Source organism: Lepus europaeus, chromosome 2 (assembly GCF_033115175.1).
Source record: "Lepus europaeus isolate LE1 chromosome 2, mLepTim1.pri, whole genome shotgun sequence".
NCBI lineage: Eukaryota > Metazoa > Chordata > Mammalia > Lagomorpha > Leporidae > Lepus > Lepus europaeus.
In genome coordinates, this window is record NC_084828.1 from 124922269 (window position 1) to 125039258 (window position 116990).

General features: G+C 42.2%; 3 protein-coding genes across 3 annotated transcripts; 1 reads left to right on the plus strand and 2 right to left on the minus strand.

Annotated features, from left to right (window-relative positions):
* Positions 1-17272: 17272 nt before the first annotated feature.
* On the minus strand, positions 17273-45320 carry LOC133749197 (vomeronasal type-2 receptor 1-like). The gene is made up of 6 exons (XM_062178408.1): positions 45082-45320; positions 31854-32145; positions 29668-30540; positions 28001-28228; positions 20349-20472; positions 17273-18255 (listed from the first exon to the last, which is right to left on the minus strand). Exons 1-6 carry the CDS (start codon positions 45318-45320, stop codon positions 17273-17275), a joined length of 2739 nt encoding a protein of 912 aa, XP_062034392.1.
* A 3507-nt stretch (positions 45321-48827) lies between these two features.
* LOC133749206 (small ribosomal subunit protein uS2-like) lies at positions 48828-49790 on the plus strand. The gene has a single exon (XM_062178417.1). It carries the CDS (start codon positions 48888-48890, stop codon positions 49773-49775), a length of 888 nt encoding a protein of 295 aa, XP_062034401.1. The 5' UTR covers positions 48828-48887; the 3' UTR covers positions 49776-49790.
* Positions 49791-59889: 10099 nt separating this feature from the next.
* On the minus strand, positions 59890-102993 carry LOC133749212 (vomeronasal type-2 receptor 1-like). The gene is made up of 6 exons (XM_062178427.1): positions 102755-102993; positions 100975-101266; positions 97095-97967; positions 86952-87179; positions 62540-62663; positions 59890-60872 (listed from the first exon to the last, which is right to left on the minus strand). The coding sequence occupies exons 1-6, from the start codon at positions 102991-102993 to the stop codon at positions 59890-59892; spliced, it is 2739 nt and encodes a 912-aa protein (XP_062034411.1).
* Positions 102994-116990: the final 13997 nt, after the last annotated feature.

The following is a 116990-nucleotide window of genomic DNA, read 5'->3' on the forward strand; positions in this document are numbered from 1 at the left end:
TTGCGGCCATTTGGGGAGTGAAGCAGAGGATGGAAGATCTCTCTCTCTGTTTCTCCCTCTCACTATCTGTAACTCTACCTCTCAAATAAATAAATAAAATATTTAAAAATTAATTAATTAATCTTGAAAAAAGATTTGAGGCTATTTTTTTTGAGGTGAAAAGGAAGGACATCAATCTTCTAAAAGATTTTCATTTTTAACATTTGTAGAAATCCTTTCATCAATGTAATATTACATTATTTTATGCTTATTGATCAAAAAGTTTCCTTACTAAAAGAGAACTGAACAATTTACACAAAATTTGGAAAAAGAAAGTACCATTGTCTGCCATTAGCCTAACAAGTGTTTTCTTAACTAATTTTAAAAGCAATGTGTGATCATTCTGAAAACTTTTTCACTGGGGCAACTTGTTATTTTATTTTATTTATTTTTAAAATATTTATTTATTTATTTTAAAGATAGAGTTACACAGAGAGAGAGAGGGAGAGAGGGAGAGAGGGAGAGAGGGAGAGAGAGAGAGAGAGGTCTTCCATTTGATGGTTCACTCCCCTTTTGGCCACAATGGCCAGAGCTGTGCCGATCCGCAGCCAGGAGCCAGGAGCTTCTTCCAGGTCTCCCATGCAGGTGCAGGGGCTCAAGGACTTGGGTCATCTTCAACTGCTGTATTAGGCCATAACAGAGAGCTGGATTGGAAGTGGAGCAGCCAGGACTTGAACCAGCGCCAATACAGATGGCGTCTTAACCCTCCCTCCAAGGCATAGTGCTGGCCCCCAAGAAGACAATTTGTAACAAGTTGATCATAGTTATCTCTAAGAGCTGATTTTTCTTTCTTACTTATTGGATTATCATTTTTTAAAAGATTATTTTTATGCATTTCAAAGGCAGAGTTACAGAGATGCAGAGGCAGAGAGAGAGAGAGAGAGAGAGAGAGGTCTTCCATTTCCTGGTTCACTCCCCAAAAGGCCACAACAGCTAGAGCTGGACCAATCCAAAGCCAGGAGACAGGAGCTGCTTCTTCCAGGTCACCCATGCAGGTTCAGGGGCCTAAAGACTTGGGCCATCTTCTATTGCTTTCCCAGGCCACAGCAGGGAGCTGGATCAAAAGTGGGGCAGCAGGGACCCAAACTAGAGCCCATATGGGATGCCAGCACTGCAGGCAGTGGCTTTATCCACGACGCCATAGCACCAGCCCCGAATGTTCTATAATTTATGAACTATTTTTGTCTCACCAACAATTTTGATTTTTCCTTTGTATCCATCCTTTGTTTTTTAACTTCCAAATTCTTGGAAATAGAATTAAGAAATAGAATTTTAGAATTTTTTTTTTTTGACAGGTATTGTGGACAGTGAGAGAGAGAGACAGAGAAAGGTCTTCCTTTGCCGTTGGTTCACCCTCCAATGGCCACCGCAGCCGGCGCACTGCAGCCGGTGCACCGCGCTGATCCAAAGCCTGGAGCCAGGTGCTTCTCCTGGTCTCCCATGGGATGCAGGGCCCAAGCACTTGGGCCATCCTCCACTGCACTCCCAGGCCACAGCAGAGAGCTGGCCTGGAAGAGGGGCAACCGGGACAGAATCCAGCGCCCTGACCGGGACTAGAACCTGGTGTGCCGGCACTGCAAGGTGGAGGATTAGCCTATTGAGCCGTGGCGCCGGCCAGAATTTTAGAATTTTTCAAAGGTCCTGGTTTCACTTTTCTTTCCATGAAGGATTATATCAATTCGCACTCTTATTATTGGTACAACAGTACACCTAGTCAGCATTGAATAGTCTGTTTTAACATATTTAATCTGTACGTATTTAGTTTTCTATTTTATTACTCATAGTACCTCTTCTTACCTTTACATGCTCCTCATTTATCTTTATAGGGCCTTTGTGGTTTTTGTTAAATTGTCTTAATTTTTTTAAAGATTTATTTATTTAAAAGGCAGAGTTACAGAGAGACAGAGGCAGGGAGAGAGAGAGAGAGGTCTTCCATCTGCTGGTTCACTCCCCAACTGGCCGCAACGGCCAGAGCTGGTTAGATCCAAAGCCAGGAGCCAGGAGTTTCTTCCGGGTCTCCTACAGGGGTACAGGGGCCCATGGATTTGGGCCATCTTCTACCGCTTTCCCAGGCCAGAGCAGGGAGTTAGATCAGAAGTGGAACAGCTGGGACTAGAACTGGCACCCATACGGGATGCCAGCACTGCAGGCAGTGGCTGTATCAGTACAAACGTTTTTTTTTTTTAACTTTTATTTAATGAATATAAATTTCCAAAGTACAGCTTATGGGTTACAATGGCTTCCCCCTCCCATAACTTCCCTCCCACCTGCAACCCTCCCCTTTCCCGCTCCCTTTTCCCTTCCATTCACATCAAGATTCATTTTCAATTCTCTTTATATACAGAAGATCAGTTTAGTATACCTTAAGTAAAGATTTCAATAGTTTGCACCCACATAGAAACACAAAGTGAAACATACTGTTTGAGTACTAGTTATAGCATTAAATCACAATGTACAGCACATTAAGGATAGAGATCCCACATGAGGAGCAAGTGCACAGTGACTCCTGTTGTTGACCCAACAAATTGACACTTTAGTTTATGGCGCCAGTAACTACCCTAGGCTCTCGTCATGAGTTGCCAAGGCTATGGAAGCCTTCCAAGTTTGCCGACTCTGATCATGTTTAGACAAGGTCATAAAAGACAGGGTGAGGATAGTAACCAATGATCCTAAGAGTGGCATTAACCAGGTCTGAACAATTCTACAGCATTAAGTGGGGAAGAGGACCATCAGTCAGTACAAACTTTTAATAAAAATCTCAATTACTCTGTACACTTTTCATGCGACAGTACAAAAAGAAGGCATTTTTCCCATAGAATAACTCTTCAAATATCTGTATATCATGTCACTATATTTCTATGCTGCAAGTTATTTAACCAGCTTCTTATTACTATAGTTTAAAGGTGTTTGGGTGGAGGAGGAAACAGCCAATCGAAGCAATACTGAGGATGTCTTTTCCCACACCTATAACGCGTTCCTAACCATAAGTTTCCACAAGTGGAAAAACCTGAGACTATTTGATGCATACCAGCAAGTGTCTTTCCAGATAATTTGAATCAATTTTCACCTACAGCAGTCTGAGAAAGCCCATTTTTGTCCCGACAGTTACTATTTTAATCTATATAATGAGATCTGTGAAAATGTGTAATGGCCTCACTGATATTCTAGCTTTAATGTTTTTTGTGAATAATACTGAGCGTATTTATGTTTCCTTATATTCTCTAGATGTTGTATTTCTTCTTTTGTGAATTTATTTTTCATATCACATTCTCATTTCACATTTGGAGTTGTGAGGATTTATAACTCACCCGGTTACAAAAGAGTTACATAATGGATAATGCGAAATTCTGGTTTCAGGGAAAGTTCACATTTCTTATGTCAGCCCTGAAAAAAATCAGCATGATATTAGATGTTAATAAGACCTTTTCTGCAGGAGTCAGAGAAAACATGATTCCGGTACATTGCTTTACAGTGATTTAATGGCACAAACCATTTAGTAGTAGTATTTTTTAATTTTTATTTATTTATTTTATTTTATTTGAAAGGTAGAGAGACAGAGAAACAGACATCTTCCATCCACTGGTTCATTCTCCAAATGCCAGCCACAGCCAGGGCTGGGCCAGGCGGAAGCCAGGAGCCTAAAACTCATTCCAGATCTCCCAGTGGGGTGGCAGGGACCCAAATCCTTGAGTCATCACCTGCGGCCTCTCAGGGTGCTCAGGAGCAGGAAGCTGGATCAGAAGCAGAGTAGCAGAGACTCTAACCAGGTACTGAGACTTGGGACGCAGGCATACCATGCAGCAGCTCGGCTCTGCAACGAGCACCCATCCCTGGCAGCAGTATTTTTAAGCCAATATCCACTGAGGTAGTATTATGAGCTAGGCTCTGTGCTAAACACCTTACACTCACTACCTCATATCCCCCTTTCTCAACTGTAGGAGAGAGACACTTACAACACATGCGGAAAATGAGCCACAGGAAGCATAGAAGTCTCAGAGATGATAAGTGATGTGTTGGAGGTCTTAGTAAAACGGGTGACGTCTTCTTATCTGAGGCACCATCTTAAGCCCCAGGTGCCATTTTAGGCTCTGGCCACCGCCATTTTGTACAATAAGCTTCAATCCGAAGCCTAGCCTGGCTTACTAGAAGCCAGGTGACCAAATGGCCCAATCACAAGCGTCAGCTCCACCCCCACCCTAACGGGATTCGGGATTCACTGCTCCTGCTTCCTTATGTCTACAAAGCTATATAAGACTTGTTCTCCTAATACAGGCTCTGTTCCCTCTCTCTCTCTTTTTTTTTGTTCTTAAAGATTTATTTATTTTACTTGAAAGAGTTACACAGAGAGAGAAGGAGAGGCAGAAAGAGAGAGAAAGAGAGAGAGAGAGAGAGAGGTCTTTCATCCGCTGGTCCACTCCCCAATTGGCCACAACAGCTGGAGCTGCGCCAATCCAAAGCCAGGAGCCAGGAGCTTCTTCTGGGTCTCTCACGCGGGTGCAGGAGCCCAAATGCTTGGGCCATCTTCCACTGCTTTCCCAGGCCATAGCAGAGAGCTGGATGGGAAGTGGAGCAGCTGGGACTCAAACCGGCACCCACCATGGGATGCCAGCACTGCAGGCAGCGGCTTTACCTGCTACGCCACAGCACCGGCCCCGGCTACTGTTCTCTTATGCATGGAGAGGCAGCCTTGTTGGCCAACAGCAAACCTTTCCTTGTACTCTGGTGTCTGGTGTGTTTTGTGGCGGCCTTTCAGGAGGTAGTTTACATAGCCTTAGAGTCTCTCCTTTAATGACCAAGCTTCCGGTGTTCTACTAATGACTGCGTGTCTCTCCTTCCCCAGCTGCAGTGTGGGCTCCTCGAGACCAGGGCTTCCCTCATCTCTCCATTGTTTTCCTTTACTGGCAACAGACTTCACTGCTGGGTCACAGTAAGAAATCAGGAAGTGCTTGTGGCTGGCGCTGTGGCATAGTGGGTTAATGTCCCAGCCTGCAGTGCTGGCATCCCATATGCCTGTCAGTTTGAGTCCCAGCTGATCCTCTTCTGATCCAGCTCTCTGCTATGGCCTGGGAAAGCAATAGAAGACGGCCCAAGTCCTTGGGCCCCTGCACCCATGTGGGAGACCTGGAGGAAGCTCTTGGCTCCTGGCTTCGGATCAGCACAGCTCCGGCCGTTGCGACCAAATAGGAAGTGAACCAGCAGATGAAAGACCTCTCTCTCTCTCTCTCTCTCTCTCTCTCTCTCTCTCTCTGCCTCTCCTTTTCTCTCTGTGTAACTCTTTCAACTCAAATAAAATAATTCTTTAAAAATAAAAAAATAAGCAAGTGCTCAGTGATTTTTCAAACCAATCAGTAGAATTCCAATTCTTGACATTAACAGCCAAAAAGGACCTTTGAGTCAGCAGGTCTGCCTCCAGATTTATATCCCACTCTTCTGGAGAGAGGGCCACTTACCATAAACAGGCAGAGAGAAACACAGTCTTTCCTTCTTTTTACTGCCCCTGCCTTAGGGTCAATAAATGTGTCGGCTGGCACATTGCTGCATCATGGATCCTAAGACTTCCTGGAAGGTCAGCTGGCCTCACCAATTCCCTCTGTGTCTTGGTTACCCTGACCCCAGACAGGGGTTCAGCAGGCCACTCGATACTGTTTACTGATAGGTTCCATGACATTATTAACTGGTCAAGGCTCTGAACCTGACAAACATCACATGGGCCCACATTATCCTACTTTTAAAATGCAACATTAATGTGTTAAGGTCAAAGCTCCGTATCCATTACTAGTTTTTAAGCCTGAGAGGAAGTTTCAGTTTGAAAGTAAGTTGAAGTCAACCTGTTTTTAAGGCTATTTCATTTCCTTTGAAAATAAAGGATTCAAAGGAAAAAAAATCATGAAAAAAGATCAGTGTTTTTCTTTTTTTCCCCACGCACTGAGGCTTAGAAACGTTTTCAGATTGTGTTATGGTGGGTAGTATCCTATACAGGCAAGAGACTCAGCAGATGTTCTATGCTGCCATTGGTAGAGTTCATCAGCAGTCAACCATTAATGATTCATCCGGTCTCCTCTTTGGTCCAACAAAATGACCACATGTTTACCCACGTATATTCCCAAGACTATACAGAAACTCAGGTGGATCAAAACACTGATGTGGAACAGTAGCACCTCCATATATGTAAGTATGATGAAGCCACAAAAATTATGTGATGCCGTACTGTGTACTTAGGGCTGGGTGGGAAGCTTTCTCCCCTGTTCCTGACCATTTCTAGACTGAGGACACTCAACTAGCATAACACCCTTGGTTTTTCCACTGCTTCACTCGCTCTGGAGGGGAAATGGAGTGACCCAGCTGAGTGTAGACAGTTACTCCACGTTTTCCTTGGGAGTGCGCTATCTGCAGTGTGCAGGAATGTTTTCTTGCTCTCCCAGGATGCAAGTCTTACCTGGGCAGTTCCTCATTATGAGGAGGCCTGCCTCGGTCCCACGTCGCCTGAGACAGCACAGATAAGTCTTCTTAGTTCTTTGCATCAGATTTCAAAATTCCACTGATTCTCACAGTAAGTCACAGCCCCAACTCAGGGTGTTACTACTCTGATTTCTGTCCTGTTTTATTTCACATCTAGAATGAAAAGAGTGACAGAATTGGTTTGCTACATTCTCAATGACTACAACATTCTGTGGACTGAGAATTGAACATTTCGACACAAAAATCTAAGCAGAGATGTGGATCTCGGAGAAGCCAAAATATTCACTCAAAGAAGTACTTATGGGGGCCAGGAAATGTAGTTGTGAGCCTTGAACTGTGGTGAGCAGGAGAGGTGTTTTGATGTTGATGATTTGTAGAGATATATATTAGGCCAGGTTTTATCTGGCTGACAGCATGCTGTTTGTTAATCTTGATAGGTAACTGTGATTTATGTTGGCTTTGCCATTGATTATTCTCTCTCTCTCTTTTTTTTTTTTTTTTTTAGATTTATTTATCTATTTGAAAGGCAGTTACAGAGAGAAAGGGAGAGACCAAGAGAGAGATCTTCCATCCACTGCTTCACTCCACAAATGGCTGCAACAGCCGGCGCTTGGCCGTACTGAAGCCAGGAGCCAGGAACTTCATCCCAGTCTCCCATGCGGGTGCCAGGTCTCCTGTGTGGATGCAGGGGTCCAAGGACTTGGGCCATCTTCCTGTGCTTTCCAAGGCACATTAGCAGGGAGCTGGATCACAAACGGAGCAGCTGGGACTCAAAGCATCCCTCATATGAGATGCCAACACTGCAGGTGGCAGCTCTAAGCTATTGCTCCTTTAGAGATAAGTCATCTCGGATTCCATAATGGAATTTAAAATATCCTTTAGTAGGGCATTTATTAGCAAGTAGGGCCATGTTTGGGGGCCATCACATATAGCCTCAGCCAAGGACTAAAATACAACCTGATACCAGCAACTGCTCAGACTCTTTTAAAATGAACCAAAACTAATTATGTGCAATTTCCTCTGCTTCTTAGTTGCACTGACCCATACACCAGTCTCCCATTTCAGTAACCACTTAATCCTGTATAGTGATATTCAGGGAGCATTTACTGGGCACCTATGATGTATCAGGCCCTCTCCGAGGAATGAGAAACACAGGGTTGAATAACACAGAGCATCCCAAATGCAAGACGCTTCCTTCCAAAGGCCATGAGAATTCAGCATGGTGAACGTTGTCAGCAGAGCAGCTGATCAGAAAACTTGCACGGAGAAGCAGTCATCCATTGCCTGGGTTTTCAAGGGTTGAAGGAAGACAGCTGACAAACTGAGGACAGAGCAGGGAGGAGGATTGCCGGAGGGGGACCCGCCTTTTCCCAGGGGAGATGAATTCAGGGAGCTGTAATCTAGCTGGAGAGACAGGAAGTCAAAGAGGGTCTGAGAAGAGTGTCAGGAAATAAAGGTAGCTGGGCAACCAGGACAGAGTGCTCAAGGGTCCTTTAGCCCCAGAATTTAGCAAGGAAGTAGGAAAGTTCAATAGAAGATGTCTTCAAAAAGTTTGTGGAAATGTGTATTATGGGAAAATTATGCTTGGGATTTAAACATTTTTTTGCATCAAAATAAGCTTCTTTTCCTCCCACTTTTCCGTGAGCTCTTGAAGTATCCTCATACACATCTTAGAAAGATGACACTTGCTGCGGTGCAAGAATGAAAGGTAAAAGCTAGGCCAGCACTGTGGCGTAGCGGGTAAAGCCACCGCCTGCAGTGCCTGCATTCTGTATGGGCGCCGGTTTGCGTTCCAGCTGCTCCGCTTCCGATCCAGCTCTCCGCTATGGCCCGGGAAAGCAGTAGAAGATGGCCCGCATCCTTGGGCCCCTGCACCCATGCGGGAGACCCGGAAGAAGCTCCTGGCTCCTGGCTTCGGATCTGCTCAGCTCTGGCCATTGTGGCAAATTGGGGGTAAACCAGCAGATGGAAGATATATATATCTCTCTCTGCAACTCTGACTTTCAAATAGATAAATAAATGTTTAAAAAAAAAAAAAAAGCCAACTTGCAACAGGTGGGCACTCAGGAAAAGCTATGCAATCCAAGCATGTGTGATGCTGGCCGAGCAGCCTGGGAATTTATTCTCTCATTATTTTACTCACTCTGCACCATTCATTCACTCAACAGCTATAATTCCAGTGTTCACAATATTGATCAGGCAGTGGCAATAGAACAGTAAGCAGCTGGGAGAGAGAAAAAATGAGTCATGTCACACAAGGATACTTCAAAATGTTCATAGAAAAGTAGAAATAAAATCTAAGTTTAATGTGGTACAACAAATGTTGAAATCCATGCATAGTGTTTTCATAACACGTGTGGTCCGTGAATTTTTGAAGGCAACATGTGTGTCTGATAGTCAAGTATCATCAAGAAAACCAGGGTAAGAGGGCCCCCAAGCGCTGGAGCCCAGGACTGCTGGTGGGTTGGGTGAGGAAATGGGAAAGGACTGGTGGGAAGCAGAACATTGGCACTGGCGGGGCTTAGGGAATAACTGGCTGGCTGTAGTGTGTACGTCTCCTGGGTGAGGGCTGCAAGGGGGATGGCAGTGACAACGGAAGGAAGAGGAAATGCTGACGATGCTCCCAGGTTTCTGGTTTCAGAGACTGTGTGGCCCAGAAGTGCCACTAACAACCAGAAGAAATTGAGAGGGACTCCCTGCCTCCATGGGATTTCAAAGTGTCAGTAACAGACACAGGAGGCAGTCAGCCAATAATGCCATTCACGGCTGGCAGCTTAATTCTCTCTGGGACAACAGCCAGTGTGATTAGCTGACAGTTACTGAACAAGATGCTGGGTTTGGTGCTCAGAGAACTAAAGACGTACCTTGTTTTTAAAAACCTTTGTTTTTAGTCATTTGCTTTGCTGTTTGCAACGGGTTCTAAGACAAAGTCAGTAGAGTAAACTGTGGTGTCTTCTTCAATCAAGACCTTCTCTGAGGATGCTAGTCAATCTGTCACTCTAGTTCACACTGAAGTAAGATTTAAACCAGAGCTGGTAAGACAAAAGCCCAAAACGTACAAACAAACAAAAACAAATAAGTAAGCGATGTATGCAGTGCCTTAAGCAACCCTTGTGCTGGGCCTATCAATCAATAGACTCCGGCATAAAAGTGAGGCACCATGCAGAGACGCTTCAAAGGGAAAGAGAAATCGACCTTAGTTTCTTTGGGAGGAGGGAAAAAAGACATGAGCTGGCTGCACTGTAATGCCGACTTCTTCGCACCTCCCCAAATCTGTGCGGGCCTCCAAGAGGGTGTGTCTTCTGCTTTGCACCATGTGGACCAAGCAGCGGTTCCTATGTGAGTCACTTTGTAGAGAGCAGGAGCAGCACCTGCACCCCACGTCTGTTTTCATTCTCCTGACACAGAGCAAGCTGTCTTCTCCAGCAGCACTTGCTAAACAGTGCTTCCGAATAAAGGTAGAAAGGAGAAAAGGTCTTTGTTTACTCACAGACGTCTACATGCATACAAGGGAAAGAAGAAGTAGCAAATATTTTTCAGACCATTTTCCAACTCCCCGTGAGCTCTGGCAGTCATTCAGAGAAAATGGCTTTCTACACGGGTGAACTTATCAGGTGAATTGATTCCCTTATTAATCAGAATTTCGACAGACAGTAAAAGCTCTTATAGTATGATAGAATTACTTTTGGAAGTTGACATTACAAAAGCTTAAATTGTAGCTTTCTAAATTGTCTCTGTTTCTTTTGAACATGAGCCTCAAATATACAGCTGTCAAATGTCTGAAGCACAACAGCAAATCTGACAGAATAGTGTTCAAGCTGGCCCAAATTGTTGAGCTCTGTTCCTGGTCCAAGCCGCCATGAGCCTAGCCTAGATTGCTGTAAAAACTTCCAACTCCAAGTGATTTCCTAGCTTTTCAGTCTTGTCTACAATCCTTCATCCACATAGCATTCACCATGCTGTAGAGTATTCCATCCAGTGAATGCAGCTCAGTCTACTTATCCTTTCTACTATCGATGGATATTGAGTACCCTCTTGTTTGGATAAATATAATTAATGCTGCTACAAATTTGATATTCATCTTCTTAGTAAGCATACAAACGTAGTTTAGTTAGGAATATTCCTGGGAGTGATTTTGCTGAGACATAGGGTATGTATGCAGGGGTTTTCATGGAAAATGTGCGTTTTGGAAAAAACAAACAAACAAACCCTGTGACAGCCATGTTTGAGCCAGGCCAAAGTGAGGAGCCAGGATCGCCACCTGGGTCTCCCACATGGGTAGCAAGCACCCAAGCACTCAGGCCATCAAGCTGCCTTCCTAGACACATTAGCAGGGAGCTGGATTGGAAGCAGAGTAACCAGGACTCAAACTGGCACTCTATTATGGGATGCTGGTGTCAAGAGCAGTGGCTCAACCTGCTGTACCACAACACCAGCCCCTAGATTAATTTTTTTTTAATTTCACTTTTCCATGGACTTTCTGAAGTGCCCTTATACATGTTCAGCTTCAGGGGATATCACAAATAATTTTCCAAAGTGATGTTGATCTTTCATATCCTTTTTGCTTTATCCCATTTTCTATCCTTTTATATCTCTTCTGGCTTTTTCACTTACATTTTTTCTTTCAACGTTCATCAATAAATTAAAACATAAAAAGGCTATTCCAGTCATTCTGAAAATATTAAGGATTTCACAGCTGAGGATATTCCAAACACCAAAGGCATTTCCATGAGGCAGTCTGGAATGTTCTGAGTAAGGAGGCATTGATGGGGAAATGACAGCCTTGGGCAGCATCATCTTACAGCCAACACACTAATAGTACTGGAATGTGTACTGATAAAACTTGTCATGTGCCAGAAATATCTTATGTGTAATTTGAAATGATCTTGGCTGCAAAATAACTAGAAAAATAACTGAGTGTGATCATGATAATTAATAAGATACTATCTTAAAGCATCAACAACCTTGGATTATGTTTATGTCCAGCTCTATCTTGTTTCAAGGTGACAGAGGTTCAAGTCTGTAAGGTTTATTTTGATCCGTTGGACTTAAATTCTTTCTTTCTTTGGCCCTTTTTGTTCTTTTTCTAGCCAGCTTAGATCGTACTCCCAGCATTTGCTTCTCGGTGGAGGCTTCATCTTTGAGAAACACTATCATTTAGTTTCAAGAGATCCTAGGGCCCAGACACCAGGCAGCTGCTATAAGACCTTCACATAATCTAATTACATTCTTCCAGGAGTTGAACCTCCACAACACTCTCCTAATCTGCTGCTGTGCACAGAATGGAACTTGAGCTCTCTGTCACCATCTAATGGCAGCTTGGGATGTTCCAGCTCTCACCACCATCACCTCTATCTTCTTTCCACATCTTCCCACATCATTTCTGACCCCACATGAATCTTGTAGCTCCTAACTGGCAGTGCTTTGTCACAAACTGGAATTCCATATAGCATTATGTTGAAGTTATCTTGCCTAGGGTTTTGGTCTAATCAATTTGGTTACTTTATGGGAGGAAAAGTGGTCAGATAAATTCAAAAACTATGCAACTTCTGCCTCATTTTCAAAATCCTCTAGAAATCTTAGTGCTCAATTTTCTATGGGCATTATTTGAAGCATTCTATGGATACCTCTGTCTATATTAGGGCATTTGATTTCATCTCTGGTGTGGGAAAAAGGTGGATTGCTCACTACAGAGTCATGTTCCCTTCCTATAACATAGATCTGTTGACAAATACAGCGTCCCACCTCTCCTGCTTTTAGATGGGGTTATGGAACAACTTCTAACCAGAAAAATGTGAGTAAAAATATCTGTGTCTTATTATGGGTCTTAGTGACTGAGTGTGAGGGCCTGAACCCAAAGGCACTCTTTCCTTTTGGCAGGAACCTTGTGAGGCTTGAATTGAAGATGGAAGCATCATAAAATGAAAGGAACATGGATCCCTGGATGAGTCAGGGGCCAGCAGGAAATAGCTGGCATATGCAAAGGAGAGGGAAGGCAAAGAAGGGACTACTGACATGAACAGGCAATGTTAGGCATCTAACAAAGGCTGATGGAAACTGGTGGCTAGGAAGAGTGCAAAGTTGTTATCACAACCAGGTATAAAAGCAAAAGGGGCCAGATCAGCATACGTGTCCCCCAGGAAGAGCTGTTGCCACAGGAGAGAGGCCATGGATGGAGGAATGAGCCGTGGCTGCAACAACAAAGACTGTGTCTTCTCCTCGTGCTTCCAGTCTCCCATGGGATTCTCCCATCGGCAAAATCTACTAGAAGCCACAGACAAGGGAGTCCATGGGATGCAGTCCATAGAAGTCATGGCATGGAGTGGGGAAAGAAGAAAATGGGCAAGTAGAGTATATCCAGCAGCATTCCTGAGACCCTGCCTGGAGGAAGCCAGCAAGTGTGCTCTTACTGTTGATCTGTTGAGTCACTGACATTTAGGAGTTGATGGTTCAAAGAGTTAACCTACCCTAAAATAGCTAGTCTCTTCAGATTTTCACATTGCACCTCTCATGTCCAAACTGATTTTCCAAAAATATCAGGGGAGATAAATATCCATCTTCCAAATATGTAAATAAGTGAATTCCCAAAGATCTTTTACATAAGTTTTTACATAAATTGTTAATAATTCTACGTTAATGGCCGGCGCCATGGCTCAACAGGATAATCCGCCACCTGCAACACCAGCACACTGGGTTCTAGTCCTGGTCGGGGCGCAGGATTCTGTCCCGGTTGCTCCTCTTCCAGTCCAGCTCTCTGCTGTGGCCCAGGAGTGCAGTGGAGGATGGCCCAAGTCCACCCACATGGGAGACCAGGAGAAGCACCTGGCTCCTGGCTTTGGATCAGCGCGATGTGCCAGCTGCAGCGCGCCGGCCACAGCGGCCATTGGAGGGTGAACCAACAGTAAAAAGAAGACATTTCTGTTTCTCTCTCTCTCACTATCCACTCTGCCTGTAAAAAAAAATTTCTACATTAAGATACTAAATACTTTCTCTCTCTTTAGGTGTTCCATACAAGTGGGAAGGATTTGTGGGTAAGGGGAGGGTCCAGAAAATATTTATTCTTTCTTCCTCAAAAATGCAAATCTGAAGGTGGGCATTTGACCTGCTGGTTTAGATACAGCTTAGGATGCCTATATCCCATAGGCAAGTGTCTGGGCTCAAGTTCCAGCTCTGCTTCTGATTGCACTTTCCTCCCAAAGCACGACCTAAGAGGCAGTTAATAGCTTCTGGCTTGGGCTGGTCTAGCCTTGTTGAGGAACAGTTGAGCAGGCATTTTGGAGTGAACCAGTAAATGCAAGTTCTTTCTCTGTCACTGTCTCTCTGCCTCTCAAATAAATAAAATAGTTTTAATGTAATTATAAGGGGGAGAAAGTACCATGAGAAAATGGCCAAATGAATACTATGGAATTGTCTTCTCAAGAGTTCTCATTCCCATTTCAACTCATCTATTTCTTTTCAGTTCCACTGTCTGCCCCCTTTCCCAGCTGCAGTACCTGTGGCTCTAGCTGGCCCCTCTCTCCAAAAGACTCTCCCACTCTCCCCAACCCCTGCTGTGCTCCAGTTCTCAAGACTTTTCTCCTTATCTTCCATTGAAACATTGCCCCTGGACAACTAGGTGAGAGGTTAGCTATTTTGATAACTTTATTCAGCCATCCATTGTGCAAGGTGTATTTCAGGTGATAAGGCTACAAAGATAGAGATTAGACTGACAGATGATAAATGATGATGGTAGATAGATAGATAGATAGCTTAAAAATAAATTATAGTGATAGACACAGGACATAAAACCACAACAAAGCAGAAAATGGCTAGTGACATAGAAAGTGCTCTACAAGATTTTTTTTTACAAATGAAAGGAAGTTGAAATTTACCATGCTCAAAGCGCTAGGCTAGATATGATGCAATCATTAGTTCACCCTTCTTTCATGTGGTTAAATTCCTTTTTTTTGTTCAGAAATCTGTTCAAGTGTCACCTCACTAGGTAAAATTTCCTTCACCCCAACATACTCTGTCCACCTATATGCTACCATAATCACAGCTTTATTGCATCACAGGGTAATTGTTGGTTTATTATCTGTCACCCCTAAAGTTGACAAGGGCCTGCAGATCAGGATAATGCCTTGTCTTTGTACATCTTCTTTACCTAGCTCAGAATCTGATGCATACAAAGATGGTTGGATGGATGGATAGTTGAATGGATGAGCTGTTGGGTGGACTTCTATTAGAACATTGGATGTAAAACAGAACAGTGTGGGCAACATGGAATCAAGAACATAGGAGGTAGGATCCCAAGGTTGTAGAAATTCAGTTGGTTGCATTAGAAGAATGTGGACAAGAAGATGGCAGGTGACAAATGTTGAAAGGGAAGGTAGAACAATGTGGAAGGATTTGAATGTCAAATTAAGGCAGCTAGACCCATGCTATGTAGAGTGGAGAGCCACTGGGAGTTGATAAGCTGGGAAGAGATGAAATCAGAGCTGTGTTTTCAGATTAATCTAGTGGGTATAGTGTTATGTTACAGTGGGTTAAGCCACAATCAGAGATGCTGACATCCCAAGGAAGCATTGGTTTAAGTTCTTGCTGTTCCACTTCTAATCCAACTCCCTACTATAAAGTGCCTAGGAAGGCAGCAGAGGACGGTAGCAGTACTCTGTCCCCTGCCACCTACATGGGAGATCCAAATGGAATTCCAGGCTCCTGGTTTTGGCCTGGCTCAGTCCCAGCCACTGCAGCCATTTGGGGAGTGATCCAGTTGATGGGAATTCTCTCTCTTTCTGTTTTTTTCCCTTCTGTCCATAGTTCTGCTTTCAAATAATAAAAAATATACATATTCATCTGGAAGTTGGACCAGATTTTATTTTTTGAAAATGTATTCACTTTACATCAGGAATTTTATTTGCCTTAATGCAAGGAAATACTGTGTGGGTTTGAGCAGTTGTGATACACATTCCATTTACCACAAGATTTCAATCCTGCATGTGTGAAGATCAGCCCTATGTATAGTCTTGTTCTGCATTTTTTTTTTATTTCAAGCAATTAGTCTTTATGCTCCTCCCCATGCCAGCAACCACACAATGTTGATGCAATGCCCTGAAATTAATTCTGAGCTTCTCCCCAGGGCCCAACATGGAGTTGCCAACAAGTGCTCACCGTCAGCAGGGAGTGTCACAAGTATCTGCACATGAGATCCTTTTACACAGCAGCATGTTCTGGCAGAGATTTCATTATTTATTTTACTAGAAATCATTTCTGATTGACACATTCATTCAAAGAGAAAAATCTCTCAATGTTATGAGAATATTTTAATACTTAATAAATAATTAATTACAAATAATACAACCATACTACAAATTAAACCACCATCTTTGGACCATTAGGTATTATTTATTTCAACTTCATTTCTAAGCCATCTTCAGTAACAGTGCATGTGCACCAAATCAACAAGAGACTACCTCAAGTACTTTAGATAAAAGCTGTGCAAAGCAAAATAGTAAACACTAACATTGAATATACAAGTTCTGTTGATATCTTGTTTTTAATATTTACTTTCTCTAATTTCCCAAATCAATTGACAATCAGAAAATATAATTGCAAAAAACACAAGTCTGATGAGACAGCGTTGCTGAGTCATGTCATATGAAAGGAGATAACAAACAGGATCTTGTATGGATCCCAGATGAAGTTACAAAACTTTATAGACACTCTATGTTCAATAATCAACATCTCAGAGGAGAATTGAATTACATTAAATTGTAATATTTAAGTTCAAAGTAAAGCAAATCACTAGAAAAGAGCCATGGTTCAGCCTACTTTTTTAGATCACAAGGTGACTCATTGACTCATTGAGAACACTCATGATGATGTATTTATAACTAAATTAGAAGTTGATTGCCATTTTCCTAATACTCTAGACTTCAACAAACTGTCCTCTCCTTTCCAAAGTACCCCAATCCTGGGGTTGAATGAAGGACCAAGAAGAGCAGTTCTCCTCCTCTTCATGCTGTGATTCAGGCTCTCCTCTACCGATTCTAAAGGCTGTGGGGCAAGCTCTCGGAAGCGTGGAAGATTGAACGCTGAATAGATGCTTATCGTTTTGCCACCCATGTATTTACTGTATAGTCCACTTAATAACTGCCTTGGTGACATCTAAATTCCCTTTGTTTTTATCTTTCAGACAGAGGAATGTTTGGAGATTCAGATTCTTTACCATTTACTCTCTTCCAGGAAAATCCAGAGCAGGTCTATCAGCTCCTTCAATAGTCTCTGTGTGCCCTGAGTTCTCTGAAACATAATTCTCTTCCAAATTCCCTGCTCCTAGGGAAAGTCTAGAAGCTGTAATTCTTACCTCGATCTGAGAAAACCTATTTAGAGAGAGTTAACAGGATGGATCACAAAATATCTCTTTTGGTCCCCACTATGTGACTTGAGTATAAACTTCTAGAAAAGATACTCATAACCACAAAAACCTACTCGAGTCAGTTTTTCTCTAACTTGTGGCTATAGTTTTCTAACGTGTGCCTATCACATCCTCTATTTCCAAAGTACTTTGAAATGTTTGGATTAAATAGCTTATCCTTCAATAGTAAGCAATATTGTAATTCATACCAAAGTGTATCACACAACATGAGTGTTCAAAGACCATGCTAAGACTAAACTACCAGAGCACAATCGTCAACATGACCCCAGAGTATCAGGCAACTGCCACAGGGACAATTTGAAAGGGTATGTCGGACATGTCACCATTGCAGCCTTGAAGGACATATACCCTTCAACGTTAATCACCCACAACAGTGGACACCGTGGTGTTATTAAACTCACTGCTCACAGAAGCTGAAGTCAGTTGTATACTCTTATCTATGGCAGGGACCCTTCCACCAACAATCTCATCAGTGTTTCTCTTTGGCCTCAGCAAAATAATGAAGCACTTGGGAGCAAACAGACAACCCAACAAGCCATAGCTGGATGCCAAGATTGCAAATATTTCCACAGCCACTTTGAACTTCCCTTTGGTGCTCAAGTAAGCAGGGACAAAAGAGATCCAGACAATGAAAAACACAAGCATCCCAAAGGTGATGCATTTTCCTTCATAGTAATTATCTGGCAACTGGCGAGCCACAAAGGTCGTAAGGAAGCAGAGCAAGGCCAGGAAGACATCAACCCCAAACATTGAGCACAAGAATTCTACAGAGCCCTCATTGCATTCAAATATGATCTTTATATTTTGAGAGTCTATGTTCTTGTATACCCTTGGGGGTTCCAGCACCAAGTAGGCAGTGCATATGCCAATCTCAACTAGAACAGAGATTACTATGATGATTTTCCGATAAAGGGGACGTATGGATATAAGTCGGGTTTTGGACTTGGAAATTCTGTAGGCTAAAAAAAGTGAAATGGTCTTCCCCAGAATACAGGCTAAGCAAAGACAAAAGCCCAGAGCCAGAGTGACCTGACGGGCCATGCAGGACCAGTTGCATGGCTTGCCAATAAAAAGCATGGATGACAGCACTGTGATGGTCAGAGAAACCTGAATGAGAAAGCTCAGCTCGCGGCCATTGGCATTCACCAGGGGAGTGTGTCTGTAGATCACATACACAACCGTGACGGCCAGGACTACAAGGGCCCCAAAGATGGACAGAATGACCAGCGTGAAGCCCAGGGCCTCATCATAGGCAAGGAATTCCACCTCTTTGAGCACACACTCACTCTTCTCTGCATTGGACCAGTAGTCTTCACCACACTGTTCACATTCCCTTTGGCCTGTTAAACAGAGAACAGAGAATTCACTGTGAGTGCATCAATTGTTCCCTTCAACTGCAAACAGCCCAGAGCAGTCAGGGGCCTAGAGAGCAAGGACTCATATTCCTACAGAAGATGTGTCAGGTCTCAAAAGAGAGAGTGATAAAAAGGACTTAGAGAGTGCAGGTAACGTCACACAAGGAGAACTGTTTTCAAGTTTGGAAATTCAGTCTTTTTTGTCAGTTTCATTGTTTCTTGCAGCAGCCTTTTCAAGTAACTTGCATCTTTTGGTCCAACTATGTAGTTGAAAAGGAAAGTGTGTACCTGCATAAACCCAAAGCAATCCATGACAGAGGGGAAAAAACACAAGGCAATAGAGCTACTGGTGAGAAACAATCAAGAGGGTTCTGACCGGGATGAGGCTGATTCAAACGCCAGTGTTTTCAGCCTTGCCTTCAGGCTCAGCCCCATGGAAGAGCGTTCTGGCTTGGCCTTCCCAGTGTCTCCCCTCCTCACCCTCTGACACAGATGTGAGGGACAGGCAGAGAAGCACCGAGGATCAGAAGGAAATCAAAAGCAGCCAGCACATGTCCAGAGACCAGCAGAGGTTTGAGGCAGTTAGCTGTGCTGCAGGGGCTCCAAGGCAGAACACTGGTATAGAAAAACAAGTCATCGAAGGTCTGCTTTTGAGAGATTAGGCAAGGTTTCTCTTTAATGTTCTTTGAAAGATATGGGAAAGACTGCAACTTCCTTTTAATCACTTCTCAGTACTCCTGAGCTGGACTTGAATGCACCTCTGCATAGAGACTGAGCCACTCGAAGCCCAGGGTGTTGTTCACATGGCACTGTGTGTCTTTCCCATTTGGAAAAACAAACAAACAAACAAACAAAACTACACTTTAACAATTCTCTTTTTGGGCTGGCACTGTGGCACAGTGGGTTAATGCCCTTGCCTGAAGCGTCGGCATCTCATATGGGTGCCAGTTTGAGACCCGGCTGCTCCATTTCCAATGCAGCTCTCTGCTATGGTCTGAGAAAGCAGTAGAAGATGGCACAAGTCCTTGGGCTCCCGCACCCAGCCACATGGGAGACCTGGAAGAAGCTCCTGGTTCCTGGCTGTGGATCTGCACAGCTCCAGCCATTGCGGCCAACTGCGGAGCGAACCATCAGATATAAGACCTCTCTCTCTCTTTTCTCTCTGTGTGCAACTCTGACTTTCAAATAAATAAATAAATAAAATCTTTTTAAAAATTCTCTTAAAATTGCTATCAAAGGCCATTTGGTAAAAGATCAGTACAATTTTTGTTATCTTTGACTGAAAGAAGAGCTAAAAAAAAAAAAAAAAAACCTGCTTCACTAATTTCACAAAACTCAGCACACCAAGCTCAGCTAAAATTCTGGCCATGAAGAGCAGCATTTCCGCAGCAGTCATGGGGAATCCATAGCACAGTGGATACAGAATTCATCTGTCCTAGAAACTGAGTATGTAAGTTTAACCCATCCTTCCCCGCCATGCAATATATATAGGACACTTCTAAAGACTTGCAATATATATAGGATACTTATAAATTGAACATTGAATATTCAGTTATGGTAATTTTGAAATAAATATTATTCTGGTGAAATCCTCACAGAATTGAAAACCTGGTACTTGCTGGGTTAAGACATTTGTCCTAGGGATGAAATTCTAGATCTTGTAATTTATAATTATAGATAATTCAGGAAAATATAGAACTTTAAGTCACCTTTTTCCCAGTTAGGAACATAAATAATGTTTAATCTACTTCAGAAAATGAAATAATTTTACTTTTTATGAATCTACTACTCTTATGTCTTATATCTATAATTTTACCTTTTATGAATCTGCTACTCTTATATCTTGTTTTGGATTTTCCTCTATCAACTTCATGGTTGTAGGTTTCTTCCAAACTATAGCAGCTTTAGCATTGAAATTCAATGTTACATTTATTCATATTCACCACAACATGTAATGGTTTGATGGATTATAGAGATTTTCATTATAAGTTATTGACATTCATTGATAAAGAAGGCTCTCAAGGCTCTCTTTGCCAATACATGCTTAATCAAAACAATGAAAGATCAACCATCTCTACCTGCCGTCCGTGACACATGTCCATCAGCACATGGAATGCAGTCAAAGCAGCAAATCGGTTCCCCCTGACGAATCCCCTTCCGGGTCCCAGGAGGACATAGATCAGTACACACTGAATGGGGAATCTAGCAAAGACAAATTCAACAAATGTAAGCAAGCACTATGTGTCTGCCACTCTCAAGGCTGAGAAAGTTCCCCTTCAGATCTCCATGGAAACTTGGTGCATAGCTGAGAGGCACTGAACATCTGGGTACAAACAAGAGACAAAGAGAACAATACACAGTCTAGAGAGGAATTTTTCTAAAGGACCATCTTGTGGTTGATTCTAGAAATGTAAAACCAGCTCTTTCTCTTTGTAAAGATTTACATATTTATTTGATTTGCAATTTCAGAGAGAAAGAAAGACTCTTCTATTTACTGGTTCACTGACCCCAAGGCCTCCAATGACCGTGGCTGCACCAAGCTGAACCCAGGAACCAGAAATGCAATCCAGGCCTTCCACATGGGTGGCAGGGACGCAGATACTTGTGCCATCTTCTGCTGCTTTCCCAGGAGAATTAGCAGGGAGCTGGATCAGAAGCCGAGCAGCCAGGACTTGAACAAGCAGTTCAGATATGGGATATTGGTGTTGAAGGTGGAGGCTTAACCTGCTGCAGCACAACACCAACCCCACATGGAGACCCAGATGAAGTTCCCGGCTCCTGACTTTGGATAGGACCAGCCCCCACTGTTGCAGCCAACAGATGGAAGACCTCTTTCTGTGTGTGTCTCTCCCTTTCTCTCTGTAACTCTGCCTTCAAATAAATAAAATCTTTTAAAAATAAGAACCATCTTGAGAGCCTCTTCCAAGCAAGGTCATCCCAAGAGACTTAAAGTGAAAGACGTGTCATGAATGCTCAGTAGAAAAGAAAAGAAAAAGAGAGGGGAAAAAAAAAAAGATCTGTTCCACTGGAAAAACTGGGAGAGAAATAGGAAGAGCAGACAGGGCATAGGTTGGAATGTTTCATTCTTCCATGAGTTTAGAAATCTCAGAAGCAAACACAGAACTGCCTCCCCTTATATTCTAACTGAATGTGCACCTTAAACCCAGATTAAATGTATGCTTTGTGAATCTGTTACATCTTAATCTACTGAAAAATTTCATACTTAAAGGGGAGATAAAGTGTATTTTCCAGTAATAAAAAATTCACTTGGAAAAGTGCGTATTTGCACTTATATTTATTTTTGGAAATCAGAATTTTCAGGTTGAGTTTTCAGGGTAAATCTAAATTAGGTAACATATAAAATATTAGCAATCTCTGAACTAGGTTACATATATAACATTTCAGAAGTATGTATACATATGGTTAGGCTTGTGATCATTTTTTAAAAATATATTTATTTATTTATTTATTTGAATAAGTTACACAGAGAGAAGGAGAGGCAGAGAGAGAGAGAAAAAGAGAGAGGTCTTCCATCCACTGGTTCACTCCCCAGTTGGCCACAACAGCTGGAGTTGAACTGATCTGAAGTGAGAAGCCAGGGGCCTCTTCCCGGTCTCCCACACGGGTGGCAGAAGCCCAAGCACGTGGACCATATTGTACTGCTATCCCAGGCTATAGCAGAGAGCTGGATCAGAAGTGGAGCAGCTGGGATTCGAACAGGCGCCCGTATGGGATGCCAGCACAACAGGCGGCAGCTTTACCCACTACACCACAGTGCCGGCCCTGTGATCATTTTATATAGAGGTATAAAAATAAATTTTAAATACATTTTGAGGAATAGCTATTACAGGAAGAGGTGACAGTCAACTGTTCTCACATTCTGAAAGGTAAATGACATCATCACCACAGAATGAATCAAATGTCCTCTCCCCACCCAGTCTTCTGGAAGGAGTTCTCCTTGTGCTTTTCAACCTCTCTGCTCTAGCTTCCGACCCACCACCTAAGACTCTTCTTGCCCTATCTAACGGCCTTTTGTCTAGCTCCATCCTCCTTCCTCTCACTTCAGTATCTGGTGCCCTTGACCAATGCCTCACTGAAATGTAAGTTTCGGGGCTGGCGCTGCAGTGTAGAAGGTAAGGTCGCTGCCTGTGGTGCCCGCATCCCATATGGTGCTGGTTCGAGTCCTGACTGCTCCACTCTGATCCAGCTCCCTGCTTATGGCCTGGGAAAGCAATGGAAGATGGTCCAAGTCCTTGGGCCCCTACACCCACATGAGAGACTTGGAAGAAGCTCCTGGCTTCTGGCTTCGAATTGGTCTAACTCTGGGAAGTGAACCAGAAGATGGAAGATCTCTCTCTCTCTTGCTCTCTCTCTCTTTCTGCCTCTCTGTAACTCTGCCTTTCAAGTTAAATATATAAGGGTTTTTTTTTCCCTCTCTTGGAAGCCCCCCCATCATGCCACTCTAGCATGTTTGAAGAACACAAAACTGTGGATTAGAAAAGACTTTAAATATCCAAGTTTACAAAATACCCAAGTTTACAAACAAGAAGAGGCACTTGCTTATTCCACACAGTTTTGAAAGCACCTGCACAATTTTGTAAGACATTTATCCCTTTTAGGCCTCTGGGCCTTTCTCATTAAGATAACCATCATGTCTGATAACAAGATAAACTGCCTGGGAGACCAGGAAGGAGCTCCTGGCTTCGGATCAGCTCAGCTCCGGCCGTTGCAACCAACTGGGGAGTGAACCAGCGGATGGAAGACGTCTCTTTTTCTCTCTGCCTTTCCTTCTCTGTGTAACTCTGACTTTCAAATAAATCAATAACTCTTTAAAACAGTAAATAAACTTAACAGAGACATTAAGAGAACACGACAGATTACTTTAACAGTACACAAAATCTGTGTCTCCTCAGTCACCCCAAAAGTTGGAAATAAAATATTAAATATAAGAGTCAGTACATGGAATCATCCCATAACTTGGGACAATTTTAACAGAGTCAGAACTAGGGAAAAGAAAATAGATTGCAGGAGTGGGTTAGAAAACTGACAGAAAGTCACCAATTAAACAAAAACTATTAAACGGAGATGCTGCAGTTTTTAAACAGATTTTTAAGACTGTTTCAAAATATTTACTAACATATCTACCGCATTGCTTTAATAAAGTATCAGATTCTAATTTTATGCAAAAATCTCCAAATAAAGACAATATTTTCTATATAAGATAACACATTGAATTTCAACTTTAGTTACTATTTTCACATGGGTAATTTATTTTTTTAACTTTTATTTAATGAATATAAATTTCCAAAGTACAGCTTATGGATTACAATGGCTCCCCCCCCCCATAACTTCCCTCCCACCCGCAACCCTCCCCTTTCCCGCTCTCTCTCCCCTTCCATTCATATCAAGATTCATTTTCAATTCTCTTTATATACAGAAGATCAGTTCAGAATATATTAAGCAAAAATTTCAACAGTTTGCCCCCACATAGCAACACAAAGTGAAAAATACTGTTGGAGTACTAGTTATAGCATTAAATAACATTAAAGACAGAGATCTTACATGATATTTTTTAAAAATTAATTTTCTGTGCAATTTCCAATTTAACACCAGGTTTTTTTTTTCATTTTCAATTATCTTTATATACAGAAGATCAATTCAGTATATACTAAGTAAAAATTTCATCAGTTTGCATCCACACAGAAACACAAAGTGTAAAAATACTGTTTCAGTACTAGTTATAGCATCACTTCACATTAGACAACACATTAAGGACAGATCCCACATGGGATGTAAGTACACAGTGACTCCTGTTGCTGACTTAACAATTTGACACTCTTATTTATGGCATCAGTAATCTCCCTAGGCTCTAGTCATGAGTTGCCAAGGCTATGGAAGCCTTTAGGGTTCGCCGACTTTGATCTTATTCCAATAGGGTCATAGTCAAAGTGGAAGTTCTCTCCTCCCTTCAGAGGAAGGTACCTCCTTCTTTGATGGCCCCGTTCTTTCCACTGGGATCTCACTCACAGAGATCTTTCATTTGGGTCTTCTTCTTCTTTTTTTTTTTTTTTCCATGGTGTCTTGGCTTTCCATGCCTACAATACTCTCATGGGCTCTTCAGCCAGATCCGAATGCCTTAAGTGCTGATTCTGAGGCCAGAGTGCTATTTAGTACATCTGCCATTCTATGAGTCTGCTGTGTATCCTGCTTCCCATATGGGTAATTTCTAAGGTGTGGGTGTTTGCTACAACAGTTACGTCATTGTTTGGGATGCCTGGGTCCCATCTTGGAGTGTTTGGTTTGAGTACTTGCCACTCCACTTCAGATCCAGCTTGCTAATGCACACCCTGGTATTTGGCAGTTGGTGGCTCCATTACTCCAGTACCTGCCACTCACATGAGTGGATTCCAAGCTTCTGGCTTTGGCCTGATACAGCCCCAGCTGTTGTGAGCATTTGGGGAATGAACCAGCAAATGAAAGATCTCTTTCTCTCTCTCTCTCTTTCTGTCTCTTTCTCTCTCTGCCTTTCAAATAATGTAAAAGTAAATAATTTTGTCAGAAACTTTATTTCTACCATGTAGACATATGAAATACTCCTAAGAACATCATCTCTTCCTGGATTTCTCCCTGAGTGTTCCACACCTAGGAAGTCTTTATTAGTCTAGTCTTTAGATCAAGAAATTACATTAAGACTTTCTATCATACTTTCTTAAAATCAGATTTTGTGTTTGGAACAGTTTACTGACTTTTTTCTTGTTAAGAAACACACATATCGCTTGTGAATTATTTTGATACATTTTCTTTTAAGAGGCACAAGATTTTGAATGAAAACAAAGAATAACTACATAAAATTAAAAAGAAAAATTATTACTGGTGACAAAGCTTAATATACTAAAATTTCTAAATTAACTTATATTGAGCCATTTTCAGCGTATGGTACTAAACAACACCTCATCTTGAACCATGCAATATTTCCTGGAGGTATCTATTTCACAGTAGAAGCCAAGGCCTGGACCAGGATTAACCTGAATGTAAGCAGTACAGTTAGAAGGCTGTGTGCAGAACTATAGGAGCATGGTTACAAACATTCTGGGGGTTTTCTTAAACAAGCCTTAATTAGTGATTCATGTATTATTAGTAATAACTAAGTTCTATGTCCCTGTAAGAACCAACACTTAGAATGTTGTTACAGGTCATTTTACATGTTATTTTTACATTTCAGAGCAATAAACTGTCACTGTGTAATTTATTTGCAAGTGTAATGCAGTACCGTTTTAACATTTGAGTTTATAGGGTATTTCAGTTTTACAGCTTGGTGGGGACTGTTAGAAATACACTAAAAATGTTATTATTTATTTTAATTTGTATTCTTTTTATTCAAAAGATTTTCATAGAGATATGAAATAGAAATAATGAAAGCAAACCACTATGGAAACCAAAGGCCATATGGGTTATTTATAAAATGAAGGAGAGCCATTACCATGAATATTTCATTTCTCTTGAGTTGATCTTGTTCTTATTTACACCTGACACAAAATCCTGGCATAAATAAAATTTTAAAGATTTTTTTCAACTACAAAATTTTTCTGGCTGGCACCATGGCTTAACAGGCTAATCCTCCGCCTTGCGGCGCCGGCACACCGGGTTCTAGTCCCGGTTGGGGTGCCGGATTCTATCCCAGTTGCCCCTCTTCCAGGCCAGCTCTCTGCTATGGCCCGGGAAGGCAGTGGAGGATGACCCAAGTGCTTGGGCCCTGCACCTGCATGGGAGACCAGGAGAAGCACCTGGCTCCTGGCTTTGGATCAGCGAGATGCGCCGGCCGCAGCGGCCATTGGAGGGTGAACCAACGGTAAAGGAAGACTTTTCTCTCTGTCTCTCTCTCTCACTATCCACTCTGCCTGTCAAAAAAAAAAAAAAGAAAGAAAGAAAGGAAGGAAGGAAGGAAGGAAGGAAGGAAGAAAGAAAGAAAGGAAGATGCCTGCACCCCATGTTAGAGTACCTGGGTACGATACCTTGCTGTGATTCCTGACCCACTTCCTGCTAAATATGCCCATGGGACACAGCAGTGATAGCTCAAATAATTGAGTTCCTGTCACCCAGGTGAAAGGCCTGAATTGAGTTCCCAGCTCCGAGCTTTGGCACCTGGAACCATTGCAGGCATTTAGGGAGTGAATCAGTGGATAGAAGCATATAATCTCTCTCACTCTCTTGTCTCATAAATAAATAAAATTTAAAAATATTTTTATTCAACTTATTATAAAGAAACATTATTAAAATATAAACCTATTATTACACTGTTTACTATTTTTATCAATTTTTAGTATAGCAAATATTCTATGAGTCTCATATATGAAAACAAAAAATATTTTCCCTTTTTTATGTAAAATGGTATATTTTTCATGTAAAACGGTATATTGAAAACCTCCTACATGGCACAAGTCTCAAGACCAATTTATTTAATAACTTATCATCCAGGTTAGAAGACTGGGCCACAGAAGATGGTTTATACTTCAAGCTCAGGGCAGCTCGACACCTTTTGCAATGCTAGAAGTGTTATATATGTGTGCTGTCAGCATGGTAACCCTTAGTTACATGTGGCCGTTGAACACTTGAAATATAGCTTAAGAACTGAATTGTATATCTTATTGAACTTTCATTTTTAAAGCTGTCTGTGGCTAGGCACTATTGGATTGGACAGAACAGTTCTAAGCCATAGAAATCAAGCACCCGATCAGTGGTAGGCTGCTATTTTTAAATCTAGCCACAATGCATCCAAGTGCTACTTCAAGATGGGCCAAGAAAGGAAGAGACAAGAGTGTAAGTGTGCATCTGTAAAAGCTTTCATGAGTGTGTGTACATCTATATATCTAAAGCTAACCACAGAAAGTAGAGAGCAAGAGTCTGACAGATAAAAAGATCTCATAAGGAGGCCAGTGTTGTCACAAGCAGGTTAAGGCCAACTTGCAGCCCATACTATTTGTTGAACACATTATTTAGTATACAGTTAATCTTATGTGTATAAAGTTAATTGAAAATAGATCTTAGTAAAATATAAAATGGAAATAGCAGAAGGAAGAAGATGAAGGGTGGGAGTGTGGGTAGAAATGTAGGTAGTGTGGAAAGAATCACTGTGTTCCCGAAGTTGTATTTATGAAATCCATGAAGTTTGAATACTAAACAAAAAGTTTCTGAGCAAAAATTAAATAAATATAGCTATTTTAAAAACCAATATACTTGAGTGAGAATTTAGTAATGGTCACTGAATGAAAGAAAGAAAACAACCAAGAAAATAAGAATGAGATCAAGAAAAAGGTAGAAATGGAATGTATATGACATGGAAGACATACAAAGGAGATCAAATCAGTGTGACTGCAGTACTTGAAAAAGAAAAACAAAATAATGAAATTAATGTTTAAAGTTATAACCAAAAAAGACTCTAAAAACAAGAGCTCTGAAACTACATACAGAAAAGGTATATACCATATAAGAGGTCTTCAAAAAAATGTGCAAATGCACATTATAAAAAAACAATGCATGGACTTCAAAATATTTAGTACCAAAATGAACTTTACTTTGGTTCCATTTCCAGGATTTTTTGAAGTACCTGCATTCTTAGGAGAATTGGCTTGGGATGGCAAATTTTAGGTGTTTAGATTCCGTAAGTCCTAAAACAATATAGAAATTCAATTCTCTCTACATATAAACAAAATAAGACACCAGGGTGACTAACCTTTGAGGATTCAGTATTCCAAAATATTGTTGAATTCTTTCTGATCATGAATTCAAACTTAGACTCTGTGAATGTGTATTCTCCAACCTTCACAAAGGCAATATCTCCATTATCATCTAATTGCCAATTTAGAAGATCATAATATCCAGTCACGTCTCCAGTTATATCAATTTGTATTTTCCTTCCATCGTGGGTTGTAAACTTAAGTGTCTTCATATAGAACATGAGCTAGAAAGCAAAGGGTTGGGGGAAAAAAAACAATTTGTAAAAATGCAATTGTTTCGAAAATAGAATTCTAGAAAGAAAATTATTTTAAAAATATCTAATTCAGGAGATGTGATGTTTCTTACCCTATTCCTGTATACCTTTGATGTCTGCTACCTCCCCTACCTTTAGAGAGCCAGAAAGAGAGAGAGAAAGAAAGAGGTCTTCCATCTACTGGTTCACTCTCCAAATAGCCACAATGGCCAGAGCAGAGATGATCAGAAGCCAGGAGTCTAAGGCTTCTGGGTCTCCAAAAAGGGTGCAGGGGTCCAAGCACTTGGCCCATCTATCAAAGCTTTCTCAAGCACATTAGTAGGGAGTTTGGGAAAGATCAGAAGTGGAATCACCAGGACTCGAACCAGCGCCCATATGGGATGCTGGCACTGCGAGCAGTGGTTTTTTTCTGCTACAGCACAGCAACGGCCCCAGTGTGCAATCAATGGCTGCAAACACCGTGAAACTATATAAATTATCATGTGGGGCATGATAACCTATATAATGTTGCAAGAAATGATGGAGAGAAAGGGTTATGAAAAAAGAGATGAACTCAGAGAGATGGACAGGGCCTGTGTCATGGAGAACCGACTGTGCCAGACCATGGTGCGCATGCTTTCTCCTTTAGATATAAGAGGGAAGGCATGGAAGGATAACCCCAGAGGAGCATCTGGTTAGTCTGTATCTAAATGAGAGCACTCTGGCTCCCATGTCCCTACACAAGATGCTGGGACATCACACTGAGACAGAAGACATGGGGCCAAGCTCCAAGAGAGTCCCCCACAGTCCTCAGCTCCTGGTATCCATGCCCATGCTGCACGTAGACTGCGCCTTCCAGTTTCCCTTGAGGTCAGATAGGACCACATGAATAATCCCAGCTGATGGCCAGGAGAAGAGTTGTCTGTAATTTCCCAGATGATCCTTCCATGGCCGGCAACATGGCCACTTTGCCCCTTGCCCTTCCCGCCGGTTAGAATGTGGACGTTTGGATTGAAGGCGAAGTCCCAACACTATGGTAGGAAAATGACAAGATAGAAGAAACCTGGGTCCCTAAGTCACCCTCTCAGTCCTAGAATGCTTTTCTTGAAACTTAAACTATACCAAAGAAAAAACCAATGATTTTAAAAGCACTGCTTTTTTTGTTTGTTTTGTTTTGCTTTGTTTTGTTTTGTTTTGATTTGTTTTGTTTTTGGCATGGGGAGCAGGAAGGGGATTCCTATACTTAGCAACAAACCTAATAACAACTCTGTTAACAAAAGAAAATTAAAAATACCCATTTAGGACACACATGCAAGGCCTAATTATTGGTCAGCACATGATGAAATTGTGTCTGTTAAGTACAAAAGCAAATTAATAGTTTTAAGAGATAGAATTCTGATCATTGTCAGGGGGTAAAACAAACTACTTACCTGCCAAGGCTCAAAGTCAGGTATATATGCACAGCCATGTCCTGGAATGAATGGCCCCCGTCCCTCCTCACATCTGCTCAGACGATCCAGGGCATAGGCCATCGCGTACACAGCTTGTTTGACATTGTTTGTAATTCGGAGCTGAGACACATCCAGGTAGGTATTTTTAAGATCCTCCAACTTCTCCTCTCCGGTACAGAATCTATCAGACATGGCATGTAATCGGTCTTCCTTGCCAGTCATGTTCACCCTGTGGTCAGTATTGTATGGGACACTGCTATTGGGCCAGGTGCAGTTAAAAGCTGTTTGCCAGAATTCAATGGTCAGGACGTCATTCGGATCCCTGCTGGGATGTATGTCATAAAGAAATTCCTTTAATCCTGGTATATCACTTCTTGGTACTGCAAACCCAATACTCCCACCAAAATATGGGAAATATTCCGGTTTTGCAATGGAGGCTGAGGTAATCCACGCTTCACTTGCTATCCATGTCCTGTCAGTTATGTTATGGTAAACCATTTCCAGCACAAAAGGACTGAGGTCAATGTCGGATGTATAAAGCACAATGACTTTCGCAGTGGAGGTCCTTACAGCGTCAACAACTTTTTGCATTTTCTCCCTGGAATAGACTTTGGGCAGGATCTCGGAGAATGCGATGCAGAGGTTGACACGCTCCAATTTTTCCTTAAAAACCTTCACTCCATATTTTCCATAATCATCATCAGCTGCTATAGTGCCTATCCAGACCCAGCCAAAGTGTTGGATAAGTTGTACCATGGCCTCAGACTGGAACTTATCACTAGCTATGGTGCGAAGATAAGATGGAAACTGGTATTTGTCACTAAGAACTGTGCAGGTAGAGGCATAGCCCACCTACAATTGAAAATATTTGTATAATTATTAGAGAGCAATAGCAAATCTTACATTATACAATTTCAGAATATACTGGTTGGAGAAGGAGGGAGCTCATGTATCTATGCATAGATGAAAAGACTAATATTCCTCTCCCTTCTCACAAGTAAGGAGAGAACACTCCGCACCTTTCCAGCCATCCTTTTCCCACCCTAGCCCAAGAGAAAAGCCAATAATTAAGATGTAACATTGAATGTACTACTTTTCACAGAAGGGATCCTAGAACAGTCACCACCCCATTCCTCTACGCTCATTTGAGACAAGGTGAATAACACATCTACGGTCTTCCTCAGATCTAAGATCTTATCCATACAGAAGGGAAAGAGAATGGACTCAAGGCCATTTGGCAAGCCCAGTGTCTCCTCTCTCTTCCTCTCTGTGTATATGTGTATGTTGTGTGGGTGGGTGGGTGAAGGTCTGTGCAAACGTGTGTGTTGTGTCATTCTCTCTCTCTCGCCCTCCTCTTCATCTTCTTTCTTCTCCACCTCCTCTTTATTTTCCTTCTTTTCTTCCTCTTCCTCTTCCTTCTCTTCTTATGTTCCTCTCCCCCCCCCTTTTTTTTATCTCCACCACTTTCTGTCTTTCCTCTTTTCTTTCCTTATTTCTCTCTGCTAGTACTTCGGTATAAGCAGATCCTAAGACTGAGCTTGAAAAAGGTGAGAAAAAGTCCCACTTTAATCTCAAGTTCAAGTCATGATCTCCAACAGATTTGCCAGAAGCCCTCATTTTATTGACATTCTGAAGATAAATATAAGAATAATTTTTTTACTTGCTTAACAATTCTTGTATGTACTTTCCATCTGTGAGAACTTAAGAATGTCTCAGATGACTAGGAAATTCAGCCATCTCCAAATTCTAGCCATCCTGTGAAAGTCCGAGACCCATTCCACGTGTCAGTGCATGAACAAAAAAGGTCTTGAATAATAAGTGCTAACATAGATAACAATCAAAATGAGTTCCCAATACCATCCATCAATCAGCCACTGTGCTACAGAGAACTGCGCACAGTGAGATGGAAACATACAAATCACTGGGTCACAGCCTCAAGCCAAAAATTAAAGCAGGATCCCAGCGGATATGGAAGAGTCTCAAGTCACCTCTCAGCAGGCTTCAAAAAGCACTTGCCTGATGCTACATCATTAGAGACAGCAGCATCATTCATCCCTGCAACTTAATTCAGCCTCACCTGGGCACCTTGCTATTTGCTGCAACTTAACACAGACCAAGTGTGTGTTTCGTTATAAGTCAGCACCCAACACAATACTCCGTCATACCTGAGGTAAATAAAACAACCCCAGAATTCTTGAAGCAGCAATTGATAAGGACGATCCGCCTGACCCAACGATTCCTGCCAAGTATGCCCCGGTACTGTTTCGATAATTGGGCCTGTTTTCTTCCTGCCCTGTGAGTAGTACCAGTGCCGATTCCATTGCTTTGGAGATGGTGAAACAGGTGTCAAAGATCTGATAGCCCAGAGTAGTATTGGGCAAAATGTCTTTCCTTTCATTAATCTCTTTGATTGTGTGTATCATGGTTTTCATCCAGCGGAATCCCCGGAAGTTAAACCTGAAAACAAATAGCTTTTGTCAGACATGAGCCATGCAGCAGGTCTTTGAGAGTAAAGGCAACTCTTTGTTGGGGTTGGTAAGGGTGGCTATTCCCCCAAACATCAGCAGGCAACTTCCTTGTCTGAGATAATTGATTTTTCCTAATAACCTTAGAAGTTTAAAGACTAACGGGTGAGTGATCTTCATTGCTGCCTGATCTGGGATGGGAAGAAGCTTTTTGGAAGTCTTCTTGCCCTCTGCATCTTTCATTGACTGTGATCATTTCAAACTGCTGCTTATCTGCTTTCACAAAAATACTCCTATATTCCTAATTCTCTCTTCCAAACCAAGCACCCAGTAACCCCTGATGTACTTTCCCCACCTATTGTAAGTCGCAGGGGCCATAAGAGTCTCCTTTCTCTTCTCTTATTTTCTTCTGTACATTAATTATAACTTTAAAACACAAAGATACTTATGGTAGGAATACACAAAATTCATATATACTAACTCAAATCCCGTACCTTTCTGCCATGATTTGATTGTTAATATTGAAGACATTCACTCCAGAATCCTTTTTCTAAGGAGTATTGTCAGTTTGCACAATATTTTTAAAATGGAAATAAAAATCAGAAATAAAGCACTTGTCCGACAAGAAGGGCCTGCACTGACACCCCACCTCTGCCTGGTACTTTCCACAAAATGCTGTAACAGCCAGCCAACCCCTCAAAACAGTGGTTTCCTCCTCTGAAAGGAGGACTTCCATCTTCAACAAACTCTATGGCCTCGTCTAAATAAGGTCAGAGTTGGTGAACTCAAGAGGCTTCCATAGCCTTGGCAGCTCATGACAAGAGCCTCGGTTGATTGCTGACTTCATAAATAGGAGTGTCAATTGTTAAATCAGACACTGGCGGCAAGATGGCGGAATAGGCAGGGAGCACACTATTAGTCCAGGGGGAGAGAAAATTTAATATAAGTGGAGATACTGCAGGGTCAAGGAAGAGTAGGGGATGAAACAGCAGAGGAAACTCTTCCGGAACTAGTGATTCACAGTGGACCTGCGTGGAGAGCGTGGGAGCCCAAGTTCGGGACACCAGCGGCAGACTCAACACACCAGCGCTGGAACACAAGGTGAGCCAAACCTCAATAGCCCGAGATACCAGCGGGCAAGCGGAAAGAGGAGGCTAGAGGGAACGAGGCTTGAAACTCCGTGGGGAAAAGTTCACCAGGCTAACTAGAAGAGACATAGGAAAAAAATAAAAAAAGTGACCGATACAGACACAAGTTTCTCTCTCTCTGCTCACCTCTCAAAGGCGAGCAAGACAGAGCAGGTGCCATTTTGGACATACGTCATAAGCAGGGCGACCTCAGGTCTGCACCAGCCCTGAGCCTAGCAGAAACACCTGACTCTGGGGGGAGGGGTGAAATAACAGGAGATTAGCATCTAACTTGGCAACCCAGTGGGAGACTACAGGAGAATTGGAGCCCACACTGAGGGCAGCAGAGATTCCCTGTCTGGTCCTTGGGAAAGAGCTTCCGATCTCTGGCTCCTGTGGGTATATCATTTGCCTGCTAACTACCTCCAATTACGTTCAGCTGTGCGGAATTACTTCCCTTTTAAATCAAAAAAAGAGAGATTTACCACACCTAACCTGGGAGTATCATCTTTGACACACCCTCAACCCTGAGGAACCAAACACAGCTCTCAGGCCACACCCATCTCAAGCGTCTAAGGCTCCACTGAAAGCACACAGTCCACTTAATATAGAGCCATAGTGTAACAAGAAAAAACACCACAGTGAAGAAACCAAATATCTCCAACATGCCAAACAACAAACGCAAAAACCAAGCTAACAAGAACAAGGAAGACACTATGACGTCCTCAAATGAAAAAGACACCCCAATGCAAGATTATGAAGATGATGAGATCGAAGAAATGCAAGAAGCGGATCTCAAAAAATTGATAAGAACATTAAGAAGTTCTCAAAAACAAATTCTTGAACTACAGAAATCCTTAGTGGACAAGATAGAAAATCTCTCTCATGAAAATGATATATTAAGGAGGAATCAAAATGAAATGAAACAACTATTGGAACAAGAAACTGTGATAGTGACAAGAAATCATAATGAAATGAAGAATTCAATAGATCAAATGACAAACACATTAGAGAGCCTTAAAAACAGAATGGGCGAAGCAGAAGAGAGAATATCAGACTTAGAAAACAGAGAACAGGAAAGGAAACAGGCAAACCAAAGAAAAGAAGAAGAAATTAGAAATCTAAAAAATACTGTCGGGAATCTACAGGATACTATTAAAAAAACCAACATTCGGGTTCTAGGAGTTCCTGAAGGCATGGAGATTGGAGAAAGGATTAGAAGGCATTTTCAGTGAGATACTAGCAGAAAATTTCCCAGGTTTGGAGAAGGACAGAGGCATTTTAGTACAGGAAGCTTATAGAACCCCTAATAAACATGACCAAAAGAGATCCTCACCACGACATGTTGTAATCAAACTCACCACAGTGAAACATAAAGAAAAGATCCTAAAATGTGCAAGGGAGAAACGTCAGATTACTCTTAGAGGATCTCCAATTAGACTCACAGCAGACTTCTCATCAGAAACCCTACAAGCTAGGAGAGAATGGCGAGACATAGCCCAGGTACTAAAAGAGAAAAACTGCCAGCCCAGAATACTATATCCTGCAAAGCTCTCATTTGTGAATGAAGGTGACATTAAGACTTTTCATAGCAAACAGAAACTGAAAGTATTTGTTGCCACTCATCCTGCCCTGCAAAAGATGCTTAAAGATGTGTTACACACAGAAACACAGAAACATGGTCACCAATATGAAAGAAGGTAAAGGAAGGAAACCTCACAGCAAAAGATCACAGGAAGCTCAATTTCTCTTTGACATAGAATTAAACTCTGATGCTCTGTTAAAGCAATGTGTTAAAGTAATCTATTATGTTCTCTTGATGTCTGTTAAATTCTAATTGTTCAAAAACAGCTGAATTTTTATTAAGAGCTATGTGTTATTTAAATATGTGCTTTTTTCAAAAATTTGAATAATCACCTTGTAACAATGATCAAATTTGGTCTATGTTATGTCATGATTTTAAGAAATCTTATTTCAACCAGATATTTTGGATTTTGAGCCTTCTTGGCATTCTTGACAGGCATTCAAAACATCAAAGTTTCAAACAATCTGGTCTCTAAAATTTCCAGTAAATCCTGGACTTTGGTTTTTCCCGTTTGGGCCCAACTGAAAAAAATCGAAGGACCTATGTCTCTCATCTTATAGAGACACCAACTAATCAGTCTATTTGGATTATATTAGAAGGACTGTCAAGATGTGATGTGGTACCAGACTTTAAGTTTCTATAATGGAAAATGCTATTAATACAAATGTTTGAGAATTAAAAAGTCTAATGATCTTGTGTTACTAGACATGATAGTTATCTTAATGAGAAAGCCCCAGAGGCCTAAAGGGTTAAATACTTGTAAAATCCTACAGGTGCTTTCAAAAATACTGTGAAGTAAGCAAGTGCCTCTTGTTGGTTGATGAGTTTATAATTTTAAACATGGCGACTTAAAGTCTTTTGTCATCCACAGTTATATATGATGTGCTGCTCATAAAACTAAAGTGTTGTTGGTTCTGTGTTTAGCTGTCCTCCTATAGGTTCCTATGGACTTTTTCCAGCCACTTCTATTGTATTCAGTACTTTGGGATGGCTCTGTAAACAGATGAAGCCAATAATGTATTAACAGTACCAACTGAGAGAAAGTATGGTTAACTGAGGTTACTAAAAAGAAAAAGCAATTCAACTCAATTGGCAATCTACAAAAAGAGTTAAAGATTTTAAAAGCTATTATTAAAATTGCTATATTGGTCTACTATGCTATATTATATGTGTGTACATATTGTATGTCCACATGGGGAAATTTTATTAAGAGTTTTATTTTAAATGGCTTATAGATAAGATTGTCCATAAATTTAAGCTGCTAAAATCAATCAAAGATACATTTTAATTTGTGGGACCTGAATCTGTGTATCATATGTTTTAGACTTGTTGGTAGAAAGAAACTAAAAACATTTTAGATGGTTGTGCTTAAGTTTACTGGCTAAACAAACTACACCATGTTAGATATTTAAGAGGTGTTTTCAAATACATGATTCTTAAAATTTATAGAAGGCATTGGACCTTCTGGTAAATGTTTTCTTAAGTTGTTATCTAATGGTTGAAACGGTTTGCTAAGTATTCATGTGATATTGCTATTGTCAGCAAGCGATCTAGGACTTGCTCCCTCATTTCTCTATTCTAAGCCCAACTTGTTCTTTCATTTCTCTGTTCTCTTCAAGGTAGGAAACTAATTCTATTATGAAGGAATCTATAGGATGCACAATTTAATCTTTAGACCTTATAAAAGAGATGGCTAACATTTTTCTGTAATAGCATAGCTAAAATAAGAACTTAAATAATAATCTCATAGCTAGATTCACTTCGCCATCAGCGAAGTATACAGTAAGTAGAAAAAACCTCCCTTTCAGACCAAAGGGAAAGAAAGTTTTAAAGTGAGAATATAATTTTCCTCATGGGCATTGTCTACCTTAGAAAAACTACTACAGAACATGCCTGTGACTATAGACTTGTAGTTCAGGCCACCGAAGATTAAGATGGGACTTGGGCACTCCCTTGACTTGCATCCTCTGGTCTGCTTTAACACAAACCAGGAGGAAAAGAAAGCTAGGCATCAGAAGCAATGGGTGGCAGGCCTATTAATGGCTGATCTGTACAGTGATCTGCCCTCAAGGAGACCCAACAGGCCAGTCCACTGCAGTGACTTTCAATGTGGTAAGCCTGGGCTTCAGCAGAAGTCAGCTTGTGAAGAGCCCTGGCAGCTCTGCCAAGAGTTGGATCACTGGAAATGGACCTGCCCTGGAGTCGAAGGATGCCCAGGTCAGAGCCACAGATCTTATTGGCTCTAAGCTGAAAAGCCCTTCACTCAGCCCAACTTCCAAAGTGACCACTGCAGCTGAGGGGATGGTCAAGTAGGGTCAGCAACATTGCAGGCAGAACTGTAAATTTCTTGTTAGAGATGCCACCTGCCTTTACCTGGCCAGCTCTCCTCCCAGCCCAGCCAAGTAATGAAAGTCAACAGAGTGCCTTCCCCTAGGAGGTTCACACCTCCCTTAGGATATACCCCATGTGAAGAGATAGATAGGTCTGGGCCTCTTAACTTACAAGGCCTAAAGCCCACCAGATTATTATCAAGCCCCTTCTATCAGGTTCTATTTGCCTCTCAATCAGAAAACTTAATTGTAGCTTAGACAGCACCTTTCTTAGCTCCTCTAATAATGACTCTGTCCTTTGTTCTAGACCCTGTCTAGTGCACTTGGGCCTCATTCCTTGGTAATCATAACCTCTACTCTACCACCAATGGCTCTACTCCCAACCTGTGTGTACTGATGGTCCTCTTCCCCACTTAATGCTGTATAATTGTTCAAACCTGGTAAATGCCACTCTTAGGATCATTGGTTACTATCCTCACTCTGTCTTTTATGACCTCGTCTAAATATGATCAGAGTTGGCAAACTTGGAAGGCTTCCATAGCCTTGGCAACTCATGACGACAGCCTAGGATGGTTACTGGCACCATAGAGTGTCAATTTGTTGGGTCACCAACAGGAGTCACTGTGCACTTGCTCCTGATGTGGGATCTCTGTCCTTAATGTGCTGTACATTGTGATTTAATGCTATAACTAGTACTCCAACAGTATGTTTCACTTTGTGTTTCTATGTGGGTGCAAACTGTTGAAATCTTTATACTAAATTGATCTTCTGTATATAAAGAGAATTGAAAATGAATCTTGATGCAAATGGAAGGGGAGAGCGAGCGGGAGTGGGGAGGGTTGCGGGTGGGAGGGAAGTTATGGGGGGGTGGGGAAGCCATTGTAATCCATAAGCTGTACACTGGAAATTTATATTCATTAAATAAAAGTTAAAAAAGAAAAAAGAAAGAATAAAATAAAACCCAAGTAATGTGAAAAAAAAATGTTAAATCAACAATGGGAGTCACTGTGCACTTACTCCCCATGTAGGATCTCTGTCCTTAATGTGTTGTAATATAAGAATTAATGGTAAAAATAGTCTTCAAACAGTACTTTATACTTTGTGTGTCCGTGTGGGTGCAATCTGTTGAAACCTTTAGTATATACTAAGTAGATTCTGTATATAAAGATAATTAAAAAGGAATCTTAATGAACAATGAGATGGGAGCAGGAGTAGGAGATGGGATGGTTTCCAAGTGGGAGGGAGGTTAAGGAGGGGGGGAGCCACAATAATCAAAAAGTTGTACTTTTGAAATTTATATTTATTAAATAAAAGTTTTTTTAAAAAAAGATTAAATGAGATATTTTCCGTCCCTAAGATCTAGTTAACACTGAAGAAAGATTAATTCTCTTCCCAAGAGCTTCACCCCAGAATAATAGGCCCAGAACCAAATTTTGAGAGTTTTTAAAATTTTGTTTTAATTACCAGATGTGCACCCTAACCCCCCCACCCCCAGCCAAAAAAATTAACAAATACAGGAAATAAATAAATGCCATTGCTCATTTGCACACAAATGTATGAAGATGCTGAAATCGGCTAATTGGCTCTTGTGTGAGGCAAGCCCTGGAGTTCAGGCCCCTGGTATCGCAGGGGCCGGCAGACACTCTGGCCTCACTGCCAACCTCATATCTGTTCCTAAATATGACCCGGACGGCCTCTGCTGGCTGAGGACTGCACATTCATTCCTCCCCCACCCTAACCCGTGAGCACCCTGCTCCTCTTTCATTTCTTTTCTCGTTACATGTTAAAAGATTTAGATGTTTATTTGAAAGGAAGAGTTACCGAGAAACGAGAGAGAGAGGTACTTTCCATCTGCTGGTTCACTCCCCAAGTAGTCACACCCACAGGACTGAGCCAGGCTGAAGCCAGGGGGCTGGAGCTCCAGCCACGTCTCTCCTGCGAGTTCAGAGACCCCAGCACTTACGCCATCTTCTGCTTCTCACAGCCACGTGAACAGGCAGCTGGACCCAAGTAGCCAGCCAGGACTTCAACAGCGCTCATATGGATGCTGGTGTTCCAGTTTAACCCACTTTGCACACCACAGTTTTAAAGGGAAACCTTTAAACTGTCTATGCTGTTTCACACTTATCTGCTGAAGAAGATGATAAATCTTGTCCATGTTCCCATCCAATGTTTATCTTTCTCTTTGCCAATCTTAGCACGCACCAGCCCGTCTGTCATGCCGCACGCCTGGTGTCTCACACCGGCTTCCACTGCCCCTCACCTTCCACGCCTGGGCTTCACTCCCAGCTGCACGCCCTCAATTCTCTTCACAATTCCCTCTCCTTCCATTGTCCACCTTCCAGACATTGCTGTTCCCTCATAGCGAGTAGGCCCGAGTGGGAGATTAGTCCTACTTTGGTGTGAATGACTGGTAGCCACCCCACCCCTGCACTTGCAAGTGAGCCATGGAACTGAACTCCCTGCTCACCTTTCTCTTGACCGCCTCTCCCTTCTGAAAGAACCTGAGCAGACACAGCTAAGAAAGGGGGAGGCTCGGCTGCTCCCCACCCTGGGAACCACTGTGTGTCTTACATGTGAATATTGCTTAAGTCTGCCTGCTACCGCTTCACTACCTTTTTTTTTAAAACCACACAGTCCTTTATTAGATGCACATAAATGCCAATGTGTAATGGAAAGCCAAGCAAGTGCACTCAAATCCTCACTGCATCTCTGGTACGTGGAGGATGTTTCAGATAGGATGTGGTTACTGCTCACCACTGCTTTCAGTGACTATGGCTAGTTATTCTTAATGAAGCATGGATTTACATGAAAATTTATACATAAATAGATTTCATCTTAGAGGCAAATAACATTCAGAAATTCCAGTGAAGCATGGGGAGCAAATTAAACATTCAGTTTATAAAACATTAGTGTTCTATATTGTGAAAAACCTTAAATTTCCATTTTATGTTATTAAGGATTGAAAATGTCTGTAATACAGGGATGCACACTCTCACCGCTGCTATTCAATATAGTTCTGGAAGTTTTAGCCAGAGCCATCAGGCAAGAAAAAGAAATTAAAGGGATACAAATTGGGAAGGAAGAAGACAAACTATCCCTCTTTGCAGACGATATTATTCTTTATTTAGGGGATCCAAAGAACTCTACTAAGTGACTATTGGAACTCATAGAAGAGTTTGGCAATGTAGCAGGAAATAAAAACAATGCACAAAAATCAACAGCCTTTGTATACACAGGCAATGCCACAGCTGAGAAAGAACTGCTATCATTATCTCATTCACAACAACCACAAAAACAATCAAATACCTTGGAATAAACTTAACCAAGGATGTTAAAGATCTCTACGATGAAAATTACAAAATCTTAGGCCAGCGCCATGGCTCAATAGGCTAATCCTCCACCTGCGGCGCCGGCACACCAAGTTCTAGTCCTGGTTGGGGCACCGAATTCTATCCCGGTTGCCCCTCTTCCAGGCCAGCTCTCTGCTATGGCCCGGGAAGGCAGTGGAGGATGGCCCAATCCTTGGGCCCTGCACCCGCATGGGAGACCAGGAGAAGCACCTGGCTCCCAGCTTCGGATCAGAGCGGGGCGCTGGCTGCAGCGGCCATTGGAGAGTGAACCAACGGCAAAAAGGAAGACCTTTCTCTCTGTCTCTCTCTCACACTGTCCACTCTGCCTGTAAAAAAAATTACAAAATCTTAAAGAAAGAAATAAAAGAGGATACCAAAAAATGGAAAAATCTTCTATGCTCATGGATTGGAAGAATCAACATAATCAAAATGTCCATTCTCCCAAAAGCAATTTATAATTCAATGCAATACCAATCAAAATACCAAACACATTCTTCTCAGATCTAGAAAAAATGATGCTGAAATTCATATGGAGGCACAGGAGACCTCGAATAACTAAAGCAATCTTGTACAACAAAAACAAAGCCGGAGGCATCACAATACCAGATTTCAGGACATACTACAGGGCAGTTGTAATCAAAACAGCATGGTACTGGTACAGAAACAGATGGATAGACCAATGGAACAGAATAAAAACACCAGAAATCAACCCAAACATCTACAGCCAACTTGTATTTGATCAAGGATCTAAAACCAATTCCTGGAGCAAGGACAGTTTATTCAATAAATGGTGCTGGGAAAACTGGATTTCCATGTGCAGAAGCATGAAGCAAGACCCCTACCTTACACCTTACACAAAAATCCACTCAACATGGATTAAAGACCTAAGTCTACGACCCGACACCATCAAATTATTAGAAAACATTGGAGAAACCCTGCAAGATATAGGTACCGGCAGAGACTTCTTGGAAAAGACCACGGTGGCACAGGCAGTCAACATCAAAATTAGCTATTGGGATTGCATCAGATTGGGAAGATTCTGTACTTCAAAAGAAACAGTCAGCTAAGTGAAGAGGCAACCAACAGAATGGGAAAAAATATTCGCAAACTATGCAAGAGATAAAGGATTAATAACCAGAATCTACAAAGAGATCAAGAAACTCCATAACAACAAAACAAACAACCCACTTAAGAGATGGGCCAAGGACGTCAATAGACATTTTTCAAAAGAGGAAATCCAAATGGCCAACAGGCACATGAAAAAATGTTCAAGATCACTAGCAATCAGGGAAATGCAAATCAAAACCACAATGAGGTTTCACCTCACCCTGCTTAAAATGGCTCACATACAGAAATCTACCAACAACAGATGCTGGCGAGGATGTAGGGAAAAAGGGACACTAACCCACTGTTGGTGGGAATTCAAACTGGTTAAGCCACTATGGAAGTCAGTCTGGAGATTCCTCAGAAACTGAATATAACCCTACCATACAACCCAGCCATCCCACTCCTTGGAATTTACCCAAAGGAAATTAAGTTGGCAAACAAAAAAAACGATCTGCACCTCAATGTTTATTGCAGCTCAATTCACAATAGCTAAGACCTGGAATCAACCTAAATGCCCATCAACAGTAGACTAGATAAAGAAATTATGGTACATGTACTTTATAGAATACTATACAGCAGTCAAAAACAATAAAATCTTGCCATTTGCAACAAGATGGAGGAATCTGGAAAACATCATACTGAGTGAAATAAGCCAGTCCCAAAGGGACAACTATCAGATGTTCTCCCTGATCGGTGACAGCTAACTGAGCATGAAAAAGGAAACCTGTTGAAGTGAAATGGACACTATGAGAAACAGTGACTTGATCAGCCTTTGCCCTGTTGATGAACAACTTAATACTTTATTCCTTTTAGTATTTTTTTTGTTCTAGTACTATTGGTTGAATTCTGTAATTAATACACAATTATTCCTAAGTATTAAAACTAATTGAAAAGTGATCCCTGTTAAATATAAGAGTGGGAATAAGAGAGGGAAGAGATGTTCAGTTCGGCACATGCTCAATCGGACTTGCCCCAAATGGTAGATTTAGAAACGTGCCAGGGGATTCCAATACAATCCCATCAAGGTGGCATGCCATCTCACTAGTCCAAGTGATCAATTTCTGTTCACAATTGATCATAATGATAGGACGAAGAGTCAAAGGGATCACATAAACAAGACCAGTGTCTGCAAATACTAACTGATACAATACAAAAGGGAGAGAATGATCCAACATGGGAAGTGGAATACAGAGCAGACTCATAGAATGGCAGATGTCCTAAACAGCACTCTGGCCTCAGAATCAGCCCTTAAGGCATTCGGATCCAGCTGAAAAGCCCATGAGAGTATTTCAGGCACGGAAAGCCAAGACACTCTGGCAAAAAAAAAAAAAGATGAAATGACCTAAATGAAAGATCTCTGCAAATGAGTTCCCAGTGGAAAGAACAGGCCATCAAAGAAGGAGGTACCTTTCTCTGAAGGGAAGAGAGAACTTCCACTTTGACTATGACCTTGTCTAAATAAGATCAGAGTCGGCAAACTCAAAAGGCCTCCATAGCCTCAGCAACTCATGACAAGAGCCTAGGGTGATTACTGACGTCATAAATAAGAGTGTCAATTCTTAAATCAACAACAGGAGTCACTGTACACTTGCACCCCATGTAGGATCTCTGTCCCTAATGTGTTGTACCATGCGAATTAACAGTAAAACTACTATTCAAACAGTACTTTATACTTTGTGTGTCAGTGTGGGTGCAAACTGTTGAAATCTTTACTTAGTATATTCCAAATATACCATGTTGATCTTATGTGTATAAAGATAATTGAAAATGAATCTTGATGAAGAATGGGATGGGAGAGGTAGTGGGAGATGGGATGGTTGCAGGTGGGAGGGAGGTTATGGGTGGAAAAGCTACTATAATCCAAAACTTGTACTTCAGAAATTTATATTTATTAAATAAAATTTAAAAAAGAAGATGCCATTGTAATCCATAAGCTGTACTTTGGAAATTTATATTCATTAAATAAAAGTTTAAAAAAAAGACGCCAAGATGGGGTCTGCACTGTGGCATAGCGAGTAAAGCTGCCGCCTGCAGTGCCAGCATCCTTTTGGGCACCAGTTTAAGGCCTGGCTACTCCACTTCCGATCCAGCTCTCCGCTATGGTCTGGGAAACCAGTTAAAGTTGGCCCAAGGGTTTGGGCGCCTGCACCCACATGAGAAGACCTGCAAAAAGTTCCTGAGTCCTGGCAGCGGATGAGCACAGCTCTGATTGTTGCAGCCAACTAGGGAGTAAACTAACAGATGGAGGACCTCTATCTCTCTAACTCTCTCTCTCTTTGCCTCTCCTTCTCTCTGTGTAACTCTTTTAAATAAAAAAATCTTTAAAAAAGGAGATGCCAGAGATAAATAAGGAGTGATTGAAATCTTTTTGCCAACAACATTACAGGTGATCAATTTCTCTAATGATACCTCAAATATGAAGCATGATATAGGATCAAAAAAAAGAGTTGTGACCAGTAAAATTTAATGATGTAAGAAGTTGCTAGAATATCTACAACATAAACTTACAATTAAGTGTATACATACCATGCAGCATCATGGAAATCCTTTCCATAGAACACTAATGCCTGATATGAAGTTGTGAATGTGCTATGGCCAAATCTACGTAAACAACATGGATTCGTGCAAATAAAGGGCTGAGAAAGAATATGGGACAACAAAAAGAACTACTTTGTCAAGGAACTAGTTTCTTTTTCTTTTAAGTATGTCATTCTCAAGTGTGAGGTCTGTGTATCTGTATGTGTGTGAATGTGCTTGTGTGTGTGTGTGTGTGTATGATCGTTTGCCTTTCTTTGCAATGCAAATCTAGCAAAATCAGATGATCAAACCTGGGTCTCATTTCCTGACCTGGTAGCTTGGAGGTGAGAGGATGAGGGGAAGAAGCCTTCAGCAACTGAAGGAACCTTGCCATTAATTTTAGTTCAGAAAGCAATCATTTGTTCCCACATGCTGCATTCTCACTTGAGGTGAGCTTAGTTTATAACCAGCAATAAAACTATAACAGTGCCTTCCTAATTCTGCTTCAGTGCTTCTCAGCCCTCACTGCATGCCTGAATCACCAGGCAGGCTGTCAAAATGCAGATTCTGACTCAGCAGGTCGGGAGGCAGCCCAGGATTCCACATTTCCAGCAAGCTCTCAGGAGATGTTGACCCCTCTCGGAGGAGTGATGTTCCATATTATACAAAATGTGCTCCTTTTTGTCTGAGATGCCCAAGTGGGCAAACACCCACTGGAGAGTAGCCTGTTCCAATTAATAAGCAATCCGAGAATGTTCACCTTGGAGAAACTGGGGCCCAGAAACAAGAACTGTCTATCCTGAGTCAAACAGATAGTCAGGGATCCTGGAGCAGATGCTGCCCATCACACCCTCTGCTGCGCCCCGCCCCTGCTATTGCTATAGAGAGAAGACTGCGAGAGAGGCTTACCCTTCACACTTCGCTGATACTGGCTCCAATATAGACTCGTTTGCTGGGATGGTCCTGGAGTGAATAGGAAACAGGCCTCCAATGATGAGTGAGTGGTTTTGGGCATCTACATACCCATTCAAATCAAACTTGCCCAGCAACCTGCAGGTCTGTTCCTCCTCTTCTTGGCCTTCAGTGCCCCATACAGCCCACAAAAATGCAAGAAATCCTAGAACCAAGCATTTCTTTCTGCTGGCCATTTTAACAAGCTGAGTGCTGGGGAAATGGCCAGTGTTGAAATGATACAAGCTGTGATGAGGCAGCGTGATAGAGTAGCACCCGAGGGCTTGTGAGCCTCATCCCAGTGGACTCAGCTTGCCACTACTTGCTACATAATTGTCATCTCTCAATCAGGGAGCCTCCTGCTCATGTGCAATGTCTGGATCTGGACTAGGAACTGAGAGCCCTTCTGAACAGAGCCTCATAGAAATCTCTGGTATGCTTGGCAGCAATGTGCGACATCGTCGTGGCTTTGGGGTTTAGAAGAGCCTTCATGTCAGCTAAACTGTCCTTTCTTGGTTATCGAAGGTCAGCCCTATCCATTCTCACATCAACCCCACTTGCAGGCCTGTCCCTCTCATCAAAAGTGAGAAAGGGTATCCTATTTCACTTCAAAGTATAGAAAAGCTTACACCAGGCCAAGCTCTTTCCTTAGGGCTATTAAAAGGCTGAGCGGAAAATCAAGAGATCTGAACTAGAGACATCACTTTGCACTGTGATCTGCCACTTTTTTAGTGTGGTTGTAAGAGTCACTTAATTTCTGTGCCTCAACGTCTTCATCGGTGATGGGAGATGATATACAAAGCTACTTTAGAAACATTTTGCAAAGCCTATATGGTTTGACGAACATTTTTCACGTGCATCATTTTCTCGAGCTGCGCCTCGAGGTGACGCACTGTCCTCAGCTCAGTCTCATGTCTTTGTCCCCAGTCCAGGCTCACATCCCCGATTCTTCCCTGAGGCTGCCTCCCCCATCCTTTCTTACCTGATCCCTTCCCGGGGGGGGGGGGGGGGGGGGGTCTCCAATCTCTCAACTCAGGTCAGCTCAACCTGGATCCCTGTCTCCCTGCCTTCCCTTTGGACCTTCTCAAAATCTCCTCCTGGAGTGTAAATTTGAAGTTATAAGAGCACAACCAAAGAAGGCAAGGGTATTTCAAAAAGTCTGTGGAAAACTGGAATTAAAAAGTTTATTTTGGTGTATATTTATTTTGCAATCTATTCATAGCATTCTCACAATATATATTTTTATAATACTATTTCCTGTGAACTTTTTGAAGAATGTTTTATGTATCAAAACCATGAATAATGTGAGTACCCTTTGATCATGTGGTTTTACTTCAAGTTATTTATCTGATGGAAGCAAAAGAAGACCCACACAAACCTGATGTATAAGGATATTTAGTGCAGTGTTTATTTATCCTAGTAAAAATGATACAAAGTAAATGCACACAATAGGGAACTGCCTAATCAAGTATGGTCTGTTCACATGACAGAGTACACAGGAACCGCTGAGGGCATGTTTTAGTTCAATACAAGTGAAAAGCTCTCAATATGTATAAGTGAAGAGAGCAGAGCAAGCAGTGTATAAAGTTGCCTCTAAGCTTCTAAATTTTACTAATACTCAGAAGTACTCTTTCACCTGCATATTTCCATGAAAAGAACTAAAAGAGACCATTGCAGGCCTGAAGTTGAAAGAAAAGGGGGAAAAAAATCCCCCTTCTCACTACTTTGACAACCCAGTCAGACCATGATACTACTGCATTACCAGTCACACGGGCGCCACCTCCCTTTCCCCACCAAGGTCGTTTCCCTCACCTCATTCCCACAGAAAGATTTCTACCTTGTTCTAAGTGTAATCTCCTCTTGACCCAGAAGAAACCCAACAAGGAGTCTCCTGCTCCCACTTGGCGGGGAACATGGCAGGCCGTGCTCAGCCTTCGCACCGCGGACAGCGCCTCCACAGAAGCCCGCCCGGGACCAACAACTGCCCCGGACGCGTTGACCTCCCAGGCTGTCTGTTGTCACCAAGGTCTTCACAGGCCCAAGAGCGGAGGGTAGACAGACTTTTCCCCTCGTGCCTTCAAAATGGTACCGACAAGATTAGAGAAAAGAGCGATTCCCCAGGGAATCTCTGGCCAGATTGGTTTCAGAGTCCGGGCTTATCTGAACACAGGGTGCTCTGAGGGACAGCTCCTCACCAACAGCCCGAGGACCCCTGCTTTGAGCTGTCAGGGGTAGGCCACGGCCTGTCTCAGAACCATCTGGAACTACTCCGTGCTCCATCCTGTTCTCGCTGTCTTACCAGGAGGTGGCTCCACAGATTTCTGCAGCTACCTCATGTATCCAGTGCTTCTGCCATTCCCAGGATAATAGTATAGTTTGCCAAGGTCACAGAGATTATATCCTCCAAATGTAGCAGAATTCATAAAGATGAGGGAAAACAACATCTGAGCTCTTTTATTTATTTTTATAAGATTTTTTTTGAAAGGCAGAGTTACAGAGAGAAGAGGGAGAGAGAGAGAGAGAGAGAGAGAGAGAGAGAGAGAGAGAGAGAGATCCTCCATCCCACTGGTTCACTACTCAGATGCCCACAACAACCGCAGCTAGGCCAGGCTGAAGGCAGGAGCCCAGAGGTTTGAATGGGTCTCCCACATTGTTGCAGGAAGCCAGGTCAGAAGCATAGAGCATTCAGAACTAAAACCAGCACTGCAGTGTGCAATGTGGGTGTCTCAGGAGGCAGCTTAACCCACCTCTCTTATATTTCATGCACTGCAGTATGTCCCTTTACCTCACTGATTACAGTTATCATAGCTGACTTAAAATCCCTACCTGCTCTTTCTTGCTCTAGTCATTTCTGTGTTTTATTCCATCTAAATATTGAAAGATAAATTTCCCTTTAAAAATTAGTGAAGCCAGGGAAACCTGCTCTAATTACGTCTCTCCTTTGCTCAACATCCTTCAATGCCTCCCTGCACTGGAGGATAATGTTGAAACCCAGCAAAGTGATCTAAAGGCTGAACTGTCTCCAGCCCACGCCCTTTCAGCTTCCTACCCAGTGCTGCTCTGCACAAGGACTGTGCTCCAGGAGTTTGGTTTGCCCTCAGTTTGCTCATTGCTCATTTTTTAAATTTATTTGACAGGTAGAATTATAGACAGTGAGAGAGAGAGACAGAGAGAAAGGTCTTCCTCCATTGGTTCACCCCACAAATGGCCGCTGCAGCCGATGCCGTGCCAATCTGAAGCCAGGAGCCAGGTGCTTCTCCTGGTCTCCCATGTGGGTGCAGGAGCCCAAGCACTTGGGACATCCTCCACTGCACTCCCGGGCCACAGCAGAGAGCTGGACAGGAAGAGGAGCGACCAGGACTAGAACCCGGCGCCCATATGGGATGCCAGTGCCGCAGGTGGAGGATTAGCCATGTGAGCCATGGCGCTGGCCTCTCACTGCTCCCTTGAAATGCCTATTATTTTTTATTGCTGCTGTTCCTTTCTCCCTACCCAATCTCCCTTGCTTCCTACCTACCCAATCTGAAACCCACTTACTGGAACTCCAGGCCATGGTAAGATCCCCACTGACCACTGCAGAGACGGAAAGGGGCGTGTCCTCCTCTGCTCACTCCATCCCGATTGTCTGAACTACTGTGGGCACATTGCTCACAGAGGGCTTCTTTTTTAAAAAAAGAAAAAAAAAGCCTTTCCGCGCTACCTGGCAAGGGCTCCATACGGCGTTGTTCTTGATTCCCGGCGTAACTTAAGGGGAAGCTGTCACAATGTCCGGAGCCCTTGATGTCCTGCAAATGAAGGAGGAGGACGTCCTCAAGTTCCTTGCGGAAGGAACCCACCTAGGTGGCACCAACCTTGACTTCCAGATGGAACAGTACATCTACAAAAGGAAAAGTGATGGCATCTACATCATCAATCTGAAGAGGACCTGGGAGAAGCTTCTGTTGGTGGCTCGTGCTATTGTGGTCATTGAAAACGCTGCTGATGTCAGCGTGATGTCCTCCAGGAACACTGGCCAGAGAGCTATGCTGAAGTTTGCTGCTGCCACTGGAGCTACTCCCATTGCTGGCCGCTTCACACCTGGAACCTTCACTAACCAGATCCAGGCAGCCTTCCGGGAACCACGGCTTCTGGTGGTTACTGATCCTCGGGCTGACCACCAGCCTCTCACGGAGGCCTCTTACGTGAACCTGCCTACCATTGTTCTGTGTAACACAGACTCTCCTCTGCGCTACGTGGACATTGCCATCCTGTGCAACAACAAGGGAGCCCACTCTGTGGGTCTGATGTGGTGGATGCTGGCCCAGGAGGTTCTGCGCATGCGTGGTACCATCTCCCGTGAACACCCCTGGGAGGTCATGCCTGATCTCTACTTCTACAGAGATCCTGAAGAGATTGAAAAAGAAGAGCAGGCCGCCGCTGAAAAAGCTGTGACCACGGAGGAATTTCAGGGTGAATGGACGGCCCCAGCGCCCGAGTTCACCGCTACTCAGCCTGAGGTGGCTGACTGGTCTGAAGGCGTGCAGGTGCCCTCCGTGCCTATTCAGCAGATGCCCACCGAAGACTGGAGCGCTCAGCCTGCCACTGAAGACTGGTCTGCAGCGCCGACTGCTCAGGCCACCGAGTGGGTGGGAACAACCACTGAGTGGTCTTAAGCTGCTTGTCATGGAAATGAGAAACACCAGTTTCTACAGTCAAAAAAAAAAAAAAAGATTTATTTGAAAGAGTTGCAGAGAGGTAAGGGAGAGAGAGGGAGAGAGAGAGTCAGAGAGAGATGAAGAAACAGAGACAGAGAGGTCTTCCATGCACTGGTTCACACCCCAGATGGTCACATTGACTGGAGCTAGGCCAATCCAAAGTCAGGAGACACAAGCGTCTTCCTGTCTCCCATGCAGGTCAAGGGACCCAAGCACCTGGGCCATCTTCTACTGCTTTCTCAGGCCATAGCAGAGAGCTGGACGGGCAGTGGAGGAGCTGGGACACAAACTGGTGCCCATATGGGATGCTGGCACTGCAGGTGAATGCATAACCTACTATGCCACAACGCGGCCCTGACCTATGTGATTCCTAAGCTTCACTTTTTTAAAGTAAACATCTAAAGCTCACATTGGCTTAATGCATCATGAAAAGGAAGATCCCAAAACAGAAAAATAAGCAAGAATTTTTTTTCATCTACCGTCCAAGTTCTGGGTGGAATCAACCATCCTGACAACAAAGTCCTTTGGATATTTTAACAGCTGCACATTTCAAGAGTTATACACTGTAAAGATAAGTGAAAATGAATCTTGCTGTGAATGGAATAGGAGAGGAAGCGGGAGATGGGAGGGTTACGGGTGAGAGGGAAGTTATGGGGGAGCAGAAAAGCCACTGTAATCCAAAAGCTGCAGTTTGGAAATTTATATTTATAAATAAAAGTTTAAAAAAAAACAGTTATACTCTTTGGGTTCTAAAGAGCAAGCTGGGAGAACTGGATTTCAAGCCCCAGTCAAGAGATCCGAGCAGCACAGGTGAGACCACAGGAGGCTGGAATTAAAGATCTTCTGTGGCCTGTAAAAGCTCACTGAAGTCTGTGAAGGGCACACTGCCCAAGGATTTATGCATGTGGCACCTTGGGACACTTGGGGCAGCCACCAGAGAGAACAAACGACAGTATTGAGCTTAAGAGTGGTTCCTGATGGAGTGAAGAAAGAGAGCTGGACTCTTCCCGTCGGCCTTTGGGAGACGTGTGGAAAGTCATTGACCATCAAACATGGCTGCCAAAAGCTCACCACAGCTGGGGTCAAGTGTGGCCTGCAGCAGAGGCCAAGGATGGACAGCCCACACCAGGTGCCAACTGCAAGGAAGCTGTCCCAAGTCAAGAGAGAGAGAGAGCATGCTCCAATCATGGCGGAGTCCCTGAGGCAGAGTGCACAGAGCAGTTCTCTCAGCCAGGAACATTGTGGGTAGAGGTTGTAGGCAGAGCAGCCAACACCAGGCTCAGCCGGGCAAGCTACACATTAGTGAAGATAGGACAGAGGGTGAGCTCTGGGCAGAGACCCAGTCCTTAGGCTATGGCCATGGCCGAGTCTTCAGAGGAACTAGATGGGCCTCACATGGAGAAAAAGGAGACAAAAGAAAAACCCAAAAGATGATATGAGTTACTCAACATTCGTCAGATTAAGTTTTCCAATCCAGGAGAAAACAGTGACTCGTAAGCCATATATTATAATAAATATTGCATAATTCTTTTTTTAAAGATTTATTTATTTATTCACTTGAAAGTCAGAGCTATACAGAAAGAGGAGAGAGAGATAGAGAAGACTTCCACCCGCTGGTTCACTCCCCAATTGGTCGCAACAGCTGCAGTTGTGCCAATCCGAAGCCAGGAGCCAGGAGCGTCTTCCAGGTCTTCCACGCGGGTGCAGGGGCCCAAGGACTTGGGCCATCCTGTACTGCTTTCCAAGGTCATAGCAGAGAGCTAATCGGAAGTGAAGCAGCTGGGACTCGAACCGGCACCCATAAGGTATGCTGGCACTGCAGGCGGCGGCTTTACCTGCTATGCCACCATGCCAGCCATGCATAATTCTTTATAAAATATATGCTGATAAATAAAAGTAACATACAGTATAAATGGACACACTATGTGTTCGTATGTATTTGTACACCTCCCTTCCCATGGACTTGACACCGCCTTCATGATATGTGAGGTATATTCACATGGACGATGGAAACAGACATCGTTTCTAAACAGCTGGTTTCCATTCACCCATGGCCGAAGATGCTTCCATGTCCGCATTGGCTGGGCCTTGCACTTTGTATTCAGATCCCGTGTTCCCCTGAAGCATCCTCCCTGGAAGCCGCCCCTCCCCTTCTTTCACTCCTTTAAGTATCGTCACGAACAAGGGCGCATCTCTCCTGCGTTCCTCAGCAGCTGGGATCTAGTACCTCCGACAGGCTGCGGTGCACCTAACCAGCTCTTGCTGAAACCCAGAGCCCTCTCTGTACACCTCCCGATTCTACATTCAGGGCCGCGAGTTGGCACCTTGAAATTAGCCATGGGAAGACTGTTTACACCACAGGAATCAGCAGATGCTACAAATCTGGACCCTTGTTTTCAGAGAGCACCAGGGATGAGACAGTCCCTGAAGGGCCCCCTAGGCCTAGGAGTCCTCAACAGGAATAACTACACGATCACAGATGGATTGCAGGCCCCCCATGAATGGCACTGTGATCTAGACCTTAGTTTTACTGCATCCATGACTCCATACAAATGTAGCTTGAAAATATGTACCCTAGGAGTTCTGAGTGTAACCCTCCTTTCTCTCTCTTTCTCCTTAATAGGTAAGATTCCTGGTGGCTGCTAAAATAGATATTATCTGTATTAAAATCAGGTGGAAAAGAAAAGCATATCTTTGGCCTAGAAGAATGGGACACTTTGGATTGTGAAGGGAGAATAAATAACATTTGTGTCAGTCTCTGCCCCAGGAGATCCTGCGTTATGAACTATAACTACCCGAACAAACAGTACCTCTCCTCCTGGGAGAAGTGCCTCTTGTTCTGCAGTTCCCAGGACAAACGCTACAAAGCCAATTAGCAACACTGCCTGCATCAGATTTAAACCCTATTTATTCCTCCTGAAAAGCCTAGCTAGGCCTCAGATTCACCCACAGAGACTTACTTTCTTTTTTCTCTTTTTTAATACTTTTTAATTTATTTGAAAGTCACAGTTACACAGAGGAGAGAAAGGTCTTCCATCCAGTGTTTCACTCCCCCAAATGAGCTGAGCCAATTTGAAGCCAGGAGCCAGGAGCATCTTCTGAGCCTCCCAAGTGGGTTAAGGGCCCAAGGACTTGGGCTATCTTCTATGACTGTACCAGGACATGCAGAGGGCTGGATCCGAAGTGGAGCAGCTGGGCCTCAAACCAGGACCCATATGGGATGCCAGCACTTCAGGTGGTGGCTTTACCCACTACATACAGTGCTGGCCAGAGACTTATTTTCTAGAACACAAAGCCACCAAAGACAGCCTCCACCACAGGCCTGTCCCCAGGTGGCATTCAAAGCACGGCCATGTGGAGGATTCTGCTACTGTGGTCTCTGGGTCTTTGCTATTTCAAGGGTTCCTCACTGGTAACAGCTCGCTTTGAGACAGCTCCTTCAAACAGCCCTGCTCCCCTTAACCAGCCTCCTCTGGACTATGCACATCCCCCAAATCTATCTCTAGAGTCTTAGGCCAGTAGACACAGAAAGCATGTCAAGAACAGTTGACTCCCATCTTCCTCTTACATGGAAAGTTGCTCACTTACCTGAAATAACAACGAATAGCTGGCAAAGGTAGAACTAGCACTTAGGACAGCTAAGGCCCAGGCCAAGGTCCTTTCTATGGAAATTCTACTCTTTTCTCTCCCACTGTCTCCCTTAAAGATGGAAGGGAGAGGTGGAACCCTTGGAAGAGGGAAGGTAGATTCTTTATGACCTGTGCAACTGTCCCAGGCTTCAGAGATCCCTAAATTCTGAGTATCAAGGCTGCCCCAAGTGCTGAATTGAGAGACAGGGATTTCACAGAAGTTAACTTGTGGTGCAGCCGTTCTTTCTCAGTAATTGATTGACTCCATTAAGAACTTTCTGATGCATCCCTCAAATTATATTCTAGTACCTCCTTTTAGAAATGATTCATAGACAAATAAATGGGAAACCTAAGATCATTCACCTAGTAGGATAAGTCTCCAAAAGGACCTACCAAGATGCGGGTCACAATGAAGAAAGCAGAATCCTCTGAAAAAAAAAATCAAATGATTTCTTGATGTGAAGAGTAAACACTGTCCTCTTTCTAGCCAGTTTGGATCGTACCCCCAGCATTTAATTCTCTGTGGGGGCTTCATATATGAGAAACACTTTCATTCAATAGTTTCAAGAGATCCTAGGGCCCAGACACCAGGCAGCTGCTATAAGACCTTCACATAATCTAATTACATTCTTCCAGGAGTTGGAGCCTCCAAAAGCTCTCTTAATTTCTACTGCTGTGCACAGAATGGAACTTGAGCTCTCTGTCACCGTCTAATGGCAGCTTGGGATGTTCCGGCTCCCACCACCATCACCTCTATCTTCTTTCCACATCTTCCCACATCATGTCTGACCCCACATGGATGTGAGCTCCTAACTAGCAGTGCTTTGGAACACAAAGGATTTCCATATAGCATTATTTTGAAGTTATCTTGCCTAGAGTTTTGGACTTATCAATCTGGTTACTTTACTGATGGGGTGGGGGGAGTGGTCAAATAAATTCAAAAACCACACAACTGCTGCCACATTTCCAAATCCTCTAGAAATCTCCTTATGTGCTCAATTTTCTATGGGCATTATTTGAAGCATTCTATGGATACCTCTGTCTATATTAGAGCATTTGATTTCATCTCTGGTGTGGTAAAAAGGTGGATTGCTCACTACAGAGTCATGTTCCCTTCCTATAACATAGATCTGTTGACAAATACAGCTTCCCACCTCTCCTGCCTTTAGATGGGGTTGTGGAACAACTTCTAACCAGAAAAATGTGAGTAAAAATATCTGTGTCTTATTATGGGTCTTAGTGACTGAGTGTGAGGGCCTGAACCCAAAGGCACTCTTCCCTTTTGGCAGGAACCTTGTGAGGCTTGAATTGAAGATGGAAGCATCATAAAATGAAAGGAACATGGATCCCTGGATGAGTCAGGGGCCAGCAGGAAATAGCTGGCATATGCAAAGGAGAGGGAAGGCAAAGAAGGGACTACTGACACGAACAGGCAATGTTAGGCATCTAAGAAAGGCTGATGGAAACTGGTGGCTAGGAAGAGTGCAAAGTTGATATCACAACCAGGTATAAAAGTAGAAAGGACCAGATCAGCATACGTGTCCCCCAGGAAGAGCTGTTGCCATGGGAGAGAGGCCATGGATGGAGGAATGAGCCATGGCTGCAACAACAAAGACTGTGTCTTCTCCTCATGCTTCCAGTCTCCCATGGGTTTCTCCCATTGGCAAAATCTACTAGAAGCCATAGACAAGGGAGTCCATGGGATGCAGTCCATAGAAGTCATGGCATGGAGTGGGGAAAGAAGAAAATGGGCAAGTAGAGTATATCCAGCAGCATTCCTGAGACCCTGCCTGGAGGAAGCCAGCAAGTGTCCTTTTACTGTTGATCTGTTGAACCACAGACATTTAGGAGTTGATGGTTCAAAGAGTTAACCTACCCTAATATAGCTAGTCTCTTCAGATTTTCACATTGCACCTCTCATGTCCAAACTGATTTTCCAAAAATATCAGGGGAGATAAATATCCATCTTTCAAATATGTAAATAAGTGAATTTCCAAAGATCATTTACATAATTTTTACATAAATTGTTAATAATTCTATGTTAAGATAATAAATACTTTCCAAGAAAGTGGGAAGGACTTGTGGGTAAGGGGAGGGTCAAGAAAATATTTATCCTTTCTTCCTCAAAAATGCAAATTTGAGGGTGGACATTTGACCTGCTGGTTTAGATGCTGCTTGAGATGTCTATATCTTATATGCAAGTGTCTGGGCTCAAGTTCCAGCTCTGCTTCTGAGTGCACTTTCTTCCTAAAAGATACCCTAAGAGGCCATTAATAGATCCTGGCTTGGGCTGGTCCAGCCCTGTCGAAGAATGGTTGTTGTAGGCATTTTGTAGTGAACCAGTAAACACAAGTTCTTTCTCTGTCACTGTCTCTCTGTCTTTCAACTTAAAAAAAAAAAAATTTAATCTTTATATATGTGGGAGAAAGCACTATGTGAAAATGGCCAAATGAATACTATGGAAATAGTCTTCTCAAGAGTTCTCATTCCCATTTCAACTCATCTATTTTCTTTTCAGTTCCACTGCTGATGTGCCTGTGGCTCTAGCTGGCCCCTCTCTCCTGGAGACAACAAAAGACACTCCCAGTGTTCCCAACCCCTGCTGTGCTCCAGTTCTCAAGACTTTTCTCCTTATCTTCCATTGAAACATTGCCGCTGGGCCTTACTAGGTGAGAGGTTAGCTATTTTGAAAACTTTATTCAGCCATCCATATAACAAGATAGCATCAGTTTTGTGCAAGGTGTATTTCAGGTGATAAGGCTACAAAGATAGAGATTAGACTGACAGATGATAAATGATGATGATGATGATGATGATGGTAGATAGATGCATAGATACCTTAAAATAAATTATAGTGATACAGACAGGATGTGAAAGCAGAATAAAGCAGAAAATGGCCAGTGTCATACAAAGGGCTCTACAATATTTTATTTTTTACAAATGGAAGGAAGTTGATATTTACAATGCTCAAAGCACTAGGCTAGGTATGATACATGCATTCACCCTTCTTTCATGTGGCTAATACCTTCTTTTTGTTCTGAAATCTGTTCAAGTGTCACCTCACTAGGTAAAATTTCCTTAACCCCAACATACTCTGTCCCCCTATATGCTACCATAATCACAGCTTTATTGCATCACAGGGTAATTGTTGGTTTATTATCTGTCACCCCTAAAGTTGACAAGGGCCTGCAGATCAGGATAATGCCTTGTCTTTGTACATCTTCTTTACCTAACTCAGAATCTGATGCATACAAAGGTGGATGGATGGATGGACAAGTGGATGGAATGCTATTAGAACATTGGATGTAAAACAGAACAGTGTGGGCAACATGGAATCAAGAACATAGGAGGTAGGATCCCAAGGTTGTAGAAATTCAGTTGGTTGCATTAAAAGAATGTGGACAGGAAGATGGCAGGTGACAAATGTTGAAAGGGAAGGTAGAACAATGTGGAAGGATTTGAATGTCAAATTAAGGCAGCTAGACCCATGCTATGTAGAGTGGAGGGAGAGCCACTGGGAGTTGATAAGCTGGGAAAAGATGAAATCAGAGCTGTGTTTTCAGATTAATCTAGTGGGTATAGTGTTATGTTACAGTGGGTTAAGCCACAATCAAAGATGCTGACATCCCATGGAAACACTGGTTTAAGTTTTTGCTGTTCCACTTCTAATCCAGCTCCCTACTATAATGTGCCTAGGAAGGCAGCAGAAGACGGTAGCAGTACTCTGTCCCCTGCCACCTACATGGGAGATCCAAATGGAATTCCAGGCTCCTGGTTTTGGCCTGGCTCAGTCCCAGCCACTGCAGCCATTTGTGGAGTGATCCAGTTGATGGGAATTCTCTCTCTTTCTGTTTTTCCCTCTCTGTCTACAATTTTGCTTTTCAAATATATATATATATATATATATATATATATATATATATATATATATTCATCTGGAAGTTGGACCAGATTTTATTTTTTGAAAATGTATTCCCTTTACATCAGGAATTTTATTTGCCTTAATGCAAGGAAATACTGTGTCGGTTTGAGCAGTTGTGATACACATTCCATTTACCACAAGATTTCAATCCTGCATGTGTGAAGATCAGCCCTATGTATAGTCTTGTTCTGCAATTTTTTTTTTATTTCAAGCAATTAGTCTTTATGCTCCTCCCCATGCCAGCAACCACACAATGTTGATGCAATGCCCTGAAATTAATTCTGAGCTTCTCCCCAGGGCCCAACATGGAGTTGCCAACAAGTGCTCACCGTCAGCAGGGAGTGTCACAAGTACCTGCACATGAGATCCTTTTACACAGCAGCATGTTCTGGCACAGATTTCATTATTTATTTTACTAGAAATCATTTCTGGTTGACACATTCATTCAAAGAGAAAATATCTCCGAAGGTTATGAGAATATTTTAATACTTGATAAATAATTAATTACAAATAATACAACCATACTACAAATTAACCCATTATTCTTGGAAAATCAAGTGTTATTCATTTCATCCTCATTTCTAAGCCATCTTCAGTAACAGTGCATGTGTACCAAATCAACAAGAGACTAACTCAAAGTACTTTATATAAAAGCTATAACTTAAAATCGCAATGCTACAAAACACTAATATTGAACATACAAGTTCAATTGATACCTTGTTTTTAACATTTACTTTCTCTAATTTCCCAAATCAATCACCAATCAGAAAATATAATTGCAAAAAACACAAGTCTGATGAGACTGCATTGCTGAGTCATGTCAATGAAAGGAGATAATAAACAGGATCTTGTATAATGCCCAGATGAAGTTACAAAGCTTTATAGACACTCTATGTTCAATAATCAACATCTCAGAAGAGAATTGAATTACATTAAATTGTAATATTTAAGTTCAAAGTAAAGCAAATCAGTAGACAAGAACCATATTTCAGCACATTGTTTTAGATCACAAGGTGACTCACTGAGAACACTCATGATGATGTGTGTATAACTAAATTAGAAGTTGATTGTCATTTTCCTATTACTCTAGACTTCAACAAACTGTCCTCTCCTTTCCAAAGTACCCCAATCCTGGGGTTGAATGAAGGACCAAGAAGAGCAGTTCTCCTCCTCTTTGTGTTGTGATTCAGGCTCTCCTCTACCGATTCTAAAGGCTGTGGGGCAAGCTCTGTGGAAGTGTGGAAAGATTGAAGGGTGATAGATGCCTGCCCTGAAAGTCCTCGAATACTACTGATCCTCCAGACAATACAATCCCTTGGAGCTTTGCTGAACCTTAATGCTAACTCCCTGTTTCAATAACAGAAAACCGATTCACTTTGCCGGGCCTGGAATAATCATTCCTTAAAAAAAAAAAAGTTGACAAAAAAGTGCCTAACAGACTTGTCCTCCTGAGTCAGTCATCGCAGTTTCTGTTCCCTCAAGCCTGCAAGAATTTTTGCCTGTTTTGAGTAACTGAGGTTCATAAACATCAGTAGATGTGCTTGAAGAGTGAGTTCTTTCTCCTTTTTATGCATGTCTAGACTCAAATATACTAATGCACATTTAGTCTATCAATAATTCTACAAATGTTCTTCCACACATACATATAAATTATACACATAAGCATATGGCTCATTTTCAATTATCATGTTAGGAAAAGATTGAAAAAAAAATTGTAACCTTTCCAGAGGGGAATTAAATTACAATTAATTCTGCATGATTAGAAGGCAAATATCTACCATTCAATTAATCCTAAAAATTTTTGTACTCTAATTTCTGCCTTAGGTTAACACTTATCTTTTTGCCACCCATGTACTTACTGTATAGTCCACTTCATAACTGCCTTGGTGACATCTAAATTCCCTTTGTTTTATCTTTCAGACAGAGGAATGTTTAGAGATTCAGGTACTTTACCATTTACTTTCTTCCAGGAAAATCCAGAGCAGGTCTATCAGCTCCTTCAATAGTCTCTGTGTGCCCTGAGTTCTCTGAAACATAATTCTCTTCCAAATTCCCTGCTCCTAGGGAAAGTCTAGAAGCTGTAATTTTTACCTCAATCTGAGAAAACCTACTTAGAGAGAGTTAACAGGATGGATGACAAAATATCTCTTTCGGTCCCCACTATGTGACTTGAGTATAAACTTCTAGAACAGATACTCATAAACACAAAAACCTACTCGAGTCAAAGTTTTTCTCTAACTTGTGGCTATAGTTTTCTAACTTGTGCCTATCACATCATCTATTTCCAAAGTACTTTGAAATGTTGGATGAAATAGTTTGTCCTTCAATAGTAAGCAATATTGTAATTCATACCAAAGTGTATCACACAACATGAGTGTTCAAAGACCATGCTAAGACTAAACTAGCAGAGCACAATCGTCAACATGACCCCAGAGTATCAGGCAACTGCCACAGGGACAATTTGAAAGGGTATGTCGGACATGTCACCATTGCAGCCTTGAAGGACATATACCCTTCAACGTTAATCACCCACAACAGTGGACACCGTGGTGTTATTAAACTCACTGCTCACAGAAGCTGAAGTCAGTTGTATACTCTTATCTATGGCAGGGACCCTTCCACCAACAATCTCATCAGTGTTTCTCTTTGGCCTCAGCAAAATAATGAAGCACTTGGGAGCAAACAGACAACCCAACAAGCCATAGCTGGATGCCAAGATTGCAAATATTTCCACAGCCACTTTGAACTTCCCTTTGGTGCTCAAGTAAGCAGGGACAAAAGAGATCCAGACAATGAAAAACACAAGCATCCCAAAGGTGATGCATTTTCCTTCATAGTAATTATCTGGCAACTGGCGAGCCACAAAGGTCGTAAGGAAGCAGAGCAAGGCCAGGAAGACATCAACCCCAAACATTGAGCACAAGAATTCTACAGAGCCCTCATTGCATTCAAATATGATCTTTATATTTTGAGAGTCTATGTTCTTGTATACCCTTGGGGGTTCCAGCACCAAGTAGGCAGTGCATATGCCAATCTCAACTAGAACAGAGATTACTATGATGATTTTCCGATAAAGGGGACGTATGGATATAAGTCGGGTTTTGGACTTGGAAATTCTGTAGGCTAAAAAGAGTGAAATGGTCTTCCCCAGAATACAGGCTAAGCAAAGACAAAAGCCCAGAGCCAGAGTGACCTGACGGGCCATGCAGGACCAGTTGCATGGCTTGCCAATAAAAAGCATGGATGACAGCACTGTGATGGTCAGAGAAACCTGAATGAGAAAGCTCAGCTCGCGGCCATTGGCATTCACCAGGGGAGTGTGTCTGTAGATCACATACACAACCGTGACGGCCAGGACTACAAGGGCCCCAAAGATGGACAGAATGACCAGCGTGAAGCCCAGGGCCTCATCATAGGCAAGGAATTCCACCTCTTTGAGCACACACTCACTCTTCTCTGCATTGGACCAGTAGTCTTCACCACACTGTTCACATTCCCTTTGGCCTGTTAAACAGAGAACAGAGAATTCACTGTGAGTGCATCAATTGTTCCCTTCAACTGCAAACAGCCCAGAGCAGTCAGGGGCCTAGAGAGCAAGGACTCATATTCCTACAGAAGATGTGTCAGGTCTCAAAAGAGAGAGTGATAAAAAGGACTTAGCGAGTGCAGGTAATGTCACACAAGGGAATTGTTTTCAAGTTTGGAAATTCAGTCTTTTTTGTCAGTTTCATTGTTTCTTGCAGCAGCCTTGTCAAGTAACTTGCATCTTTTGGTCCAACTATGTAGTTGAAAAGGAAAGTGTGTACCTGCATAAACCCAAAGCAATCCATGACAGAGGGGAAAAAACACAAGGCAATAGAGCTACTGGTGAGAAACAATCAAGAGGGTTCTGACCGGGATGAGGCTGATTCAAACGCCAGTGTTTTCAGCCTTGCCTTCAGGCTCAGCCCCATGGAAGAGCGTTCTGGCTTGGCCTTCCCAGTGTCTCCCCTCCTCACCCTCTGACACAGATGTGAGGGATAGGTAGAGAAGGACCGAAGATCAGAAGGAAATCAAAAGCAGCCAGCGCGTGTCTAGAGACCAGCAGAGGTTTGAGGCAGTTAGCTGTGCTGCAGGGGCTCCAAGGCAGAACACTGGTATAGAAAAACAAGTCATTCAATGGCTGCTTTTGGGAGATTAGGATAGAGTTCATTTAATGTTCTATGAAAGACAAAGGTAAAGACTGCAACTTCCTTTTAATCACTGCTCAGTACTCCTGAGCTGGACTTGAGTGCAACTCTACATAGAGACTGAGCCACTCGAAGCCAGGGAGTTGTTCACATGACACTGTATGTCTTTCCCATTTGGAAAAAAAATCACACTTAACAATTCTGTTGTTAAATTGCTATTGAAGGCCATTAGGTAAAAGATCAGTACAATTTTTTAATCTTTTACAGAAATTGGGATTTAAAAAAACATTCTTCACAATGCTTCAAAAACGCGGCACACCAAGCCCAGCCGAAATTCTGGCGATATAGAGCAACAGTTCAGCAGCAGTCATGGGGATTCCACAGCACAGTGGTTACAGAATTCATCTGTCCTAGAAGCTGAGTATATAAGCTTAACCCATCCTGTCCCATCCCCAATACATATAGGAAAGTAATAAAGACTTAAATTGAACAATGAATATATCACTTATGGTAATTTTAAATGAATATTATGTTGCTGAAATCCTCACAGAATTGAAACCTGCCTGATTGGTTAAGACAATTACCTAGTGATGAAATTCTAGATCTCATAATTTATAATTAATTCAAGAAAACATAGAACTTTAACTCACCTTTCTCCCCGTTAGGAACATAATTCATGTTTAATTTAATTCAGAAAATGAAATAATTTTACTCTTTATGAATTCACTAATTCGCAGTTTGCTACTACAATATCTTGTTTTGGATTTTCCTCTATCAACTTCATGGTTGTAGGTCTCTTACAGATTATAGCAGCTTTAGAATTGAAATTCAATGTTACATTTATCCATATTCACCACAACATGTAATGGTTTGATGGATTATAGAGATTTTCATTATAAGTTATTGACATTCATTGATAAAGAAGGCTCTCAAGGCTCTCTTTGCCAACACATGCTTAATCAAATTGAATTTTTACATCAGTGAAAGATCAACCATCTCTACCTGCCATCCGTGACACATGTCCATCAGCACATGGAATGCACTCAAAGCAGCAAATTGGTTCCCCGTGACGAATCCCCTTCCGGGTCCCAGGAGGACACAAATCAGTACACACTGAATGGGGAATCTAGCAAAGACAAATTCAACAAATGTAAGCAAGCACTATGTGTCTGCCACTCTCAAGGCTGAGAAAGTTCCCCTTCAGATCTCCATGGAAACTTGGTGCATATCTGAGAGGCACTGAACATCTGGATATAAACAAGAGACAAGGAGAACAATACACAGTCTAGAGAGGAATTTTTCTAAAGGACCATCTTGTGGTTGATTCTAGAAATGTAAAACCAGCTCTTTCTCTTTGTAAGGATTTATGTATTTATTTGCAATGCAGTTACAGTGCGAAAGAAAGACTCTTCTATTTACTGGTTCACTGACCCCAAGGCCTGCAATGACTGTGGCTGCACCAAGCTGAAACCAGGAACCAGAAATGCAATCCAGGCCTTCCACATGGGTGGCAGGGACCCAGATACTTGTGCCATCTCCTGCTGCCTTCCCAGGAGAATTAGCAGGGAGCTGGATCAGAAGCCGAGCAGCCAGGGCTTGAACAAGCAATTCCATATGGGATGCTGGTGTTGCAGCCAGTGGCTTAACCTGCTTCAGCACAACACAAGCCCTAAAACTACCTCTTTCAAACCTTGCAGATCCATGCCAGGTTATGTGCCTGTGGGACTCTGCAGCTGGGATGATTTGACAAGTCTGTTCCTGCTTCTGGAGAACCTGTGACCTCGAGAAGCATCTTGAGGGGCAAGCGCTGTGGCGTAGCGAGTTAAACCATTGCTGCAGCATCGGCATCCCCTGTGGGTGTTAGTTCCAGTCCCAGCTGCTCCACTTCTGATCCAGCTCCCTCTTAATGTACCTGGAAAAGCAGCAGAAGATGGCCCAAGTACTTGGTCCCTTGTACCCACATGGCAGACCCAGATGAAATTCTAGGCTCCTGAATTTCGATATGCCCATCCCTCACTGTGGCATCCATTTGGGGAATGAACAAGCAGATGGAAGACCTCTCTCTGTGTGCGTCTCTCCCTTTCTCTCTGTAACTCTGCCTTTCAAATGAATAAGATAAAACTTTTAAAAACAAGAATCATCTTGAGAGCCTTAAATATTTCTTCTAAGCAAGGTCATCCCAAGAGACATAAAGTGAAAGACGTGTCATGAATGTTCAGTAGAAAGGAAAAGAAAAGAAATGAAATGAAATGAAAAAGAGAAGGATAAGAGAAAAAAAATTAAAAAAAGACAAATATCTGTTCCACTGGAAAAACTGGGAGAGGAATAGGAAAAGCAGACAGGAAACAGTGTTGGGATTTTCATTCTTCCACAAGTTTAGAAATCTAAGTAGCAAACACAGAACTGCCTCCCTTTATATTCTAAGTGAATGTGCACCTTAAACCCAGATTAAATGTCTGCTTTGTGAATCTGTTTACATCTTAATCTACAGGAAAAGTTCCGTATTTAAAGGAGAGATAAAATGTAATTTCTGGTAATAAAAAATTCATTTGGGGGCCGGCGCCGCAGCTCAATAGGCTAATCCACCTGCGGCGCCAGCACACCGGGTTCTAGTCCCGGTCAGGGCGCCGGATTCTGTCCTGGTTGCCCCTCTTCCAGGCCAGCTCTCTGCTGTGGCCTGAGAGTGCAGTGGAGGATGGCCCAGGTCCTTGGGCCCTGCACCCGCATGGGAGACCAGGAGAAGCACCTGGCTCCTGGCTTCCCGTCATCGCGGTGCAGCGGCCGCAGCACTCCAGCTGCAGCGGCCACTAGGGGGTGAACCAATGGTAAAGAAAGACATTTCTCTCTCTCTCTCTCTCTCTCACTGTCCACTCTGCCTATCAAAAAAAAAAAAAAAATTCACTTGGGGAATTGAGTATTCATATTTATTCAAATTTATATTTATTTTCAGGTCGAGTTTAAAGGGTAAAGCTAAATTAAGTAGCATACATAATGTTAGCAATCTCAGAGCTAGGTTACATATGTAACATTTCAGATGTATGTATACATATGGTTAGGCCTGTGATCATTTCATATATAGAGATATAAAAACATATTTTAAATACATTTTGAGGAATAGCTATTACAGGAAGAGGTGACAGTCAACTGTTCTCACATTCTGAAAGGTAAATGACATCATCACCACAGAATGAATCAAATGTCCTCTCCCCACCCAGTCTTCTGGAAGGAGTTCTCCATATACTTTTCTCTGAAAATCACTGTGAACAATGGGCTGATGCCTTTCTGTTCCATTTCTCAGTATCGCTGTGCTTTTCAACCTCTCTGCTCTAGCTTCCGACCCACCACCTAAGACTCTTCTTGCCCTATCTAACGGCCTTTTGTCTAGCTCCATCCTCCTTCCTCTCACTTCAGTATCTGGTGCCCTTGACCAATGCCTCACTGAAATGTAAGCTTCGGGGCTGGCGCTGCAGTGTAGAAGGTAAGGTCGCTGCCTGCGGTGCCCGCATCCCATATGGTGCTGGTTCGAGTCCTGACTGCTCCACTCTGATCCAGCTCCCTGCTTATGGCCTGGGAAAGCAAAGGAAGATGGTCCGAGTCCTTGGACTCCTGCACTCACATGGAAGACCCAGAAAAAAAACCTGGCTCCATGCTTCGGATTGGGCTAACTCTGTGAGTGAACCAGCAGATGGACGATCTCTCTCTCGCTGTCTCTCTCTCTCTCTCTCTCTCTCTTACTTCTCCCTCTCTCTCTGTGCCTCTTCCAGCGCTCTAACTCTGACTGCCCTCTCAGAACCTTGTCTCCTAACTGGCCTCTTGCCTCTATTCCCCTGCATGTGCTCCAGTAGGCATTGAATTCTTTTCCAGAGTGTCACAGGGTCCTTGGGTCGACTTAGTGAGCCACCAGGGCCCCTCTCTCATAGCATTTGACTCTTGTTGAGGCCTTTAATCCCGATGGGGGAGAGATTTTATCAGGTGACCATTGCACCCATTGTTTTAATTTTGCCTGGGGGTTTCTAGGCATGACTCTAGGCCCAACAACTTCAGCTGCTATTGAATATATATGGTTTATCCAGATGATGAAGTCTTGGACTTGAGACACCTCCCGACCTGATTCCTCATGCCTGAGGCTGGTTTGACTGACAGCCCGATGATTAGACACTTCCAGTGATGGCTTTGGGTTTGAGGTGTAAGATTATGGTCTCTTTGCTGGGCCTGCAGTTTTTTCCCCTCCAGCTTGCCACTTCGTGGGCTCTTATGGGAGCCTCCTTGTAGGTCATTGCCCTTTATTCCATCACCTATCAGATTCTCTGGATGGGTGCCCATCTGCTCTGATGGATGCCCTCCCACACTAAACATGACAAAACGGTGAACAATCTCCAGTGGAAAACCAGACTCAGATTCAATCAGAATCTAAAAAGATGCCTTTGTAAATAACAATCTCTTGCATGAGAATTTGGTTCAGCTGTAACTGGACATCGGGATTAAAGAAGTTTCTCTCTCTTGAATCTAGGAAGATCACTGCCTTCAAAAAGTATTGCTTTGTAACTTACCAAATTTGTTTTGCAACTTCATTTAACAGGTTTCTGATATAGCCATGGGTTGTCAGTGCTTTTTATAGCCCCCCTAAGGTGGGTTTTGCAATCTGGTTTAATATCATTAATTTATAGCTAGAGTTTTATAAAAAAGGAGAATGCCACATAATTTAACTTTGACCTTAGTTCACCTAGAGATACAATATAATATCACCATCTTCAGTCATCTAGGTATAATTGCTAAGTATAAATTGGGTAAAGCAAATGAGATCAATGTATCTACATGTAAACTTTGATACTCTTAGCCCCTTATATTCTATGGAAAACCTATTTGGATTTCCTAATGTGTTTTTATAAACTGTTCTTATGAAAATAGTTTAACACCACTTGAAAGTAACTAATATAAGATACTATCTTATTTTATCTATATAGAAAATGTTACCTTTATTTAGAAATTTTTACATAAAATTAGAATCTGATACTCTGTTAAAGCAATGAGGTACATATGTTAATAAATATTTTTGAAATAGTCTTAAAAGTCTGTTTGAAAACTGCAGTGTCTCATTTTGATAGTTTTTGCTTAATTGGTGACTCTGTCAGTTTTCTAACCAGCTCCAAAAAGCTATTTTCTCTTCCCTAGTTCTGAGTCTCTTAAAATTGTCCCAAGTTATGAGATGCTTCCATGTGTTGACTCTTACATTTAAGGTTTCATTTCCAATTTTGGGGGTGACTGAGGAGACACAGATTTTTGTTCTATTGAAGTAATCTATCGTGTTTTCTTAATGTCTCTGTAAGGTTCTAATTGTTTAAAAACAGCTGAGTTTTTTTTATTAAGAATTACGGTTTGTTTGAATATATATTCATTCTAAAGCATATGAGTAATCACTTTGTTGCAATGATCAAATCTTTATATTATCTACATTATGTCATAATGTTAAGGGATCCTGTTTCTACCAGGTATTTTAAGCCTTCTTAGCATTTGTGACAGGCATTCAAAAAAATCGAAGTTCAAATTCTTTGGACTTTGATATTTCCAGTTGGGCCCCAGGAAATATCAAAGGATAGGTCTCTCATCTTGTAGAGATATCAGCTAATAAAGATATTTGGATTATATTAAAGGTACTGTCAAGATGTGAAGTGGTGGGCTAAATGTTCAGTTATGATAATGTAAAATGCCACTGATACAAATGTCCGAAAGTTAAGAAGTCTAATGTTCTTGTTATCAAACATGATGGTTATCTTAATGAGAATGGTGCAGAGGCCTAAAGGGATAAATGTCTTATAAAATTTTACAGATGATTTTAAAAATGCATGGAGTAAACAAGTGCCTATTCTTATTTTTAATGAGTTTAAACTTTAAATTTGGATATTTAGAGTCTTTTGTTATCCACAGTTTTGTGTTCTTCAACAATTAAAAATCAGATGTACTGCTCATTAAGTTAAAACATTGTGGTTCTGTGTATAAATGTGCCCATTTAGGTTCAAAAGGACTTCTTTTCTCCTGATTTTATATATTTAATACTTTAGGAAAGTTCTGTAAGAAGATAAAGCCAATAATGTATTATGCGCTCCAACCTAGAAAAAGTAGGATTAATTCAGATTACTAAGAGCAGAAATTCTAATTGATTGACGGTAATTTAAAAGAAAAACAGATTTTTTGTTTTGTTTTGTTTTTTGACAGGCAGAGTGGACAGTGAGAGAGAGAGACAGAGAGAAAGGTCTTCCTTTGCCGTTGGTTCACCCTCCAATGGCCGCCGCGGCTGGTGCGCTGCGGCTGGCGCACCGCGCTGATCCGAAGGCAGGAGCCAGGTGCTTCTCCTGGTCTCCCATGGGGTGCAGGGCCCAAGCACTTGGGCCATCCTCCACTGCACTCCCTGGCCACAGCAGAGAGCTGGCCTGGAAGAGGGGCAACCGGGACAGGATCGGTGCCCCGACCGGGACTAGAACCCGGTGTGCCGGCGCCGCAAGGCGGAGGATTAGCCTAGTGAGCTGCGGCGCCGGCCGAAGAAAAACAGATTTTAAGAAGCTACTACTGAAAGTCCTTTATTGTTCTATCATGTATGTTATGTTATATGTGTGAACATATTGTATGTCAATATGGGAAAATTTATTAATACCTCTGTTTTAATTGGTTTATAGATATCGCTCATGGATGTAAATTGCTAAGTTAATCAAAAGTATCTTTTTTTGGTTCATGGGACATAAATCTCTGTCAGATGTTTTGGTTTTTTTAAATATTTATTTTATTTATTTGAAAGAAGGAGTTACAAAGAGAGGTAGAGACAGAGAGAGAGGTCTTTCATCTGCTTGTTCACTCCCCAGATGGCCGCAACAGCCGGAGCTGAACCTTTCCTTATCAGGATCCAGGAGCCTCTTCAGGGATTCCACATGGACCCAGGGGCCCAGGGATTTTGGCAATCTTCCATTGATTTCCCAGGCCATAGCAGAGAGCTGGATTGGAAGAGGAGCAGCCGGGACCTGAACCAGCTCCCATGTGGGATGCCGGTGCTTCAGGCCAGGGCTTCAACCCACTGTGCCACAGCATTGGTCCCACCAGATGTTTTAAATTTGTTGACGTGTTTGTACTAGGGTTTGCTATTCAAACAAGTTACACTTGCATTATATATTTAAGTGATGTTTCCAAATACACGTACCCTTGAAATTTATAGAAGGCACTGGAACTTTTGGTAAATGTCTTTCAACATTGTTATTTAACTGTTAAATTTGCTTGCTAAGTTTTCATTTGATATTGTTATTGTCAGTAAGGAATCTGTGGAATCTTGAGTTATTCCTCATTTCTCTTTTCTCTTCAAGATGGGAAATTATTTCTATTCTGAAAGACTCTCCAGGATGTACAGTTGGATCTTTAGACCTTATAAAAGGGATGGCTAACATTTTTCTGTAATAGTAGCATAGCCCAATTAGAGCTTAATTATTATTTCACAGCTAGGTTTACTTTTCCATGGGCAAAACCTCCCTTTCAGACCGAAGGAAGGGAGAGAAAGTTTTATGAATGACTTCAAATTTTATATTTAAAATAGTCATCATGTTTAATGTGAAAGTGAGAACATAACTTTCCTCATGAGCATTGTCTACCCTACCTCACAGAAAAACCACTATCAGAACATGCCTGTGACTATAGACTTCTAGTTTAAGCCACCAAAGATTAGAAATAGAACTTGAGTACCCATTTGCTTGCATCCTCTTAGAGGTTTCCTCTGGTCTACTTGAACAAAAATCAGGAAGAAGAGGAATCTAGGCAGCAGAAGCAATGTAAAGATAGCTACCAGGCCAAATAGTGGCTGCTCTATACAGTGATCTGCCATCAAGGAGACCTAACAGACCAGTCCATTGCATTAGCTTTCTTTTTTTTTAAGGTTTATTTATTAACTTGAAAGTCAGAGTTACATACAGAGAGAAGGAGAGGCGGGGGGGGGGGGGGGAGAGAGAAAAAGAGAGGGCCTCCAATCCACTGGTTCAATCCCTAATTGGCTGTAACAGCCAAAGTTTTGCCAATCCAAAGCCAGGAGCCAGGAGCTTCTTCCAGGTCTCCCACATAGGTGCAGGTGCCCAAGAACTTGGGCCATCTCTACTGATTTCCCAGGCCACAGCACAGAGCTCGTCAGAAGTGGAGCAGCCTAGACTCAAACCAGTGTCCATATAGATGCTAGCACTGAAGGCATGGCATTAACCACTATGCCACAGTGCCAGACCCTGCATTGGTTTTCAATGTGGAAATCCAGGGATTCAGCAGAAGTCAGCCTATGAAGAGACCTGGCAGTTATGCCAGCCAAGAGTTGGGTCATTGGAAACAGAACTGCCCAGGAGTTGAAGGACTCCCAGGTTAGAGCCACAGACCTTGCTGGCTCTAAGCTCAAAAGCCCTTCCTCAGCCCAGCTTCTGAAGCAACCACTGCTGCTGAGGGCATGGCCAAGAAGAGTCAGCAACATTGCAGGGAGAACTGAAAATTAACTAAAAACATTTTCCTTTTGGAGATGCTACCTAACTTTTCTTCCAGCCAGCTCTCCTCCCAGGCAAGCAAGGTAATGGAAGTCAACACAGTGCCTTCCCTAAGGAGGTTCACTCCTCCATTATGATGTACCCCATGTGAAGAGATACATGTGTCTGGGCCTCATAACTGGCAAGGCCTTAAAGCCGACCTGATTATTAGCAAGCCCTTTCTGTCAGTTTCCACTTGACTCTCAATGGGAAAACTTGCTGGTGGTTTAGACAGCAGCACCTTTCTTAGATCCTCTAATAATGACTCTGTCCTTTGCTTTACACCCTGGGAGTTTAAGCTGCTTTTTAGATTTGTCTCCCCAAAACTTGAAACAGTGAAATTCTAGATAGCCATGCACATGAAAACTCAGATGGAAACACTTTCTGCAAGCTAGCCCTGCCGTCACTCTGGATCAGCCAGCTCCTCCTGAGAAGCCACCTCCTGCTGGAGCCCTGTCCTGACTCCCATTCCCAACAGTGCTCCTTTTCAGCATGAAGCAGCCAGGCGATCATCACCCAATCCCCCTAACAGAAGTTAGGGACCATTCTTCTTGAGGGGGGAATGTGAGGAGTCAAATGGTTAATAGACAGTCTGGAAATTGAGGATAGAAGATGTTCCATCAAAACGTTTCCTTAGCAAGATCAGTAGTGCCTGCCTGCCCACTCCTTGGGAGCTTCTAATCTTTTTTTTTTTTTTTTTGACAGGCAGAGTGGACAATGAGAGAGAGAGACAGAGAGAAATGTCTTCCTTTTGCCGTTGGTTCACCCTCCAATGGCCGCCGCGGCTGGTGCGCTGCGGCCGGCACACCGCGCTGATCCGATGGCAGGAGCCAGGTGCCTATCCTTGTCTCCCATGGGGTGCAGGGCCCAAGCACTTGAGCAATCCTCCACTGCACTCCCTGGCCACAGCAGAGATCTGGCCTGGAAGAGGGGCAGCCGGGACAGAATCCGGCGCCCCGACCGGGACTAGAACCTGGTGTGCTGGTGCCACAAGGCGGAGGATTAGCCTAATCTTATCATGAGAATAGCAAGGGAGTGGTGACTCCACCTCCTGAGCTCCTGACTTACTGCAAAACAAATGAGGTATCCCACTGTTGTAGTGGCTCTTTTGTTTAACCAGGAGCAATCAATCAGGAAAAAGGATTGCAAATCACGTCTTTTGATGGACTATGTCCCTGACATGTAACTGAATGTCAATCTGATTGTCAAGTTATTGGTTTTTTTTTTGTTTTTCAAAATTGTGTTTAAAAACCCCAGTACCTCAGACCCCTTCTGTTTTTCCTCTCTCTGGAGCCCTCCTCCATGCAACTCTGGCTGGGGGTTCTGACTCTAGTAAGTCTTGATTTTAAATCTAAAAAAAAAAAAAAAAGTAAATATATAAATCTGAAATGCAAACTTCCTTGGCCTCCACTGGCTCCTTTTCCATTAGTTCTATTTCTTTTACCTTCCTCATTATTGTAGGCATCTTCCTGGACTTGATCTTCAGTCCTCTGCTGTTATCTCTTGAGGTAAAGACAGGTTATTCATTCTCTCATCTTCAACCTGCATCTCTGAAAAATAATTCCCAAATCTCTTGATCTCTAACACCAGCCTTTCCTACTTGACCTTTATCGAAGTCCATATTCTAAACTTCCAACAGTCCCTACTTTGAGATTCTGCCAACATTTCAAATTCAACATATCTGAAACCACTCTCTGAGCACTGTTCCCCCTTCCAAGTCCCCCATTTCTGTCATCAACACTACTGTTCTCATCTCCAGTCTTATATTCTGTAACCTGCCTGTAGGTATTCTCTCCTTCTGCCAGGCCCATCTTCTCACCAACCACCAGACTCATGACTTAATTCACAGCTATACTGTCCTCTAAGTGATGTATGATGCATCCAGACAGTGTGGCAGCAACTCCATTGTATCTAGCTCTATGTTATCTACAGTCAACCAACTTCATCTTATCACCAGCTTCTCACCAACTTCATCTTATCTATCTTATCCCAGCTACCATTATCATTTTTGAATAATCTTTTAGTATTGTAAAAGTTGCTCTGATTCTACTCTGGACCTCCGCCCCCACAGTTTGGTCTATTTGCAACATGGCACAGAATGAATATTTAAATCCAAATAATTCCTCACTTTCCTGTGTATTTCTCTCACTGTATAAATGCTAAAAGCCTTACCATGTCACCTGCTTTATTTGAGCTGATATTCTGAATTCTAATCTGAATAGACAGCAAAGACCCTCAGCAGTAATATTAAAATTCTTAACAAAGCTAGCCAATTTCAATCTCTCATCTGCTTTCATACTCTCCCTCTTGCTCTTTCTCCAGTGACATTGATCTCTTTACTTTCCCCCCAAAATGCCAAGCATGCCTGTGTCCCAGAGTGTAGAAGCTGCTGTTCCCTCTGCCTAGAATGTTCTTCTCCTAGATTATGCTTGTGTTGGCTTCCTCTTGAATATTCATTCAAAAGCCACCTCAGTGAAGCCTTCCCTGACCACACTCTGCGAAATTACACTACTACACTGCCCCCAAGCACTCCCTATCTCAGTGCCCACTGTATTTTCTCCCTAACACTGGATCAGTTTTTGGGATACTGTGTAATTTATGAATTTTTCTCATTTTTTCCCTATTACCTCCCTCTGCAATGTTAGCTCTGTTAGACAGGAATTTGTCCTGTTTGTAAACTGATGTATATCCCCAGTTCCCATGTATATATGATGTTGTACTCAATACATATTTACCCGGCAATTAAGTAATCAAATTGTAAGCACTTTGAAAGCAGCTGTATTTTGGAAGTGCTTAACCCAGAGTTGGATTCATAATAGATGTTAATTAAATTTGTATCAAACCATATTTAAAGCAAATTTTTATGTAAATGTAGCTGCAATTTTAATACAGAATGTAAGAAAAATAAATTTCTAAGGTGTAGGTGTTTGTACAACAGTTACGTCATTGCTTGGGATGCCTGGGTCCCATCTTGGTGTGTTTGGTTTAAGTACTTGCTATTCCACTTCAGATCCAGCTTACTAATGCACATCCTAGTAGGCGGCAGCTGATGGCTCCATTACTACATTCCTGCCACTCACATGAGAGATCTAGATTGGGCTCCAAGGTTCTGGTGTTGGCCTGCTACAGCCCAGCTGTTGTGGGCATTTGGGGAATGAGACAGCAAATGGAAGATCTCTCTCTGCCTTTCAAATAAAGTAAAAGTAAATAAATAATTTTGTCAGACACTTTATTTCTACCATGTAGACATATGAAATACTCCTAAGAACATCCTCTCTTCCTGGATATGTCCCTGAGTGTTCAGCACCTAAGAAATCTTCACTAGTCTGGTCCTTAGATCAAACAATTACATTAAGACTTTCTATCATACTTTCTTAAGACAAGATATTATATTTGGAACTGTTTACTGACTTTTTTCTTGTTAAGAGTCATAAATATATCTCGTGTATTATTTTGATTCATTGTATTTTTTTAAAATTTCATTTATTTGGTGGAGTGTGGCAAGATGGCATAATAGGAAGGGAGCACACTGATAGTCCGGGAAGAGACAGTTTAATAGAAGTGGAGCTACTGCAGGTTCAAGGAAGAGTAGGGAAAGAAACAGCAGAGGAAACTCTTCCGGAACTAGTGATTCACAGTGGACCTGCATGGAGAGCGTGGGAGCCCACAGTTCGGGACACCAGTGGCAGAATCAACACACCAGTGCTGGAACGCGAGGTGAGCCGAACTTCAACAGCCTGAGATACCAGCGAGAAAGCGGAAAGAGGAGACTAGACGGAACAAGGCTTGAAACCCCGTGGGGAAAAGTTCACCAGGCTATCTAGAAGAGAGCGGGAAAAAAAAAAAGTGACCAATGCGGATACGAGTTTCTCTCTCTCTGCTCACCTCTCAAAGGCGAGCAAGACAAACAGCAGGCACCATTTTGGACATATGTCATAAGCAGGGTGACCTCAGGTCTGCACCCGCCCTCAGCCAAGCAGAAAACGCTGACTCGGGGCGGGGGGGGGGGGTGAAATAACAGGAGATTAGGACCTAGTGAATGTGTGATGCTAATGAACTGACACTGTGAAAAAAGAGATGGTGGGGGAGAGAACTCACGGAATTCACATGAGTACTCTCCAGAGACGCTACAATTTGGTAACCTTGGCAACCCAGTGGGATACTGCAGGAGAATTGGAGCCCACACTGAGGGCAGCACAGATTCCCTGTGTGGTCCCTGGGAAAGAGCTTCTGATTGCTGGCTCCTGTGGGTATATCGTTCGCCTGCTAACTACCTCCAATTCCACTCAGCTGTGTGGAATTACTTCCCTTCTGAATCAAAAAAAGAAAGAAAGAGAGATTTACCACACCTAACCTGGGAGTGTCACCTTTGGCACACCCTTAACCCTGAGGAACCAAACAGAGTTCTCAGACCACACCCATCTCAAGCCTCTAAGGCTCCATCAAAAGCAGACAGTCCACTTAATACAGCCATAGTATAACAAGAAAAAACACCACAGCGAGGGAAGAAGGATCCAAAGAATATCTCTACAATGCCAAGCAACAAATGCAGAAACCGAAGAAACAAGAACAAGGAAGACATTATGACACCCCCAAATAAACAAGACACCCCAAGCCAAGATTATAAAGATGATGAGATGGAAGAAATGCAAGATACGGATTTCAAAAAAATTATGATAAGAACAATTAGAAGTGTTCAAAAACAAATGTTTGAGCTATGAAATTCCTTACTGGACAGGATAGAAAATCTCCTTCAAGAAAATGAAATCTTAAGGAGGAATCAAAATGAAATGAAGAAACTAGTAGAACAGGAAACTGTGATAGTGAAGAGAAATCATAATGAAATGAAGAACTCAATAGATCAAATGACAAACACATTAGAGAGCCTTAAAAACAGAGTCAGTGAGCAGAAGAGGAATATCGGACTTAGAAGAAGGAGAACAGGAAAGTATACAGTCAAACCAAAGAAAAGAAGAGGAAATTAGAAATCTAAAAAGAATTGTTGGGAATCTACAGGATACTATTAAAAAAAACCAACATTCGGGTTCTAGGAGTTCCTGAAGGTATGGAGAGAGAGAAAGGATTAGAAGGCCTTTTTAGAGAGATACTTGCAGAGAACTTCCCGGGTTTGGAGAAGGACAGAGACATCCTAGTACAGGAAGCTTATAGAACCCCTAGTAAACATGACCAAAAGAGATCCTCACCACGACATGTTGTAATCAAACTCACCACAGTGAAACATAAAGAAAAGATTCTAAAAGGTGCAAGAGAGAAATGTCAGATTACTCTCAGAGGATCTCCAATTAGACTCACAGCAGACTTTTCATCAGAAACCCTACAAGCTAGAAGGGAATGGCGAGATATAGCCCAGGTACTAAAAGAGAAAAACTGCCAGCCCAGAATATTATATCCTGCAAAGCTCTCCTTTGTGAATGAAGGTGAAATAAAGACCTTTCATAGCAAACAGAAATTGAAAGAATTTGTCACCACTCATCCATCCCTGCAAAAGATGCTTAAAGATGTGTTACACACAGAAACACAGAAACACGGTCATCAATATGGAAGAAGGTAAAGGAAGGAAACCTCACAGCAAAAGATCACAGGAAGCTCATAGCACATATTAGAAAATATCTTTGGCAAATGGCAGGGCAAAGTTACTCCTTCTCAATAGTCACATTGAACGTTAATGGCCTGAACTGTCTAGTTAAAAGACACAGATTGGCTGATTGGGTTAAGGAACAAAACCCATCTATTTGCTGCTTACAAGAACCACATATTTCCAACAAAGATGCATACAGACTGAAAGTGAAAGGCTGGAAAAAGATATGCCATGCCAACAGAAATGAAAAAAGAGCGGACGTAGCCATCTTAATATTGGACAACATAAACTTTAACACAAAAACTGTTAAGAGAGACAAAGAGGGGCACTATATAACGATTAAGGGATCAATTCAACAGGAAGATATCATGATTATCAATGTATATGCACCTAATTACATGGCACTGGTTTATTTAAAAGATTTGTTAAGGGACGGACACTAACCCACTGTTGGTGGGAATGCAAACTGGTTAAGTCACTATGGAAGTCAGTCTGGAGATTCCTCAGAAACCTGAATATAACCCTACCATACAACACAGCCATCCCACTCCTTGGAATTTACCCAAAGGAAATTAAGTTGGCAAACAAAAAAATTATCTGCACATTAATGTTTATTGCAGCTCAATTCGCAATAGCTAAGACTTGGAATCAACCCAAATGCCCATAAACAGTAGACTGGATAAAGAAATTATGGGATATGTACTCTATAGAATACTATACAGCAGTAAAAAACAATGAAATCCGGTCATTTGCAACAAGATGAAGGAATCTGAAAAACATCATGCTGAGTGAAATAAGCCAGTCCCAAGGGGACAAATATCATTTGTTCTCCCTGATCGGCGACAACTAACTGAGCACCAAAGGGGAAACCTGTTGAAGTGAAATGGACACTATGAGAAACAGTGACTTGATCAGCCCTTGTCCTGACTGTTGATGTACAATGTAATACTTTATCCCTTTTAGTATTTTTGTTTTCTTTGGTTCTAGTACTATTGGTTGAACTCTGTAATTAACACACAATTATTCTTAGGTGTTTAAATTGTAACTGAAAAGCGATCCCTGTTAAATATAAGAGTGTGAATAAGAGAGGGAGGAGATATACAATTAGGGACATGCTCAATCGGACTTGCCCCAAATGGTGGAATTAGAAATGTGCCAGGGGATTCCAATACAATCCCATCAAGGTGGCATGTACCAATGCCATCTCACTAGTCCAAGTGATCAATTTCAGTTCACAATTGATCACACTGATAGGTCTAAGAGTCAAAGGGATCACACAAACAAGACTAGTGTCTGCTAATACTAACTGATAGAATCAAAAAGGGAGAGAAGAGTCCAACATGGGAAGCAGGAGACACAGCAGACTCATAGAATGGCAGATGTCCTAAATAGCACTCTGGCCTCAGAATCAGCCCTTAAGGCATTCGGATCTGGCTGAAGAGCCCTTGAGAGTATTTTAGGCATGGAAATCCAAGACACTCTGCCAAAAAAAAAAAAAAGAGGACCCAAATGAAAGATCTCTGCAAGTGAGATCCCAGTGGAAAGAACAGGGCCATCAAAGAAGGAGGTACCTTTCTCTGAAGGAAGAGAGAACTTCCACTTTGACTATGACCCTATTGGAATAAGATCGAAGTCAGCGAACTCAAAAGGCTTCCATAGCCTCGGCAACTCATGACTAGAGCCTAGGGAGATTACTGATGCCATAAACAAGAGTGTCAAATTGTTAAGTCAACAACAGGAGTCACTGTGTGCTTACGTCTCATGTGGGATCTGTCCTTAATGTGTTGTCCAATGTGAAGTAATGCTATAACTAGTACTGAAATAGTATTTTACACTTTGTGTTTCTGTGTGGGTGCAAACTAATGCAATCTTTACTTAATATATACTAAATCGATCTTCTGTATATAAAGATAATTGAAAATGAATCTTGATGTGAATGGAATGGGAGAGGGAGCGGGAGATGGGAGGGGTGCAAGTGGGAGGGAAATTATGGGGGTGGAGCCATTGTAATCCATAAACTGTACTTTGGAAATTTATATTTACTAAATAAAAAAAATTAACAACGGGAAAAAAGGATTTTATTTATTTATTATTTTGATGCTTTTTTAAAAAAATTGTTTATTTATTTATTTGAGAGGTAGAGTTACAGACAGTGATAGGGAGAGACAGAGAGAAAGGTCTTCTGTCCATTGGTTCACTACCCAAATGGCCACAATAGCTGGAGCTGCACCAATACGAATCAAGGAGCCAGGGGCTTATTTACAGACTCCCATGTGGGTACAGGGGCCCAAGGACTTAGTCCATCTTCACTGCTTTGCAAGGCCACAGCAGAGAGCTAGATTGGAAGACAAACTGCCAAGACTTGAACTGTTGCCCATATGTGATGCCAGTACCGCAGGCAGAGGATTAACCTACTACACCATGGCACCCGCCTCAACAACACCTAATCTTGAACCATGCAATATTTCCTGGAGGTGTCAGTTTCACAGCAGAAGAGCTAAGCCAAGGTCTGGACCAGGATTAACCTGAATGTAAGCAGTACAGTTAGAAGGCTGTGTGCAGAACTATATGAGCATGGTTACAACCATTCTGGGGGTTTTCTTTGAACAAGCCCTAATTACTGATTAAGATCCATTAAGTACCTGTAAGAATCAACACTTAGAAGGTTGCTACATGTTATTTTACATGTTATTTTTACTTTTCAGAACAATAAACTGTCACAGTGTAATTTATTTTCAGGTGTAATATAGTAACTTTTTAAAATTTGGGCTTATGGGTTTTTTAGTTTTAGAGCTTTGTGGGAACAGTTAGAAATACACTAAAAATGTTATTTTTTTTCTATTTGTATTCTTTTTATATCAAAAGTTTCTCATAGAGATACAAAATAGAAATAATGAAAAGCAGACCACTATGGGACACCAAGCCAGCATGGGTTATTTGTAAAATGAAGGAGAGCCATTACCATGAATATTTCATTCCTCATGAGTTGATCCTGTTCTTATTTACACCTGACACAATATCCTGGCACAAATAAATATTTAAAGATTTTTTCAACCAAAAAAAAAATTTCTTCAACTTACTCTAAAGAGACATTATTAAAATATAAACCTATTATTACACTTTTTCCTATTTTCTATCAATTTTTAGTAGAGCAAATATTCTCTGAGCCTCATGATGCAAACAACAATATTTTCCCTTTTTCATGTAAAATGATATATTGAGAACCTCCTACAAGGCACAAGTCTCAAGACCAATTTATTTAATAACTTATCATCAGGAAGAAAGGACTAGGCCACAAAAGATGGTTTATACTTCAAGCTCAGGGCAGCTCAACCCCTTTTGCAATGCTAGAAGTGTTAAATATGTGTGCTATCGGCATGGTAACCTTTAGTTACATGTGACCTTTGAACACTATATATATAGCATAAGAACTGAATTGTATATCTTATTGAATTTTCATTAATTTACATTTTTAATGTTGTCTGTGGCTAGGCACTATTGGATTGGACAGAACAGTTCTAAGCCATAGAAATAAAGCACCTGATCAGTGGTAGGCTGCTATTTTTACATCTAGCCACAATGCATCCAAGTGCTACTTAAAGATGGACCAGGCCGGTGCCGTGGCTTAACAGGCTAATCCTCCGCCTTGCGGCGCCAGTACACTGGGTTCTAGTCCCGGTTGGGGCGCCGGATTCTATCCCGGTTGCCCCTCTTCCAGGCCAGCTCTCTGCTATGGCCCGGGAAGGCAGTGGAGGATGGCCCAAGTGTTTGGGCCCTGCACCCGCATGGGAGACCAGGAGAAGCACCTGGCTCCTGGCTTCGGATCAGCGAGATGCGCCAGCTGCAGCGGCCATTGGAGGGTGAACCAACAGCAAAAAGGAAGACCTTTCTCTCTGTCTCTCTCTCACTATCCACTCTGCCAGTCAAAAAATAAAATTTCATTAAAAAAAAAAGATGGACCAGAAAGAGAGAGACTAGGGTTTAAGTGTACACGTGTAACAGCTTTGGTGAGTGTATGTACGTCTGTATATGTCTACTGCTACCCACGGAAAGTAGAGAGCAAGAGTCTGACAGATAAAAAGATCTCATAAGGAGGCCAGAGTTATCACACAGCAGGTTAAGGCCACCTTGCAGCCTCCATGTGTAATTGTATCCTCATTCTTGTCAATCAAAATGCTCTTTCCTGGGATGCATCTGCTTCATTCAGGAACTAAGCAAGGGAGCCATGTAAATATGGATATTGAGCTCCACATGAACTTGTGGAAGTACCATATACTCCCCAGATGGCTCACACCTGGAGAGGCACCACCACCCCACCTCACTATCCCCACTCTCAACCTCGTGAAAGAGCGAACTGGGAGAAGTTCTCTGTCTCCCTCTCTTCTGCCAGAGACCATGGATGGAGAGGCTGCCAAGTGTTCTGTCTCCCCTCCATGACCCATTCTCCTTTAAGGCATATCTTCTGGCCCACTGCCCACTCATGGCAGGTATTTCGCTCTGCAGGGCAACCCTGGCTCATATGTGTGTGGGGGTGTGTGCAGGTTTGTGTTCACTTTCTCACCATTTTAAATAAATTCTATCACTTCATGAAACTTATTTGTGTCAATACGTAGGATATTTGTCTTTATGAATGACCAGAACTGGAGTTAAAAAAAAAAAATACTCCCTCACCCACATCAAAGTGTCTTTCTGAGATGTGGTAGAAAGGGAAATTAGTGAAAGGGGAAAATTAAGAGTCTAACACGGGGCTCTAAGATGGCGGAATAGGGAGGGAGCTCCCTGGTCATCCAGGAAAAGATAGTTTAATAAAAGTGGAGATAGTGTAGTCTCAGGGAAGAGTTAGGGAAAAACTGCAGAGGAAACTCTTCTGGAATTAGAGGAACACAGTGATCTACGAGGAGGACACGGGCACCATGGCTGGGACCCCAGCTGTCGAGAGTCTTCTCCTCTGAACCAGCGCTGGAAAGAGAGGTGAGGTGAAACTGCAGTAGCCCGAGACACTGGCGGAAAAGTGGTAGGAAGAGCCTAGAGGGGACGAGACTTAAAGCCCCATGGGGGTAGGCCGGCGCCATGGCTCACTTGGCTAATCCTCCACCTACGGCGCCAGCACACCGGGTTCTAGTCCCAGTTGGGGCACCGGATTCTGTCCCAGTTGCTCCTCTTCCAGTCCAACTCTCTGCTGTGGCCTGAGAGCGCAGTGGAGGATGACCCAAGTGCTTGGGCCCTGTACCCACATGGGAGACCAGGAGGAAGCACCTGGCTCCTGGCTTCAGATTGGCACAGCGTGCAAGCCATAGCAGCCATTTGGGGAGGGGGAGTACACCAGCCTAACTAGAGGAGAGAAAAAAATAAAAGGGATGGTACGGACAGGATTCTCTTTCTCCACCCAGCTTACAAAGGCATGCAAGACAATAGAGCAGGGGCCATTTGGACATACCTAATAGCTGTGCCAGCTCAGAGCTGCACCCGTCCTCAGCCAAGCAGAAAAACCTGACTCTGGTTGGGAGTAATAACAAGAGACTAAGACCTAGTGAATGTGTGGAGCTTCTGAACCGGGACTGTGAAAAAAAAAAAAACTGAGGGTGTGTGGGAGAACACACAGTGTGGATGAGATGTGAGTAGTCTCTGTGGGAGATGCCAAAAACTTGGGTGTCCTTGGCTACCTAGTGAGAGACGTTGCAGGGAATCTGAGCTTACACTGAGGACTGCACAGATCCTTTGTGTGGTCCTTGGGACAGAGCAAATATTATACCCACTGGGGCTACAGCTAAGGCACTAATTGCCATTGAGGAGAAGAGCTCAGCTGAGCAGAATTACTTCCAATATAAATAAGAGAGAGAGAGGGGGGGGAGAGAGAGAGATTTACCACACCAAACCTGTGTTTGTAACGTTAGGCACATCCTTAACCCTGAAGAACTGAATAGAGCTCTCTGGCCACATGCATCACAGGCCTCTAGAGATTCGCCAAAAGCAGACAGTCCACTTACTCTAGAGTCATAGTATAATGAGAAAAGCCACCACAGTGAGAAAAAAAAAAGAAGAAGAAGAAACCAAAGAATAGCTCCACAATATCTCCACAATGCCAAACAACAAATGCAAAAACTGAGGAAACAAGAACAAGGAAAACATCATGATACTCCCATATGAACATGACACTCCAATACAAGGTTATGAAGATGATGATATAGAAGAAATGCAAGATACAGAATTCAAAAAATTTATGATAAGAACATTTAGAAGTAATCCAAAACAAATGCATGAACTACAGAAATCCATACAGGACAGGACAGAAAATCTCTCTTGTGAAAATGAAATCTGAAGGAGGCAAATAGCAGGATATAAACTAAAGGCACAAAAATCAATAGCATTTGTATACACAGGTAATGCCACGCTGAGAAAGAAATGCTAAGATCAATCCCATTCACAATAGCTACAAAAACAATCACATACCTTGGAACACACTTAACCAAGGACATTAAAGATCTCTACCATGGGAATTACAAAATCTTAGAGAAAGAAATAGAAGAGGATACCAAAAAATGGAAAAATCTTCCATGCTTATGGCTTGGAAGAATCAATATCATCAAAATGTGCATTCTCCCAAAGCAATTTATAAATTCAATGCAATACCAATCAAAACACCAAAGGCATTCTTTTCAGATCTGGAAAAAATGATGCTGAAATTCATATGGAGGCACAGGAGACCTCAAATAGCAAAAGCACTCTTGTACAACAAAAACAAAGCTGGAGGCATCACATTACCAGATTTCAGGATATACTACAGGGCAGTTATAATCAAAACAGCATTGATGGGAGGGTTGTGGGTGGGAAGGAAGTTATGGGGGAGAAAAGCCATTGTAAACCATAAGATGTACTTTGGAAATTTATATTTATTAAATAGAAGTTAAAAAAAACAACATGGTACTGGTACAGAAACAGATGGATACAAGGGAACAGAATAGAAACACCAGAAATCAATCCAAACATCTACAGCCAACTTATATTTGATCAAGGATCTAAAATGAATTCCTGGAGCAAGGACAATCTATTGAACAAATGGTGCTGGGAAAACTGGATTTCCACATGCAGAAGCATGAAGCAAGACCCCTACCTTACACATTAACAAAAATCCACTCAACATGGATTAAAGATCTAAATCTATAACCCAACACTATCAAATTATTAGAGAACATCGGAGAAACCCTGCAAGATACAGGCACAGGCAAAAATTTCTTGGAAAAGACCCCAGAGGCACAAGCAGTCAACGCCAAAATTAACAATTGTGATTACATAAAATTGAGAAGTTTCTGTCCTGCAGAAGAAATATTCAGGAAAGTGAAGAGGTAACCGACAGAATACAAAAAAATATTTGGAAATTATGCAACCGATAAAGGATTAATAGCCAGAATCTACAAAGAGATCAAGAAACTCCACAACAACAAACAACACACATAAGAGATGGGCCAAGGACCTAAAAGGACATTTTTCAAAGAGGAAATCCAAACAGCCAGCAAACACATGAACAAATGTTCAGGATCACTATTCATCAGGGAAATGCATACAAACAGAAATGCGTACATAGAGTAATCAACTAACAACAGATGCCTCTGAGGATGTGCTGAAAAAGGCACACAAATCCACTGTTGGTTGGAATGCAAACTGGTAAAGCCACTGTGGAAGACAGTTTGGAGATTCCTCAGAAACATGAATATATCCAGCCACCCCACTTCTTGGAATTTACCCAAAGGAAATTAAATTGGCAAATAAAAGAGCTGTCTGCACCTCAATGTTTATTGCAGCTCAATTCACAATTACTAATACATGGAATCAACCCAAATGCCCATCAACAGAAAACTGGATAAATAAATTATGGGATATGTACTCTATAGAATACTATACAGCAGTAAAAAAAAAATCTGGTCATTAGCAACAAAACGGAGGAATCTGGAAAACATCATGCTGAGTGAAATAAGCCAGTCCCAAAGGGACAAATAGATGTTCTCCCTGATCAGTGACAACTAACTGAGCACCTAACAGGAAACCTGTAGAAATGAAATGGACACTATGAGAAACAATGACTTGATCAGTTCTTGTCCTATCTGTGGAGGAACAACTTACTATTTTATTCCTTTTAGTATTTTTTTTGTTCTACATAATACCATTGGTTGAACACTTATTTAACACACAATTATTCTTAGTCATTTAAATTTAACTGAAAAGTGATCCCTGTTAAATATAAGAGTGGGAATAAGAGAGGGGAGAGATGTACAGTTCGGCACATGCTCACTCAAACTTACCCCTAATGGCAGAGCTAGAAACGTGCCAGGGGATTCCAATTCAATCCCATCAAGGTGGCATGTACCAATGCCATCTCACTAGTCAAAGCGATTAGTTTCAGTTCATAATTGATCATAATGATAGGTCTAAGAAGTCAAAGGGATCACATAAACAAGACTAGTGTCTGCTAATACTAACTGATAGAATTAAAAGGAGAGAATGATCCAATATGGGAAGCAGGATACACAGCAGACTCATAGAATGGCAGATGTCCTAAATAGCACTCTGGCCTCAGAATCAGCACTTAAGGCATTCCGATCTGGCTAAAAAGCCCATGAGAGTATTTCAGGCATGGAGAGCAAGACACTATGGCAAAAAAAAAGACCTAAATGAAAGATTTCTGTGAGTGAGATCCCAGTGAAAGAACGGGCCATCAAGGAAGGTGGTACCTTTTTCGGAAGGAAAGAACTTGCACTTTGACTATGGCCTTGTCTAAATAAGATCGGAGCTGGTGAACTCAAGAGCCTTCCATAGCCTTGGCAATTCATGACAAGATTCTCAGGTGAGAGTGTCAATTGTTAAATCAACAACAGGAGTCACTGTGCACTTATTCCCCTTGTAGGTCTCTGTCCCTAATGTGTTGTACTATGTGAATTAATGGTAAAACTACTACTAAAACTTTATATTTTGTGTGTCTGTGGATGCAAACTGTTGAAATCTTTACTTAGTATATACTAAGTAGATCTCCTGTATATAAAGAAAATTAAAAATGAATCTTGATGAAGAATGGAATGGGAGAGGACTGGGAGATGGGATGATTGAGGTTGGGAGGGAGGTTATGGGGGAAAAAACAGCTATAATTCAAAAGTTGTGTTTTGGAAATTTATATGTATTAAATAAAAGTTGAAAAAAAGCAATATTCAACTACTGAAACCAAATAAATTTACATTTTCATACTCAAAATAAATATTAAATTATTATTATTAAAGAAGAATTCATTAGATTAAATTTTAAAAAGTAGTGGAAAGCCTTAACAACAAACTTGGTGAGCCAGAAGAAAGAATATCTGAGTTTGAAGACAAATCTCAGGAAATCTTAAATCTTACAGTGAGACCAAAAAAAAAAAAAAAGCACCTAGAAAACTACAAATCAGTGCTGGAGATTTATGAGATACTGTCAAACGACCCAACAGAGCAGTTGGGTCATTTGTCATAGAAGTTGGGTCATAGGTCATAGGAGTTCCTGAAGGTGTAAAAAGAGAGAACAAGACTGGCGCCATGGCTCAATAGGCTAATCCTCTGCCTGCGGTGCTGGCACACCGGGTTCTGGTCCCGGTTGGGGCACCGGATTCTGTCCCGGTTGCTCCTCTTCCAGGCCAGCTCTCTGCTATGGCCCGGGAAGGCAGTGGAGGATGGCCCAAGTGCTTGGGTCCTGCACCCGCATGGGAGAGCAGGAGAAGCACCTGGCTCCTGCCTTCAGATCAGTGCAGTGCACCGGCCATAGCACCCATTGGAGGGTGAACCAACGGCAAAAAGGAAGACCTTTCTCTCTGTCTCTCTCTCTCTCTCACTGTCCACTCTGCCTGTCAATAAATAAATAAAAATTAAAAAAAAAAAGAGAGAGAGAATGAATTAGAAGGCCTTTTTTCATGAAATAATAACAAAACATCTCTAATTTGGAGAAAGAAAGTGACATCCAAGTACAGGAACACATATAACTCCTAGTAGACATGACCAGAAAAGATCCTCACCAAGACACATTGTTGTCAAACTCTCCACAGTGAAACATAAAGAAAATATTCTAAAATGTGCACAAGAGAAATGCTATATTACTTTCAGAGTATCTCCAATTAGACTCACAGCTGACTTTTCATCAGAAATACTACAGGCTAAGAGAGAATGGAAATGGGGAGATATATTCCAAATGTTAAGAGAAAAGAAAACTGTCAACCCAGAATACTGGACTCCACAAGGTCTCATTTGTGAATGAAGGTGAAATAAATACTTTTCATAACAGAAGAAATTGAAAGAATTTCACTCATCCAGTCTTACAAAAGATGCTTAAGGATGTGCTACACACAGAAACACACAACATGGTCATCACTAGGAAAGAAGGTGAAGACAGAAAATCTCCCAGCAAAAGTACAAAGGAAATCCAAAGTAAAAAAGTAGGAGTATTTATGTGAAAATGTCAAGGCCAAGTCATTACTTAACAATAGTCACCTTAAATGTAAATGGCCTCAACTCTCCAGTTAAAAGATACAGACTGGCTGAATGGATTAAAAAACAAGACCAGAGCTAGTGCTGTGGCATGGCGGGTAAAGCGGCTGCCTGCAGTGCTGGCATCCCATATGGGCACCAGTTCCTGACTGGCAGTTCCACTTCTGAATAAGCTTTCTGCTATGGCCTGGGAAAGCAATGGAGGATATCCCAAGTGCTTGGGCTCCTGCACCCTCATGGGAGACCTGGAGGAAGCTCCAAGCTAATTTGAAAGACAATATATTTGAGTGAGAATTTAGTAACAGTCACTGAATGAAAGCAAGAGAACAACCAAGAAAATAAGAATGAGATCAAGAAAAGGGTAGAACTAGAACATGGATGACATGGAAGATGGACAAAGGATATCAAACATAAGTGCAAATGGAGTACATGAAAAAGAAAAACAAAATAATGAAATTAATGTTTAAACTTATAACCAAAAAAACACTATAAAAATAAGAGCTCTGAAACTATGTATAGAAAATGTATGTAGCATAAAAGAGCTCTTCAAAAAATTGTGGAAAATGCACATTATGAAAAAAAAACTATGCATGGACTTCAAAATAATTAGCACCAAAATGAACATTATTTTCGTTCCATTTTTCCAGGATTTTTTGTAGTACCTGCATGCTTAGGAGAAGCGGCTTGGAGTGGCAAATTTTAGGTGTTAAGATTCCGTAAGTCCTAAAACAATATAGAAATGCAATTCTCTCTGCATATAAACAAAATAAGATACCAGGGTGACTAACCTTTGAGGATTCTGTATTCCAAAATATTGTTGAATTCTTGCTGATCATGAATTCAAACTTAGACTGTGTGAATATGTATTCTCCAACCTTCACAAAGGCAATATCTCCATTATCATCTAATTGCCAATTTAGAAGATCATAGTATCCAGTCACGTCTCCATTTCTATCAACATGAATTTTCCGTCCATCGTGGGTTGTAAACTGAACTCTCTGTATATAGAACATGAGCTAGAAAGCAAGGGGGTGGCAGAAAAAAGCAATTTGTAAAAATGCAATTTTTTAGAAAATAGAATCTTAGAAATAAAATAATTTCAAAAATATCTAACTCAGGAAATGGGATATTTTTCTTCTCTTCCTGTATACCTTTGATATCTGGTACAACAACCTCTACCTTGTGGCAACTAGAATTTGAAAGGTGATTAACCAAACTGAAATACACTGTAAGCATAAAGTACACACCAGATTATGAAAGCATAGTTCAAAAAATGCAAACTATCTTAAAATAATCTCACTCTGTATATTGTCACAATTATGATTATATGTTAAAATATTACCTTGCATACACTAGGATAAATAAATTGTTCAAATTAATATGATATGGTGACCTTGGTTTTTTAATATGACTACAAGAAAATTTCTATTTACCCATGAGGCTTCTGGATTTCTACTGGATAGTTCTGGTTTAAACAATAGATCCCAATATATCTATGACAAGGGAAGAGAGAATATTTTGACTTTTATCCTGGATTTCTTTTTCCTTTTTTTAAGATTATTTGAAAGGCAGGAAGTAAGGTTGGGAGGGAGGGGGAAAGACAGAGAGAGCTGCCATTCGCAGATTCACTCCCCTGCTGGTCAAGCAGACAGTGCTGGGCCAGGCCGAAGTCAGGATCCAAGAGCCAGGAGCCAGGAGCTTCTTCCAGGTGACCCACAGGGTAGCAGACGCCGAGATAACTGGGCTGTCTTCCGCTGCTTTTCTGAGGCCATTAGCAGGGAGCTGGACTGGAAGTGGAGCAGCCCAGACCAACAAAAATGAACTGGTGCCCATGTGGGATGCTGGCTTCACAGGCAGAAGCTTTACCTGCTGCACCAGGACGCAGACTGACTCCCTTCCTAGATTTCTTCACTGAAGACACCAGCACATCCTTCACCACCATTTCTCCCTCCCCTGTGATAAGATGCCTAAGACAGGAAGATCAAGAGGGCCATCCCGTGCCCTGACAAGAGACCAATGGATAGTCTACACAAACAGGTACTAACTGGAAAACTCTCAAGGCCTTCTATGTTGCTATTATGGGAAGAATGTTGAAAGTGTATGAGTGATGGAGAGGCTAACTAATTACTTTAGGAAAACTGGAAACAATTACGACAGGAAGTGACCAAATGAGTTGGCTTAAGGAGATTAGCAGGAATATTGGCCTGACAAATACTTGTGGCAAGGAGATTCTAAACCAAGGGATTAACACGTGCCAAGGAACTCACTGCTTCTGCATCCTGAAGTTCCATTCACGCTTCAAGGACAAGGATGAGGACAGAAAAAGCCATGGCCAAGGGTATCAACAACGGATGGAAATGACAACAACCTGGATCCTTTCATAAAATAATACCTGTTTAATCTTGCCTCAATCTTAGCTGTGTAAGATAGTGTTGTGTTTCGAATCAAGCAAAACAATTTGCACAGAGATATATTCCTGATCTCGGTCAGTCCCACACACTCTGGGCTTCTGTTTCCCAACCAGAGGGCCTCATCCAGTTCCTAACCCTGCACAAACCAGAAAGGCACACAATTTAGTGAAAAGAGCCTGAATTAAGGTGTGTGATCACCTGGAATCATATCTTTGACTCTGTCAAATGTCATGACCTTGAGTAAAGTATACATCAAGTGAGCATTAATTCCTAGTCTGGAGAAAGAGAACAATCATGTCTGCTCTACCTCTCTCAAAGGGATGAAGGCAGTAGACCTGAAAGCCTTAACAAGTGAGCATACCAAGGTCAGAATTATTACAACTACCTTTCCCCGCTAGGATCGATCTGGATCCCTGCCCTTTCATCTCTCCCTCTTCCTCTTATTGCCTGCCCTCTTCAATCCAAAGAACCAGGCATCAGGGCTCACAAGAGTCATTTTCATTGCCAACTCCAATGGAGAGGAACTCTTCTTTTCTCTTCCTCAAAAAAGTCAAGTAAGGAAATTTTCAAAGGCTTCCACTCCCTGTCATTCCCTAGAACAACGTGTCCATACTTCCATCAGTATATAATCACTGGATGGTAGGACACAGTTCTCTTCCCACCTAGATATGGCAGCATAATTTATAAATGTCCAGTAAACTACAGATTTAAAAAGTTTTGAATAGATTTTAATATATATAAAATGTATATGTGTGTATGTGTGTGTGTGTGTGTTCTGACCTAAGTCTACTACTGACATTATCTAGGACGAATGAGTAAAAACTTGATTATAATTTTGATTTTAAATAAAACTAAAATTTTATTTTGATATACTTAAGGTACTTTCTTAACTGACCATTCTAACCCTCTGCTGTGAGGTTTTGCTTTTCAGTTTTGATTTTCTGATAAGTGAGGAGTTTATCAAGGAGAATGACCCCTACTAGTGACTAATCCACATTTATCTTGATACTCTGTGGTCTATTGACTCTCCCCAAAGACTTTTCTCCCTGCAACCCTAACACATAATTGTGGCGCTTTGAGAAAATTTAATATATAAAATTGCAATATTCAAATAATAAATTAACAGGTGGAAATTTCACATACAAAAGGGTATTGTTTTTTAACACAGAAAAAAACATTATCCAGATGATTTTAAAATGAAGGGTCTCCCCTAGTGTATTTAAAAAGCAACTTAATGTCTCAGTTCTCCTTTACCACAATTTCCTTAGTACCAATGGATATACATAGTACTCAAATTTTGGTTTCTAAATTCTATCCTTGAGAAAATGGAAAAGGGACCCTTCTAATAAACAGCCGACTCCAGGTCTGGGGCAGACAAACACAAGATGAGCAGAAAGTCAGGAAGCTCTCAGGAATGGTAAGGACCAGCCAGAAGGAAAGAGAAGCCAACTCAAATGGCTCCTAATGGTCAAATCTGGGCAATTGTGAGCAGCAAACTAAATAACAAAAGTTATGCATTAATAAATACCCATAAGTCCATATCGATATAAATAAATCAGTGGAGGAGGAGAAGAATTTCACCCAATAATGTAGAAAGAACGGGAGAAATAAAAAATATATATATATTTTTTCCATACAGTAGTAGTTGTTTCAGGCAAGAAGCATCAATAACAGTTGCTAAAATGTGTTGGTGAATGATGAGAAACAGAACACTTTCAGAGCCAAAAATACTTGCTCATAAGTAAATTATTAACTGTGAAGATAATACAGTAATTTCACAGAAGAAAAACATAGAAACACCACTTTAATTGTCCGGAGACAATATCAGCAACAATGAGATAATCATATCACATACTTCCTGATAAGAGGCGTAGAAAGAGACACAACATAGCTATTTTGACATTCTTGCCAGAAATACATAACCTTAACCTTATCATGAGACAAGTTAGAAAGACATTCTAAAAATAGCTGACTACTCTAATCAAAAATATCAAGGTTATGAAAAACAAAGAAAGAAAAGGAAGAACTATTACAGATTGTAGACTAAGGAGACACAAAATTTAACTAATGTGCAATCAAGTTCTTTAAAGGTGTATTTATTTATTGGAAAGACAGAGTTAAAAAGGCAGAGAGAGAATAAGAGAGAGAGAGGTCTTCCATCTACTGGTTCATTCCCCATATGGCCATAATGGCCAGAGCTGAGATGACCAGAAGCCAGGAATCTAAGGCTTCTTCTGGGTCTCCCACAAGAGTGCAAGGTTCCAAGCACTTGGGCCACCTTCCACTACTTTTTCAAGCATATTAGAAGGGAGTTTGGCTGTTAAATCTTTACTTAATATATACTAAACTGAGAGCGGCAAGATGGCGAAATAGGAAGGGAGCACACTGATAGTTTGGAAAGACACAGGTTAATAAAAGTGGAGATACTGCAGGGTCAAGGAAGAGTAGGGGAAGAAACAGCAGAGGAAACTCTTCCAGAAGTAGTGATTCACAGTGGACCTGCATGGAGAGCGTGGGAGCCCAAGTTTGGGACACCAGCGGCAGACACAACACACCAGCGCTGGAACGCGAGGTGAGCTGAACCTCAATTGCCCGAGACACCAGCGGGCAAGCGGAAAGAGGAGACTAGAGGGAACGAGGCTTGAAACCCCGGGGGGAAAGTTCACCAGGCTAACTAGAAGAGAGAGAGGAAAAAAAAAAAAAACTGACCGATACGAACACGAGTTTCTCTCTCTCCGCTCACCCTTCAAAGGCTAGCAAGACAAAGAGCAGGCGCCATTTTGGACATACGTCGTAAGCAGGGCGACCTCAGGTCTGCACCGGCCCTGAGCCTAGCAGAAAAACCTGACTCTGGGGGAGGGTGAGATAACAGGAGATTAGGATCTAACTTGGCAACCCAGTGGGAGACTGCAGGAGAATTGGAGCCCACACTGAGGGCAGCACAGATTCCCTGTGTGGTTCTTGGAAAGAGCTTCTGATCTCTGGCTCCTGTGGGTATATCATTCACCTGCTAACTACCTCCAATTACGTTCAGCTGTGTGGAATTACTTCCCTTTTGAATAAAAAAAAAAGAAAAAAAGAAAGATTTACCACGCCTAACCTGGGAGTGTCATCTTTGACACACCCTCAACCCTGAGGAACCAAACAAGCTCTCAGGCCACACCAATCTCCAGCCTCTAAGGCTCCACCGAAAGCAGACAGTCCACTTAATATAGAGCAATAGTATAACAAGAAAAAACACCACAGTGAAGAAACCAAATATCTCCAACATTCCAAACAACAAACGCAAAAACCAAGGTAACAAGAACAAGGAAGACACTATGACACTCCCAAATGAAAAAGACACCCCAATTCAAGATTATGAAGATGATAAGATAGAAGAAATGCAAGAAGCGGATCTCAAAAAATTGATAAGAACATTAAGAAGTTCTCAAAAACAAATTCTTGAACTACAGAAATCCTTAATGGACAAGATAGAAAATCTCTCTCGTGAAAATGAAATCTTAAGGAGGAAACAAAATGAAATGAAACAACTAGTAGAACAAGAAACTGTGATAGTGACGAGAAATCATAATGAAATGAAGAATTCAATAGATCAAATGACAAACACATTAGAGAGCCTTAAAAACAGAATGGGAGAAGCAGAAGAGAGAATATCAGACTTAGAAGACAGAGAACAGGAAAGGAAACAGTCAAATCAAAGAAAAGAAGAGGAAATTAGAAATCTAAAGAATATTGTCAGGAATCCACAGGGTACTATTAAAAAAACCAACATTCGGGTTCTAGGAGTTCCTGAAAGCATGGAGAAGGAGAAAGGATTAGAAGGCATTTTCAGTGAGATACTAGCAGAAAATTTCCCAGGTTTGGAGAAGGAAAGAGGCATCCTAGTACAGGAAGCTTATAGAACCCCTAATAAACATGACCAAAAGAGATCCTCACCACGACATGTTGTAATCAAACTCACCACAGTGAAACATAAAGAAAAGATTCTAAAAGGTGCAAGAGAGAAACGTCAGATTACTCTCAGAGGATCTCCAATTAGACTCACAGCAGACTTTTCATCAGAAACCCTACAAGCTAGAAGGGAATGGCGAGACATAGCCCAGGTACTAAGAGAGAAATTCTGCGAACCCAGAATATTATATCCTGCAAAGCTCTCATTTGTGAATGAAGGTGAAATTAAGACTTTTCATAGCAAACAGAAACTGAAAGAATTTGTTGCCACTCATCCTGCCCTGCAAAAGATGCTTAAAGATGTGTTACACACAGAAACACAGAAACATGGTCACCAATATGAAAGAAGGTAAAGGAAGGAAACCTCACAGCAAAAGATCACAGGAAGCTCAATTTCTCTTGGACATAGAATTAAACTCTGATGCTCTGTTAAAGCAATGTGTTAAAGTAATCTATTATGTTCTCTTGATGTCTGTTAAATTCTAATTGTTCAAAAACACTTGAATTTTTATTAAGAGCTATGGGTTACTTAAATATTTGCTTATTTTCAAAGATTTGAATAATTACCTTGTAACAATGATCAAATTTGGTCTATGTTATGTCATGATTTTAAGGAATCTTATTTCAACCAGATATTTTGGATTTTGAGCCTTCTTGGCATTCTTGACAGGCATTCAAAAAATCAAAGTTTCAAACAATCTGGACTCTAAAATTTCCAGTAAATCTTGGACTTTGGTTTTCCCAGTTTGGGCCCAACTGAAAAAATCGAAGGACCTATGTCTCTCATCTTATAGAGACACCAACTAATCAGGCTATTTGGAGTATATTAGAAGTACTGTCAAGATGTGACCTGGTACCAAATTTTAAGTTTCTATAATGGAAAATGCTATTAATACAAATGTTGGAGAATTAAAAAGTCTATTGATCTTGTGTTACTAGACATGATAGTTATATTAATGAGAAAGCCCCAGAGGCCTAAAGGGTTAAATTTTTGTAAAATCCTGCAGGTGCTTTCAAAAATACTGTGAAGGAAGCAAGTGCCTCTTGTTGGTTGATGAGTTTATAATTTTAAACGTGGCAACTTAAAGTCTTTTGTCATCCACAGTTATATATGATTTGCTGCTCATAAAACTAAAGCCTTGTTGGTTCTGTGCTTAGCTGTCCTCCTATAGGTTCCTATGGACTTTTTCCAGCCACTTCTATTGTATTCAGTACTTTGGGATGGCTCTGTAAACAGATGAAGCCAATAATGTATTAACAGTACCAACTGAGAGAAAGTATGGTTAACTGAGGTTACTAAAAACAAAAAGCAATTCAAATCAATTGGCAATCTACAAAAAGAGTTAAAGATTTTAAAAGCTATTATTAAAATGGCTATATTGGTCTATTATGCTATGTTATATGTGTATGCATATTGTATGTCCACATGGGAAAATTTTATTAAGAGTTTTATTTTAAATGGCTTTTAGATAAGATTGTCCATAAATTTAAGCTGCTAAAATCAATCAAAGATACATTTTAATTCGTGTGACCTGAATCTGTGTATCATATGTTTTAAACTTGTTGGTAGAAAGAAACTAAAAACATTTTAGATGGTTGTGCTTAAGTTTACTGGTTAAACAAACTACACCATGTTAGATATTTAAGAGGTGTTTTCAAATACATGATTCTTAAAATTTATAGAAGGCATTGGACCTTCTGGTAAATGTTTTCTTAAGTTGTTATCTAATGGTTGAAACTGTTTGCTAAGTATTCATGTAATATTGCTATTGTCAGCAATCGATCTAGGACTTGCTCCCTCATTTCTCTATTCTAAGCCCAACTTGTTCTTTCATTTCTCTATTCTCCTCAAGGTAGGAAACTAATTCTATTATGAAGGAATCTGTAGGACACACAATTTAATCTTTAGACCTTATAAAAGAGATGGCTAACATTTTTCTGTAATAGCATAGCCAAAATAAGAACTTAAATAATAATCTCATAGCTAGATTTACTTTGCCATCAGTGAAGTATACAGTAAGTAGGAAAAGGCATCCCTTTCAGACCAAAGGGAAAGAAAGTTTTAAAGTGAGAATATAATTTCCTCATGGGCATTGTCTACCTTAGAAAAACTATTACAGAACATGCCTGTGACTATAGACTTATAGTTCAGGCCACCGAAGATTAGAGATGGGACTTGGGCACTCCCTTGACTTGCATTCTCTGGTCTGCTTTAACACAAACCAGGAGGAAAAGAAAGCTCGGCATCAGAAGCAATGGGTGGCAGGCCTATTAATGGCTGATCTGTACAGTGATCTGCCCTCAAGGAGACCCAACAGGCCAGTCCACTGCAGTGACTTTCAATGTGGTAAGCCTGGGCTTCAGCAGAAGTCAGCTTGTGAAGAGCCCTGGCAGCTCTGCCAAGAGTTGGATCACTGGAAATGGACCTGCCCTGGAGTCGAAGGATGCCCAGGTCAGAGCCACAGATCTTATTGGCTCTAAGCTGAAAAGCCCTTCACTCAGCCCAACTTCCAAAGTGACCACTGCAGCTGAGGGGATGGTCAAGTAGGGTCAGCAACATTGCAGGCAGAACTGTAAATTTCTTGTTAGAGATGCCCCCTGCCTTTACCTGGCCAGCTCTCCTCCCAACCCAGCCAAGTAATGAAAGTCAACAGAGTGCCTTCCCCTAGGAGGTTCACACCTCCCTTAGGATATACCCCATGTGAAGAGATAGATAGGTCTGGGCCTCTTAACTTACAAGGCCTAAAGCCCACCAGATTATTATCAAGCCCCTTCTGTCAGGTTCTATTTGCCTCTCAATTAGAAAACTTAATTGTAGCTTAGACAGTACCTTTCTTAGCTCCTCTATTAATGACTCTGTCCTTTGTTCTAGACCCTGCCTAGCGCACTTGGGCCTCATTCCTTTGTAATCATAACCTCTACTCTACCTCCAATGGCTCTACTCCCAACCTGTATGTACTGATGGTCCTCTTCCCCACTTCATGCTGTATAATTGTTCAAACCTGGTTAATGCCACTCTTAGAATCATTGGTTACTATCCACACCCTGTGCTTTATGACTTTGTCTAAATATGATCAGAGTCGGCAAACTTGGAAGGCTTCCATAGCCTTGGCAACTCATGATGACAGCCTAGAGTGGTTACTGGCACCATAAACTAGAGTGTCAATTTGTTTGGTCAACAACAGGAGTCACTGTGCACTTGCTCCTCATGTGAGATCTCTGTCCTTAATGTGCTGTACATTTTGATTTGATGCTATAACTAGTACTCAAACAGTATGTTTCACTTTGTGTTTCTATATGGGTGCAAACTGTTGAAATCTTTATACTAAATTGATCTTCTGTATATAAGGAGAATTGAAAATGAATCTTGATGTGAATGGAAGGCGAGAGGGAGCGGGAGAGGGGAGGGTTGTGGGTGGGAGGGAAGTTAGGGGAGGGGGAAGCCATTGTAATCCATAAGCTGTACACTGGAAATTTATATTCATTAAATAAAAGTTAAAAAAAAAAAAGAAGGGAGTTTGGGAAAGACCAGAAGTGGAAACACCAGGACTCGAACCAGCACCCATATGGGATGCCGGCACTGCGAGCAGTGGTTTTTTCTGCTACAGCACAGCACTGGCCCCTTATGTGCAATCAATGACACCAAACACCATGAAACTATATAAATTATCATATAGGGCATGATAACTTATATAATGTTGCAGGAAATGATGGAGAGTAAGGGTTATGAAAAAAGAGATGAACTCAGAGAGATGGACAGGGCCTGTGTCATGGAGAACCGATTCTGCCAGACCATGGTGCGCATGCTTTCTCCTTTAGATGTAAGAGGGAAGGCACCAAAGGATAGCCCCAGAAGAGCATCTGATTAGTCTGTATCTCAGTGAGAGCACTCTGGCTCCCATGTTCCAAAACAAGATGCTGGGACACCGCACTGAGACAGAAGATGTGGGGCCAAGCTCCAAGAGAATCCCCCACATCTTCAGGTCCTGGTGTCCACGCCCACGCTGCATGTAGACTGCACCTTCCAGTTTCCCTTGAGGTCAGATAGGACCACATGAGTAATCCCAGCTGACGGCCAGGAGAAGAGTTGTCTGTAATTTCCCAGATGATCCTTCCATGGCAGGCAACATGGCCACTTTGCCCCTTGCCCTTCCTGCCGGTTACAATGTGGACGCGAGGATTGAAGGTGAAGCCCCAACATTATGGGTAGGAAAATGACAAGATAGAAGAAACCTGGGTCCCTAAGTCACCCTCTCAGTCCTAGAATGCTTTTCTTGAAACTTAAACTATACCAAAGGAAAAAATCAATGAATTTAAAGGAAATGCATTTTCTGTTTGGTTTTGGTTTTGGCATGGGGGGCAGGGGGGGATTCCCATCATTTACAACAAACCTAATAACAACTCTGTTAACAAAAGAAAATTAAAAATACCCATTTAGGCCACACATGCAAGGCCTAATTATTGGTCAGCATGTGATGAAATTGTGTCTGTTAAGTACAAAAGTAAATTAATAGCTTTAAGAGAGAGAATTCTGATCATTGTCATGGGGTAAAACAAACTACTTACCTGCCAAGGCTCAAAGTTAGGTAAATGTGAACACTTATATTTTCCAAAGAATGGCCCCTTTTTTTCTTCACATCTGCTCAGAAGATCCAGGGCATAGGCCATCGCGTACACAGCTTGTTTGACATTGTTTGTAATTCGGAGCTGAGACACATCCAGGTAGGTATTTTTAAGATCCTCCAACTTCTCCTCTCCGGTACAGAATCTATCAGACATGGCATGTAATCGGTCTTCCTTGCCAGTCATGTTCACCCTGTGGTCAGTATTGTATGGGACACTACTATTGGGCCAGGTGCAGTTAAAAGCTGTTTGCCAGAATTCAATGGTCAGGACGTCATTCGGATCCCTGCTGGGATGTATGTCATAAAGAAATTCCTTTAATCCTGGTATATCACTTCTTGGTACTGCAAACCCAATACTCCCACCAAAATATGGGAAATATTCCGGTTTTGCAATGGAGGCTGAGGTAATCCACGCTTCACTTGCTATCCATGTCCTGTCAGTTATGTTATGGTAAACCATTTCCAGCACAAAAGGACTGAGGTCAATGTCGGATGTATAAAGCACAATGACTTTCGCAGTGGAGGTCCTTACAGCGTCAACAACTTTTTGCATTTTCTCCCTGGAATAGACTTTGGGCAGGATCTCGGAGAACGCAGTGCAGAGGTTGACACTCTCCAATTTTTCCTTAAAAACCTTCACTCCATATTTTCCATAATCATCATCAGCTGCTATAGTGCCTATCCAGACCCAGCCAAAGTGTTGGATAAGTTTTACCATGGCCTCAGACTGGAACTTATCACTGGCTATGGTGCGAATATAAGATGGAAACTGGTATTTGTCACTAAGAACTGTGCAGGTAGAGGCATAGCCCACCTACAATTGAAAATATTTGTGTAATTATTAGGGAGCAATAGCAAATCTTACATTATACAATTTCAGAATATACTGGTTGCAGAAGGAGGGAGCTCAGCAGTTCTCCATTTATTCTCAGATCTATGCACAGATGAAACAACTAATATTCCTCTCCCTTCTCTCAAGAAAGGACTGTTGGAGAGAACACTCTGCACCTTTCCAGCCATCCTTTTCCCACCCTAGCCCAAGAGAAAAGCCAATAATTAGGATGTAACATTCAATGTACCACTTTTCCCAAAAGGGATCTTAGCACAGTCACTTCCCCATTCCTCTACATTCATCTGAGACAGGGTGAGTAAGTCAAGACATCTAAGATCTTCCTCAGATTTAACATCTTATCCATAGAGATGACAAAGCGAATCGACTCACAGCCCATTTGGCAAACCCAGAGTCTCCTCTCTCTTTTTCTCTGTGTGTGTGTGCATGTTTGCATGGTGGTGGTTGTCTGTGCACACATGTGTATTGTCTTTCTCTTTCTCTCTCTCTCTTGCCCTCCTCCTCTTTATCTTCTTTCTCCTCCACCTCCTCTTTGTCTTCCTTCTTCTCTTCCTCTCCCTCTTCTTTCTCTTCTTCTGTTCCTCTCCCTTTTTCTTTTCTTTCTTTCTTTTTTTTTTTTTTTTTTTTGTGACAGGCAGAGTGGACAGTGAGAGAGAGAGACAGAGAGAAAGGTCTTCCTTTGCCGTTGGTTCACCCTCCAATGGCCGCTGTGGCCAGTGCGCTGCAGCTGGCGCACCGCGCTGATCCGAAGGCAGGAGCCAGGTGCTTCTCCTGGTCTCCCATGGGGTGCAGGGCCCAAGCACTTGGGCCATCCTCCACTGCACTCCTGGGCCACAGCAGAGAGCTGGCCTGGAAGAGAGGCAACTGGGACAGAATCCGGCGCCTCGACCAGGACTAGAACCCGGTGTGCTGGCACCGCAAGGGGGAGGATTAGCCTATTGAGCTGCAGCACCGGCTCCTCTCCCTTTTTTCAATATCCACCACTTTCTTACTCTCCTCTTCTCTTTCCTTTTATCTCTCTACCAGGATTTCTGGTTTGCAGATCCTAAGACTGAGCTTGAAAAAGGTGATTAAAAAGCACCACTTTGGGGGCTAGTGCCATGGCTCACTTGGTTAATCCGCTGCCTGCGGTACCGGCACTCCAGGTTCTAGTCCCAGTTGGGGCCCTGGATTCTATCCCGGCTGCTCCTCTTCCAGTCCAGCTCTCTGCTATGGCCCGGGAGAGCAGTGGAGGATGGCTCAGGTGCTTGGGCCCTGCACCCGCTGGAAAGACCAGGAGGAAGCACATGGCTCCTGGCCTTGGATCGGCGCAGCGCCGGCCATAGCAGCCATTTGGGGAGTGAACCAATGGAAGGAAGACCTTTCTCTCTGTCTCTCTCTCTCTCACTGTCTATAACTCTACCTGTCAAATAAAAATAAATAAATAAATAAAGTCCCACTTCAATCTCAAGTTCAAGTCATGATCTCCAACAAATTTGCCAGAAGCCCTCATTTTATTGACACTCTGTAGATAAATATAAATTAAATTTTTTTCTTAACTTGCTTAACAATTCTTGTACGTACTTACCTTCTGTGAGAACTTAAGAATGTCTCGGGTGACTGGGAATTTCTAGCTATCTTACCTGCATTTTTATCTATCTTCCTCTCAACCTAACTGACGATACAGTGAAATCACACGTCACACTCTTATCACATCCCATTCTCATCTGATGTTATTAATATACCGCCTCCTGGCAAACATTCTGTGTACTAATTCCACTTCTCTGTGACTGGCAACTCCCTCAGGAATGCGCCAGAATATTACTATCCTCTGTTTCCTTTACCGCTTGTCCTACTTTTACTCCATTGACCAAGTCTACAATCTTCTGTGGAATCATCTTAGGAAAGAATCTGGTTTCAGAAGCAGAGATCCTGGTTTCTAATCATAGCTACGTAACTGATCAGTGGGAGATCTCAGGCAAACCACTTACCTCCCCTGAACCTCCCTTTCTCTGTGAGGGAAATCAGGGTAATGACAGACACACATTCTTAGGCTGCTCATTTAGTCGATGAGATAATCAACATGAAAGCGTCTCTCATATACATGTCTTTTACCTTTTTCTCAGATGCATTGCAAGGACTTGAACAAGAAGATTGATCTAGAGGTTTCTAGATTCTGCCTGGACCACAGTGGGAGACAGAGCTCACGGCTCACAGCAGCAGCAGCTGTCTGAGCTGCAGGAAGCCCACACCGAAGCTGGAAGCGGTGTCTCCCATCCCTACTCTTCCTTCTGTTGCTCCTAATTTGTATTTGCAGCATTACAAGGAATATTATTTAACACTACATTTTACAAGTATTTCAAATTCTCCCATGACTTCAGTAACTTCAGTAAGCTTAGTCATCCTTCACATTCATAAGTCCTCACTATGAATCCTTCAATGGCCCATCCTTAGGAATGCTTACAGAGCTCTATTTATGCTTCCTTAATAACCTGTTCTTCTTCATATCATCTTTTCTTGTGTTTAAATGTGTTATTGTCTCCAAATTTAAATAACTGAAAAAGTTAGCATCTCTAGACTCTAGCCATCCTCTGAAAGTCCGAGACCCATTCCACATGTCAGTGCATGAACAAAAAGGGTCTTGAATAATAAGTGCTAACATAGACAACAATCAAAATGAGTTCCCAATACCATCCATCAATCAGCCACCATGCTACAGAGAACTGCGCACAGTGAGATGGAAACATACAAATCACTGGGTCACAGCCTCAAGCCAAAAATTAAAGCAGGATCCCAGCGGATATGGAAGAGTCTCAAGTCACCTCTCAGCAGACTTCAAAAAACACTTGCTACATCATTAGAGACAGCAGCATCATTCATCCCTGCAACTTAATTCAGCCTCACCTGGGCACCTTGCTATTTGCTGCAACTTAACACAGACCAAGTGTGTGTTTCTTTATAAGTTAGCACCCAACATAATACTTGGCCATACCTGAGGTAAATAATACAACCCCAGAATTCTTGAAACAGCAATTGATAAGGACGATCCACCTGACCCAACGATTCCTGCCAAGTATGACCCAGTACTGTTTAGAAAATTGGGCCTGTTTTCTTCCTGCCCTGTGAGTAGTACCAATGCCGATTCCGTTGCTTTGGAGATGCTGAAACAGGTGTCAAAGATCTGATAGCCCAGAGTAGAATTAGGCAAAATGTCTTTCCTTTCATTAATCTCTTTGATTGTGTGTATCATGGTTTTCATCCAGCGGAATCCCCGGAAGTTAAACCTGAAAACAAATAGCTTTTGTCAGACATGAGCATGCGGCAGGGCTTTGGGAGGAAAACCAGCTCTTTGTTGGGGTTGGTAAGAGTGGCTTTTACCCAAATATCAGCAGGCACCTCCCTATCTGAGATAATTAATTTTTCCTAAAACTTTCCAAGTTTAAGACTCCACAGTGAATGATCTTCATTGTTCACTGATTTTGATGGGAAGAAGCTTTTTGGAAGTCTTCTTGCCCTCTGTATATTTCATTTACTGTGATCATTTCAACTGCTGATTATCTCCTCTCACAAAAATATTCTTATATTCATCCGGGCTGTTGTTGTGGCATAACTGGTTATGGCCCTGGCCTGAAGCACCAGGATCCCACATGGGTGCCGGTTCTAGTCCCGGCCACTCCTCTTCTGATCCAGCTCTCTGCTATCGCCTGGGAAAGCAGTAGAAGATGGCCCAAGTCCTTGGGTTCTGCACCCACGTGGGAGCCCCGGAAGAAACTCCTAGCTCCTGGCTTCGTATCGGTGCAACTCTGGCCATTGCAGCCAATTGGGAAGTGAACCAGTGGATGGAAGATTTCTCTCTGTCTGTACTTCTCTCTGTAACTCTTTCAAATAAATGAATAAATCTTTAAAAAATTTCTTACATTCTTAACTTTCTTCTCCAAACCAGGCACCCAATAACCCCTGATGTATTTTCCCCATCTATTGCAGTCCCAGGGGTCATATGAGTCTCCTCTCTTCTCTTATTTTCTTCTGTACATTAATTATAACTTTAAAACACACAAAGATACTTAGGGTAGCAATAGAAAAATTCATATATACTAACTCAAATAACATCTTTCTGCCATAATTTGATTGTTGATATTGAAGACATTCACCCAAGAATCCTTCTTTAAGGACTATTTGGACTTTAAGGACTGGTAGCTTGGAGGTGAGAGGATGAGGGGAGGAAGCCTTCAGCAACTGAAGGAACCTTGCCATTAATTTTAGTTCAGAAAGCAATCATTTGTTCCCACATGCTGTATCCTCACTTGAGGTGAGCTTAGTTTATAACCACCAGCAATACAACTATAACAGTGCCTTCCTAATTCTGCTTCAGTGCTTCTCAGCCCTCACTGTGTGCCTGAATCACCAGGCAGGCTGTCAAAATGCAGATTCTGACTCAGCAGGTCGGGAGGCAGCCCAGGATTCCACATTTCCAGCAAGCTCTCAGGAGATATTGACCCCTCTCCAAGGAGTGATGTTCCATATTATACAAAATGTGCTCCTTTTTGTCTGAGATGCCCAAGTGGGCAAACACCCACTGGAGAGTAGCCTGTTCCAATTAATAAGCAATCCGAGAATGTTCACCTTGGAGAAACTGAGGCCCAGAAACAAGAACTGTCTATCCTGAGTCAAACAGATAGTCAGGGATCCTGGAGCAAATGCTGCCCATCACACCCTCTGCTGCGCCCCGCCCCTGCTATTGCTATAGAGAGAAGACTGCGAGAGAGGCTTACCCTTCACACTTCGCTGATACTGGCTCCAGTATAGACTCGTTTGCTGGGATGGTCCTGGAGTGAATAGGAAACAGGCCTCCAATGATCACTGAATGGTTTTGGGCATCTACATACCCATTCAAATCAAACTTGCCCAGCAACCTGCAGGTCTGTTCCTCCTCTTCTTGGCCTTCAGTGCCCCATACAGCCCACAAAAATGCAAGAAATCCTAGAACCAAGCATTTCTTTCTGCTGGCCATCTTAACAAGCTGAGTGCTGGGGAAATGGCCAGTGTTGAAATGATACAAGCTGTGATGAGGCAGCGTGATAGAGTAGCACCCGAGGGCTTGTGAGCCTCATCCCAGTGGACTCAGCTTGCCACTACTTGCTACATAATTGTCATCTCTCAATCAGGGAGCCTCCTGCTCATGTGCAATGTCTGGATCTGGACTAGGAACTGAGAGCCCTTCTGAACAGAGCCTCATAGAAATCTCTGGTACGCTTGGCAGCAATGTGCGACATCGTCGTGGCTTTGGGGTTTAGAAGAGCCTTCATGTCAGCTACACTGTCCTTTCTTGGTTATCGAAGGTCAGCCCTATCCATTCTCACATCAACCCCACTTGCAGGCCTGTCCCTCTCATCAAAAGTGAGAAAGGGTATCCTATTTCACCTCAAAGTATAGAAAAGCTTACACCAGGCCAAGCTCTTTCCTTAGGGCTATAAAAAAGCTGAGCGGAAAATCAAGAGATCTGAACTAGAGACATCACTTTGCACTGTGATCTGCCACTTTTTTAGTGTGGTTGTAAGAAAGTCACTTAATTTCTGTGCCTCAACGTCTTCATCGGTGATGGGAGGTGATATACAAAGCTACTTTAGAAACATTTTGCAAAGCCTATATGGTTTGACGAACATTTTTCACGTGCATCATTTTCTCGAGCTGCGCCTCGAGGTGACGCACTGTCCTCAGCTCAGTCTCATGCGTTTATCCCAGTCCAGGCTCACTTCCCGATTCTTCCCTGAGGCTGCCTCCCCCATCCTTTCTTACCTGATCCCTTCCCGGGGGGGGGGGGGGGGGTGTCCTCCAATCTCTCAACTCAGGTCAGCTCAACCTGGATCCCTGTCTCCCTGCCTTCCCTTTGGACCCTCTCAAAATCTCCTCCTGGAGTCTAAATATGAAGTTGTAAGAACACAACCCAGGAAAGCAAGGGTATTTCAAAAAGTCTGTAGAAAACTAGAATTAAAGAGTTTATTTTAGTGTATATTTATTTTGCAATCTATTCATAGTCTCCTCACAATATATATTTTTATAATACTATTTCCTGTGAGCTTTTTGAAGAATGTTTTATGTATCAGAACCATGAATAATGTGAGTACCCTTTGATCATGTGGTTTTACTTCAAATTATTTATCTGATGGAAGCAAAAGAAGACCCACACAAACCTGATGTATAAGGATATTTAGTGCCGTGTTTATTTATCCTAGTAAAAATGAAACAAAGTAAATGCACACAATAGGGAACTGCCTAATCAAGTATGGTCTGTTCACATGACAGAGTACACAGGAACCGCTGAGGTCATGTTAAAGCTCACAAGATGTATAAGTGAAGAGAGCAGAGAAAGCAGTGTATAAAGTTGCCTCTAAGCTTCTAAATTTTACTAATACTCAGTAGTACTCTTTCACCTGCATATTTCCATGAAAAGATCTAAAAGAGACCACTGCAGGCCTGAAGTTGAAAGAAATGGGGGGAAAAAAGCCCCTTTCTCACTACTTTGACAACTCAGTCAGACCATGATACTGCTGCATTACCAGTCACACGGGCGCCACCTCCCTTTCCCCACCAAGCTCGTTTCCCTCACCTCATTCCCACAGAAAGATTTCTACCTTGTTCTAAGTGTAATCTCCACTTGATCCCAAAGAAACCCAACAAGGAGTCTCCTGCTCCCAGCTTTGAGCTCAGGGATAGGCCACGGCCTGTCTCAGAACCATCCGGAACTACTCTGTGCTCCATGCTGTTCTCGCTGTCTTACCAGAAGACGGCTCCACAGATTTCTGCAGCTACCTCATGTATCCAGTGCTTCTGCCATTCCCAGGATAATAGTATAGTTTGCCAAGGTCACAGAGATTATATCCTCCAAATGTAGCAGAATTCATCAAAGATGAGGGAAAACAACATCTGAGCTCTTTATTATTTTTAAGATTTTTTTTGAAAGGCAGAGTTACAGAGAGAGGAGAGAAAAAGAGGGAGAGACAGAGATCCTCCATCCACTAGTTCACTCCTTAGATGGCCACAGAAACCACGGCTAGGCCAGCTCGAAGGCAGGAGCCCAGAGGTTTGTCTGGGTCTCCCACATTGTTGCAGGAAGCCAGGTCAGAAGCATTCAGGACTAAAACCAGCACTGCAGTGTGCAATGTGGGTGTCTCAGGAGGCAGCTTAACCCACCTCTCTTATATTTCATGCACTGCAAGTATTTCCCTTTACTTCACCAAGCACAGTTATCATAGTGAACTTAAAATCCTTATCCAGGTGCCGATTCCGTTACTCACTTGGTTAATCCTACGTCTGTGGCACAAGAATCCCATATGTGCACCGGGTCTAGTCCCGGTTGCTCCCCTTCCAGGCCAGCTCTCTGCTGTGGCCTGGGAGGGCAGTGGAGGATGGCCCAAGTGCTTGGGCCCTGCACCCGCATGGGAGACCAGGAGAAGCACCTGGCTCCTGGCTTCAGATCGGTGCAGTTCCGGCCGTAGCAGCCATTTGGTGGGTGAACCAACGGAAGGAAGACCTTTCTCTCTGTATCTCTCTCTCACTGTCTTTAACTCTACCTGTCAAATAAATTAAAAAAAAAAAACACCTTATCTGCTCTTTCTTGCTCTAGTCATTTCTGTGTTTTATTCCATCTAAATATTGAAAGATAAATTTCCCTTTAAAAATTAGTGAAGCCAGGGAAACCTGCTCTAATTATGTCTCTCCTTTGCTCAACATCCCTCAATGCCTCCCTGCACCGGAGGATAATGTTGAAACCCAGCAAAGTGATCTAAAGGCTGAACTGTCTCCAGCCCACGCCCTTTCAGCTTCCTACCCAGTGCTGCTCTGCACAAGGACTGTGCTCCAGGAGTTTGGTTTGCCCTCAGTTTGCTTGCTGCTCCCTTGAAATGCCTATTATTTTTTATTGCTGCTGTTCCTTTCTCCCTACTCAATCTCCCTTGCTTGCTACCTACACAAACTGAAACCCACTTACTGGAACTCCAGGCCATGGTAAGATCCCCACTGACCACTGCAGAGACGGAAAGGAGCGTGTCCTCCTCTGCTCATCCATCCCGATTGTCTGAACTACTGTGGGCACATTGCTCACAGAGGGCTTCTTTTTTATTTGAAAGAGTTCCAGAGAGGCAGAGGCAGGGAGAAGGAGAGAGAGAGTCAGAGAGAGACAAAGAAACAGAGACAGAGAGGCTGGCGCCGTGGCTTAACAGGCTAATCCTCCGCCTTGCGGCGCTGGCACACCGGGTTCTAGTCCCGGTTGGGGCGCCGGATTCTATCCCGGCTGCCCCTCTTCCAGGCCAGCTCTCTGCTATGGCCCAGGAAGGCAGTGGAGGATGGCCCAAGTCCTTGAGCCCTGCACCCGCATGGGAGACCAGGAGAAGCACCTGGCTCCTGGCTTCGGATCAGCACAATGCGCCAGCTGCAGCGGCCATTGGAGGGTGAACCAACGGCAAAAAGGAAGAACTTTCTCTCTGTCTCTCTCTCTCTCTCTCTCACTATCCACTCTGCCTTTCCAAAAAACAAACAAACAAACAAAAAAAACAGAGAGGTCTTCCATCTGCTGATTCACTCTGTGATGGTCACAATGACTGGAGCTGGGCCAATGCAAAGCCAGGAGACATGAGCGTCTTCCAGGTCTCCCACGAGGGTGCAAGGCCCCAAGTGCCTGGGCCATCTTCTACTGCTTTCTCAGGCCATAGCAGAGAACTGGATGGGAAGTGAAGCAGCCAGGATGCAAACTGGTGCCCATATTGGATGCTGGCACTGCAGGTGGATGCTTAATCTACTATGCCACAGCAGTACCCACTATGTGATTCCTAAGCTTCACTTTATTTAAAATAAACATCTAAAGTTCACATTGGCTTAATGCATCACGAAAAGGAAGATCCCAAAACAGACAAATAAATAAAATGATTTTTTTTTGTCTAATGTCTAAGTTCTGGCCAGAATCAACCATCCTGACCACAAAATCCTTTGGATATTTTAACTGCTGCACATTTCAAGAGTTATACAATTTGCCAGTATTTAGACAAGGCCGTAAGGAAAGTGGAAGTTCTCTCCTCCCTTCAGAGAAGACTACATCCTTCTTTAATGGCCCCTTCTTTCCACTGGGGTCTCACTCACAGAGATCCTTCATGTAAGATATTTTTGCCACAGTCTTTTGGCTTTCCATGCCTGTATTGCTCTCATGGGCTTTTCAGCCACATCAGAATGCCTTAAGGGTTGATTCTGAGGTCAGAGTGTTACTTAAAGCGATTGTCATTCTATGAGTCTGCTGTGTGGACTGCTTCCCATGTTGGACATTACCCCTTTTTTAATTCTGTCTATTGTTATTACCAGGCACTTATCTAAATACTGACAGAGTTTGTGGTCACAAAACGCTTCCATAGCCTTGGCAGCTCATGCCAAGAGCTTCGAGTGATCAGTGAGGTCATAAATAAGAGTGCTAATTGTTAAATTAACAGAAGTCACTGTACACTTACTCCCCATGCAGGACTTCTGTCCTTAATGAGTTGTACTATGAGAATTAAGTGCAAAACTTGTTCTTAAACAGTACTTTATACATTGTATGTGTATATGTGTGCAAACTGTTAAAATCTTTACTTAGTATAGAGTTGGTCTTCTGTATATAAGTTAATTAAAATGAATCTTAAAGAAAAAATGGGATGGGAGAGGGAGTAGGAGGTGGGATGGGAGTAGGGGAGGAGGTGGCTATGGGGGAAAAGCCACTATATCCTAAGTTGTACCTATGAAAATTGTATTCATTAAATAAAAACTTTAACAATAAATAAATTTTTTAAAAAAGAGTTATACAATTTGGCTTCTAATGAGCAAGCTAGGAGAACTGGATTTCAACCCCAGTCAAGAGATCCAAGCAGCACAGGTGAGACCACAGGAGGCTGGAATTAAAGATCTTCTGTGGCCTGTAAAAGCTCACGGAAGTCTGTGAAGGGCACACTGCCCAAGGATTTATGCATGCGGTGCCTGGGGACACTTGGGGCAGCCACCAGAGAGAACAAACGACAGTATTGAGCTTAAGAGTGGTTCCTGATGGAGTGAAGAAAGAGAGCTGGACTCTTCCCGTCGGCCTTTGGGAGACGTGTGGAAAGTCATTGACCATCAAACACGGCTGCCAAAGGCTCAGCACAGCTGGGGTCAAGGGCGGCCTGCAGCAGAGGCCAAGGATGGATAGCCCACACCAGGTGCCAACTGCAAGGAAGCTGTCCCAAGTCAAGAGAGAGAGAGAGCATGCTCCAATCATGGCGGAGTCCCTGAGGCAGAGTGCACAGAGCAGTTCTCTCAGCCAGGAACATTGTGGGTAGAGGCTGCAGGCAGAGCAGCCAACGCCAGGCTCAGCCGGGCAAGCTACACATTAGTGAAGATAGGACAGAGGGTGAGCTCTGAGCAGAGACCCAGTCTTAGGCTATGGCCAAGACCAAGTCTTCAGAGGAACTACATGGGCTTCACATGGAGAAAAAGGAGACAAAAGAAAAACCCAAGAGTTGATATGAGTTACTCAGCATTCGTCAGATTAAGTTTTCCAATGCTGGAGAAAACAGAGACTTGTGAGCCATATATTATAATTGATGTTGCATAATTTTTTAAAGACTTATTTATTAATTTACTTGAAAGTCAGAATTACACAAAGAGAGAAGCAGAAGCAGAGAGAGAGAGAGAAACAGAGAGAGAGAGAGACAGAGAGAGAGAGGTCTTCCATCCGCTGGTTCACTCCCCAATTGGCCGCAACAGCTGCAGTTGTGCCATTCCGAAGCCAGGAGCCAGGAGCTTCTTTCAGGTCTCCCACATGTGTGCAGGAGCCCAAACCCTTGGACAATCCTGTACTGCTTTCCAAGGCCACAGTAGAGAGCTGATCAGAAGTGGAGCAGCCGGGACTCGAACCAGTGCCGATAAGGGATGCCGGCATTTCAGGCAGCGGCTTTACCCGCTATGCCACCGTGCTGGCCCATGAATAATTCTTTATAAAATATATGCTGATAAATAAAAGTAACATACAGTATAAATGGACACACTATGTGTTCGTATGTATTTGTACACCTCCCTTCCCATGGACTTGACACCGCCTTCATGATATGTGAGGTACATTCACATGGACGATGGAAACAGACATCTTTTCTAGACAGCTGGTTTCCATTCACCCGTGGCCTAAGATGCTTCCATGTCCGCATTGGCTGGGCCTTGCACTTTGTATTCAGATCCCGTGTTCCCCTGAAGCATCCTCCCTGGAAGCCGCCCCTCCCCTTCTTTCACTCCTTTAAGTATCGTCACGAACAAGGGCGCATCTCTCCTGCGTTCCTCAGCAGCTGGGATCTAGTACCTCCGACAGGCTGCGGTGCACCTAACCAGCTCTTGCTGAAACCCAGAGCCCTCTCTGTACACCTCCCGATTCTACATTCAGGGCCGCGAGTTGGCACCTTGAAATTAGCCATGGGAAGACTGTTTACACCACAGGAATCAGCAGATGCTACAAATCTGGACCCTTGTTTTCAGAGAGCACCAGGAATGTGACAGTCCCTGAAGGGCCCCCTAGGCCTAGGAGTCCTCAACAGGAATAACTACACGATCACAGATGGATTGCAGGCCCCCCATGAATGGCACTGTGATCTAGACCTTAGTTTTACTGCATCCATGACTCCATACAAATGTAGCTTGAAAATATGTACCCTAGGAGTTCCTAGTGAAACCCTCCTTTCCCTCTCTTTCTCCTTAATAGGTAAGATTCCTGGAGGCTACTAAAATAGATATTATCTGTATTAAAATCAGGTGGAAAAGAAAAACATGGCTTTGGCCTAGAAGAATGGGACACTTTGGATTGTGTAGGAAAAATGAATAACATTTGTGTCAGTCTCTGCCCCAGGAGATCCTGCGTTATGAACTATAACTACCCGAACAAACAGTACCTCTCCTCCTGGGATAAGTGCCTCTTGCTCTGCAGTTCGCAGGACAAACGCTACAAAGCCAATTAGCAACACTGCCTGCATCAGATTTAAACACTATCCTTAGCTTATTTTTTCATTTTTTAAAATACTTATTTATTTATTTGAAGGTCAGAATTACACAGAGAGAGGAGAGGCAGAAGGAGAGAGGTCTTCCATCTGCTGGTTCACTCCCCAAATGGCCACAATGGCCAGAGCTGAGCCAATCTGATCCAGCTCTCTACTGTGGCCTTGGAAGGCATTAGAAGTTGGCCCAAGTCCTTGAGACCCTGCACCCGCATGGGAGACCGAGAAGAAGCTCCTGGCTCCTGACTTCAGATCAGCTTAGTTCTAGTCATTGTGGCCAATTGTGGAGGGAACCAGCAGATGGAAGACCTCTCTCTCTCTATCTCTCTGCATCTCAATCTCTCTGCTTGTAACTCTGACATTCAAGTAAAATAAATAAATCTTTAAAAAAAAAATTTACTCCCATCTTCCTCTTACATGGAAAGTTGCTCACTTACCTGAAATAACAACGAATAGCTGGCAAAGGTAGAACTAGCACTTAGGACAGCTAAGGCCCAGGCCAAGGTCCTTTCTATGGAAATTCTACTCTTTTCTCTCCCACTGTCTCCCTTAAAGATGGAAGGGAGAGGTGGAACCCTTGGAAGAGGGAAGGTAGATTCTTTATGACCTGTGCAACTGTCCCAGACTCCAGAGATCCCTAAATTCTGAGTATCAAGGCTGCCCCAAGTGCTGAATTGAGAGACAGGGATTTCACAGAAGTTAACTTGTGGTGCAGCCATTCTTTCTCAGTAATTGATTGACTCCATTAAGAACTTTCTGATGCATCCCTCAAATTATATTCTAGTACCTCCTTTTAGAAATGATTCATAGACAAATAAATGGGAAACCTAAGATCATTCACCTAGTAGGATAAGTCTCCAAAAGGACCTACCAAGATGCGGGTCACAATGAAGAAAGCAGAATCCTCAGAAAAAATCAAATGATTTCTTGATGTGAAGAGTAAACACTTTCCTTTTTCTAGCCAGCTTGGATCCTACTCCCAGCATTTGCTTCTCTGTGGGGGTTTCATCTTTGAGAAACACTTTCATTCAATAGTTTCAAGAGATCCTAGGGCCCAGACCTCAGGCAGCTGCTAAAAGACCTTCATATATTTGAATTACATTCTTCTAGGGGTAGGACCCCCACAAAGATCTCTTAACTTCTGCTGCTGTACACAGAATGGAACTTGAGCTCTCTGTCACCATCTAATGGCAGCTTGGGATGTTCCAGCTCCCACCACCATCACCTCTAGCTTCTTTCCACATCTTCCCACATCATGTCTGACCCCACATGGATCTTGTAGCTCCTAATTGGCAGTGGAATTCCATATTGCATTATGTTGAAGTAATCTTGCCTAGGGTTTTGGTCTAATCAATTTGGTTACTTTATGGGGGAGGAGTGATCAGATAAATTCAACACTACGCAACTGCTGCCTCATTTTCAAAATCCTCTAGAAATCTCCTTATGTGCTCAATTTTCTATGGGCATTATTTGAAGCATTCTATGGATACCTCTGTCTATATTAGGGCATTTGATTTCATCTTTGGTGTGGTAAAATGGTGGATTGCTCACTACAGAGTCATGTTCCCTTCCTATAACATAGATCTGTTGACAAATACAGCGTCCCACCTGTCTTGCCTTTAGATGGGGTTATGGAACAACTTCTAACCAGAAAAATGTGAGTAAAAATATCTGTGTCTTATTATGGGTCTTAGTGACTGAGTGTGAGGGCCTGAACCCAAAGGCACTCTTCCCTTTTGGCAGAAACCTTGTGAGGCTTGAATTGAAGATGGAAGCGTCATAAAATGAAAGGAACATGGATCTCTGCATGAGTCAGGGGCCAGCAGGAAATAGCTGGCATATGCAAAGGAGAGGGAAGGCAAAGAAGGGAATACTGACATGAATAGGCAATGTTAGGGCATCTAACAAAGGGTGATGGAAACTGGTGGCTAGGAAGAGTGCAAAGTTGATATCACAACCAGGTATAAAAGTAGAAGGGGCCAGATCAGCATACATGTCCCCCAAGTTGAGCTGTTGCCACAGGAGAGAGGCCATGGATGGAGGAATGAGCCATGGCTGCAACAACAAAGACTGTGTCTTCTCCTCGTGCTTCCAGTCTCCCATGGGATTCTCCCATTGGCAAAATCTACTAGAAGCCACAGACAAGGGAGTCCATGGGATGCAGTCCATAGAAGTCATGGCATGGAGTGGGGAAAGAAGAAACTGGACAAGTAGAGAATATCTAGCAGCATTCCTGAGACCCTGCCTGGAGGAGGCCAGCAAGTGTGCTCTTACTGTTGATCTGTTGAGTCACTAACATTTAGGAGTTGATGGTTCAAAGAGTTAACCTACCCTAATATAGCTAGTCTCTTCAGATTTTCACATTGCACCTCTCATGTCCAAACTGATTTTCCAAAAATATCAGGGGAGATAAATATCCATCTTCCAAATATGCAAATAAGTGAATTCCCAAAGATCTTTTACATAAATTGTTAATAATTCTACATTAAGATACTAAATACTTTCTCTGTCTTTTGATGTTCCAAACAACTGTGAAAAACTTGTGGCTAAGGGAAGGGTCCAGAAAATATTTATTCTTTCTTCCTCAAAAATGCAAATCTGAGGGTGGGCATTTGACCTGCTGGTTTAGATACAGCTTAGGATGCCTATATCCCATATGCAAGTGTCTGGGCTCAAGTTCCAGCTCTGCTTCTGATTGCACTTTCCTCCCAAAGCACGCCCTAAGAGGCAGTTAATAGCTTCTGGCTTGGGCTGGTCTAGCCTTGTTGAGGAACAGTTGAGCAGGCATTTTGGAGTGAACCAGTAAATGCAAGTTCTTTCTCTGTCACTGTCTCTCTGCCTCTCAAATAAATAAAATATATTTAATGTAATTACATGTGGGAGAAGCACTATGAGAAAATGGCCAAATGAATACTATGGAAATAGTCATCTCAAGAGTTCTCATTCCCATTTCAACTCATCTATTTCTTTTCAGTTCCACTGTATGCCCCCTTTCCCAGCTGCAGTACCTGTGGCTCTAGCTGGCCCCTCTCTCCTGGAGACACCAAAAGACTCTCCCACTCTCCCCAACCCCTGCTCTGCTCCATTTCTCAAGACTTTTCTCCTTATCTTCCATTGAAACACTGCCGCTGGGCCTTACTAGGTGAGAGATTAGCTATTTTGAAAACTTTATTCAGCCATCTATTTAATAAGATAGCATCAGTTTTGTGCAAGGTGTACTTCAGGTGATAAGGTTACAAAGATAGAGATTAGACTGACAAATGATAAATGATGACGATGATGATAGACAGATATATACCTTAAAAATAAATTATAGTGATAGAGACAGTATATGAAAGCAGAATAAAGCAGAAAATGGCCAGTGTCATACAAAGGGCTCTACAATATTTTATTTTTTACCAAATGGAAGGAAGTTGCTATTTACCATGCTCAAAGCACTAGGCTAGGTATGATACATGCATTAGTTCACCCTTCTTTGATGGGGTTAAATTCCTTCTTTTTGTTCAGAAATCTGTTCAAGTGTCACCTCACTAGGTAAAATTTCCTCAATCCCAACACACTCTGTCCTTCTATATGCTGCCACAATCACAGCTTTATTGCATCACAGGGTAATTGTTGATTTATTATCTGTCACCCCTAAAGTTGACAAGGGCCTGCAGATCAGGATAATGCCTTGTCTTTGTACATCTTCTTTACCTAACTCAGAATCTGATGCATACAAAGGTAGATGGATGGATGGACAAGTGGATGGAATGCTATTAGAACATTGGATGCAAAACAGAACAGTGTGGGCAACATGGAATCAAGAACATAGGAGGTAGGATCCCAAGGTTGTAGAAATTCAGTTGGTTGCATTAAAAGAATGTGGACAGGAAGATGGCAGGTGACAAATGTTGAAAGGGAAGGTAGAACAATGTGGAAGGATTTGAATGTCAAATTAAGGCAGCTAGACCCATGCTATGTAGAGTGGAGAGCCACTGGGAGTTGATAAGCTGGGAAGAGATGAAATCAGAGCTGTGTTTTCAGATTAATCTAGTGGGTATAGTGTTATGTTACAGTGGGTGAAGCCACAATCAAAGATGCTGACATCCCATGGAAGCACTAGTTTAAGTTCTTGCTGTTCTACTTCTGATCCAGCTTCCTACTATAATGTGCCTAGGAAGGCAGCAGAGGATGGTAGCAGTACTCTGTCCCCTGCCACCTACATGGGAGATCCAAATGGAATTCCAGGCTCCTGGTTTTGGCTCAGTCCCAGCTATTGCAGCCATTTGTGGAGTGATCCAGTTGATGGGAATTCTCTCTCTTTCTGTTTTTCCCTCTCTGTCTATAATTTTGCTTTTCATATATATATATATATATATATATATATTCATCTGGAAGTTGGACCAGATTAGCTTTTTTGAAAATGTATTCACTTTACATCAGGAATTTTATTTGCCTTAATGCAAGGAAATACAGTGTGGGTTTGAGCAGTTGTGATACACATTCCATTTACCACAAGATTTCAATCCTGCATGTGTGAAGATGAACCCTGAGTGTATTCTTATTCTGCACATTTTTTTTATTTCAAGCAATTATTCTTTGTTACTCCCCATGCCAGCAGAAACACAATTTTGTTGCAACACCCTGAAATTAATTCTGAGCTTCTCCCCAGGGCCCAGCATGGAGTTGCCAACAAGTGCTCACCGTCAGCAGGGAGTGTCACAAGTATCTGCACATGAGATCCTTTTACACAGCAGCATGTTCTGGCAGAGATTTCATTATTTATTTTACTAGAAATCATTTCTAGTTGACACATTCATTCAAAGAGAAAATATCTCTGAAGGTTACGAGGACATTTTAATACTTGATAAATACTTAATTACAAAAAAAGAGTATTACAAATTAACCCATTATTCTTAGACAATCAGGATTATTCATTTCAACTTCATAACTAAGTCATCTTCTATAACAGTGCATGAATATCAAATCAACAAGAGACTACTTCAAATACTTTAGATGAAAGATATAAGTTACAAGTGCAATGCTACATAGTAAACACTAATATTAAACATATAAGTTCCATTTATGTATTATTTATAATATTTACTTTCTCAAATTTCTCAAATCTATTGCCAATCAGAAAAAAATAACTGCAAAAAGCACAAGTCTGATGAGACTGCATTGCTGAGTCATGTGGTATGAAAGGAGATAATAAACAGGATCTTGTATAGTGTACTGATGAAATTCCAGAACTTTTTAGACACCCTATGTTCAATAATCAACATCTCAGAAGAGAATTGAATTACATTAAATTGTAATATTTAAGTTCAAAGTAAAGCTAATCAGTAGACAAGAGCCATATTTCAGCGCATTGTTTTAGATCACAAGGTGACTCACTGAGAACACTCATGATGATGTGTGTATAACTAAATTAGAAGTTGATTGCCATTTTCCTATTACTCTAGACTTCAACAAACTGTCCTCTCCTTTCCAAAGTACCCCAATCCTGGGATTGAATGAAGGACCAAGAAGAGCAGTTCTCCTCCTCTTCGTGTTGTGATTCAGGCTCTCCTCTACCGATTCTAAAGGCTGTGGGGCAAGCTCTGTGGAAGTGTGGGAAGATTGAAGGGTCATAGATGCCTGCCCTGAAAGTCCTCGAATACTACTGATCCTCCAGACAATACAATCCCTTGGAGCTTTGCTGAACCTTGATGCTAACTTCCTGTTTCAATAACAGAAAACCGATTCACTTTGCCGGGCCTGGAATAATCATTCCTTAAAAGTTGACAAAAAAGTGCCTAACAGACTTGTCCTCCTGAGTCAGTCATCACAGTTTCTGTTTCCTCAAGCCTGCAAGAATTTTTGCCTGTTTTGAGTAATTGAGGTTCATAAAATTTCTAGATTTTCTTGAAGGATGAACTCTTTCTCCTCCTTTCAGATTTCTAGACTCAAATATACTAATGCAGCCAGCGCCGTGGCTGACTTGGCTAATCCTCCCCCACCGGCGCAGGCACCCCAGGTTCTAGTCCCGGTCGGGGCGCCGGTTCTGTTCCAGTTGCCCCTCTTCCAGTCCAGCTCTCTGCGGTGGCCCGGGGAAGGCAGTGGAGGATGGCCCAAGTGCATCGGTCCCTGCACCCGCATGAGAGACCAAGATGAATTACCCAGCTCCTGGCTTTGGATTGGTGCAGCGCCAGCCGTAGTGGCCATTAGGGGAGTGAACAAACAGAAAAAGGAAGACCTTTCTCTTTGTCTCTTTCTCACTGTCTATAACTCTACCTGTCAAATAAAAATAAAAAGATATATATAAATATATATATATATATGCACTTTTGGTCTATCAGTATTTCTACAAATGGTTCTTCCATACATACATATAAATTATACACATAAATGCATATAGTTCATTTTCAAGAATCATTCTAGAAAAAGACTGAAAAAATTGTAACCTTGCCAGCTGGAAATAAATTTCCAATTAATTCTGCATAATCCGAAGGCAAATACCTGTATTAAATTAATCTCAAAAACATTTTTACTCTAATTTCTGCTCTAGGAAAACATTTGTCTTTTTGCCACCCATGTATTTACTGTATAGTCCACTTAATAACTGCCTTGGTGACATCTAAATTCCCTTTGTTTTTATCTTTCAGGCAGAGGAATGTTTGGAGATTCAGGTACTTTACCATTTACTCTCTTCCAGGAAAATCCAGAGCAGGTCTATCAGCTCCTTCAATAGTCTCTGTGTGCCCTGAGTTCTCTGAAACATAATTCTCTTCCAAATTCCCTGCTCCTAGGGAAAGTCTAGAAGCTGTAATTCTTACCTCAATCTGAGAAAACCTATTTTAGAGAAGCATTAACAGGATGGATGACAAAATATCTCTTTCGGTCCCCACTATGTGACTTGAGTATAAACTTCTAGAAAAGATACTCATAACCACAAAAACCTACTCGAGTCAGTTTTTCTCTAACTTGTGGCTATAGTTTTCTAACTTGTGCCTAT

Excerpts from the sequence above, each read along its gene's own strand:
- LOC133749206 (XM_062178417.1), top strand. The coding sequence starts at position 48,888 with ATGTCCGGAGCCCTTGATGTCCTGCAAATGAAGGAGGAGGACGTCCTC.
- LOC133749197 (XM_062178408.1), bottom strand. The coding sequence starts at position 45,320 with ATGGCCAGCAGAAAGAAATGCTTGGTTCTAGGATTTCTTGCATTTTTG. Across the intron at positions 32,146-45,081 it reads GTATCAGCGAAGTGTGAAGG|GTTTAACTTCCGGGGATTCC; the intron begins GTAAGCCTCTCT and ends ATTTGTTTTCAG. Across the intron at positions 28,229-29,667 it reads CTGACTTTGAGCCTTGGCAG|CTCATGTTCTATATGAAGAC; the intron begins GTAAGTAGTTTG and ends TTTGCTTTCTAG.
- LOC133749212 (XM_062178427.1), bottom strand. The coding sequence starts at position 102,993 with ATGGCCAGCAGAAAGAAATGCTTGGTTCTAGGATTTCTTGCATTTTTG. Across the intron at positions 97,968-100,974 it reads GGTTGTATTATTTACCTCAG|GTGGGCTATGCCTCTACCTG; the intron begins GTATGGCCAAGT and ends TTTCAATTGTAG. Across the intron at positions 60,873-62,539 it reads ACATGTGTCACGGATGGCAG|GCCAAAGGGAATGTGAACAG; the intron begins GTAGAGATGGTT and ends TCTGTTTAACAG.